Source organism: Pinus tabuliformis, chromosome X (genome assembly GCF_031772625.1).
Source record: "Pinus tabuliformis cultivar Carrire ecotype Pingquan chromosome X, CPIR1, whole genome shotgun sequence".
Lineage (NCBI taxonomy): Eukaryota > Viridiplantae > Streptophyta > Pinopsida > Pinales > Pinaceae > Pinus > Pinus tabuliformis.
The window spans coordinates 124522010-124666188 of NC_142308.1; the positions used below are offsets into that span (position 1 = coordinate 124522010).

The 144179-nt window shown below is 37.9% G+C and overlaps 1 protein-coding gene across 1 annotated transcript; it reads left to right on the forward strand.

Annotated features, from left to right (window-relative positions):
• Positions 1-109226: 109226 nt before the first annotated feature.
• LOC149138749 (uncharacterized) lies at positions 109227-113369 on the forward strand. The gene is made up of 3 exons (XM_089450482.1): positions 109227-110831; positions 111402-111627; positions 111865-113369. Exons 1-3 carry the CDS (start codon positions 109227-109229, stop codon positions 113367-113369), a joined length of 3336 nt encoding a protein of 1111 aa, XP_089306608.1.
• Positions 113370-144179: the final 30810 nt, after the last annotated feature.

Sequence of the window (144179 nt, forward strand, 5' to 3'; positions counted from 1 at the left end):
ACCAATCGTGTGGACTCCGGAATTAGTGCGCATATTAGAAGCATTAGAAGATAAGATCGCGCAAGATGTGGATCATTGGCTTAATCGAATTATAGGAGGATTTATCACGGAGTTCGCGGTAGATACGATCGTCAGCTACAATGAGGCGGAACGACGCTTCCTCAAAGGATCGCGAGGTAATTGTATTAAATCTTTGAATACTTGGATTAAGATGCTATTTTGTGAAAAGCGGGTTATGCGAATAAATTAATGTTTGGGACTATGTGAAGTGGGAAGATCTATAGAAAGGGAAGTAGTGAAGAGTTAGAAACTAGTCCCTTAATTTCACCCTCACGGGAAAGCGAGGAGGAACTCAGGAAAGTTTCTCCCAAGAGCTTGGTTAGTCTGATAAGGCAGAGAATTCCGCGCTTACCACCTCCACCTACACCACCACCCGTTTCACCATCTTCACTTCCATCTCCACCCACCCCATCTCCGGCACTGCCATAGTTTAGTATGGTAAGTGCGATCAAACTATCGGTATTCAAAGGAGTAGGGAATGAAGATCCAGACCAATTCTGGTTCATGGTAAGAGCAGTATGGGAAGCACAAGGAGTCGTGGATGACAACATAAAAAAGGCTACATTGGTGAGCACATTGCAGGATCGCGCATTAACATGGTATATTAAGCATTCTAATGACCATCCAAACGTAGGAATCGCAGAAATCCAGGCCACGCTGAACAAGGAATTTAGTAGGCCAAAGTCGGAGACACGATCAAATATCGGGTTTAAGGAGATTGCGATGCTCCCGTGCGAGACCCCCTGGGATTTGGACCAGAGACTGAAGAGTATGATTTGCGAAGCCAACATGACTTTAACAGATGGACAGCACAGCGCATGGTTTGTCATGTCATTAACACCGCATTTAAGGACGACGCTGTCACAACAAAAGATTTCCACCCAGGATGAAGCCTTGGAGATGGCAATGAGATTGCATGAGACCCCTATACAAGATCCTGGTCTGGGAGTCCAACAAATCCATGCGCAACTGCAAAATTTGTGTTTGGAAATGCAGAGTTTGAAACAGGACAGGACACCTCGGCTAGAGGCACGCAAGGAGGTATGGTGCATAAAATGCAAAGGCCAGGGGCATGACAAGGACCACTATCTAGTATTCGTGAATTACTTGGCAGAAGGAGGGCCGATGCCCTTAAGACCTGAGGAACAAGCAGGACCAAGCGCGACACTTGCATTATGGTGAGTGATTTGTCAGATAGGAGGAAAACACACTACGAATAATTGTCATCTATTCAGAAGTATACGCAGACATCCCAACAATTATTTTGTAATTTCTGCATGTCGGTAGGCCATGATGAACGCACCTGCAGAAGCTACGAACTAATGATGGATCAGACTCCTGCCTACAGGGTATAGGTCGAGACGCGAGACCTTGACCCAAATGCAGGAATGGTGCATGTTGGATTTTAGGGGCGCGGATAAGGACAAGGTGGAATGGGACCAGGAAGGGGTCGTGGACAACTAATTTGCTACAATTGCGGAGGGCCTGGACACTATGCCCGCGATTGTACAAATTTGACAAGAACATAATTTTTGTATTGTACTCAGTTTGATCATGAGGTAGAAGACTGCCCTACCTTGATAGCGAGGCTGAGCGAAAAAGGGGTACTCCAACCTCCCCCAACTTAGAATTTGCAAATGATGAGGTCTGAGCCGCACGAAGAAGACCCGAATGTCAACATAGTGCTCAGAAGTGGTATCACAACCAGAGATGATAAAGGTAAGCAGCCGGAAGAAAGTGCATGGGTTCGCAAAGCTCCTACAAAGAAACCTGAATTTGATTTGCAGCGTGTGAAGGAGACATTCATGGAAGCTAAGAAGAGCTTCATGGAGGCCTCCACTTCAGGTAGTAAGGATCAACTAGAACCAGGGATGGATCCTTCAATGCTCACTACCTTTCTGGAGACATGCATGAAACTGCTGCATGACAGCAAGGCGGTAAAAGGACTACAGGAACTTATCACTAGGTGCATGGGGTCAGGAGAACCGTGCGTGGTCCGGAAACTTGGAAAGCATGCGTTGTGCACAGGAAGGGAAATGAGATTGACTGCACAAATCAACGAGTATGAAATGGATCAAGTAATTCTAGATCTAGGATTAGACACAAATGTACTGCCAAATCAAACATGGGAGCATATGGGTAGGCCCGCATTGTAATGGTCCCCTATTCAATTGCGAATGACAAACCAGCAGAAGATCCTACCCAGGGGAGATCTCAAGGGGTAACAGTGGATATTGAAGGTGCGAGCGCGTTGGTGAATTTCCAAGTGATAGAGATTGTCAACGACAACAATCCCTATCTTGAGCTACTGGGCATAGACTGGGTCACTAATATGAACAGAGTCATAAATCTGAAGAAGCGCAAAATGATATTTGAGAAAGAGTCACTATGCATAGTAGTACCGCTAGATCCGGCCGAGGGAGCACGATACACTGAACCGGTGCGCAACGATGATAGTGATGCCGATCTTAATTGCATTTACAAGATAACCATGCGTGAACATGATTGGGTGAATCTGATTGTAGATGGTAGGATTTCGTGGGAGCATGAAAGCTCCTGCACTTAAAATTCAAATGAAGAAATAGGGTGATGGTAGAATTGGTTGCACGAGGTAACCACACTCAATTGCAACATGATGGTAAGATCACTACGTTGCGTGACAACCGAGGCAAGAAATGTGCCTATGTATGACGGGTTGACAGTGGTGGATGATTTTTTGAACAAACTCGAGAGCGAAGTACCAGAACAACAACGTTTTGATGCTCTGAAACGGGGACTGCACGCTACGCCCGCAAGATGGTGGGTTATGCATTAGAGAAGCTTTGAGGATTGGCACGGATGCAGAAAGATGATGCACCTACGATTTGGGAAACCGCAGGTGTGGCTAGCAGGCAAGTATGACGGACGCGATGATCCATGTACACACATCGCGAAATGGACCAAGGTCTACGGGGAAGAGCCACAACCTGAATGGGTGCATTTGTTCTGTCATATTCTGGATGTTATACCCATGAATTGGTATACTGAGACAGAGCTCTGCCATGGCATGAGCGAATGGGATATCTTGCGCGAATGATTCATGCTAACCTTCACATTTGAAGATCGTTGGTCAGACATTATTGATGATGCGCTACAAGTAGTAAAAGCAGCTATCTTCAAAATACCCGAGGAGCTAATGGAAGTGCTTCAGCTAGAATGGGAAACACAACTGAGCTGTGCGTTGGAGTGTTAAAATGTAAATGTTGAGGAGGATGATGAAGACCCATGAAATATTAATGTTTCAGAAATGGAAGGATGTCATGAGGTTCGAGGACCATTGATTGAGGATCTCGACATCACCGCGCCGCTAAAAACGAAGCAGGTAAACATTGGAATGGAGGCAGAACCAAAGTATGCAACGCTTGGAGACTATTGGGATGATGCCACGGTGGATAAGGTTGCTGAATTACTCCACGAATACCAAGACTTTTTCCTGACCAAAATTACAGATTTAAAAGGGATCATTGGTGACTTAGGGATGATGAAGATCACCTTAAAACCCGATGCGAAGTCGGTGAAGTAGCGGCCTTACCGCTTGAATCCAAAATATAAGGAAAAGGTTCACGAAGAATTAGACAAAATGCTCGCAACTGGAATTATTGAGCCAGTGGAAGAATCCAACTGGGTGAGTCCTATGGTGGTACAAGAGAAAAGCAGAAGGGCGAAACAAGAATATGTGTGGACCTCAGGAAGCTGAATGACGTCTGTGTACACAATCCTTCCCGACACTGTTCACAGATGAAGTACTGGAAAATGTTGGCGGCCAGGAAGCATACTCGTTCACGGATGGGTTCTCAGGCTACCATTAGATCAAGATCGCGCCGAAAGACATGAGAAAATGACCTTCGCAACAGAGTGGGGCTGCTTTCAATACATCGTTATGCCGTTTGGACTAAAAAATGCGCCAACCATCTTTTCGCGCATCGTTGTTGCTGCGTTCAAAGAATATATCCACAAGTTCTTGGAGGTCTATATGGATGATTGGATTGTCTTCGGATTAGTTAAGAACCATATAGCAAGCTTACACTTGATGCTGGATACTTGCCAATGATACTAGCTTGTGCTGAACCTTAAGAAGTGCACATTCCTTGTTCCCTTTGGAAACCTGTTGGGACATGTGGTCTGCAAATAGGGACTGATGGTGGACCTTGTGAATATTGTCATTATTCTAAATTTGGAAGCACCGCGAAGTGTTAAATATCTGTGCGCTACCTTGGGATACACCAGATACTACAGAAATTTTATCAAAAGCTAAGCCCAAATCACCACGCCGATGGAAAAGTTATTGAAAAAGGATATTACATTTTGCTAGAATGACGATTGGATGAAAATTTTGGACGTCCTAAAGGAGAAATTGGCCTCCGCTCCAATCCTGGTCTTCCCAAAATGGGATGTGGAGTTTCATGTACATGTTGATGCGTAGTGTATTGTGCTGGGAGCAGTACTTACACAGGAGGGTGCGAAGGGCGTGGATCACCCGATCGCTTTTGCAAGTCGAAGATTGTCCAAAGCAGAAAAGAACTATTCCACCACCGAGCGCAAGGGGTTAGCAATGGTGTACGCGCTCCAAAAATACAGACACTATTTACTCGGAGGACATTTTAAGATGTATACCGACCATTCCGCGCTGAAATATTTGGTCAATAAGCTTATGTTGGGGGGGTGCATATGCAAGTATCTCTTATTGTTCTAGGAATATGATTTTAGGTCATAGTCAAGCCGGGACGCCTGAACGCAGGACCGGATCACTTGTCGCGAATTGAGATGGGCGAGGAACCCACTAATTTGGAGGAGGGACTACCTGATGCTCAACTCTTTGTGGTGTGCGTCACAGATGGACATTTCGAAGATATAATTCACTTTCTGACAACAGGGACTACGCCAAAGGAATACTGCGTCCAACAGAAGAAGGAATTGGTGGTGTGCATGGAAGATTCTTCTGTCATTGCGGGGCACCTATCAAAATGGGAAATGATGAGATATTGCGAAGATACGTACCTGAATTAGAACGAAGCCATATCCTCATGGAAGCACATGGGGGTGCTGCAAGAGGACACTATGTAGGACACACAACTGCACAGAAGATTCTTCGCGCAGGGTTATGGTGGCCAACCCTGCACTAGGATACGAAAGCGCACTGTAAGGCGTGCGATATATGTCAAAGGACTGGAAAACCATTTAGGAGGGATGACATGCTGCTAAATCCACAAATGACACTACAACCGTTTGAGAAATGTGCAATCAACTTTGTGGGACTGATCAAACCTTAGGGAAAGATGGGCGCACGCTACATCATCACCACGACGAAGTACCTGACACGATGGGCGAAAGCGCAGCTAGTCAAAGATTGCACGGCCGCCACGGCTGTGAAGTTCTTGTTTGAAAACGTGTTGACACGATTTGGGTGTCTGAAAATCTTAATGACTGATCACGGAACACATTTCCTAAATGAAACCATCAACGCGCTCACAGAAGAGTTCCAGGTGTATCATCAGAAAAGTACACCATACCACCCACAAGCCAATGGGACTGTAGAAGCTTTCAACAAAATACTGGAGACTGCGTTGACCAAAGTGTGCAAAGTGCAGTGAAATGATAGGGATCTGCACGTAGCTACCGTGCTATGGGCTTACAGGACAACGTGCAAGAAACTGACAGGATAGACACCTTTCTGGTTAGTTTATGGTGTGGAAGCTGTCATGCCAATGGAATATATCGTCCCTAGTCTATGAATAGCAGCGCTCACAGGAATGACGGATCACGAAGCTCTGGAGGAATGGCTCGCGCAATTGGAAGAACTTGAGGAAGAACAGTTTTTGGCTGGGTTTGATTAGCAGGTACAAAAGAAGCGTGAAAAATCCTAGCACTACCACCATATCAAGTTGCGCACCTTCAAGGCAAATGACTTAGTGCTGTTGTATGATAGTAAGTTCGAAAAATTTCCAGGAAAATTTAGAATAAACTGGCTGGGACCATACGTGGTTAAGGAAATCACAAACGGAGGTGCGGTCCAGCTAGTCAAGCTGAATGGAGAACCCTTCCCAAGCAAAGTAAATGGTAGTCGCTTGAAGCCCTACACGGGTGGGCCGGCTATCTGACTAACCAACCGAAGCACAGTATTCGCGAATCGAGGAGCTAGACAAGGGTGCAGGTGTTAGGCCCCTATACTACTAGTGTAACCCCTTATTGTTATTAGTACAACCCACTTATTATATTGATGTACCCATGTAGTGCCCATATTGTTACTATTGTGCCACTTAGAAGCCCACTATTGTTATTATTGTGCCCTTACATTATTATTGTTATGTCGGCTCTGATTATGTTATGACCCCTTAGACTCCTATATATAGAAAGGAGGTCTTTTTATTTGTATCATCAAAGAATTGTTCATTTATGTAATGTAAAGGAGGTTGCCCCCTCGAAGAGGCTGAATTCTAAGGCATTGATCTATCTTTTCTATCTTTTTCTTGAGTTGGTTTCATAACATTTGGTATCAGAGCTTTGGATTCTAGGGTTTCGCTGCTCCAAATAGGTCATCGTGGCATTTTCGCTATAACTTTTTTTCTGCGATGTTTCAGAAGTTGCAAAAAAACCCATTTGAGAAGAAATTGCGCTAAACCTCGGGTCCGAATTTCAGAGCTTTTCGCGCTATATTTGTGGAGATATGATCTGAGGAAGTTGGTCTTTTTACAGACTCTTGAATTACATTCCAAACAGGCGACTTGGAGAAAATCGTCATAAATTTCTCTCTGGGGATCATATTGAAATTTCATAAGAAGGTGCAAAAAGAGGACAGACTATAGTTTCTTGTATGCATCTTTCAGAGCCAAAGGTTGAAACAGGGACACGTGGCACATCATACAAGTTCGCTCTACTGAACTAGTCTATAATCAGGTCACTATGGGAGATTTGACATAACTCTTCCTTGGAGAATCCAATTTGGATCAGATTGGTGGCATTAGAAAGAGGACACAGAGGGCTACTACAGATCACAATTTCAGAACTTAAAGATTCGAAAGTACAGAGCTACAGTCATTTCAAGATCGAGCTCCTAAAATCAAGAAAAAGCAAGATGAGGAAGTTTGATGGCAAGGATCCGGTAAATTGGATACTTCAAATGGAGCAATATTTTGATCTACATGGTGTACCATTGTTACAAAAGGTATGTATTACATCTTCATATTTAGAACCGGATCAATTTTTATGGTATGAAGGGCTTTGTTCTCATAAACAACTTGTTACATGGTCAACTTTCACGGAGGAAATGATAGCACATTATGAGGATACAAAGAGCAACACCTTCTATAGAGCAACGCCACAACAATTGGAAAGAGTAAAAGGGCTTTGTGACATAGTGGAAAGCAAAATTATGGAAACCAGGTAGCATACCCCTCACAACTATAAAGATGGAAGTGTTGTTTCTCCCAGCCTTCCACAACCTACAAGGGTTACACCACAACAATTGGAAGAAAAAAGAGAAAAAAGGCTTTGTTACAATTGTGATAGCAAATGCACTAAAGGTCATAAGTGTGCTGAGAAGAAATTATTTTGCATAGAATATGAAGAGGAGGAAGAAAAGGATCAAGAAACATCAAAAGAATAGGATATATGCCAAGACCCCACCTCAGAGAAAGAAGAAATGAATCAGACCATATCTTATAAAGCATTGACAAGAATTACCACTCCTCAAACTCTCAATATAGAAGGACATGTCAAGAAGAAAAAGGTGCAAGAAGTGAAAGATCACATCAATAAAGAAGAAATGAATCCAACCATACCTTGTAATTCATTGGTTGAAATTAACACTCCTCAAACTATCAAGATAGAAGGACATATCAAGAAGAAAAATGTTCAAGAAGTGAAAGATCACATCGAGCATCAAGAAATGAATCCAACCATATATTGTAAAGGATTGGAAGAAATTACCACTCCTCAAACTCTAGAGATAGAAGGACATATCAAGAAGAAAAAGGCTCAAGCAGAGAAAGATCACATAGAGCATCAGCAACAAGTTCTCCAACTTTTAAAGGATAACACCACTTCGACGCAAAATCAAACGAAACAATAGGTAGATCAACATCGTAATGAAAAATATTTTGATGTAGGTGATTGGGTATTTTTATTGCTACATCTCAAGCAAGCTATTTATGAGAAGGAAATGTTGGCAATACTACACACACTTAAAAAATGGCGACCTTACCAAATGGGAAGACTCTTCAAAGATGAGGATGTGGAAGCATTGTTTTGTGCTATTTCTATTATCCAACCAGATTGGATAAACGAAGCAAGGGATGAATGGAAGAAGGATGAAGAAGTATGGCCACTTATTCAAAAGTTTCAAAAGATCCCAATCCAAACAATATTGCCAGAAATTGAAGAGGAAGGAAAAATCATATTGGAACTTGGAGCAGTCACAGAAACAAGAACTCGACAGCTACGAAATCAATCAATTTCAGAGTATCTCATCAAGTGGAAGAACTTACCCACTGAAGATTCCACATGGGAGGACAAGAATTGTATAGAGAAGCATCAAGAACTACTCAAGCGTTGAGGACAACGCTTTTTGAAGGAGAGGGGCATCTTAGGCCCCTATACTACTAGTGTAACCCCTTATTGTTATTAGTACAACCCACTTATTATATTGATGTACCCATGTAGTGCCCATATTATTACTATTGTGCCACATAGAAGCCCCCTATTGTTATTACTGTGCCCTTACATTATTATTGTTATGTCGACTCTGATTATGTTATGACCCCTTAGACTCCTATATACAGAAAGGAGGTCTTTTTATTTGTATCATCAAAGAATTTTTCATTTATGTAATGTAAAGAGGTTGCCCCCTCGAAGAGGCTGAATTTTAAGGCGTTGATCTATCTTTTCTATCTTTTCTTGAGCTGGTTTCATAACATTTGGTATCAGAGCAGTAGATGCCGATATATATGTAAGGAAATGACTCAGCCATGTAGGATAGGATGCAACAAGTTCACCAGGCAGCAGCTCAGTGTGCTGCCGACATTCAAGCCATTCGGGACTAGCTGGAGGGACTTTACGTCAAGATCGCCGTGCCGACCGAGTGACTCAAGGGCGAGTCAAGATGTTTGTGTTGGGGGCTTGTTGGGCATGGAATCCCCCCACAAAATGTTTTGGGGCTCAAGGCCCAAGTTTTGAGTATTATTGTTGTAAAAACTCCGTGAATCGCGGGCGCGGAGCGCGAAGTGTATGTTAGAGTCATAGGGTTGTTCACCCTAAATTTTGAATGTAATGTCGGCCTACCCATGCTCCGCGGACCATGGGATTGTATAAATAGAGAAAATATCTAAGAGAAAAAGAGAGCGAAGAAAGTAGAAAGAGCGAAGTATGAGATAGAAGTACAAAGAAAGTGTCTAAGGGTGTCTTGGGTCGTAGTAGTAGAAAGAGGCTCTATAGCTGAGTGTGTAGAGGCCTAGTAGAGTCCGCAACTGAGTGTGCGGACCCCTACAGCTGAGTGCGCAGGGCGGAGTCAAGTCTGTAACTAAGGAAGAAGAATAATAAAGAGAAGTTTGATTCCAAATCTTGTGTATCTGTTCTTGTGCTATTTCCTGTTTAATTATATTGTTTTCTTTATCGCGCGCCCTTATATGAATGCTGAACACCGTTAAATATAACTAGACACATAAGCTAAGTGATCGACTAATATCAGGTTAATAGTAAGGAATTGGGTAATAACACGGATTGGGCCCCGAGTAAGGCTGCATGAAGGCAGCATCTCAGGCTGCGAGGTATGGGTAAGTGCACATAGTGATGTGCACGCAAGGTCAAGCCGCGAACCACTGAAAATCATCAAACATATCCAGGGTGCGGAAACTTGGTTCTAGCACCATCCCATACTACTTCAGGTGAGACCTCAGTCCGTGCTCCGCAGACTGTTTCCAAAATGGTCAGTAGTACCGGGATTTGTTTGGCTAAATCACCTCTGAACTTGGGTCAGGCCCCTACAAGCCAACATAAGGTCACTCATCGTAGGATTCAATTAAGTGGGAAAATGGTGCATGATATGATTAATCACTCTCATTGATTTGAATCATAGATGATGAATGTTGGAAGGAATTTCCTTCATCTTCTAGTGCGTTAGGTTCTGTAGAATTAATATAGCCATACATAGTGGGAGGAATAGATGCACTTTCAGATACCTTTTCTGTTTCATGCTTTTCAGTTCATTTCACCAGGGCTCGAATTTGCATTGCCTCATACTCCTTGAGATGGAAAGAGTCTGACATTGAATCAACTAGATTTTGAGCAGTTAAATCTCCAACATTCATTGAAGATGGAGCATGGTTGGTAATAGACTCAAGACTAACCCCTAATTTATTTCCTGATTCACTATCTAAAATAACATCTTTTGGCTCTTTATTTCCAACTAAAACTTCTGGTGTAAGATATTTAAGACTATTTGGTTCAATAGATTGTAGTAATACAACTTCATAATTATGTTTCTTTGAAGCATATACTATTGTATTTCAATTTTGACTTGATATTTCCAACACCAGTAGCCAGGTTATTTCCTTTTCCTCTCTGAAAAACATGAACATTAGTGTTCTCTACTATCTTTGGAAGGTTAGTATCTGAATCTAAGGAGCCTTTGGATGAATTTCCTTTTGACTGAATTATCATAGTAACACCTTTCTGTTGCAGGTAAATGACTTTTCTTAGTATTTGAGTTGTTTGAAGAACATGCAACTGAGTTTGATGTTGCACCATCAAGTTTTGAGCTACCAACTTATTTCCCATTCTTAGAGGAAAGAACATGGTAACTACTATTTCTAGTAGTAGATGATCTTTTACTAGTGTTGAATGTTTCATCAATTTCTTTCTTCAGGTTAGACATAGAGGGTACAGATCTGTTCAAAATATTTTCAACTAGTTTTGTATGGGTTGATGTAGACATTGACCTTGTACTAGAAAAAGAACAATAAGGACTTAAGTTTATAGACATCCACCCTTTTTAAAAAGTTGAAGATATTAATTTACTTTCCTATAAGGATGTTTGGAAACTCAACTTCCTTTGATATTGTCTCAGAGCTACGATAATTCGAATCCATAGGAGATGTAGGCCCAAATATAGTCTCAAGCTTAGCTGGTTCCTTGTCAAGGGATTTCCCATCTGGCTTCTGGGTACGGGCCCTTCAACAAAATGTGGTGGGATTATTTCCAAGGATGTAGATCTTGATCACCATGTGGGTTTTTGCCACAAATCTCGCCATGTGTAGCCAAAGGCTCCTTAGATCCCAAATCTTCATGTGGGTTACCAGATCAAAGATCTATGTTCTCTAAAGGAAGATTTAGGTTCTCCAGAGGAAGATTTGGGTTATCCAAAGTTCCAATTTTGGCATCCTCTCTTTAAATGGCACTTGGGTAAGTTTCAAGGCACATATGAAACCCATCCTTACCTTCTTTCTCTGGACTTGTCTTCTGCTCTTGTTGGGACGTATGTTTTTATGTCGTATTATGTTTCTCTTTCAGTAAGACTTATGCTCTCTCAGTCTTGAGTTTCTTTAGCGTAGACTCCAGAGATATGAAATAGAAACATAGAACACAAAAACCAATGATAAACCAGGACAAAAGATAGCACAAACCCACAATATAAGGGGGATGATTGGAACATACATAATAGAACCATCATAACACTCAAGATCCCTCTTAAGTTGAGCCACCCTCAGCTTCCTTAACTCCTCCAGCCACAACCACAGTATGTTATTGCTGCAACAACCCAGAAACATAAAAAAGATCTCAATTACCCACCCCTGAAAACAGACACAAACCACCATCCCCACAAAGGACAACTCATAAAAACACACCCACATGCAACTATTGCCATGGTTGTTCTTGAATATGCATTGCAAGGCAGGATATTTGTCCTTTCAATCCCTCAAACAAACAAAATCATAAAACTAATGAATAGATCACTCTTGTGTAGGGAAAGTCATCTTCCAATGTTGCTAGTAGCCAACCATTAAAGAAAATGAGCCTTGCATTTGCCATGCCCATGTCGTTCCACATGTACACGATCCCAAAGGGGCCGACTCTTTGTTTTTCCCATTTATTTCACCGTTTTTGCGAGCTTGTTAGGGTTTTGGTTATATATGTGCTATTCTGCGATGTGAAGGTTCAAGTTGTTGTGCGCTGGAAGATGAGAATGTTCTAAACATCAATGACGAGAAGAAGAGGAACGAAAAGGAGGAAGAAGGGGAGGTGAATAGTTGCGAGCGGAAGAGGAACAAAAAGTACGAAGAAGGGAAGGTATAATACATTCACATGGAAACTAGCGGTGACCACATGTCAAATTTTGATTAGTATGAGGATGAAGAAAATAAAGCTTTGTGATTGGTTGGGGTGAATAGTGTTGGCTCACTCCAAGCCCATAGAGAAAATGCCTATCGATGTAATTGAAAGCAAATCTCATGCCATTATATAAAAACTCAGTGAGAAGACAATTTTGTAATAAATATGGGATAATAATTATAATTATAATTTCTGATTTATTAGAAAAATAACTAACTTTTTAGACAAGATTTAGAGGAAATTAAACAATTAAAAATATGTTCAAAATCAATTTTGATAATTTATATTAATACATAAACTTTACAAAAGATTTAAAACATTTTTTAATAAGGATTAAAAATAAATAAGAATTTTGATTGAGTGTGAACAATGATTGTGTGAAAATTAATTCTCTCCACCCATTATTAAAGACATTACGACTTTAAGAATTCATTATGGTTTGAATTCTTAATTGTGCTGAGAGGCACTCTACAACCCAATATGGGAGTAGATGTGTAGGCTTAAATTCTAACATTTAACATTTATATGCTGTCTTAATTAAAAAATAATAAAAGGTTAAAAGTAATATAGAGTGGAACATGTTGGAGATGTTGTAGTGTAAAAATTTTAAATCTTGGCTCAATTAATAATAAAAAGTTAAAAGTAATAAAAATAATAAAATTCAATTTGTTATATCCTAATTTTGGTTTGCAGGGCAGCGTAGCCCCTCCAACTCAAGTTAGAAATTATGCTCTGGTAAAAATTGCATAAATAATTATAAGCTACATTTGTCGATGCTAAACTAACAATGGTTGATAGACAAATCATCTGATATTCTTTCTTTGGCAGTAACTAATAAATTGAGATATGAAGTGTGTTATCACATGCAATATTTCTTCAAAATCAACTTTTTTAAGCTCGACATTTCAATATGAAGTCCTAAATAAAACTATTCTGTCAATTTAACTAGCGCTGCCTTTTAATTTGGCAATGCTCGTCATTTACGATAAAAAAATGCTTATGATTACGCTCATTTAGTTGTGCTTGCTTGCTAGTTGCTGGTGCCAGTTTCCTCAATGACAAAAATAAAATGAAATGAAATGATATTTTTACATCCACGAGACTAAAAATAGTCTATGGGACTATTAGTTCCCTGCTTTTCATCTTTTGCAATTCAATCCTTTTCTTGTTCAAATTGATGATGAGTTGGCCCAACTTTCCAACAATCTCCTCACTGAAAAAAAATGCCAAGAAACCAATGCTAGCATATTCCCATAACTTTCTCTGATGTCTTTGAATGCATCACATTCAAAAATGAAATGTTTTTCTGATTCCACTACCCTAGACGTGAAAAATGTACACACCCGTTCTTCCTAAGCTTCTTTAGGCCTTTTCCACCATCTTGTTTCACACTGAAGTTGATGCGAGTTGGTCCATAATTGAGCAATAATAACCTTTTCCCTCCACGAAATGCTAGCTCTAATGAACTCTTTTTGTTGTAGATCACACGTAGGGCTGAATTCCTCAATGTAGTACTTCTTCTTTCTACCCAACTCTTTTCCCCATTCCCGTTTACGAAACTTCTCCATAACAAAATCCTTTAGCTCCTTGTTATTTGTGGGACATGTATTGAGGTATATATTCCATTTTTGCATCCATAGGTAGTTTTGTTTCATCCATTTTTTCTTTCTTTCACTCATGCCTTCATTGAAGATAACATTAGGTCATCTACCTACTCCCATTTGTTCAATTCTTTTTAGATATCTTATGAGCGCACCATAGCAATTTCTTCGATGGGAGTTGCTCCTATTTCACTCAACATATGAAAATGCTGGGAAAAAATCTATGAGTTTGGGCAAATTAAAAATTGTTTTATGGGCTCAGGACTATACAAGGTTTTAATATATTTTTGCAAAATATTATTAAAATATGAACCTAAGGCCCAATCTCCAAATTTTTCTAATCAAACACCTAAGTCTACGAGTTAAGCATCCAAGTCCATCAAGCATCGGTCAAACAACTCAACATACTTTGGACATACTTAGCCCAACGCCCAAGTCTAGCGCCAAAGATGAAGGGAGGAGAGTTTCATATGCACTATACATAAACAACTCAACATACTTAGCCCAACGCCCAAGTCTAGCACCAAAGCTGAAGGGAGGAGCATTTCGTATGCACTATGCATAAAAAAGTTTTTGTTGCTTGTTGTATATATAGCTTGCATTTAATTTTATTTTAAACCCTATGTGCCAATGTGACCATAAAATTATCAAAACTGGTGTACAAATGTTAATGATCCATTAAGATGGGCAAGAGATTAATGGTGATCAGTGGATACTACAAATTTTTCCAACGGTGGCAACTTTCTGATTCTGGTTCCCATAAAGCTCTTTAGGATTTTGACCATCGATCTCTAGCATCAAAATGTCAAAGATTTTATGCGCCAAACATAGAGAACTCCAAGTGCCATTATAAGTGTCTTATAAAATAACTTAGTCGCTATATGTCAAGTTTTCAGGACCAACACGATTTTTTTTTGTATGTTTGGTAGGATTACATCTTTATTATGTCTAATTTCTCACCCTGATCTTGGATAGGTTAAGTTTTGAACCCAAGATTTTGATTCAATAATACTTCATTTCCATAACCATTTCCAATTGAACTACCCAAACATACAAACATATACAGATCAAGTTTCATGCTACACCGGTTGAGAAAATCATTCAGAATGTCTCCTCAATTTACTAGAATGTGTTATTTATATGTTTGATTGAGTATATATATACACAGGGGTTCAAGTTGTTGACTAAAGAAAGATACGCCCAACCTTGTGTTTGATTGCTCACGCATTGGAAACAATGTCTTAATGGATTTAATTGCACCCAACATTGGAAATTGATTGTGCCTAGCAATGAGTCATTGTCAAGTAAGGGGACGCCAGAAATTTGATGTTGTCCTTTGTTCGAGAAGTTTCAATTTCTTTTGAAAATGAGTAGAACTAGTTTAGATTTGTTTTAAATACAGATTTACGGATCTAATCTGAGCCGGTTGATTAAATATGGATCTACGGATTTAACATGAGCCGAGAGGGATTCAATTTTTTTATTTGGCCGATATGAGTAAATTTCAAATTTGATGATGAACAAAAAAACTTACACATCATACTGGGTTGTAGAATAATTCATTCCGCTGAGTCCAATAAATCAACATTTCAATTCTCATTAATACCCTTTGTAGAATAAAAATGCCTACAAATGTCGATGGTGAGATCAATAGAGCTCGATACATGCCACAAAATCCTTTTTATTATTTCCATGAAAACAATTGCAGCAGGGGTTTATGAATTTGATTATAGTAAGCATCTTTCAAAGCCCTCTCAAGAAGGTGATTTTAAGCTGAGCTCAGATTGAGGGGTTATAATACATAAGGTTATGGTAAATCATGGAGCCCTTTCAAGCATGGCCATCTCTTGAGTGGTTTGGAAAATGTACAAACATGTTATGCTTTATTCTCTATTTAGTTCAAAGGTACAAAAAACAAATATCATAAAGAGTAAACAGAGTAAATAAAAAGAAAATTTTGTTTAAGAGAAATGGGAGCCCCATGGAAATTTGCATGTAGGAGATCATTTACTGCCAGTGGGAGTAACTTTGAAACTCGTTCAAAGTGTTCAAATCCTTTAGATGGTCAATCCATATGAGACAACTTTCTGTACATGGGTGTTGTTGCAAGATATAAACCTAGCACGACTTACTCCATATCTCAAAGTTCTACACACACCATTTTCATCCTAGGAATGTCATGAAGGCAGAGCAAAGTTTATTCGAGGGATTTTTGCATCTTAAAATGCAAATATGGAGTAGAGCCATGAAAAATTTAACGAATTTCCAACTGGCAATTTGAGACAACGCAGTAAAAAATTTTTAAAATCCTAAATGCCAAATGTTAAAGGTTGTGTTGATGATCACTTGGTTAGAACATTTGGGGCTTCTTGAGGAATCTTTCAATAATCCAGAAAGTCTGAGATGTTTCCAAAGGGTTGTCTTGTGACATTATAAATAGGTGTAAAATAGTTGTTTGAAAATATGTGTTGACAAACGTTATCACTTTATTGATGGATATGATAAAATGCATCCCAGATTTTGTAGCAATTATGGAGTACATCAATTTCAGATTTCCAAATTTTTCAAGGAACACTTGGAAACAAACTAGAAATTCGAAATCAGTGATGAGTATTCATGGCAGAATATCAGAAATGAAAGGGCATTTAAGCATATCTAGGCAATAGTTATGATCAACACATGGTGCGAGTCAAATTTCTAGGCATTATTTGAGTATGTTTTGGATATATGTATGAAGCAGATGCACATTTTAAGGCAAACAATTGAAGATTTCGAGCACTTGAAGATAAATTGCAATGACCATATTAGTGACTTGCTACTATAGTGACCATGAGTAGTAGAGTTATGGAGAGGGACCAAACCAAATTCATTTGTTACAAATTAAATCTGGCAATAAGCATATTAGTGACTTGCTACTATAGTGACCTTGAGTAGTAGAGTTAAGGAGAAACCCCTCTCTAGATTGAAGGACCAACTTTTAATACCAAAGTGGTTTGAAGGCTTCCTTAATGATTTCCCTTCACAGTCAGGGTAATTTCCGAGTGATAAAAAAGTGGATAAGTAAATTGCTTTCTCAAGCAGAAGAACTTGCGTAAATTTTGGTGGGTAGTAACCACTAGTAAGTCTACACATTTGCAATTTTACTCCTACATAAGTGTTGAAGGAAACATAAATAATGGTGGGAATTAACTCTTGTAAGTATTTTTTACATCTTATTCCTATGCATTTTTTTATGCAAAAACTTGCTTAAATTATGCTCGGAAGTAGTTGATGGTAGATATGTTATTTACTTGAGTATAAGTTATTTTCAAGTATTTTAGTTTTGGATGGTTTTCCTCCAAATCTTAAAAAAAAAAAAACACTACACAAATATCTAAAAATCATGCATGAATATTGCAACAATATCCATAAATTATGGCATAAAATATGTAAGGAACTTATCTACATGGCATTATATTTTGTAAAGGCTACAACAAGACTTTCAAGTTATGGTCCAATCAAATGTTTGATTTTTTTAATAATATTTAAAAATAAATATTTATTTTTCATAGTTAAACATTATAATTTGCATTTTTCATTAAACTAATAGTAATCAACAAACAAATTGATTGTTAGAGTCCTGCCTTGGTAGGGACTAATAATGATTTTGTTATCCATGATAACCCCTATAAATAATTTTTAATTTGATTAGTCATTTTAAATAGGGCTTTTATGTTTAGGTCCATGTGGAAGCTGTCATATGGTACATTTAGTCTTTGATAGGGTCATCATAAAAGAGGAAAGGTCATGATTCCATTTGTTTTGAGGTCATTGTTTCATAATTGAGTTGTCTGACAGTTTTACAAACTTTCGCAACAACTCCAGTTCAACAAACCCAAAATTCGCTACTAAATTCCCTGACAGTTCCGTAGAAAAATGGTCCATCCTAACACTTGTCTCACTACAAAAGTCCATTGTTGTGTAACTGTTAGGATATTCCGACACATAGGAAATAGTTAAGTACAACTTGGTCTAGTATAGAGTTAGGTATAGAGTTAGGTAAAGTGTGTTTCTTTACCTTGTACATTTTGTAACTTACAATCCGACGGTCACGATATGTAGTGATCCGACGGTTCATTCTCTCCTCGGTATTACCGACACTTGATCCGTGGCTTGACACCCGATTGGTTCATGATTTCTATTTAAAGCGCATGGAGGGTCAGTTGTAGTGTAATCCGTCTATGAGAGAAGCATATGTAAATTTTCATTCTTTTATTAATAAATTGCCTGAAGTGGCCGCGTTGGCTCAGGCCGTGGACTGTTTCCCTCTTTGAGGGTTTTAACCACGTCAAAAATACTGGTGTATTGATCTGCGATCTGGTTGTGAGCGGTGTCCTTTGGTGTTCTGTCTGAGGAACTTACCCTGTAAATTCCTACATGGTATCAGAGCTATTTGAGGGCCGCGTCTGTTGGTGATCCAAATCTGAAGCCAGTAGAACTGCATCCGACTGCCGTTTCCTAGATCTACTGTTTCTGACTACTTTCGGGCCGAGAGGACTACTCTGTTGTGTTGGGAGCATCTGTTCCAGTGAGGAACCCCTTTCGTTTCACGCGAAAAGGTTTTCGGTAGCCTTAGCTGCGTCATTTTTAAGATCTGGAGGTATAGAGTGTTTATTTGCAGTTTACAGTTATTTTCTCTCTGTTTATTTCGGTTTCAGTTTATTTAGCCTTTTTTATTACCGGATCTATACCTTTCATTTCTGCATATGCTCTTTTCCTTGCGACTCTGTGCGATCTGGGCAAATCAGAAACAGAAAGGAAGGATTTTTCTCATGCGTATGCTCTTTTCCCTGCGCCTTAGTGTGATCTCGGAAAATCAGAAACATTGAGGAAAATATTTAGTTTCCGGCTAAAGCTAACTTTGAGCCGCAAGGTTCATTTTTGAAAATATTTAGTTTTTCGGCTAAAGCTAACTTCGAGCCGTAAGGTTCGTTTTCTTTGCATGTCTGTGTTGGGTTTTATGTTTTTTGTTTTGTAGGGAAAAAGAGCTTTCTCAAAGTAAGCACGCAACCCAAAGCATCACCCCCCCTCTCTCTCTCTCTCGAATTTTTTGTATAGCTCAATTGGTTCAAAGCTATTTTAAGAGAGTAGAGGTCTTAGGTTCAAATCACCTTTTTGTGAGGGCGGATTTTTCATTTCCGCACATTCCCGCACTTCGTCGGCATCTTCAACAACTTTTTTTTCCAAAAGCCATAACTTCTTCATCCGGAAGCCGTTTTCAGAGCCGTTTTTTTTAAACCAGCCTAATTTTTCGAGATCTATCCATTGGAACACTTAGTTTCAGCATCTTTAGCTTCAATTTCCGTTGAAATGGAAAGTCAATACCAAGTTACTCTTGACAGCACCAACTACTTCCAATGGTTGTCCTACATTGAGGATTTACTTAGAAGTAAAGGTCTCTACAGAATAGCCTCAGGCCAAGAAAAGAAACCGAAAGATGAAGATAAGGCTGCTAAATGGGAAAATAGGCAAGATCAAGCACGTGGATTGATAGGGATGTCTATTTCTCCAGATCTTAGATTCCATATTGCAGAACTTGATACTCCTGATGAAGCAATGAAACAAATCAATAAAGTTTTTGGGATTAAAAATGAACTTAGAGCCCATCAGCTTGAAAATGAGTTGCTTACATTGGACCTTAATAACTTTTCTTGCATTGAACATTTCTTGTCCAAGTTCAAGACCCTTAGATATCTCTTGGAAGGTGTTAAGGTTAAGAAAGAAGATAGTAACCTTATTTATTCCATTCTTACTAAGTTGGGACCAGCCTACTCTGTGTTTGTTTCCACCTTCCATTCTACAAGAGAAGCCTTCATTTCTCAAGGAACAGACTACAAGTCTCCTTCCTTTAACTCTTTTTGTGATTCTTTAATAAGAGAACAACAAAAACTCTTACACCTTGGTCTTCTTAATCTTGGAAACTCTTCCAAGAAAGCATTAGCTGCCCAGCAACAACCAAACTCAAAGAATCCTAAGAAGTCATATCCTAAAAAGAATGGTCCTAAACCAAACAAGGGTCCTAAGCAATCTCAGCCTCAAAATGAAAAATCATTTCAACAAAATGATAAGACAAATAAAAACAAATGGAAGAAGACTGATAGACATTGCAACTTTTGTAATCGAGATGGCCACTTAGAATCCAAATGCTTTAAGAAGATGGAAGCCTTGGAAGCAACGATGAAGAAACATAACATCCATTTGGAGCAATCTTCAACTTCAACTTCATCTTCAGGAATGGCACTTTCTGCATGTGGTTGTCAAGCATCTCGGTCTGGCTATGCACTAAATGTATCTTCTTCTTCTCATTCTCATGAGTGGCTCATTGATTCTGGAGCTTCTTATCACATGGCCAAAAACAAAGCCATGTTTTCTTCTTTAAATGATTGTAACACCAAAAATATATATGTTGGTGATGATAGATCTCTTAGTGTTGTAGGGACTGGAACTGTTCATCTAGTAGACAATGGTCAGTTTAATGATGTATTATGTGTTCCAACCTTATCCTGCAACCTTCTATCTGTATATCAGATAGCTCATTCAGGTGAAGGTAAAATCGTTGAATTTTCACCTCATGATGTTGTAATCAAGGACCTAAGATATCCTAAACAGATTTTAGCTACTGGCATTGCTGATGATTCTACAAGGTTGTATAAGTTTCACAACTTTGGGTCATCAAATCTTCCCTCAGTATTTGTTGCTCATAACGATGAAGTGAGCAAACTTTGGCATGAGCGATTTGGTCACTTAAACTATCGCTCCCTTCAGCATCTATGTAAAGAAAATATGGTGACAGGTCTTCCTATGGTATCTTGCAGAGATGGTGTTTGTTCCGGATGTGTACTCGGAAAACATCATAGGGACAGTTTTGAAAAACGTGCCTCTTGGCACGCCTCAGCCCCTTTACAGCTTGTGCATAGTGATTTATGTGGTCCACTTCCAGTTGTTTCCTTCTCTGGCTGCAAGTATTTCTTAACTTTCATTGATGATTTCTCCAGACGCACTTGGGTATACTTCTTAAAACTCAAGAGTGAAGTATTTAACACATTTTTGGCCTTCAAGGCCTTTGTTGAAAAACAATCTGGACATCAAATTCTTAAGCTAAGATCTGATAATGGCGGAGCATATGTTAAAAACACATTCATCAACTTTTTCACTGAGAATGGAATTCAAATGCAACATACTGTTCCATATACTCCACAACAAAATGGTGTAGCTGAAAGGAAGAATGACACCTTAAAGGAAATGGCTAATTGTATGCTACAATCTAAAGGACTTGGTCTTAGTTTTTGGGTAGAAGCAATTAACTGTGCAAATTACATAATTAATCGCACTCCTACTAAGGCTTTAAAGAATATCACTCCAGAAGAAGCATGGAGCTCAATCAAACCAGATGTAAGTCACTTTCGTGTTTTTGGAAGTGAAGCGTGGGCCCATATTCCAGATGAAAAGCATAAAGCTTTAGAACCTAAGAGTGAAAAATGTACTTTTTTTGGATATTCTGAAGATGTCAAAGGCTATACACTTATTCCATTTAATTCCAAAAGTTATCATTAGAAGAGATGTAAAATTTGATGAAATTATATCGGCCTGCGAGCCTAGTCCGGCGGATGTGCCACCTCTCCTTATCTCTTCTACTTTTGAAAACATTTCTTCTTCAGATGATGAAAGTGAGGATGACAATCCCCCCCCACCATCTCAGGATCCTCCTTCATCTCCTCAGCTTCCAAAATGGGTTCGTGCTACTCGAGATGCAACAGGTGATCTTACCGGTGATCCTACAGATCAGCGACGCACACGTTCTCAGTTTGACAGAGCCTCTTCTTCACTGGCTCAAGCTCCAGTAAATTATGATCCTGACACCTTTGCAGAAGCTTTAGGCCATCCAGATTGGGAAGCAGCTATGAATGAAGAATATCATTCATTATTGGCAAATGATACATGGGATCTTGTTCCTCTACCAAAGGGACGAAAACTTGTTAGATGCAAATGGGTTTACAGAACCAAGTATGGACCAAATGGGAAAGTTGATAAACATAAAGCTCGTCTTGTTGCTAAAGGTTTTTCACAGGTTGAAGGCATTGATTACACTGAAACCTTCTCCCCTGTTGCCAAAATGAACTCTATCCGCCTTGTTCTTTCCCTTGCTGCCTCGTTCAAATGGGAAGTCCATCAGATGGATGTTAAATCTACCTTCTTGCATGGGGACTTGCATGAAGAAATCTACATGGAACAACCCATTGGCTTCATAAAAACAGACTCCAGCCTTGTATGTCAGCTTAAGAAATCCCTTTATGGTCTCAAGCAAGCTCCTCGAGCTTGGTATGCCAAAATGGATAGCTTTCTTTTAGAATCTGGCTTTTCTAGGTGTCATTCTGACAATACTGTCTACACCAAGAAAGTGGGCAAGTCTCTTATCATTCTTGTTCTTTATGTTGATGATCTTATCCTTACCGGTAGTGATCCCAACCTTATAAACCATGTGAAGTCCAGCCTTAAAAAGAAATTTGAAATGAAAGACTTAGGACACTTACATTATTTTCTCGGTCTTCAAGTCTTGCAATCCAAGGAGGGTATTTCCCTTTCCCAGTCCAAGCATGCCTGTGATATTCTACGCCATTTTCACATGGAAGACTGTAAGCCAGCCCCCTCTCCCTTCCAGTCTGGAGTCAAACTTTCAGTCACTTGTACTTCTCCTAAAGTTGATGCTACCTTATACCATCAACTTGTAGGAAAAATTCTGTATCTAACCCATACTCGACCTGACCTTTCCTTTGCCGTTGGCCTTGTTACTCGGTTTATGCAAAACCCATGTGAAAGTCATTGGAAAGCAGCTAAAAGAATACTTCGTTATGTTCGAGGTACAGTTCAGTTTGGGATTCATTACAGTGCCGAAGCATCTCCTCTATTGGTTGGTTTCACTGATTCCGATTGGGCTGGTGACCCTGATGATCGAAAGTCTACTGCAGGTTATGTGTTTACTCTTGGTTCAGGACCTATTACATGGGCCTGCAAGAAACAAGGTGCCATTTCTCTTTCTTCAGCAGAAGCAGAGTATCGTGGTGCCGTAGAAGCTAGTAAGGAAGCCTTGTGGCTTCGTCAGATCCTGTCAGAGTTTGGCTTTAAGCAGTAGCATCCGACTACACTTTGGTGTGATAATCAAAGTGCCATTCAGCTATGCAAAGATCTAGTCCAACATCAGCGCAGCAAACACATTGAACTGCACATGCACTTCATCAGAAAGCTCAGCCATGACATGTTCTTGAAGTGCAATATTGTTCAACAGATGATTAAGTTGCAGACATCTTTACAAAGGCTCTCACAGAGGCGAAGTTCACTAAACTTCGATTTATGGTTGGAGTTCAGGAAGTTGTCACTAAGGGGGGATAGGCTCTAGTGCCTCCTTCCTTCTCCTATTGTGTCATATTTGTAAATCCTTCAATCCTATCCCAAATTGTTCTTAAGGGGGGATGTTAGGATATTCCGACACATAGGAAATAGTTAAGTACAACTTGGTCTAGTATAGAGTTAGGTATAGAGTTAGGTAAAGTGTGTTTCTTTACCTTGTACATTTTGTAACTTACAATCCGGCGGTCACGATATGTAGTGATCCGAGGGTTCATTCTCTCCTCGGTATTACCGACACTTGATCTGTGGCTTGACACCCGATTGGTCCATGATTTCTATTTAAAGCGCATGGAGGGTCATTTGTAGTGTAATCCATCTATGAGAGAAGCATATGTAAATTTTCATTCTTTTATTAATAAATTGCCTGAAGTGGCCGCGTTGGCTCAGGCCGTGGACTGTTTCCCTCTTTGAGGGTTTTAACCACGTCAAAAATACTGGTGTATTGATCTGCGATCTAGTTGTGAGCAGTGTCCTTTGGTGTTCTGTCTGAGGAACTTACCCTGTAAATTCCTACAGTAACGATATTATTTTAAATGATTGTTAGTGATGTCAGAGTTGTACTGACTCATAATACATATTTATTCTTGTGTCCTCCACTTCTTTTCATTCACCCTTACCTCTCCTTTTCCACTTTATACCATCCGTTGCTATCAAAATTTCACAAGTGTTGTCACTGAATAGGGTTTTGCGTTGTCAAAATGAGTCTAAAGGTGGTCTGAGAGTGGTCTAGGTTTTCTCAAATTGGTTTGCAGGTGAAGAGGAAGCAACTCACAAGCAGCGCTTGACGTGTTAATAAACATGGAAACCAGAAAAAAATACAAAGGAGGTGATGTAGTGCGTTATGAGCCCAAATATATGGAATTGCTTGAACAAGACCCAACTTTTTTACAATCATTTTCCAACGTGGGATGTCTACGATTTTGCCAAAAATTGCAGGGTTTTCATGCGCAAATAACTAAAGACTTCACCATCAATTTCACAGGGATTGACACGAAGGTTGACATCTTGAGTTTGAATGTCTCTCCATGATCCAGGTGGATATTGGTGGCCACCTACCTATTCCACTTGGACCCCCACCATTGTTTCTTTTAGTATTTCACTTTCCTTATTTGTAACACAATTTACTATTTTTGGTATTTTTTTTTTTCGGATCCTAAACATTCGGAGCCGTTTTGAGGCCTTAAGTGACGTTTTATGGGAAAACTAGGACCAACATGGGAAGTGGACCAATGTTGGTCATTCAAAAGTTGTAGTCCTCAGACATATATTTCTAACGAGGTATTGTGCGCGTCAAACAAAGATTGTATGCCAAAATTACGACCCTGGGAAGTTGATGTACCAATTTACCCAAACTGGGCCCATAATTTGGCTCTTCATCTCCTCGGGTTAGGTTTTTGGATGTTTAGGGTTTCCATTGTTTATAAATAATAAATAGGCCTTTGAGCCTCATTGTAACGTAGATTTCAGAGGCATGTAGCCTCCATATCTCTTCTTAGAGATAAGCTACCATCGCCTGAGCTAGTCTTATTTCCATTCTGTTTGTAAGCATATTTCAGTATTTCATATTAATGAAATGAAGTGTTATTTCTACTGCATCTTTGTATTTATGGTTATATCTGTAATTTGTTGTGTTTCTATTTAAATCTGGATCAGTGGTATCAGAGCAGTCTGCTCTTTCTCTGTTTTTTCTTTGCATGTCCCCAACGAGGTCGGGATATAAGGAGTTAGGGCTCGATTTGGTTGAATCTTTTCAAGATTAGCTTCACAAAACTCGATGTTTGCCCATGGGGGAAGAAAAGTAAGCCGAGGGTGCAGGAGATCCTATCAAAATATTGCTCGAGGAGGCCCTCGAGAAACACAGGAATGCAAAAAATTACAGATATAACCATAAATACAAAGATGCAGTAGAAATAACACTTCATTTCATCAATATCAAATACTGAAATTTGCTTACAAATAGAATGGAAATAAAGCTATCTCAGGCGATGGTAGCTTATCTCTGAGAAGATATGTGGTGGCTACATGCCTCTGAAGTTTGTGTTACAATGAGGCTTAAAGGCCTATTTATTATTGAGAAACAATGGAAAACAATAAACATCCAAAAACCTAACCCTAGGAGATGAAGCGCCAAACTATGGGCCCTGTTTGGACAAATTAGTACATCAACTTCCCGGGGTCGTAACTTTGGCATACAATCTCTATTTGATGCGCATAATACCTCGTTAGAAAGATCTATTCGAGGACTACAAATTTTGAATGACCCACATTGGTGATGTTACTCCCCTTGAGGTTTGTGATGTATTATTAGGCCAACCTCGGGTCCTAAACTTCCAGAGCCGATTTGAGGCTCTAAACAAAGTTTTATGGGAAAACTAGGACCAACATGGGTCATAAAATGATGTTGGTCATTCAAAAGTTGTAGTCCTCAGATAGATATTTATGATGAGGTATTATGTGTGTCAAACAAAGATCGTATGCCAAAGTTACGACCCCAGGAATTTGATGTACCAATTTACCCAAACGAGGCCCATAGTTTGGCGCTTCATCTCCTAGGGTTAGGTTTTTGGATGCTTAGGGTTTTCCATTGTTTCTCAATAATAAATAGGCCTTTGAGCCTCATTGTAACATAGAGTTCAGAGGCATGTAGCAACCACATCTCTTCTCAGAGATAAACTACGATCGTCTGAGCTAGTCTTATTTCCATTATGTTCGTAACCATATTTTAATATCTAATATTAATGAAATGAAGTGTTATTTCTACTGCGTCTTTGTATTTATGGTTATATCTGTAATTTGTTATGTTCCTATTTAAATCCAGATCAGTGGTATCAGAGAGGTCTTCTCTTTCTCTATTTTTTCTTTGCATGTCCCCAACAAGGTCGGGATATAAGGAGTTAGGGCTCAATCTGGTCGAACCTTTGCAAGATCAGCCTCGCAAACCCCAATGGCCGCCCATGGGGGAAGAAAAGAAAGACGAGGGGGCAGAATATCCTATCAAAATATTGCTTGAGGAGGCCCTCGAGAAACAAAGGAATGCAAAAAATTACATATATAACCATACATACAAAGATGCAGTAGAAATAACACTTCATTTCATTAATATCAAATACTAAAATATGCTTACAAACATAATGGAAATAAGGCTAGCTCAGGCGATGGTAGCTTATCTCTAAGAAGAGATGTGGTGGCTATATGCCTCTGAAATCTGTGTTACAATGAGGCCCAAAGGCCTATTTATTATTGAGAAACAATGGAAAACCCTAAACATCCAAAAACCTAACCCTACGAGATGAAGCGCCAAACTATGGGCCTCGTTTGGGTAAAATGGTACATCAACTTCCCAAGGTCGTAACTTTGGCATACGATCTTCATTTGACATGCACAATACCTCGTTAGAAATATCTATCCAAGGAATACAACTTTTGAATGACCAATATTGGTGACATTTCTCCCCTTGATGTTTGTGATGTATTATTAGGCTAGCCTCGGGTCCTAAACTCCCGGAGTCGTTTTGAGACCCTAAACGACATTTTTTGGGAAAACTAGGACCAACATGGGTCGTGGATCCATGCGTATCATTCAAAGATTGTAGTCCTCGGATATATATTTCTAATGAGGTATTATGCGCGTCAAATAGAGATGGTATGCCAAAGTTATGACCCCAGGAAGTTGATGTACCAATTTACCCAAACAAGGCCCATAGTTTGGTGCTTCATCTCCTAGGGTTAGGGTTTTGGATGTTTAGGGATTTCCATTGTTTATCAATAATAAATAGGCCTTTGATCCTCATTGTAACATAGAGTTCAGGGGCATGTAGCCGCCACATCTCTTCTTAGAGATAAACTACCATTGCCTGAGTTAGTCTTATTTCCATTATGTTTGTAAGCATATTTTAGTATTTGATATTAATGAAATGAAGTGTTATTTCTATTGCATCTTTGTATTTATGGTTATATATGTAATTTGTTGTGTTCCTATTTAAATCCGGATTAGTGGTATCAAAGAGGTCTTCTCTTTCTCTATTTTTTCTTTGCATGTCCCCATCGAGGTCGGTATGTAAGGAGTTAGGGCTCGATTTGGTTGAACCTTTGCAAGATCAACCTCGCAAACCCCGACGACCGCCATTGGGGGAAGAAAATAAAGATGAGGGGGCAAGAGATCCTATCAAAATATTGCTCGAGGAGGTCCTCAAGAAACACAGGAATGCAAGAAGTTACAGACATAACCATAAATACAAAGAGGTAGTAGAAATAACATTTCATTTCATTAATATCAAATAATAAAAGATGGTTACAAATAGAATGCAAATAAGACTAGCTCAGGCGATTGTAGCTTATCTTTGAGAAGAGAAGTGGCAGATACATGCCTCTGAACTCTATGTTACGATGAGGCTCAAAGGTCTATTTATTATTGAGAAACAATGGGAAACCATAAACATCCAAAAACCTAAACCTAGGAGATGAAGCACCAAACTATGGGCCTCGTTTGGGTAAATTGGTATATCAACTTCATGGGGTGGTAACTTTGGCATACGATCTTTGTTTGACATGCACAATACCTCGTTAGAAAGATCTATCCAAGGACTACAACTTTTGAATGATAAAAAATTGTTGCATTCCTCCCCTTGATGTTTGTGATGTATTATCAGGCCAACCGTACTTGAGGAAGTGACATGCTGTGTATGAGTCAAGGCCTCGTGTTGTTATTGTTACTTTGGGAAATAAATTGTATATGATACTGGAGGTAGCACCGCCTACCACCATCTCTTTGGTTAGTGCAAAACAATGCAGTACGCTCATTTCCAAAACTGGGAAATTTGTTTTCCTGATGATACGCCCTCAGGGAAAGAAGAAGACAGTGGCCATGACCTCGAGACAAGGCCCCTCCGCATGACAACAACAGATGGACAAGGTCGTGGAGGATTATGAGGATATCTTCACCTCCATCGCAGGGGTGCCTCTGCATTGTTAGGTTAAGCACTCCATCGATCTGACCCCAAGTGCGTCATTTCATAATGGATCAATCTATCGGCGCTCTGTTCTGGAGAAAAATGAAATCAAGACGTAGATTCAGGAGCTACTGTAGAAAGGTCACATCTGGTCGAGTTCATCACCCTGTGGGCACTTGATCACGTTGGTACATAAGAAGGATGGGACTTGGAGAATTTGTATTTACTATTGGGTGCTAAACAAGATCACTGTACGGAATAGGTACCCGATCCCACATATCGATGACCTTCTAGACCAACTCAAGGGGGCAAAATATCTCAACAAGATCGACTTGCAGTCTGGATATCACTAGGTACCAATTGAACCCTTGGATGTGTTGAAGGCTGCCTTCAAAGCCAAGGAGGGCCTTTTTGAATGGTTGGTTATTCCTTTCGGGTTGACAAGTGCTCCTGAAACCTTCATGAGGCTGATGGATGACCTCTTGCAACCATTCACCAACTCATTTGTAGTGGTATACTTGGATGATATCCTTATCTTCAACCAGAGTTGGGAAGAGCACTTCCACCACATCCGGCAGGTTCTCCAAACACTGCGACAACACAAGCTGTGTGCCAATTTGGAGAAATTCACTTTTCGCAGGACCCAGGTTCAGTATTTGGGATACATTATTGATGAATGAGGGGTGCATGTGGATCCAGCAAAGATCCAAGTCATTCAGGATTGGCCAGCCCCAACCACTCTGATAGAGCTTCACAGCTTTCTGGGTCTTGCCAATTTCTACTGTAGGTTCGTGTTGGGATTCTCTCATATCACTTGGCCTTTGAGTCAAGTCACCAAGTGAGGAGTGAAAGAAAAATTCTTTTGGTTCGAATCTCAAGAGAAGGCATTCACAGAGTTGAAACATCGCCTCTGCTCTGCACCACTGTTCACATTACCAGACTTGTAATACCCATTTGAGATCGAGACAGATGCATCTGACTATGATATTGGGGCAGTCCTTACTCAATGGAAGCATCCAATGGCATATCACAGTGAGACACTTTGAGACATAGTCTATAAGTATCCTACTTATGACAAAGAGATGTATTCCATTGTGCAGGCCTGCCGACAATGGAAGCATTACATTTCGGTGAAGGAAATAGTCATCCACACAGACCACTGACCCCTGCAATTCATACAAACGCAAGGAAAGTTGCAGAATGATCGCCATAAAAATTGGTCCACATACCTGCAATAGTTCCATTTGAATATCAAGTATAAGAAGGGCATCACCAATAATGTTGTAGACTGCCTCAGTCGACCACCGATCATGGCGTTAACCACCATGCTCGACTCTTGTGGGCACAAGACTTTTGATTGGCCACTTCTCTAAAAAAGCGACCTAGAATTTGGCCACACATACCAGACGCTCTTGGAGGGTCAACAAGTTCCATATTTTCACCTCTAGGATGCCCTGTTATGCCAACTAGGACACCTTTGTGTTCTTCAAGCGAGCGTGCCAAGATGATTTGGGAAGCACACTACAGTTGGGCCGATGGGAATTTCAGGGTTGAGAAAATGGTGGTGTTAGTGTCAGTCTTTGAAACCTTCCTCTAGTGATCAAACATGCTCTTACAAAGTGATTTTAAGGTGTCAAGGTCAAATTTTGTCATTTCAGTGAGTCTTCAAGCAAAATTTGGTCACTAGGTATTAGGTCTAGGGTTTGTTTTCACTCCTTTCAAAGTTGTCCAAATGTCAATCCATGTCACCATTCAGCTGAGTGTACCATCATTCAGAGGGTTTTCATCATCATGTCAGGTTCCAATGGGTCATTTTACACCTTGTTCATGCTTCAGTTGTGCCTAGGTAAGGTTAATTTCCCTCTCCTAGGGTTTTGAAGGTAATTTCTCTTGGATGGTAAAATCATCAGCAAAACTTGTATCCTGATGTTCATACACCTTCCCTTATCCTTAATGTACCTTATTAAACACTTCCCATCACTGATATCCCTCAAATTCCTTATTTTCGCACAAACCCTAGTTTCTTGCTACAATTTGACAATTTGCTAGGCTAGGCCTATGTTTTGCCCTTTTGGACCCCTTCCCCTCACTCAATATTTGAAATTCCACTTTCCCCTGCTTCCTAACATCCCTACCTACTTCCCAAAATTTTCTCAAGAATTTAGAAGCCCCTTATCCCCTTCATTTCACTTCATTTCGACAAATCCCCCGTCCCACACATCGGGATAGGTTTTACTCCAATGATTTTTATGAGAAAGAAAAGATGAATTTGGGAAAAATGAGAGAGGCTTTTGTCAAAAATAGGCCAAGGAAGAAAAAAACCTTCACCTTTTACATAGGTGTCATGGTTTTAGAGAAATGTCAAAAATACAGTTGCCGTAGGAGAATTGATGCACCTCTGAAGTGACCTTGGGAAAATCAAGATTTATCCTAGATTGGTTGGCCAAATGACTTGATTGATGATTCAAATGATAACTATGCACAAATATCTTTCCAACGAGCTTTCATGAGCTCAATTTGGGGTTGAGGAAGACCTTCAAAAGTTGACTGCAACAGCACTCTGCCTTTAGGCAACCTCATTTTGCACATTTTGTCCAGTCTTGGGAGATTTGATTTTTGATAGGGAAAATGAACTCAAAATTGACAAATTCAAGTTGTGTTGGAAATTAGACTCAATAAGCTTTCCAACGAGCTATCCCACACCCAATTTGGACACCAGAAAGGCCTCCAAAACTGGTCTGCAAAAAGGGGCGACGTACCTACCCTCCAAGCCCAAATTTTGCCCAATCAATCTTACCAAGCTTGAAAACTTTGCCAATACCATTCTACAAGTAAGTAAAACATCCCTAAGTGCCATTGAAAGTGATTCTATCATCATTGATGTTGTTTTAATAGGTTCAAGATAAAACCCTAGTTTGCTGCACGGTCATATTGCAAAAAACTGTTTATGGTTTGCAAAGTTGTCATTCTTGTTGTTACTCCCTTGCAATCATTTTCACATTCCTCACACTACATTTCACTCATTCCATTTCCATTTCCCTCTCTCATTCACACTCATCCTACCTCCCCATCCCCAAAACCTTAAAACCCTAACAAATTCCCACTACTTCCCAAACCCTAATTTGCATCCCCAAAACATATCACTCCCTAAAAACCCTACAAGCCCTACTCACATCACCAAACCCTACACACTTATCCTACTCACTCCCTAAACCCTACACACTCTCCCTAAAACCCTACACACTTATCCTACTCACTCCCTAAACCCTATTCACACATACATTTCCACACTCCCTTCCCCATACACTCTGCCCATTCCATTCCTCCATCCTATTCCATACTATTATCCACAAACCATTCATATATAATCACATTTTTCAAAACCAAGGGAAAACAATGGAAAGAGACAGTGAATATGACTATGATAAGCAGCAAAGCAAAGGCAAAGAGAAGATGCATGAGGATAATATAGATGATGAACAAGAAAGAGAACAAACAGTTGGAGGATAAGCAAAGCCTAATGGAGCTAGAAATGTTGAAACTGAAGAAGCAAAATGACGAAGAGGACCATGTCACTTTGACTTCCATTGAACAAGAGATAGAGAATGACAAGGAGTCTTGGTTGGAGAAGATGAACATGCACTTGGAAAAGATGCTGGAGAAGGCCAACAAAGAGAAAAATATGTTGAGGCACATGGCCTATCACTATTTGGCGAGAAACAAAGTTTGCAAAGCAAGAATTAGGACTTTGAAGGCCAAGTTGAGGAAAGCTTTGAGGAAGAGGAAAGAGCAAGACAAGCTCAAGATTTTGGCTGAGGCTTCCTTAGCCCAACATAGCACTTGATGCAGGACACTCAGCCCAAATTTCAAGAAATTTGGGATACTTTTTGTCAATTTTGAATTTTTGGAGCAAAACACAGGTTTTTCTGCCTGGTGCGCCGCGCCACCTGGCGCACGCTTTTTCTAGGGACCTCCTTTGGAGGAAAACTCAGAATTTTTGGATTCCTCATGCAAAAATATGAATGCCCACAAATGGCCAAGAAATTTTGTCAAGTTTTGAGCTTCCAAAAGGGTCAAAAACACCTCAAAAATGCCCTTTCTGCCCCTTTTTGGCCACACAGGAAGTAGTGTTGGGAGAACTCACTTTTGGAGAGGCAAATAGACACCAAATGTAGAAATTCCACCTGTTCTGGAAAATAGAAAGACAAACCTTTCCAACAAGACCACTTGGAGCAAATTTGGTGCACTAGAAGGCCTCCAAAATCAGCTGCAAAAAGGCACAGTGCACAGGGACAGAGGCACGGCGCACAGGATGGAAAATTGACTTTTTTGCCAAAAAACTCTGTTTTTTTGCCTAGTTTTTTCTCAGTTTGACTTTTTTCTCTCTCAAGGTCAAACTCATGATGTAATTTGATGTAACTTGATAGAATTTTATGTAAATATGTTAAAATTTCACTCATGGAGGTAGATACATCATGAAAAGGTAGTTTTGAACTGAATGAATCAATTTCCTAGGTTTTAAAGGCAAGCTGTTCCACTACCTACTTTTCAGTTCTTAGTTTAGATCTTGTTGAAACAGCTCCTAAACTCATGAATTTGACCCCTAAAGCCTAGCATGAGTTGTTTGTTGCCTATATCTAGTAGTTTTTCAATCATTTGTAAAGGTTGGACTCTTGTGAATGCTTTGAGCATTATTGTACATTCATCTCTGCAGTTTGGCAAAGGAATAGACCAGGGTTTGCAGCATTTTGTGGGATTCTTGTGGCAAGTTGATTTGGTATTTTTTTTCCTTCTGTAATTCAAATTTACATGTGTTTATGTATGCCATCATCTCTTTCTGTTCAGCTTAACTAAATGAATAAAGGATAAAGGTAGAATTCATTGATATTGCAGTGCTCTACCTAGGGTTTGTTTAGTTATTCATGTTTTCAACTGTTTGAAGAGGATTCCTGATACTTTCATGCCCTTTCCAACTCCTCACCAGTCTTAAGACTCTCCATCTCACTTATTTCAAAGTACTAAACCATTTTCCTACCTTGCCCCACAGAAACCTCTGCAAGACTGAGTCCATTCCCCAGACCCAAATCTACCTTTCACATTTGAGCCAACAAACCAACATAAAATTCAATCAAACTCCTCTAAGCATATACCTAGCCTAAAATCAATCTTTACATTAGTCATCTCATGCTCTATTGACCATATTCTTCTGAGATTGACAAGGAGAGAGCCCTCTCATGACCTGGTAGGGCTAGCTACCAGGTTAAGCGTGGTTTGATGTTACCCTAGATCCTGCCTTTCTCGGCCTGAGGTAGATTTAGGCCCCCTTGTGGAAAGAAAACAACAAGTGGGAGAATGTTGGGTTGTGTTATATTCTTTCCACAACTATCCCACGTAGTTAACCGGGGGGTTAGAGGGGTGGGGGGGGGATCCCCCCCCTTCGTTGCGCCAATTGCATAGCGGGGGGGGGGGGGGGGGTCATAAGGGGTTTGAGGGGTGCAGGTAAGCCCACTCTATGGGGTTCGGGACAGCGCCCCGGAAAATTTTGGTTTTGGAACCTATGTTAGGTTGGGTGGACCCACGTATGGTTTTGTGCATGATTTTCGCACATGTTTTTGGATGAGATGGTTTTCGGTCCATGGTTTTGGATGCGATGGTTTTCGGTCCATGGTATTGGATGCTTCGGCATGTATAAATATGTATTATAGCATTGAAAGGAACATAATGAAAAATCAAGCTGGTAGTCTCGGTTTTGGGATCCAGGGGAAAATCTCTGTGTATATGTGTTTTATGTGTTATGCTCTCGCATTGTTTATTTTATGTATTTTAGAATTCATATGCAGGTAATTTCTGTACAGGGTTAAAACCTACAATAGTGTGAGGGGGATAGAGGGGGAGGGAAGAAGAAATACATAAAGAGAGAAAAGTGGAGAGAGAGAGGGTGACAAGGGAGAGATGGAGAGAGAGTGAGGGAGAGAGTAGAGCAGGATGGAAGAAATAGAGAGAGATAGAGATGAATCCAACCTAGATATGGTATGTGTGTTTATAAAACCATCTTAGATCCATCTTAACCCAATATCTATCAAGCACCGAGAGATATCAAATCTCTTTTCACTTTAAAAGATGTTTGTATCTCAATAGATTTGATCCCTCTCGACGCTTGACAGATCCAAGGTTAATATGGATCTAGGCTGGTGATATATGAAAAGAATATCAAGATATAAATTTACAGTAAGGAACTTTTGATAACCTTTGGAAAAAAATGAATTGTTGAAGGAATCCTTGATTATAAAGAATAAATTAATTTAAAATGGAGTGTTCACAGTTAATTAGGAGATTTTTTCAAAACCAGAGAGCTATGTGATTCGGGACTGACGAACGAAGATCTGTGGAAACCCTAAGTTCTGTGGCCTAGGCTTGACCTTGGGACACATTTCCTTTGAATATGAGGTCGGATTGGGATAATTTTATCAATGAATCAGGCGTTCACAATGCCCCATCTTATTGCCACAGTTTTATCCTCGATCTCGCCGCCTCTTTTCATTGGTGTGTTTGATTCTTTTATGGTTGGGGTCTTCTAGCTAAGGATGCCCGCTTCTCTCTTTCAGAAGGCACTGCATGTCATTAAAAAGTGTTACATAAGGTTTGTTCTATTTTTTGAAGGCTTTTATGGCTGATCGACCATCATGGATAATCTGACCCAGGATTCTAAACTCTCCAAAGATGTTGTAACCTTCAAAAACTTAGTGGAAAATGACAATAAATTTTAGAAGCCTCGCCCATCTAAGTTTGTTAAGAAAATTGATGAAATTTCGAAGATTGTGATCTCGGATAACCAAGCTAGGACAAAGGCCCTGCAACTTGCAGATCGAGGTATGATCAGAAAATTTACGAGTCTATGACCCTCCTCTATGTTGAAAAATGTGTATCTAGGTTCGGTCTTCATAAATATGAAATGTACTTTTGATTCTTGTAAATTGTAAAATGAAAGAAAAATATTATTATTATTTTTGGAGCATGGGTTTCATGCTGTTATGAAACCAACTCACAAAATAGAAGAAAGAGATAGATCAATGGCTTCAAAAGTAGCCTCTTCGAGGGGTCAACCTCCTTTACATTACATAAATGAACAGTTATTGGATGATACAAATGACAAGACCTTCTTTCTATATATAGGAGTCTAACGGGTCACAATATAATTAGAGCTGACATAACAATAATAATGTAAGGGCACAAGAATAACAATAGTGGGCTTCTATGGGGCATAATAATAAAAATATGGGGACAACATGGGCACAACAATAACAATAAGGGGCTACAATGACAATAATAATAAGGGAATACACTAGTATTATAGGGACCTAACATGCCCCTCTCCTTCAAAAAAGTGTTGTCCTCAACACTTGAGTAGTTTTGTATGCTTCCATATAAAATTTTCATCCTCCCATGTGGAATCTTTAGCAGGTAGTTTCTTCCACTTGATGAGATACTTTGAAATGGATCAAATCTGTAGCCGTTGAGTTCTTGTTTCTGTGACTGCTTTAGGTTCTAATATGATTTTTCCTTCCTCGTCAAGTTCTGGAAATATTGTTTGAACTAGGAGCTTGTCACCTATAACCTTCTTTAAGCATGAAACATGGAAATCTAGGTGCACTCGGGAAGATGTAGGAAGCTCCAATTTGTATGCCATAGTACCAACCTTTTGCAACACCTTGTATGGACCATAATACTTTGGTGATAATTTATTATCCTTCTTAGCTTGCTTGAGGGGCATTTGTTTGTATGGTTGTAGTTGTAGAAATACCCAGTCACCTACATCAAAACTTATTTCGCTGCAATGTTGATCCACCTGTTATTTCATTCTATTATGCATCAAAGTGAGGTCATCCTTTAAGAGTTGGAGAACTTGTTGTTGATGCTTGATGTGATCTTCCACTGCTTGAAACTTAGAATTTTATCTTAAATATGATGTGATGGATGGTGGATGATATCCATAAAGTGCCATAAATGAGGTCATTTTTGTTGCAGTATGGAAGGAAGTGTTATACCACCATTTAGATAAAGGCAACTATTTGACCCATTGTGTTTGTTTATCATATATAAAGTAATGAAGATATCCTTCCAAAAAATTGTTCACTATCTCAGTTTTCCCATTAGATTGAGGGTGATAAGATGAGCTATGAGCTAATTGAGTGCCCAGACAAGAACATAATTCTATCCAAAAATTTCCAGTGAAAATGGGATCTGTGGCTTACAATAATCTTTGGGTTTCCATGTAGATTTTGAATTGTTTCCATAAATGCAGTAGCAATTGTAATAACTTTAAATGGATGAAATAATGCACAAAAGTGTGCATACTTGGTAAGTCTATCAACTACCACCATGATGACACTCTTTCCTTCGGACTTGGGTGTACCTGTGATAAAATCCATAGAAACCTCATCCCAATGTTGACTTGGAATGGATAAAGGTTGTAATATACCTTGGTTCATAATTGTCTAAACTTTATTTTGTTGGCAAACCAAACATTACACCACAAACTTTTGAATATTAGATTTAAGGCCATCCCAAAAAAATTCCTTCTTAACCCTGTGGTAAGTTTTTAAAAATCTTGAGTTCCCTCCTAAGGGAGAGGTGTTCCATTCCAAAAGAATATTTTGTTTGAGTTGGGAATTCTTACAAAGGTATAAGCAATCTTTGTACCATAATGAATAATTTTTCTAGCTAAATGTATTAGATGTACTGTGATCTTGTGCAACTTTTGAATGAGTGCCCACACTTCCTTGTCATTCTTCCATTCATCCCTTGCTTAATTTATCCAATTTGGTTGGATAATAGAAATGGCACAAAGCAATGCTTCCATATCCTCATCCTTTCTTGAGAGTGCATTTGCAACAACATTTTGCTTCCCTTTTTTGTAGATGATTTCAAAGTCATAACCCAACATCTTTGTGACCCATTTTTGCTGCTCTTCTGAAGATAATATTTGTCCTAAAAATTATTTAAGACTATAATGATCCATTTTTACCTTGAAGTGTTCCCATTAGGTAAGGTCACCATTTCTTAAGTGCATGTAGTATTTCCAACATTTCCTTCTCATAAATAGTTTTGTGTAAATAATTTCCTTTGATTAGACGACTTTGGAAAGCAATGGGTCTTGCTTATTGCATTAAAACAACACCAATTCCATTTCCTAAGGCATCACATTCCACAATAAATGTTTTTGTGAAGTTTGGCATAGCTAAGACTGATGCTTGGCACAATCCTTATTTAAGATGTACAAAGGCCTTCATTGCTTCTGGAGTCCAAGAACATGCATCTTTCTTCAGTAATGTTGTTAGAGGTGCTGCTATTCTCCCATAATTCTTTAAAAATTTGCAATAATACCCTATCAACTTGAGAAATCCTCGCAGATGCTTTATGGATGTGGTGATTTTCCATTCCTTAATGGCTTTAATTTTTCTAGGGTCTACCTTAACACCTTCATGAGATATAATATGACCCAGATATTCCACCTCTTGTACTCCAAAGAAACATTTGGATGTTTTTCCATATAATTGTTTCTCCTCCAATAGTTTGAGCACTTTGTCAACATGTTGTACATGATCCTTCCAAGACTTGTTGTAGATTAGTATATCATCAAAAAATACTAACACAAATTTCTAAGGGTGGGTTTGAAAATGGAATTCATCAAACCTTGAAATGTAGAAGGTGCATTAGTAAGGCCAAAAGGCATGACCAAAATTTCATAATGACCCTCATGAGTTCTACATGTTGTTTTCAGAATGTCTTCAGTCTTCATTATGATTTGATGATATCCTGAATGAAGATCCAACTTGGTGAAGTAAATTGCTCCATGCAATTCATCCAATAATTCATCAATGATAGGAATGGGAAATCTATCTTTATTAGTGGGATTGTTGAGCTACCTATAATTCAGAAATATGTGCCATGATCTATCCTTCTTGTGCACCATAATACTGGAGCAGAGAAATAACTTTGACTAGGTTGAATTATACCAGCCTCTAGCATTTTTGCAACCATACGTTCAATTTCACTCTTTTGGGCATAGGGATATCTGTAAGGCCTGATGTTTGGAGGAACACTTCCTGGAATTAAATGAATAGCATGCTCATGATAAAAAATAGGTGGGAGACCTTTGGGAGTCTCAAATACCTTGGAATGATTGTCCAATACCTTTTGGAGATCTTGAGAAATAGATGATTTTGATGTGTGAACCTCTAACGAACATAATTGTGCAATCATGCCTCATTTTTCTTTATTTAGAAGCTTTGTCATGTCGTTAGAGTTGATTATCTTTCCCGGTTTCCCTGCGATACCCCTTAATTCAACTTCCTTTCATTCTGATTTTTTTCTTTCTTTCAAGAAAAGTTCTTGAAAATTAAAAGATATCGTACCCAAAGATTGTAGCCATTGGACTCCTAGTACAACATCAACACCACCCATTGGAATGGTAAACATTGGACTATTCAATACATATTATCCCATGGATAGCTTGATATTATGGCACTTCCCAGAGCAATTTATGGTTCCTCCATTTGCAACCATCACTTGACACTCTGGTGCTGGATGTAGGAAGCAATTAAATTCCTTAGCTATCTTACGATGAATAAAATTATGGGTATTGCTCGAATCAACCAACACTATTACCTTTTTGATCCAAAATCTTTTGCTTATAGATGTGTTAAAGAATTACATGCATAAATTGTAGGTTAAAATAGAAAACTTAATGTGCACATGAGAGAAGAGGAGAAACACATAAAGCATGAAAGAAGACAACAAGACTTGATAACGATGTTTGTCTACCTTGGACTATGTCTCCGGGCCCTGTTCGATCAATGGGGAGGCATTCATTCATTAAGTGGCATGAAAAAGAAGAGAACAAGCATCAGTTACAAAAAGGAGTCTTATACCACCATACTGAAAAATGGCCAAAAAATGAAAAACTCTGATGGAGAAACGAACAACGCCATTGCGTTCATGGCATCGAGAAGTGCTGAAACCATATAAAATTTGTCAAATTTTGACAAAGTGAAATTTTGCCCCTCCTGCAAAATTCTGCCTCGAACCGTTTGCACTGCCTCCTCTGCCTGAGCACACTAAAAAATTGTGTTTAAGTATAATTTCGAGGGCGGATTTCTCAGTGATGTTGTTGGCACAGTTGGTTAAGGATTCGTTTATTATGGAGGAGATCGGGCGGTCAAACCCCGTCCCCTCCTTCTTTCATACATTACAACAATAAAAATTTTAAAATTAAACTTTTGGTTGGGTCGGGCCCGCCTTGAGCGGCCCGCCCACCGTACCTTCCCCGCCAATCAATTGGTGTTTGGAAAGTTCCTTTTGGTTGGGCATGGTTGGGTCCGTGCCCCAAGGGCCGGCCCACCACCCATTATTTTCTATTGAATATGATGTTGGGGCGTTGAATGGGTTGGGTTTGCGCCCCAAGGGTCGACCCACCCAATTCCGCTCCCATTCATGCGTGGCTTCAACAGTCCGTGGGAGGGGTGTTATAGACAATTTTGTGCCTTACAGCATCAGGCATGAATTGTCAATAATCCAAGGGATCCAAAGTCCCTAAACATGATGTTTCTACCCCTAGAGGAACAAGGTCAGCAAACCAACAGCTCTCAGATCAGTTCTCCACCTGAAAACACTCAAAAACAAGCAATCCTGAAATCAAAGCAGGTGCTCCACTAGGCTTCTGCGCTGAAACTCAACTCCTCCATGGTGTACCTGCGTTGCAAAGCAGGTAGAACAAAGGCCACCTGCGCTGAGCGAGATGGGACAAGTGGCACACTGAGTCATTGCTCTGGAATCTTCCAAAAATGACACTTGGATCAGGGATTTCGCCTTGTGATGAGTCAGAGGCTCTGTTTCTCCAAGTGGAAGCAAGGTTCTCCAAGTGGACTCAAGAACTGAAGATCAACTGAAGAGAGAGAGGACACAAGGCAGCTACACATCAGTTGCAAGCTGACTCATCCTTTCTCAATTCATCTATATATTGAGCTCTCTCCTATGAGCTCAGGAGGCTGGAATTTTGTGCAAAGTAATGATATGCTGTTGGTTTCATTATAGAACTATTGGGTGATTGCTTGAAGGAGGTGAAGAGGAGAAATTCTTTCTGCTGGGAGGTGTTGCTGGATTGGGGCCTTCAATGGTTGTAACCTTCTCAGAACTTTACTTCTTCCATTAATAAAAGCTATTGAGGTTCTTCTATATGCATTTGTTTCAATGATGTATTGTGATGATTGTATATTTGATTTATGCTAATCCTTGAATCAGTTATGAATGCACGCTTCTTGTAGTTTCCTTCTTTGTTATTTTGCAGGATCTCATTGTAGCTGGGTCAGCAAAAGAGCAAAGAGCTAGGAGCAAGCAGCAAAGAGAAGAGTTTGGATTCGACATTAAGCGCAAGGCAACGGTTAGTTCATTTCTTCATTCTCGCTTGCTTTCATAAAGAAGTAAACCTTAAGTAGTTTTCTTTACAGTTGTTGCTGAGGTACTATCACCCTTAGAGTGGGATAGGGTCATCCGAGTCGGATACTTTTCCCTACAACAAGGGGCCGAGTGTCATGGCCCTCCCCTCCACTAATACAATGTGCGGTTAGGGTTTTGGGGGGGGGATGGCGGGGTTGGTGGCCCCCACCCCCTTTATTTATATATATTTTTTGTTATAATAACAAAATGGTGCAATTTTAGAAATTCGGTTTTGGACCGAAGGAGTCTTTTTAACTAGGCCACGATTTTTCCCGGAATCTGGCTGGAGTTGGTTGGATTCCATCTGCCACAAAAGTGAAAATTGTGTCCTCGTCAAACCTGCCTAGTCATCAAAGTCAACCCAACTTTGACTGCTTCTATCTCTTTCATTCGAACTTGGATTGGAGTACCATTCACATAGTTGAATCAGGGTGACGAGCACTTCGATCTGATGTCAAGTTAGTCGCCTTTCCACCACTTTGAAATTTGAGCTTTTTCCATGCCACTATGTCTGAAGATCCACCTGGATCAATCCTCCCCATTTAGGAGCTTTTGGACTGCCAAAAGATTTATCAGTCAATTGGCAAGAGAGAGAATTGTTCCCTCACTCTTTCCTTCTCCAGCCATTTTTCCTTGCTAGGGTGCATCCCCTTGAAACCAGCTTGAAGGTATTCCATATCTTCCCATCGTGAAGCCCTGGTTCTTCTGTCAAGGATGATTTATTTAGGTAACTCATCGAGATACTCTGGTGCAAAATAATCAACTGTAGGAACTGTGCCCACCTCTTCGGTGTCCATAATCAATGGTGGCTCATACAACTTTAAGTTCTCCACATTCACTAGGGAGTACATTTGCATATATATCGGCAAATCGAGACGAAAGGCATTGTTTCCAATATTCTCCAAGATGGTGAATGGACCATACCGGATTAGTTGCAACTTCTTCCCTTCTCCCTTCATCCCGTCCTTGCTGATGTGGAACCACACTTTGTCACCCACTTGAAATTGATAGTCAACTCGGTGTTTGTCATGTAGAGCCTTGTATCGAGCTTGACTTTTCTCCAACTGCTCCTATACTGCTTGGTGAATCAACTGGATCCGCTGAATGAACTGCTGCACTTTGTCCCTGTCATTACATCCACTTGAGTCATCTTCCTTTCCAAAGACCATATCAAAAGGGTCCTTTGGCAGGTAACCAAAACATGTTTCAAATGGTGAACGCTGCGTAGATGAGTGCACTGCTCGGTTGTAGGAATGCTGCACATATGGAAGATGCTCATCCCACAACTTAGGATGTTTCTCACAATAGCCTCGCAACAAATGTACCACGGTGCAGTTGACAACCTCTGTCTGTCTGTCAGTTTGTGGATGAAATTCCGTGCTTCTTTTCAACTTGGTGTCCATCATCTTCCACAAGTTGGTCCAAAATTCTCCAAGAAAGCGAGAGTCCCGATCTAACACAATCAATGTGGGAAACCCAAAATGGACCCAAACATGCTGAAAGAAAAGATGAGAAGTCTACTCTGCAGTGATTTGCTTTTACAAGGCATTAAAATACACATCTTACTAAAACGGTCAACGACAACATAAAAATAGTCGTGACTTTTTCTAGACAAAGGCAAACCTCCTACAAAATCCATCGACACACTTTCCCATGGACGACTCAGAATAGGGAGTGGTGTGTAGAGCCCGAGTTTTCTATTAGAGGGCTTTGAAATAGAACACATCACACAACCCTTTACATAGCGAGTCACAATGTTCTTCATATGAGGCCAAAAACAAAATCTTTGTACATGACACAAAGTTTTTTCAATACCAAAATGACCAGACACAAGGGAGGTGTGGGCCTCCTGGATTACATGTACCCTTTCTCCTGTGGGTATGCACAATTTGCTAAGGTGATACATCAGTTTCCCCTATAAGTGATAGTTATCCTCCTATGAACCATGGGTTAATTTTGCATAAATCTCCTTAAAGTCATCATCGTTAGCATATTGTTCAGCATAAATTTCAAAAGATAATGAAGCATTATGCAAAATAACAGAAGCAGAAATAGGAGGGTGAGATAGCATATCGGCCATTTTGTTGTTAGTGCCCTTCTTATACTTTATTACGAGATGAAACTGCTAAAGAAAACCCATCCACCTGAAATGATGAGATTGCTGCAACTTGGTCTGTGACTGAAGATAATGCAAGGGCTGATGATTACTATGGATGATGGTCTCCTTGCTGATTAGGTAGCGTTTCCACTTTTTCACACTCTGGACCAAGGCATATAATTCCTTGTCATAAGTGGGATAGTTTATCACAGCCTGAGAGAACTTCTATAAATGGTAACATATTGGCTTCTTTTGCTGCATCAGTACAACTCCCATGGCATATCCACTGGCATCTATCTCGATCTCAAATGGCTGTTGAAGATCTGGTAAGGCCAAGACTAGTGCAGTGCTGATCTTTTCTTTCAACGTTTCGAAGGACTTCTGCTACTTTCCTCCCCATTGAAAGACTTGCTTTACACTTGTCAATGCATGTAAGGTGCTGCAATAATAGAGAAATTGGCAATAAATCTCCTCCAATACTGTACTGCACCCAAAAAGCTGCGAACCTTGGTTACACTAGTAGGTTTAGGCCAATTTAAAATTGGTTCAACTTTAGAAGGATCAATTTTTTGCTGACCATGACCAACAATATGACCTAGGTAAACCAAAGAGGTTTTCCCAAACTCACACTTTGACAATTTCACATAGATTTTTTCATTTTTCAATACATCAAGCACTTTCTTCACATGACATACATGTTCATTTCAACTTTTACTAAAGATAAGAATATCATCTAGATATACATGAACAAATTCATCAATGAAAGGCCTAAAGAGATCATTCATGACCCTCATGAAAGTGGCTAGAGCATTAAAAAGCCTGAATGGCATCACCATCCATTCGAACAACCCCTGTTTGGTCTTGAAGGCAGTTTTCCACACATCCTGCTTTGCAATTCGGCCCTGGTGATAACCACTATGCAAATCCAATTTGGTGAAATAGATAGCATTCTTTAACTGATCTAATAAGTCATCAATGCGAGGAAGAGGGTAACGATTTTTCACTGTGATTTTGTTTAGTGCTCGATAATCCACGCACATCCTCCAGGTGCCATCTTTCTTCGGCACTAAGATAATCAGTGAGCCGCATGGAGAAGTGCTCCATCTGATGACTCCTTGGTTCAATAGTTCCTCCACCTACTTTTGGATCTCCTCCATCTCAATGGTCGACATCCTGTACATGCTAATATTTGGTAAAGGAGCGTCATGCTGCAAATGATCTCATGTTCAATTTCCCTCTTCATAGGTAATCCCTTTGGTTCTTGAAACATCTCATCATAATTAGAAATTAATTCACATAATTCCTTTTTATGCACATGATCACAACCCTGGAAAGCATCAGATAATTCTACAACTTTTCCCCTTAAAATCATAAGCATGCAATGCTTACTGGAATTCACCAACCTCTTCATTTGTCCTGCACTTACAAGGTTGGCACTGATTTTAGTTTGATGAGTCCTTACAATACATTCTACCCCATCTTTCGTGATTTGGTATTTGTTTTCATGACGAAAGAATTTGTTTTCATGATGGAAGAAGATTTCCTTTCTATCATATAGATATGGACTCTCTAACACCATGCCACAGATATCCAATGGTATCACATCAAGTTTTACCTCATCCACTAACTTAGAAGCAATCACAAATTTAACCTTACACTGGTTAGTTACATTTAGTTTTGCTTTATCATGTATCCATATAGGTGGGTAAGGTTTTGGATGTGGTGTAGTTTCCAAGCTAGCTTCTTTACCAAGGACTCTGAAATTAAGTTTTCTTGGGATCTAGTATCAAATAGAGTTTCCACTTTTGTATGATTTATGATAACTCTAATATGAAATAGCTCAATTCTCTTTCGTTCATTAGGAAGAGACTCATCTATTGAACTAGTGCCTTAATGTGATTCAGAATTAACATGAGGTGTAAGAGTACCTTTTGTTCCTACTGCTATGATCAATGCTTCATCTCCGGAATTGGATCCAAGGTCTTGCTGTACAGTTGCCACTATCTTCTACTTGCCTTTTCCTCCATACTTCTTTGGTCTCTTTTTCGGGTATTGTTTCCAACAATGATTGTCGTCATGACCTTCCTTTTTGCAATGATTGCAATAAGGTCTTTCTCCTTCATCTTTCTTGGTTGATGTCATCCTCTTCTCCTTTCCTTTTCCTTTGACTTTGGGTTTTCCATTTGGAGGTTTGAAAGGTGGTTTCTTGAAATGATCATCTTTTTCATTTTTGCCCCTGTTCTCAAGATGGATTGCCTTCACAATGGCAGAGTCAATAGTAGTTGATTCAAACAATAATAATGAATGTCTAAGGTAACTATGTAATGATCCAATATACTTAGTTACTACTTCAGGTGAGTCAAGTGAAATGTCCAAATTAAGTGCCTACTTTCTAAATTCCTCTGTAAAGCTTTAAACATCTTGACCTCTGCCTTGCCTTAAGTATTGCCAATCCATTAAAGCTTTTTGCTTATAACCCAAGGGATAGAATTGTTCCTTTAATGCAGAAATGAAGTTAGGCCATGAGGAAAGAAGATTACCCACACTCTTACTACTTCACAATTTTCTCTCCCACCAAACGAGAGAGGTGCTACTCAGCTGAAGAGAGGCCAGCTGAATCTTTGCCTCGTCCTCATTGATCTGTTGAATCCTACAGTAGATTTCAATTTGCCTAATCCAGTTATTAAGCCTTTCTGCATTACTTTAATCGTTAAACATGGGAAGATCAAATTTGACATCTAATTTAAAGAAATGTTTCTTAGATGCATCCCTTGAATTTCTACGATTATGGTGATGAGATGAAGAAGAACTTTCACTCATGGAAGGAGAAGGAGGGGGTTCTTCTTCACCATTTCCATGCACTGAACCTTGTTCTTCTGTATTTCTCTCTTCTTCTTTCTCCAACCTTGAAAGCAACTGACTGACATTCTCTGCCATCGTATAGAAGGTTTTGCGGAAATTGCGCTCCTCTTCATGATGAGCCTCTTCATCTGCCATGTTTCTCCTTCGATGTGCACACCCCGCTTCGGGATCGAAAGAATTTAGTTTCCCTTCACCTCTTCAGAGCCCGTTTCTTGTTAGCATACAAATATGCAATTCACATCTGAAAAGACCTGCTCTGATACAACTTGATCCAAAATCTTTTGCTTATAGATGTGTTAAAGAACTACATGCATAAATTGTAGCTTAACATAGAAAACTTAATGTGCACATGACAGAAGAGGAGAAACATAAAGCATGAAAGAAGACAACAAGACTTGATAACTAAGTTCGTCCATCTTGGACTATGTCTCCAGGCCCTACTCGATCAATGGGGAGGCCTTCATTCATTAAGTGGCATGAAAAAGAAGAGTACAAGAATCAATTACAAAAAGGAGCCTTATACCTCCATATTGAAAAATGGCCAAAAACTGCAAAACTTTGATGGAGAAATGGATAGCATCATTGCATTCATGGCGTTGAGAAGTGCTGAAACCATATAAAATTTGTCAAATTATGACAAAGTGAAATTTCACCCCTCTTGCAAAATTCTGCCTCGAACCATGTGCACTGCCTCCTTTGCTTGAGCGCATTGAAAAATTGCATTTAAATATAATTATGAGGGCAGATTTCTCAATAATGTTGTTGGCACAGTTGGTTAAGGATTCGTTTATTATGGAGGAGGTTGGGTGGTCAAACCTCGACCCCTCCTTTTTTCATACATTACAACAACAAAATTTTTTAAATTAAACTTTTGGTTGGGTCGGGCCCGCCTTGGGTGGCCTGCCCACCGTACCTTCCTTGTCGGTCGATTGCTGTTTGGAAAGTTCCTTTTGGTTGGGCGGGGTTGGGTCCGTGCCCCAAGGGCCGGCCCACCACCCATTATGTTCTATTGAATATGATGTTGGGACGTTGAATGGGTTGGGTCCACGCCCCAAGGGCTGGCCCACCCAATTCCACTTCCATTCATGCGTGGCTTCAACAGTTCGTGGGAGGGGCTGGGGGTCATGGCCCGCCCCTCCACTAATACAATGCATGGTTAGGAGTTGGGGGGGGGGGTGGCAGGGTTGGTGGCCCCCACCCCGTATATATATATATATATATATATATATATATTTTGTTATAATAACAAAATGGTGCAATTTTGGAAATTCGGTTTTGGACCGAAGGAGTCTTTTTAACTAGGCCATGATTTCGTCCAGAATCTGGCTGGAGTTGGTCGGATTCCATCTGCCAGAAAAGTGCAAATTGTGTCCTCGTTACACCTGCCCAGTCATCAAAGTCAACCCAACTTTGAATGCTTCTATCTCCTTCATCCAGACTTAGATTGGAGTGTCGTTCACATTGTTGGAATTAGGGCAACGAGCACTTTGATCTGATGTCAAGTTAGTCGCCTTTCCACCACTTTGAAATTTGAGCTTTTTCCATGCCACTGTGTTTGAATATCCACCTGGATCACTTTTTATTCTTAGTATGTCCTTCTATCTTGAGAGTTTTAGGAGTGGTAATTTCGGCCAATGCATTACAAGAGATGGTCAGATTCATTTCTTCTTTCATAGTGTTTGTTCCTGGTGTATATCCTCTTCTTTTGACGTTTCTTGTTCCTTTTCTTCCTCCTTTTCACAATCTATGTAAAATAATTTCTTCTTGACACACTTATGACCTTTAGTGTATTTTCTATCACAACTATAACAAAACCATTTTTCTCTCTTTTCTTCCAATTGTTGTGGTGTCAACCTTGTATGCTTTGGAAGGCTAGGAGTGGCAACACTTCCATCTTTATAGTTGTGAGTGGTAGGCTTCCTTGTTGCCATAATTTCACTTTCAACTTTTCTTGGCCCCCTGAATGCCTTCTCCAATGAATCAAGTTCCCAAAGGCAAACCTCATGTTGGATGTTATCCTTTAAAGTCCCTATGAACACATCAATCTTATTCTCCTCTGGAATATCTTTTAACCTTATACTCAATTTTGGAAGTCCTCAATGTGCTCCACCATTGAACCCTTTTGTTTGAGATTTATCAATTGGATAAAAAAAGTGTTTCTTTTTGTATCCTCATAACGTGCTATCAATTCTTTCATAAAAATTGACCCAGTGACAATTTGTTTATGAGAAAAAAGCCATCGATACCATACAAATTGATTGGGTTCCAAATAGAAAGTTGCATTGCGTACCTTTTGTACATTTTGCACATTATAGAGAGTGTAATGTTGCTCCATCTGCAGTATCCATGTTACGAGATCCTTGCCATCAAACTTCCTCATATCGATCTTTGGAACATGGTGGGTCTTCAATCCAACATTAGATTCTATGAAATCATGATTAACATTTCTTTTGTTATCATCATGAGTTTCCTTTACTACCCTTTCACCATTGATAAGCATTTCTTGTAGCAACTTTGTCAAATATATCTTCAAATCTTCCATGTTGCCTTTAAGTTTTTGCTTCTATACCATCCATATTAGCTTCCATTACATTCTTTAAACCATCTGTATTAGCTTTAGTTATTTTTTGTGAGAGCAAAATTTGTTGCACTTGGTCTCGTAATTTTGATATATCATGTTTCATTTCTTCCTCTTCTTCATGTGTCATAGTAGAGATTTCATGTTGCTTACTACGTGTTTCCATTTTATTTCTTCGGGTCAAAAATGAATGATAATTACACTTCATAATGCCCTTTGAATCACTTCACTAAATTCCATCTTATTTTTGTCACTTATGATGAAATTTGCATCTGATGCTTAGAAAGAAAGTTATGATGATTTTCCCAAGATGACCTATTTGAGATCGATTTCAAGAGCCTGTAAAAACCCTAACTTCCTCAGTTCATATCTCCAAAAATATATCGAGACGATATCTGAAATGTGGTCACAATGTTCATCACAATTTTTTCTCAAATGGGTTTTAATTTCAACTTCTAAAGCTTCGTAGAAAAGAATTTATAACGAAAGTGCCAAGATGACTTGTTTGAAGTAGTGAAACCCTAGAATCCAAAGCTTTGATACCAATTGTTATGCAACTAGCTCACAAGAGAGAAGAAAGAGATAGATCATCGAATCCAAAAGTAGCCTGTTTGAGGGGGAAACCTTCTTTACATTACACAAATTAACAATTCTTGGATGATACAAATGAAAATACCTCCTTTCTATATATAGGAGTCTAAGGGGTCACAATATAATCAGAGTCGACATAGCAATAATAATGTAAGGGCACAATAATAACAATAGTGGGATTCTATGGGGCACAATAATAACAATATGGGGATAATATGGGGACAACAATAACAATAGGGGGCTACAATGACAATAATAATAAGGGAATGCACTAGTATTATAGGGACCTAACACATGCTCAAGGTCTTTTATTTTATAGGTCAAGCACCCATTGGGTGATTTTAGGGTTTGTCCTATGTCAAGAAGTCAAAAGAGTCATTGTCATAAGTTGAAGAACCTTTTAGGTACATTGTAAATTGTAAAGAAAAATATCTTTATCATTAAAAGTGTCAAAATACCCTTCAAGACCAAGTCGTCCTGGCAGCTGGCAAGTCAGCCTAAAATGAGGAGCCACGTCCACCTTGAAGAGCCTATATAAAGGAGGAAACTTGACCTCCTTGAAGCACATTCATCACTCACTCATTCTAGAGAAGGAGGAAGAAGAAGGCAATGAAGAAGGAAGAGGAAAAATAAGACTTTGGTTTGGGCTATTTCTCTCTCACACGTGCAAAGGAAGGTTAGGGTTTCTGTAGAAAATCTAGGGTTTTCCTCTACAAGTTCGATCTTGAAGGAGATAAGGAAAGAAGGAAGCGAAGGTCACAACAAGCCATCCTCAATCTCCAGAAGTCAGAGAAAGCCAAGCGAAGGTCTAATGAAGTCCTAGGAAGCTAAAATAAGCTCACATGTGTGGCAATAACAACTGCTGGAGGGTCAAAAATTTCAGGTCTGCAGTGGAGGCTGAAATTCTACAGTTGGAGGTCAAAATTGTACTACTAGAAGAGATTTGACTGGTTTTGAATTGGGCAAGGAAAGCACATCATCCGGAAATGTTGGACTTGGTCTTAGAGGGTATTTGTCTTGGTCTAAAGGTCTTGGAATTCATTAATTGAAGAATCTAAAAGGAAGAGAAGAGATTTGTGGGTTTTCCTCTCAAGTGGAGAGGTTTTGGCCTTGGCTTGTAGCCTATATTATGTGTCCTTGTTCTTCTTGTTTTGCTAGTTGTTTGATGATACACAAACATAATAATAATAAGAGAAGCTAATAATGAAGATAAGTAAAAAGACAACACAAGCAATTATCAAAGAAAGAGAAATCAATTATTGAATTGAGGCTTCTGTGATCCATATCAATTATAAGAAGAGTTTCGGCGAAAATCACATGAAGAAAAAAAAGAGAAATCACTCGAATCATTTCCCTATATATTTCTCAACATGGAATCAGAGATAAGGTTGGATAAGGGCATAGTGAAGATCTCTACCACATTGAAGAAATTTCTGAAGAAGTGTTAAAAGGTAGAAATCCATCTCAAGAAGGGCATCAAATAAATATAGAATCTCCCATTTACTTCAAAGAAGGAAGTGACTGAGACAAAAGACGAAGGACTCTTATCAGCACTCACAGGCACATTTCAAGATGAAAGCATTTGCGTGATCGATAGTGGAGCATCAAGGCATATGACTGGGCATCACAAGCAACTAGAGACACTATCAAAAGGGAAGCCTTCTTACTCTATAGAACTTGGAGATAATAAGAGTTATCATGTGCGAGGAATTGGATCAAACTCAATAGAACTAGATAATGGAGGTAATATTCATCTCAACAACATCCTATTTATTCCAGGTTTGCATAAGAATTTACTCTCCATTTCAATTCTATAAGATAAAGGTGATAGAGTGGCTTTCATTGATGGAAACGTTGTGGTATGGAGTAAGAACTCAAGCATAGAAAATTATAGAGTGATTAGCATCTGTGAAGGAAGACTTTATAGGTAGATATATCCTCTTGCTCAAGCCCTGGTTCACATTGAAATAAGCCCATGTGAGCTTTGGCATAGAAGATTTGGTCATCTCTATTTCAAAATTATTCCAAATCTAAATTCAATAATAGATGGAATCCCCAAATTAAAATAAGATCTCGAAGGAGCATGCAAGGGATGTGCATTGGGTAAGAACACTAAGAGACCATTTGGAAGTCGTGCTTCATGGTCAAAAGAAATCTTGGATGTTATTAATTCTGATGTATGTGGTCCTATGTCTCCTAAATATCTTGGAGGTCATATTTACTATGTCACATTCATAGATGGTGATTCAAAGAAAAATTTGGTTTACTTAATGAAATCCAAGGATGAAGTCTTTACCAAATTTCAAGAATTCAAAGCTGAAGTAGAAAACCTTATAGAAAGTAGAATCAAGACATTGAGATCAGATAATGGAGGAGAATATACTTCAGAAGAACTTGTATCTTTTTGTAAGGAGTCTGGGATTAAGAGGGAGCTAATAGTCCCATATAATCCCAAACAAAATAGAGTTGTAGAAAGAAAGAACCGATCCCTTGAAGAAAGTGTAAAATCAATGTTACATGATCAAGACTTGTCGAAATTTTTGTGGGGTGAAGCTACAAAGACAATTATATACATTCAAAATCGAAGTCCCCATAGGTCACTAGATAACATAAATCTTGAAGAAGTATTCACTGGGAAGAAACCTACCGTAGATCATCTCTCAATCTTTGGTTATCCTATCTATATTCATATACCTAAGGACAAAAGAAAAAAGTTGGATCCACGATGCATGAAGGGAACTTTTGTGGGCTACAAGAATTCTTCTAAGGCCCATAAGATCTACATAAAGGAAGGACACCGAATAGAAGTCAGTCGAGATGTGATATTTGATGAAAGTATTACATTCAAGAAATCAAAGGATCTCCCTATGGACTCTGATGATGAAGAACTTCTAGTATACGAAGAAGAAGTTACTAGGGAAGGAGAAGAATCAAGCCATGAAGATGAAGGTCCCAATGAACCTTTACAACATGTGGCTATCCCTGAATTTAGAAAAATACCTAACTAGTTGAAGTCTACACTTCTAGATGCAGAAGGGCATGGAGAAACCTAAGGTACATCCAGGAAATCAAGAAGCCCAAACGATATTCTGGGTATGCAACCTACATGAAAAAACTAATATAAGAAGACCCATCCATTTTCGAAGAAGTTGTCAATCACCAAGAATGGAAGGATTCCATGAATGAAGAATATCAATCTATAATGAAGAATGGAGTTTGGGAGATCGTACCTAGGTATGAAGACAAACTTGTGGTAAGTTCCAAATGGATCTACAAGATCAAACATCCAACATATGAAATTATTGATAAATATAAAGCAAGATTTGTGGCTAGGGGCATCTCTCAACAAGAAGGGACTGACTATGAAGAGACATTTGATTCGACAAAAAGGTATACAACCATACATTCATTGGTCTCTTTAGCAGCATCGATGGGATGGATCATCCATTAAATGGATGTAAAGACTGCATTCCTTAATGGCACTATTGATGAGGAAGTCTATATAGAACAACCCTTGGGATTTAAAGTTAAATATAGAAGGACATACATGCGCAGATTGAAGAAGGCATTATATTGCCTCACGTAATGATCTGAAAATGAGATCTTAGACTAATATTAAGGTATTACAGACTCATGTACTGGATTTGCTTATATTACTTAGTGCAACGGATCGAAAAGATTGTGAATAATATAAACAATGAAGTAGTTATAAAAACATAATAGATACACACATAACACAACAAATAATCAAGGAGTTCACCCAAAACTCTTGGGCTACGTCTCCTGGTCCAGCTTTCAATGGTGACCTCTCTATTATGTCTTCAAGAGCAGAGTTTTTTTACAAGTGTGAGCTCAAATTGAGTCTCAACACAATACGAACAAATAAAAGGGTTTTTTTCTTGAATCCCTCAAGTCTTACTGAGTACACAGACTCTCCCTCTCACTCTCTGTCTCTATCTTCTCTCTATCTCGGTACTGCCTGCCTCTTTCTCTGTCATTCTATGGCTTTTAAGCCAGTCGGCGTTGTCTGCTTGTTTCCTCTTCTGGGCTCTTTGGCTCCCGGCCTCTGTCCGCTCAAATCCCCTCTAAGCATTAAGCAGTAATTGTTAAACGTCTTCAGGAATGGTGGCCACCTATTCTACAACGAAAGGGACCATCGACGCGTTGAAATCCCAAAATATCGTTTTCTCTGTTTACACAGAGAAATCCATAGAGAACGCTTCCTATCGGACTTGAAATATTATTAATCCCACCCTATAATCCTTTCAGATCCATCTTCGGGCACTATTGCAAGTGATCATGATCCAACGGTTGCTATTGATTTCAGGTGGCTTATGCGCACGGAGATTACCCGCCCGAAAAGGCAGTTTTCTCTCTCCGGTGCTGAGCCACGTGGCGGCCAGTGTATGGGCTCGGGCGGAGCCCGTCCAATACCGCTTACCACCAGAGGCCCGCCTGAAATCCTGCTCTATACGGAACTCAAAATGTATACCGCTGCATATATAAACCCTTTCGGGTCCATTTTATCGCTCCATTCACATTTTTTTTTTTTTTTTTCGTTTATTTAACGAAAATGCGAAAAATACATAGAAACCCCTTTTTACGGAACTCAAAATATATGTAATTTTATTTATAAACCACATTAGGTCCGGATATCATAAGTCGCAAGTGTATTAGCCCCGCTCCTTTGTATCGCTCCGATGCGATATATCGCGATTGCATGTCGCATAGTCTTTGAGCCTCCATAAGCCTTTCCCTTTGTGTTTTGTTGATGCGATATCACAAGCCAACTTGGGCCGTCGATCTGCGCGCTTGATCGACGATTCTTGTTGACTCGCACTGATCACTGTCGCAACGTTCATAGGGCTGCCTTCGATAACCTTCACTTGCCATCGCCGATTGCGATATGTCGATCAGATCTGGATCGTTGATCCGCCATATCCGACGGCCCCTGTGCAAAGCTGTTTAAGCCACTGATAGCTCTGTTTTCATCATTTTCTTCATGTTTTTCTCTCCCGATAGTGTTTTCAGCCATTTTTAAAGGTTCATCCTTTGTGATAGTTTTTTTTATCTTTGAAGACTTAGAGGGTTTTAGGATCCATTTTGGATCATGCCTTCCCACTGAAAAAGCTTTTGGACCACCAAAAGTTGGTTTTTAAGCATCGATCAAGTGAGGATACAACTTCCTCACTTGTCCAATCTCTATCCATCGTGCACTACTTGGTTTTGAACCTTTGAGTCTGATTCTCAGGTACTCAACATCCCCTCTGCGTGTAGTTCTCACCTTCCTGTCCAGAACTATGTCTTCCTGCAACTCATTGAGATATTCAGGCAACAGATCATCAATAGAAGGCAACTGACTTTGCTCTTTGGGATATTCAATCAATGAAGGTTCATACAATCTCAAGTTTTCTACATTAACGACTGAATAGATATGCATATAAGCTGGCAAATCAAGGCGAAAAGCGTTTTCACCAATTTTCTCAAGTATCTTGAAAGGCCCATACCTTATTGGTTTCAGCTTCTTACCTTCACCTTGCATTCTGTCTTTGCTGATGTACAGCCAGACTTGATCACCAACTTGGAAGCTATGCTCAATTCGATGCTTATCATGCCCTGCCTTGTACTTGGCCTGGCTTCTTTCCAGTTGTTCCTGCACTGTCTAGTGAATTTCTTAGATCTGTTCAATGAACTTGGTTGCTTTGTCCATATCATTGTGTCCATCAACTGCTATGTCTTTTCCAAAGACAAAATCCAAGGGAGACTTTGGTGTAAAACCAAAACAAGTCTCAAAAGGAGATCTCTGAGTAGAAGAGTGCTTGGCACGGTTGTAAGCATGTTGCACATAACACAAATGTTCATTCCAAAGCTTGGGATGCTTGCTGCGATAGCCCCTGAGAAATTGGATCAATATCCTATTGACTACCTCTGTTTAGCCATCTGTTTGTGGATGAAATGTTGTGCTTTTCTTCAATTTGGTGTCCATCAACTCCCATAGACTTGACCAAAACTTCCCAACAAATCGGGATTCCCGATCAGATACAATAGAAGTGGGTAACCCAAAATGAACCCATACATGCTGAAAGAACAACTTTGTTGTTTGTTCAGCTGTGACCTGCTTGTTACAAGGTATCAAAATACACATTTTGCTGAACCTATCCGCAATAACATATAAATAATCATGACCTTTTCTAGACTTTGGCAATCCCTCGACAAAATCCATGGAAACACTTTCCCAAGGACGAGAAGGAACTGGAAGTGGAGTGTACAAGCCTAATTTTCTATTACTGGGCTTGCCTGTAGCACACATAGTACACCTTTTGATATATCTAGAAACTGTCTCATACATTCTTGGCCAATAACAAAACCTTTGCAACTGTGCAACTGTTTTACTTACACCAAAATGACCTGATATTAGAGAAGTATGTGCTTCTCGGATTATGTTAACTCTTTCAGTTTTAGGAATGCATAACTTTCCCAAATGATACAAAAGTAACATAATAATCCAATTCTTCTGCTTGTTTGCCATGACTTAAGGTTGCATATACATCTTTAAAATCTACATCTTGAGCATATTGTTCAATGTAGATTTCATGCATCACTGAGTTATGCTTAAGTATAGTAGATGCATTTAGGATTTGTAACAGCCCAAAATAAACATGTAATTAATCAACTAATTAACATCAAGTTAAAACTATGAGTAGCACTTACCTATGGTTGAAGTCTGCTTACCGCAACAAGGTTTTGGGGACGACTCTCTACCCAACCGTAGGCTCAATTACACAAGGACTTACTACAACTGGCCACCCCTGAGCCCTCAATCAATGTACTACTGCCAGTGACTCCTCTGTCTTAGAACACTATTCTCCCAAGAGAATGAATGATAGAATCTTGGAATGATGGAATGCCTCCCATAGTCCTCACCATCTAATAAATAGAGCAAATATTGGAAGGGGAACCACATGCACACACTCCATGTGTCTACATGCAACTTTATTGCTTTCTTGTTTTATTTCTTTTTTTCTAGCTTTACTATTTTTTTACTGTTTTCTTGTTTTATTTATATTTATTTTTATTTAGAGATTTAGTATGGTTATTTATTATTTATTACTATTTTTATTTTATTTTGTTTTATTCATTGTTTATTATTTATATTATTTTTTTTTTATTATAATTATAATAATAATAATAATTATTTATTATTTTTATTATTTATTATTTATTATCAAGGGATTTATTATTTATTATTATTTATTATATTATTAAGGGAGGGACATTACATACTCTCCTGCTTTAAGGAACTTCGTCCTGCAGTTAAGTTGAATTATTTTTATTTTTATTATTTATTATTTATTACTTCATGTTTGCCCAACACCCTATGTTGAACTAGTATAACCAGCAGGCACAACAACCAAGAAATCTCCAGGAATCTCTGTCCTTTTTCCCACTTTCGGCACCAGGCATAATCCTGACCCAGTCTGTATCCTAGTCCAAGGCTGGCCCCAAGACTCGCGCCTGACTCAAACCTCATCTGCCCCAAGGTAGGCCTTCGGTACGGTACTCAATGACTCTGGGCATCTCGCAAGGCTGGCCCACTCCCTCCAAAACTACTAAGGTGTACAGCCCCAGGCATCAAAGTCCTTACACCCCCACCAGACTTCGGCATCCCAATCCAATAACAGGCACCTAGCCTAGAACATCAGGCACTTGGCCTCCTCAAGATGGTCCCATAGCCTTACAAGAGCTATCCATCAAGAGCTACACAAGACAAAGGAACCACTGGCATATGTAATGTTGATTGAGTTTGTCCCCAGCCCATATGGTGTTACTTATTCTCCTTTGTGCGTATGGGCTCGCATGAGATCATCAAATAAACCGACCCTCTCGGCCCATTTGGGAAGTCCTGTGAATCATCACACCTCAACATGCAACCAATGCATTAGCCATATCATCATAGTATCATAGAAAATAATCCACATGCCAAGTCTTGCATGTCATCATGAGAACATTCATCATTGTTAATCGCAACATTGTGAATAATAGCGAATTACATGCTCATGCATGTCATAAATTTGTATGCAACTATTACATGCTTCACCTCATGAAATACCATCATAGGTTATAACATGAACATATTGCATCAAAGATATATCATGACTTCACATAATAAATGAACGACATGTCAATAAACCTCATATTATAACATCATAATTCCTATGCCACGTTATGCATATCATATCCATTACGAGTATTAACCATTAAATACCTATCATCACATAGTAAATGAATATGTCAATCTACCTCAACATAACATCATAATGCCTATGCATATCATAATCATCATAAGTATACATCATCACTATTGTAACAACTATATAAATTTGAACCACATGGGCATGATCACCCTCATAGCTTCATATCATGAAACATCGTCAATATGAGAAACATCTCAATACTTATCAAATATAGAATAATACTCTATAAGAATTCTTATCATGATTCATCCGAAAAATCAATTTCATTTACTTTACAGAAATTCAACTATGAACTAAGATCATCCGTCTAGGATCTATGTTATCTCATTAGTGTTATGTTTTCATCAAGATACCAATTACTTTTTCAATAATCATTTCCACTTCTTTCAAATAGGAAGTTGACCATTTACACCATAGGTATAATCATCTAAGTACATCGTTAAATTTCACATGAGCCTCATCATCTTGAGTCTTAATGTCTCGCCATATATTCTTCCTTCCCCAAGGAAATTCTGGTGAAATTAATAGTTATACAATCATTATTTAAATCATCTATCTCAAACTTAAAATCCCTTGGTTTTACATCCATTTACCCTTTGGCTCATTGATTCCAATATCGCTATATGCAAACACTAGATCATCATGATTTAATTTTATATCATGCTTAATTTACTTGCATGAGGGTTTGTTGATCCATGTTGACTTATACATACATCAATTATCATTTTTATCCAAAAATATTTTCTTATCTCGTCAAGTTCCTATCACAATTCTACTTGATTGCTTTATCGTAAATTCACCCTTCTTCAAGTTGGACAAGAGACTCTTTTTCGTTAAATAGTATCATTATTTTAGATTTTGAAACAGCTGAAAACACCCTCTTTCAACCTCTTTTAACGTTATGGGAAGTCCTTCTCATGAAACAATGAGTGCAAATCAATCAAGTACAACCTCTATTAATTGACTCTCACTTCTTTTGTCAATATGTACACAATCCTTCTCAAGGTATCCTTATAAAATTTCTAGCAACATTCCTTCCTATACTTCACTATTATTTTAAACATCTTCCTCGTTTATCATCACTGGTTATTATGAAAATTCTCAACTTCATATCTTCACATTTTTAAAATATGTATATCATCATTATGACCATTACCAATCATGTTTCTTGGTCCACTCATCAATACCCTTAAAAGAACTTTCTTCTTGATAGAACATCCCTTCATTTCCTCCTACCCGATATTCATAGATATATTTTTATTTTTTCCTAATCTTAATTTCCTAATATTCCATGTCTACTAGCTTCAAAAATGGAAACTTCTTCACTAGACACCATGAACATGTACACCATAAATCTAATAATCTATCATTTCAGTGTTATTCACTAGATGTATGCCCCAAGGAAGCAGTATGAGCTTTAATCGTCTTCTCTAATCTATGAAATTTCATATTAATGTTATTCAATGGGGCACCTCCCTTAGCTATCCATAATAGTTGACTGGGTAGGAGATTATTTCATTTATGCTTAGGTGCATCCTCTTTTCCTCATTTTGTCTTTTTGTTACCATCCAACGAGTGATGATTTGGTCTAGTTCCATCATACTTTCTATGGCTCCTTAAAAATGACTATCATTATTATCTCAATCATTAAACTCCATTCACCACTATTATAAATATTCCAAAACCTACCATCATGTTTTAGGATAAGCTATTGCATTTGTGGATTTCTTACCCAATTAGGAATCTCATATCTCAACCTTATTACTTTTCAACAAGTTCATTGTTTTCCCTTACTTCATAATATAACCTTTAACTTTGGTAATCAACTTACAATTCTTCTTTCTTTTCTCATATTCTCATTCTAATGATGCCTTACTATTTTTATAGAGTAGTTGCCTACCATCTCAACATATATTTCTTCCATTTTGTCTTTGTTTGTTGCATGCCTTCAGTGAATTGTATTATTGTACTCTTAATTTGATCACTTATAATTTCTCCACATATTAATGCTTTATTTTCTTCATCAAGTTATCTCAACCATTTTAGCATATTGATGGTCTTGTCATAATGTTCATAGTCATGCTTTCGTTACCATTCTTCCTTTCTTCAAAAGATAAAACCTTTGGAAAGTCAATCAAATAATATCACGTGAATAGTTTCAATCATTCATATCAATATACTACCCCTTCCTTCTTATTCCTTAATGTATCATATAGACAATTTATAATTTTCTTTTGCTTCTTTTCAAGAGTAAAATTTTCTATCATAATCGTTATCCTAGGGTTAAGGCATTTTTTACATAAGAAAGAACCAAGCTATCATCTGAATACGCTTCTTCTCATTTTTATCAGTAATTCTTCCAAATCAAATGCTTGACAATGTTAAAACTAGAGAAAGAAAAAAAATCTCTACATGTGATATCAATTTTCATATAAATGTGGCATTCAATTTTTCTCTAGGCCTGAAATGATTAGGAACAATTATAAATGCATATACGAAATATAGGCATGCAACAACACTAATTGCTTCACTGGACTGGAAAATAGCAATCACTGCACAAGGTAGTAAAAGGCAATCAAACCCTAGGTTCATTTTCCAATGCATCATAGGTTCATTTTCAAATGCTGATTGTGATGCAGACAAATCATTAAACATTTGATTGTTAGCGTTGTATGTACTCGTAAAAACAATTCAAAACCAATTTTTACATTGACACCCAATGAAAATACCATCTGAATAGGGTGTAAGTGTAAGCAGTGAATGTTATATAAAATGTTGTTTGTAAATCCAAAAAGGGTCTTAAATGTCCGTAGGATTTTAATCACAAATCTTTAAGAAAAAATTACATTTTATAATTACAGACCTGAATGAATCTAAAGTTAATTGGGGCTTATATAACCCTTGTTAATAGAGACAAATTAAGGCTCATAGAGTAATACTACGAGAACCATATTGAAGATTTAAGATGTAGGAATTGAAGTTAATTAGTGATAATTGCATGTTTAATATAATTTTTTTGGTTAATTACATGTTTATTTTGGGTTGTTACTGGCCTTGATAGCATATCTGCAACCTTATTATGTATGCCTTTCTTATATCTGATGACAAGATGAAATTGATGTACAAAACCCATCCACCTATAGTGTCTTGATTGCTGCAGTTTAGTTTGTGAGTGCAAATATTGGAGTGGTTGATGGTCTGTATGTATAATTATTTCTTTGCCCAATAGGTAATGTTTCCACTTTTTCACACTCTGCACTAATGCATACAATTCATTATCATATGTGCGATAATTAACTACTACAGAATTAAATGTCTTAAATTGGTAACATATGGGTTTATCGTGTTGCATCAACATTGCTCCCATGGCATAGTCACTGGCATCTGTTTCAATCTCAAATGGTCGTTGAAGATTTGGCAGTGCTAGTACTGGTGTTGTACTAATTTTTTCTTTTAAGGTGTCGAAGGCTTTCTGCTATTTGCCTCCCCACTGAAACACCTTGTTCAATCCTGTTAAAGCATGTAAGGGAGCTGCAATCAAGGAAAAGTTAGCAATAAACTTTCTCCAATATTGTGCTACTCCTAGGAAACTTCTAACTTCTGTAGTAGATTTGGGTTTAGGCCAGTTCACAATGACTTCAACCTTAGAGGGATCTATCTTCAATTCACCACCCCCTACAATATGACCCAAATAATTTAAAGATGTTTTGCCAAATTCACATTTTTATAACTTCACATAGAGATTTTCTCTTTTCAAAACATCTAAAGTCTGCTTTACATGCTTCAAATGTTCTTCCCATGTTTTACTGAAAACAAGAATTTCATCTAAATATACAATTACAAAATCATCAATAAAAGGTCTGAGTACATCATTCATAACTCTCATGAAAGTGGCAGGAGCATTAGTTAAGCCAAAAGGCATAACCAACCATTCATACAGCCCTTACTTTGTCTTGAAAGCAGTCTTCCATGCATCTTGTTCTGCAACTCTGACTTGATGATAACCACTAGCAAGTCTAACTTGGAGAAGTAAATTGCTTCTTTCAACTGATCTAATAGATCATCAATGCGAGGAAGAGGATAATGATTCTTGATCGTTATTTTATTCAGTGCTCTATAATCAATGCACATCCTCCACGAACCATCTTTCTTTCTCACCAACACGATTGGAGATCCGCATGGTGATGTGCTTGGTCTTATGAACCCTTTATTGAGCAGCTCTTGTACCTGCTTCTTGATCTCTGAATTCTCTAAAGCGGATAACCTTTACATTCCGATGTTAGGAAATGGAGCATCTTGATGCAAATGAATATCATGTACTATTTCCCTTTTGGGTGGCAGATCTTTAGGTTTTTGAAATAGGATATCATATTCTGAAGCAACTTTATCTAAATCAACTTTTTGTTTAGCATCACAACCTTCAAATACATTCGTTTTATCAGGGTTCTTTTCCTTTACAACCATTAATAAAAATTTCTTGCATGAATTTACAATTCTTTTCATCTGCCCTGAGTTTATGAGAGAATAGTTATTTTTGAGTTTATGAGCTCTTACAATATATTCTATTCCATCTTTAGTGAGTTGATACTTATTTTCAGCTCTATAGAAAATGGCTTTTCTATCATACAAGTAAGGACTTCCTAAAACAATACCACATATATCCAAGGGAACTATATCTAACTCAACCTCATCTACAAATGTTGACCCAATAACAAACCTAAGTTTACATTGTCTTGTCACTTGTAGCTTTGCTTTATCACATACCCAACCTAATGGATATGGCTTCTTGTGAGGTGTTGTTAGTAAGCCCAACTTCTTTACAATTGTTTCAGAAATCAAGTTTACTTGTGATCCACTATCAAATAAAGTATCAATCTTTTGATGCTTGGAAATAACTCTAATATGAAAAAGCTCATGTCTTTTCCTCCCATTATCTTCATTATCAATAGATTGTGTAGAATTACTTGTAGATGCTTCAGAATTTTTACCTTTTATACCTGTGGTTGTGACTGTTGTTTCATCACCTGAGTTTGACCCCAAGTCCTTCTAAATAGCAACAACATTCTTCTTCTTCTTACCACCGAACTTCTTAGGTTTCAGCTCTGGATGCAATGACCAGTAGTGTTCATCATCGTGTCCATCCTTCTTACAGTGAGTGCATGAAGGTTTGTATTTCTGTAGAATGTTTGTCTTCCTCTCTTTCCATCTCAACTTCTTCTTTTCCTTGTTCTTGCTTGCAGAGGGTTTTGATGATCCTCCAATCTCTGGGTTCACATTCTTGCCTCTAGCCTCTAGATGTGTAGCCTGAACTGATACATCATCTAGGCTAGTGGGATTAAACATGAGAATGGTGTGCTTCAAATAACTATGTAGACCACCTATATACTTCAACAAAGTTTCAAGTGAGTCTAGAGAAATGCCTAGAGTTAAAGCTCTTTTTCTAAATTCCTGGGTATAGCTTTGTACATTGTGCCCCTTTAATTGGCGAAGAGTTTGCCAACTCATCATTGCTTGCTGCATATAAGCTAGTGGATAGAATTTTTTTTTAACAGCAGAAACAAATTCATTCCAGGTAGAAAGAATTTTCCCATGTTTCTTCAGATTAGCTTTTGTCTTGCCTTCCCACCACACTAGTGCAGTTCCTCCAAGGTGAAGGCTAGCCAACTGAATCTTTCTCCTCTCTGGATCAATTTTATGCACCCTGCAATATACATCAATCTGTCTAATCTGGTTATCCAGATTTTCTATATTTAATTCTGCATCATAAATTGGCAAATCAAAATTTACATCTAGTTTAATCAAAGATGTTTTCTTCTTTTTCTTTTTAGGGCTAGTTTTATGTGAGGAAGATGATGAGGATGGTGTTGATGGAGTAGATGGTGGAGAAGGTTTCTCTTCTTTTCATTTTCCTTCTAGATGGGCAACTAGAAGAGGTTCCTCTGCTCCTTTATCTGGTTGAGGTGCTGAAGTGCTTTCACCTCGACCTTTCTTAAACTCCCAATACATTTCTTCCACCATGGATTGCATGGCCATAAAGCTATCCATGATTTGGGCTTCTGATTCCTGTGGAGTTTCTTTTGCCATTCTCCTCTGAGAATAGACTCTCCCAATCTCTAGATTAGCCTCAACAAGTCCTCCTTCTCCTAGTTTGAGCTTTGACCTAGTTAGCATTCAAAAATCCATCACAAGCTTGTCTAACCTTAGCAAACCTAAAGCTCTGATACCACTTGATCTGAAAATGAGATCTTAGACTAATATTAAGGTATTACGGACTCATGTATTGGATTTTCCTATATTACTTAGTGTAACGGATCGAAAAGATTGCGAATAATATAGACAATGAAGCAGTTATAAGAACATAACAAATACACACATAACACAACAAATAATCAAGGAGTTCACCCAAAACTCTTGGGCTACGTCTCCTAGTCCAGATTTCAGTGATGACCTCTCTATTATGTCTTCAAGAGCAGATTTTTTTTACAAGTGTGAGCTCAAATTGAGTCTCAACACAACAAGAACAAATAAAAGGGTTTTTGCTTGAATCCCTCAAGTCTTACTGAGTACACAGACTCTCCCTCTCACTCTCTATCTCTGTCTTCTCTCTATCTCGGTACTGCCTGCCTCTGTCTCTGTCACTCTGTGGCTTTTAAGCCAATCAATGATGTCTATTCGTTTCCTCTTCTGGGCTCTCTGGCTCCCGGCCTCTGTCCGCTCAAATCCCCTCTGAGCATTAAGCAATCATTGCTAAACGTCTTCAGGGATGGTGGCCACCTGTTCTGCAACGGAAGGGACCATCGGTGCACCGAAATCCCAAAATATCATTTTCTTTGTTTAACAGAGAAATATGCAAAGAACGTTGTAAAACGCTTCCTATCAGACTTGAAATATTATCAACCCCGCCCTATAATCCTTTCGGATCCATCTTTGGGCGCTATCACAAGTGATCGTGATCCAACGGTTGCTATTGATTTCAGGTGGCTTATGCGCACGGAGATTACTCGCTCGAAAAGGCGGTTTTCTCTCTTCGACGCCTAGCCACGTGGCAGCCAATGTATGGGCTCGGGCGGAGCCCGTCCAATACCGCTTACCGCCGGAGACCTGCCCAAAATCCTGCTCTATGCGAAACTCAAAATGTATACCGCTGCATATATAAACCCTTTTAGGTCCGTTTTATTGCTCCATTCACATTTCTTTTCTTTTTTTGTTTATTTAATGAAAATGCAAAAAATACATAGAAACCCCTTTTTCCCGAACTCAAAATATATGTATTTTTATTTATAAACCCCATCAGGTACGGCTATCGTAAATCGCAAGTGTATCGGCCCCGCTCCTTTGTATCGCTTCGATGCGATAATGCGATGCGATATATCGAAATCGCATGTCGCACGGTCTTCGGGCCTCTATATGCCTTTCCCTTTGTGTTTTGCCGATGCGATATCGTGAGCTAACATGGGCCGTTGATCTGTGCACTTGATCGATGGTTCTCATTGACTCGCGCTGATCGCTGTCGCAATGTTCATAGGGCCGCCGTCGATAACCTTCGCTTGCCACCGCCGATTGCGATATGCTGATCGGATCTGGATTGTTGATTGGCTAGATCCAATGGCTCTTGTGCAAAGTTGTTTAAGTCACTGATAGCTCTGTTTTCATCATTTTCTTCATGTTTTTCTCTCCCAATAGTGTTTTCCGCCATTTTTAAAGGTTCATCCTTTGCGATAGTTTTTTTGATCTTTGAAGACTTAGAGGGTTTTAGGATCCATTTTGGATCAAGTAAGCACCAAGGGCATGGTATGCTAGGATGGATGCATATCTACAAAGATTAGGCTTCACAAAATTTTTGTTGATCCAAACCTTTATATTAAGGTTGAGAAGGGAGAGTCGGTAATCATTCTTATATATATGGATGATCTTCTCTTGATAGGTGTGGAAGGTCTAATTGAAGAATTTAAGAGGCAACTAGCAGTCGAATTTGACATGAAGGATATAGGGCTGATGTATTACTATTTGGGACTAGAAGTCTGGAAGGTCAAGGGACATATGTGGTCAAGATTTGAATAAGTTTGACATGATGGATTAAAAACCACTGACAACCCCAATGATCACAAATTTGAAAAGACTAAGGAGTTCTGAATCAAGCTCTGTGGATTTTCCAGGTATAGGCAATTGATTGGCTCATTGATGTACTTTCTTAATACTCAACCAAACATATGTTTTGCAATAAATATTGTCAATTTGTTCCAAGTGGATCCTAATCATGATCATTGGATAATAGTGAAACACATACTGAGATATCTACAAGGAACAATCCACTATTTCCTAAAATATGATAGAAGGAATGATGTCCACTTGATTAGATATATAGATTCCAACTAAGGAGGTAGTGAGAAGGATGGAAGAAGCACTACATGAGGATTATTTAGTTTTGGATCCTCGATGATCTCATGGATGAACATAAAGCAAGAGATGGTTGCTTTAAGTAGTGCTGAGGTTGAGTACATTGCAACTTGTGAAGTAAGCAGAGAAGCTATCTGGTTAAGGAAGTTGTTATTGTATCTATTTGAAGGACCAATGGACCCTATAGTGATACATTATGATAACACCATTTGTATACGGTTGTCTAAAGACCCAATATTTCATGGAAAGGCAAAGCATATCAATAACACATATCACTACATTCAGAAGTTATTACAAGATGGTGTGTTGTAGCTACAATATATCTCCACAGATGAGCATGTAGCTGACATATTGATGAAATATATTCCTAATAATAAGCTTGTGTATTTGAGAGACAAGCTCGATTTGGTTGATGTATCCTCCCTAGTTGAGAGGGAGATATAGGCACAACATTCTTGTATTCACTTGGGAAGACAAAATTAGGTTTGAGTGAGCATTTGGCATCTGATACTCTTTGAGGATGAGGTACGGCATCCAAGATAAGAGTAGTCATGGACCAATATTCTTTGAGGACTAATTATCCAAGATAAGAATAGTCCAAAGAAGGTCATACTATGTGAAAACCAGGGTGGAGTATGTACCTTAAGAGACAATGATGATGGTGTCTATAAATCATTAGTGTCACCAACATTGTGCTTTGATATTGTGGAGAGATAAAGTTGTTATTCAAGGCCTTGCTATGTGAAAATGTTGGTTGATATGATGCTAAAAAAATGGGTTACCAATCGAAATATTCTTATGAGATCTCTTCAGATTGAGAATGTCCATGTACCATTTATGAATACCTCCCTAGTTAAGAGGGAGTGCTGAAAAATGTGTAAGTAGGTCTGGTCTTCATAAGTATGAAATGTAATTTTGATTCTTGTAAATTGTAAAATGAAAGAAAATTATTATTATTATTTTTGGAGCATGGGTTTCATGCTCAAGGTCTTTTATTTTATATGTTAAGCACCCATTGAGTGTTTCTAGGGTTTTTCCTAGGTCAATAAGTCAAAAGAGTCATTGTCATAAGTTGAAGACCCCTTCGGGCACATTGTAACTTGTAAGAAAATTATTTTTATCATTAAAAGTGTCAAAATACACTTTAAGACCAAGTCGGCTTGACAACTGGCAATTGGACCTAAAATGAGGAGCCATACCCACCTTGAAGAGCCTATATAAAGGAGGAAACTTGACCTCCTTGAAGCACATTTATCACTCACTCATTCAGAAGAAGAAGGAAGCGAAGAAGGAAGAGGGAAAAGAAGATTTTGGTTTGGGTTATTTCTCTCTCACATGTGCGAAGGAAGACTAGGATTTCTATAGCAGATCTAGGTTTTTCCTCTACAAGTTTGATCTTGAAGGAAAGAAGGCAAGGGTCACAAGAAGCCATCCACAAGCTCCAGAAGTTAGAGAAAGACAAGCGAAGGTCTAAGGAAGTCCTGGGAAGCTAAAATAAGCTCACATGTGTGGCAACAACAATTGCTGAAGGGCTGACAATTTCAGGTTTGCAGTGGAGGCTAAAATTATGTAGTTAGAGGTTGAAATTGTACTATTGGAAGAGATTTGACTTGATTTGACTTGGACAAGGAAAACAAATAATCTGGAAAGGTTGGAATTGGTCTTAGAGGGTATTGGTCTTGGTCTAAAGGTCTTGGAATTCGTCAATTGAATAATCTATAAGGAAGAGAAGAGATTTGAGGGATTTCCCCTCAAGTGGAGAGGTTTCGGCCCTTGCTTGCAACCTATATTCTGTGTTCTTGTTTTGGTATTTGTTTGATGATACACAAATATAATAATAATAAGAGAAGCTAATAAGTAAGATAAGTAAAAACACATCACAAGAAGTTATCAAAGAAAGAGAAATCACTCTAATCATTGCCCTATAGATTTCTCAACACACTAGATCCATCAAACCCTCAATTGACACCGGTTAGAAGCCAAAAATGAAAGGGGAAGTGGTCTCTTCCTTTGTGGGAAAGGGTTTCTTTATGTTTTACTTCAAACTCAAGGAAGATCAAGACATGATTTTTAGAAGTGGTCTATACTTCATGGGACCATAAGGGTTGTATCTAGATTGGTGGAACCCTAATTTTAACCCTGATTGTGATATATCCACAAACATTCCAGTTTGGGTTAAATTGTCATACCTCCCTTTGTGTTGTTGGAATGATACCACATTCAGACTGACTGGTAACTCTTTTGGGAAATACATTGACTATGTAGAACGTTAGGAGGGTTTGTTTTCCTGTGCTTTAATCTTTGTTGAAGTCAATTTAGAAAAGAGGATTATGTAATTGATCAATCTTTGCATGGATGATTGGACTGACACCCAATAAGTTGATTATGATCAACTTCCTTTTAATTGTCAAATTTGTCACGAATACGAGAACTTTGCTAGAATTTTCTTGAAATCACCAACTAATCAAGAAAATCAAGGGAAGTAGGGGGATCAATGGAAACAATCTAAGAGATGAAAGGGCCCTAACAAAAAACATGCCCCACAACAGGGAAAATTCTCCCAAAAATATAAAGGCATAAGGAATAATAACAATACTAGAGAAAATAAGGAGATTTGAGTCAACCAGGGAATCACAAGGGCACGAATAATAAATATGAATCCCTGGAAAATATTAATGATGAAGAAGGCCCCTCTCAAAAAAATCACAACAATGTTATCCAAAACCACGAGAAATCCCTAGTAGAGGAGAAATAGTCTCCTGAAGATTCCCAAGACTCTCCAAATGGTTCATCAGAAGAAGAGGAGGAGGCTTGCCTTTCCTCAAAGGAATATTTCATACCATCTCCTATGGTTATATCAGCAGATGATAAATTAAAGATCGAAAAAACTAGATAAATGGATAGGAAAGTTCGACGAACAAGGCGAAGAACCAATAGAGAGATCAAGAAAGAGAAAACAAAAAAAGATAAATAGTTGGGTTAGCAGAGCACTATTCCACGGTAGCTAGTAGACCATGGAAGAAAATAAGGAAAAAATGGAGTAACAATAAGCCCCTCGAAAGGGTCATATCACCCTAAAGGTAAATAATTAATATAATCTTCTAGAATTGCAGTGGCTTTGGTTCGAGGAAAAGAATAGAAAAGAAAAATCGCTAATAATAAAGGAAAATCCAATGATTGTTCTCTTCTAGGAGACCAAAATGGATGAGAATGATCTCTCATCTAATCAGAATAAAATTTGGAATAAAACCCGCCTTCTATCAATCAGTTCTAGGGGAGCATCAGGAGGGTTGGGCACTTTCTAGGATCCAGATTAGCTCAAGTTATTGAATAGTTGTAAGTCAAAGAATTAGATATACACTAATTTCCAAATTGTGGCCATAAACTAGGTATGCACAATCATCAATATTTACATGCTTTTTCATTTAAGAGAAAAAAAAGAGTGTTGGAAACCTCTTATGGATTTAAAAGACACAGACTTTGGGGAAAATTACCTTATTAGAGCCGATTTTAACACCACCCTCCATCAGAAGGAGAAGGGAGGGGGGATGCTCGTTAAGGATCCTTTCCAAGAATTCATGGAATATCTAAGAAAATACATGCATCTATTAGATATTAAAACCTCTAGGATGCACTTCACTTGGAAGAATAGGAGAGCCAATCTTGGGCACATCGCTGCAAGATTAGACAAGTTCTTGGTCCCCAACCTCTTTCTCTCTGTGAATTTGCCTCTCCTATCTTTCATTCTCCCTTAGAATGGATATGGTCATTGGCCTATCAAATTGGCAATGAGCCCCCTCAGAATTATGGACTTATCCCTTTCCGTTTCTCAGTCCTCTGCTTACAATTCAAAAATTTCTTAGAGATAATGACTGCTTCATGGAATCATTGGGCAGAAGGAAGTCCCATATCCATTTGAGAAACCAAAATAAAAAGGCTTAAGAAATACATCAAGCAATGGTTAAAAAAAGGGAAATCTGAAAATTAGATCTCTCTCTTCTCCTTGGAAAAGAAAGTGGAGTAGATTCGATCCGAGATGGAATCTGAATACGTCTCAAAGGAATTATCAACAAGAGTTAAAAACCTTTCAATCCTATCATGCAAGTTTAAAGTAGGAAGAAGACCTTTGGATACTAAAATCAAGAATTGTTTGGTTACAGTCTGGAGATAGGAATACAAAATTTTTCCATAACTAAGCAAAAAACAAGAAATGGAAAAATAATAGTTTTTAATTAATCCAAGAAGCGACAAATGAGCACTTCAATAATTTATATCACACCCCTGATCAAAGAAACGAGGAGGCAAAACACTTCATGCTAGAACAAGTCCCTGAGTTTGTGTTGGAAGAAATGAATGCTCAACTCATAGTACCTTCATCAGTTGAAGAAATAAGCTGGGAAATTTTCTCATTTCACCCAGAAAAAGCTCCGGGTCTGGATGGCTTCCCAACTCTCTTTTACCGACACTTCTAGGATTTAATACACAAGGATCTGGTAAGAATAATGGGCTACTCTCTCAAGCAATTTTGTATGGGGGAAGGAATAAACTCCTCATTTTTGGTTTTGATTCCTAAAGAAAGTAATCCTTCTTCCTTCGCTAGATTAAGGCCAATCTCCCTATGAAATGTATCATACAAGTTTATCTCAAAAATTTTGGCACTGAATCTAAAGAAAGTCCTCCCTTGCATTATTTATGAGAATCAAGGGGGCTTTGTCTCTGGAAGGAAAATTTTCAACAATGTAATCATGATCCAAGAGGCGGTGGATTTTAGTTGGAGAAGGGGAGAACAAGGAATGGTTGTCAAATTAAACATAAAAAATACTTTTGACAGAGTCAGACTTAAATTCCGCTTCAAATTCATGCAAAAGATGGGCTTTCATGGAAATTCATCTAATAGGTAGCCCTATGTATTGATTCTCCCTAGATTTCTCCCTTAATTAATGGCAGGGGCTCTCGCTTTTTCAAGGCCTCTAGGGGGATTTGGTAAGATTGCCCCCTATATTCATTTTTGTTCATCATAATAGTTGACTCCCTAAGCAGATGGTTGGAAACTGAAAGAAGCACTGACTGATTTCTAGGAATTCATTTCTTAGATGGTATCAAAAGCATTAATAATGGACAATTCACAGATGCCATGATCATTTTTGGTGGATCCTCAATTGCCAAAAGGTATAGAAGGATTATGGACAAATTTATTGACACTTCTGGAGAACCAGTTAACGAGACCAAATCCAAAATCTTTGCCTGGAATATAAGCTCATTGCGTTAAAGGAAAATTGAAGAGGCTATGGGTTTCAAAGTATTGACTGATTAGAAAGACTTCAAATATTTGGGGATGCCAATAAGATTAAAGATATCCTCTTCTCGTCCATGGAATAACATCATCAATAAAATTAAAATTAAAAAGGAAAATGAGTAGCTCGATGGCTAAATCTGGCTATCCTATTTTTCCTCTCTAAAGCAGTCTTGACAACGATTACCCTATTCCAACTCTCCGCTACATTGGCACCCAAATATATCCTAGTTCACCTTGGGAGAATTGTTCAGAAATTTCTATGGGAAAGAGGCAAGTCTTCTATGAATAGATATCACCTCGTAAAATGGGCCACTGTCAGAGCACCAAAATTTCACAGAGGTTTGGCCATTAGGGATCTATCTTTGTTAAATACTTCTTTTGGAGCAAAGAATGATTGGAAATGAAGGACTCAACCAAATTCACGGTGGGCCCAAATCCTAAAGGTTAAATATCAACAACTCTCTGAAGAAGATCTAAAGAGGTAATGTTCCCCCATTTAGAAGCCTATCTCATCAACATCCTTTTTTATCAACTCTCGCTCAATTGGATTCCTAGAAATGGTGAATATATCTAAATATGGGAGGACTTAATCCTTCATCAAAATTCATTAGATAAATCCAAGGATTTTTGTATGTTAAGAGACTATATGCAAATAAATGGGGTAAGAATTCCAACCCACATCTCTCAGTGGAACGATGAAGGTTTATGGATTGATTGGAATGTTGGGGATCTCCTCGAGCACATTAAACCTCTTGGGAAAATCTTGAAAAGAAAATTGCTAGGTAGTGCCCCTATCAATCGCCACCTTTAGGATAAGATAAGATGGAAATCCTTTTCATACTTAGTCAAGGAGGGATATTCAGACTTGCTCTTGCAATCAAGAATCACACCCATGTCCATTATTTGGAGCAATATGTGGGAACCAAATTCTCTTCTAGAAGTTAACATCTCCTATTGGTTACTTGCTCACAAAAATATATTAACTTCAGAAAATCTGAGAAATAGGGGCATCCAGGGCCCATCGAGATGCCCTCTGTGTGAAGCCCAGGAAGAATCTACCCCCCACCTCTTTCTTGAATGTTCTTACACTAGGTATGTTTGGTATATTGCCCTTGGACCATTATTTCTTAGGATACAATGGCTTATTGGAACACATGATTTCTTTTCTACCTGGAATAAGCATTACTTGGGTTCCCTTCAATCCAAGTCCTTCTTTAAATCATTCTAGTTCACTATTCCCAAATTTATTTGTTGGAAAAATTGTCTCTCGAGAAACTCTGTGATTTTCAAAGGCTCCTCCTAGTCATCCAAATATTCCCTTCCCCCATGTCATTTTCTTGTCAGATTCCCTCTTCTAAATCTCCATATCATGGCTGGAATTTTCGTTTGACTCAATTGGAGCTAGAAGACTGGAAGATGCAATAACGAAATGGATCTTATATTTTGATGGGGCTTCAAAAAGAAACCCATGGGTGGAAGGAGGGGGAGGGATTTTAATTAATCTTGATGGAATAATTGAATCAAAGTTTTCATGGGGCCTAGGAAGAAAAACTAACAATCAAGCTGAGATGTATGGGCTATTGCAAGGTTTATTCATCGCCAAAGACAAGTGTGTTGAATACATAATCATCTTAAGAGACTCACTAAATAAAATCCAGTATCTAAATATTGAGAACAATACAAAAGACAACTCTCTTTCTAGGGTGCTTCAAATAATCAGAGGTTTATTGGCATCTTTTCACTCTAGGAAGTTTTATCACATTCTCGAAATTAATAATATGGAAGCTGAGATGAAGGAAAATGAGGCTTTCTCTCTGGAAGAATCTAAGCCTAAGATCAATGAGCATAGGGATAAATGTTCGATCCCCTAATTAAATTAATGTCTCTAAGAGAATGGATCCTCCTTAGGCCCCTTCACTATTGGAATGTGGTTATATTAAGAAACATTGTTAACTATTTTCCCCTTCCTATTTATCCATATTCCCTATCATACCCTGCTCCTTGTGATTGTTGCACTCAATTCAATCATGCAAATGTAACATTGTATGATGCCATGGTTTCTTTTCGAAACATGTAAATTTTCGTCATGAAAAGGCATTTACTTTTGCATTGCATGATCGAAATAACAACATTCACCTGCTCATTCATTGGAATTACCCTTGAATCAATACAATGATGAATCTTCTTGGATGATGCACAGGGACATTTATTATTCTGGAGATGGAATTCATGTGTAGGTGATCCAAATGGATCCAAGAAACACTCTCTATGTCTTCAAAACTACGAAAATCATGCCAAAAAAAAAACCAAGGAGAAATCGCATAAGGCAGCCTTTTAATACACTATTGGTAGGCAAAACCTGTGAAATTAATGGAAAAAAAACAGAGTAACAGAGGCGGAACCAATAATACACAGTAGCTGTCTAATCTGGCCGATCAATGGTCTAGATCGGATTGGCAATCGCAATCGGTGGTGACCTTTGGCAGAGATCGGCGGGATCCACATGAGACCTGTGACAACAATCAACGGAATTGGTGGGATCCACATAAGGCATGTGATAACGATTGGAGGAGTTAATTTGGACCATTGATCAAGTGCGTAGATCGAAGACCCATATTACATCGCTAGATCACTATCGGGGGATTGCAGAAGCACTTACAAATGGCCTAAGGGTAATTGCGATGAGCGTTTGCGATATATCGCATCGCTGCATCACATCGAAACTATGCAGAGGGGCCAATATCAATACACCACGCGACAATTGGATGTGATAGTAGTATAAAGGAAATTTGATATAATTTCAAGTCTGTAACAGAGCCATGTTTAATGTATTTTTGCGATTTTGTTGTATTTCCAAAACACAAAGGGACGAAGCCCTTCCGATATGCGATAGCGACTTGTGAACGGACCTGATAGAGGAATGAATCATATTTAAAGGACTTTGAAGTTCGTGTGTTGAGTTTTGGCGGATTTTCTCTGTTAAAATGTATTTTCACTGTAAAAAAGAGCGCGGCCATTACAGGCGTTTTAGAGGCCCGCGGCACTCTAGTGCTGCAGAATGGGTCTCCACCTCCTCTCCATGCGTTAGGCAATGATTGTATAATGATGGCAGAGGGATTCAAAGCATTCAGAGGCTGGGGCGACTGAGATTCGAGGATATGAAATGAACAGGTAGCATTGGCTTTAAAGCCATAGACAGAGAGAGCAGCAAAGAGGTAGTATTGCAGGCAAATGCCGAGACAAAGTTTGCACAGAGACAAAGAGCACTGAGGGAGTCTGTGTACTCATAGAGAAACTTGAGAGGATCAAGTAAAGCTCTTGTTATTGTAATATGTTGTGTGTGAGGCTCAAATTGAGCTCACTATTGTAAAAAGAACCTTGCTTGAAGACATAATAGAGAGGCCACCACTGAAGGCTAGACCAGGAGATGTAGCCTAGGAGTATTAGGTGAACTCCTTATTAAATTTGTTGTGTCATGTGTTACCTATTATGTTCTTTGTTTACTACTTAATTGTTTGTGCATTTCGCAATCTTATCGATCCATTGCATAAAATGACATAGACCAATCCATGCACATAAGTCTATAATACCTTATTATTGTCTTAGATCTCATTATCAGATCAAGTGGTATAAGAGCTTTAGGTTGCTAAAGTTAGACAAGCTTGTGTTGGACTGTTTGTGAATGCTAACTAGATCAAAGCTTAAATTAGGAGAAGGAGAACTGGCTGAAACTAACCCAAAAATTGGTAGAGTCTATCCTAGGAGGAAAATGGCAGAAGAAATTCCCTTGGAATCAGACTCTCACTTCATGGACAGTTTCATGACCATGAGAGCCATGGTAGAAGAAATGTATAGAGAATTCAAGAAAGGTCGAAGTGAAGATTCTTCAACTTCCAAACATGACAAAGGAACAAAAGAATCTCTTTGAAATGACCATTCTGAAGGCAAAGGGAAAGAAAAAAGGCTTCCCACACCTTCTGATAGTCCTAAAAATAAAAAGAAGAAAGCATCTTTGATTAAATTAGATGTTAAATTTGATTTGCCAATATATGATGGAGAGTTAAATGCAGAGAAGTTAGATAATTGGATTAGGCAGATTGATGTGTATTGCAGGGTGCAAAGTATTGACTCAGACAAGAGTAAAATTCAGCTAGCCAGCCTACGCCTTGGAGGAACTTCCTTGGTATGGTGGGAAGGCAGGACACAAGATGACTTGAAGAAGAATGGTAAAACTCTTTCTGTCTGGAGTGAATCTGTTTCTGCAATTAAAAAACAATTCTATCTACTAGCTTATATGCAGCAAACTATGATGAGTTGGCAAACTCTTCGCCAATTAAAAGGGAAAAGTGTACAAAGCTACACCCAAGAGTTTAGAAAAAGAGATTTGATTCTAGGCATTTCTTTAGACTCACCTAAAACTTTGTTGAAGTATAGAGGTGGTCTACACAATTATTTGAGACATACCATTCTCATGTTTAACCCTACTAGCATAGATGAGGTATCTGTCCAGGCTACCCATCTAGAGGCTAGAGGCAAGAATGTGAACCCAAAGATTAGGGGGTCATCAAAACCCACTGCAAGCAAAAACAAGGAAAAGAGGAAGAAGAAATGGAAAGAGAGGAAGGAAAATGCTGTACAAAAGGCCAAACCTTCATGCACTCACTGCAAGAAGGATGGACATGATGATTAACATTGTTGGTCTTTGCATCCAGAGCTGAAACCCAAGAAGTTCGATGGCAAGAAGAAAAAGACTACTACTGCTATACAAAAAGATTTGGGGTCAGACTCAGGTGATGAAACAACAATTGTAGCCACAGGTATACAAGGTAAAAATTCTGAAGCATCTACTAGTAATTATGCCCAAACTGTTGATAGTGAAGAAAATGAGAGAAGAAGACATGAGGTTTTTCATATTAGAGTTATTTCCAAGCATCAAAAGATTGATACTTTGTTTGATAGTGGCTCACAAGTAAACTTAATTTCTGAAGCAATTGTAAAGAAATTGGGATTGCTAACCACACCTCACAAGAAGCCATATCCATTAGGTTGGATATGTGATAAAGAAAAACTACAAGTGACTAGCCAATGTAAACTTAGGTTTTATTTTGGGTCAGCATTTGTGGATGAGGTTGAGTTAGATATTGTTCCCTTGGATATATGTGGAATTGTTTTAGGAAGTCCTTACTTGTATGATAGAAAAGCCATCTTCTATAGAGCTGAAAATAAGTATCAACTTGTTAAAAATGGAATAGAATATATTGTAAGAGCTCACAAAATCAAAAATAATTATACTCTCATAAACTTAGGGCAGATGAAAAGGATTGTAAATTCATGCAAACAATTTTTACTGATGGTTGTAAAGGAAAATAAACTTGAAAAAACCAATGTATTTGAGGGCTGTGATGCTAAACAAAAAACTGATTTAGAAAAGGTTGTTTCAGAATATGATATCTTATTTCAAGAACCAAAAGGTCTGCCACCCAAAAGGGAAATTGTACATGATATTAATTTGCAGCAAGATGCTCCATTGCCTAACATCGGAATGTAAATGTTATCCGCTTTAGAGAATGTAGAAATCAAGAAGCAGGTACATGAGCTGCTCGAGAAAGGGTTCATAAGACCAAGCAAATCGCCATGTGGATCCCCAATAATGTTGGTGAGAAAGAAGGATGGTTCGTCGAGGATGCGCATTGATTATTGAGCACTAAATAAAATAACGATCAAGAATCATTATCCCCTTCCTCGCATTGATGATCTGTTGGATCAGCTGAAAGAGGTTGTTTACTTCTCCAAGTTGGACCTACGTAGTGGTTACCATCAAGTCAGAGTAGCAGAGCAAGATGCATAGAAGATTGCTTTCAAAACAAAGCAAGGGCTATATGAATGGCTAGTTATGCCTTTTGGCTTAACTAATGCTCCTACCACTTTCATGAGAGTAATGAATGATGTACTCAGGCCTTTTATTGATGATTTTGTAATTGTATATTTGGATGACATTCTTGTATTTAGTAAAACATGGGAAGAACATTTAAAGCATGTAAAGCAGACTCTAGATGTTTTGAAGCAAGAAAATCTCCATGTTAAATTCTCAAAATGTGAATTTGGTAAAACATCTTTGAATTATTTGGGTCATATTGTAGAGGGTGGTGAATTGAAGATAGATCCCTCTAAGGTTGCAGTCATTATAAACTGGCCTAAACCCAAGTCTGCTACAGAAGTTCGAAGCTTCCTAGGGGAAGCACAATATTGGAGAAAGTTTATTGCTAACTTTTCCTTAATTGCAGCTCACTTACATGCTTTGACATGATTGAACAAGGTGTTTCAGTGGGGAGGCAAACAACAGAAAGCCTTCGACACCTTGAAATAAGAAATTAGTGCAGCACCAGTACTAGCATTGCCAAATCTTCAACAACCATTTGAGATCGAAACAGATGCCAGTGATTATGCCATGGGAGCAGTGTTGATTCAACATGGTAAACCCATATGCTACCATTCCGAGACTTTTAATTCTGCGATAGTTAATTATCCTACATATGATAAAGCACTGTATGCATTAGTCCAGAGTGTGAAGAAGTGGAAACATTACTTAATGGGAAAAGAAACAATAATACATACTGATCATCAGCCACTTCAGTACTTGCACTCACAAACTAAACTGCAGCAGTCAAGACACTATAGGTGGATGGGTTTCCTACAACAGTTTCACTTAGTCATAAGATATAAAAATGGCATACACAATAAAGTTGCAGATATTTTGTCCAGACCAATCATAAATGCATCTACTATACTTAAGCATAACTCAGTAATGCATGAAAGCTATATTGAACAATATGCTCAAGATATAGGCTTTAAAGATGTATATGTAGCTTTAAGTAATGGCAAAAAGGTAGAAGAACTGGATTACTATCTTAAGGACCAACTCTTGTATCATTTGGGAAAGCCATGCATTCCACAAACAGAAAGAGTTAACATAATTAGGGAGGCACATACTTCCCTGATATCAGGTCATTTTGGGGTAAGTAAAACAGTTGCACAACTGCAAAGATACTGTTATTGGCCAAGAATGCATGAAACAATTTATAGATATGTAATAGGGTGTACCATGTGTGCTAAAAGTAAGCCCAACAATAGAAAACTAGGCTTGTACACTCCACTGCCAATTCCTTCCTATCCTTGGGAAAGTTTTTCCATGGACTTTGTTGGAGGATTGCCAAAATCTAGAAAAAGTCATGACTATTTGTATGTTATTGTGGATAGGTTCAGCAAAATGTGTATTTTAATACCCTATAATAAGTAGATTACAACTGAAGAAACAATGAAACTATTCTTTCAGCATGCCTGGGTGCATTTTGGGTTACCCACTTCCATAATATCTGATTGACATTCCCGATTTGTTGGGAAGTTTTGGTCAAGTCTGTGGGAATTAATGGACACTAGGCTGAAGAAAAGCACAACCTTTCATCCACAAATAGATGGCCAAACAGAGGTAGTCAACAGGACAATGATCCAGTTGCTCAGGGGTTATTGCAGCAAGCATCCCAAGCTTTGGGATGAACATTTATGTTATGTGCAGCATGCTTACAACCATGCTAAACATTCTTCTACACAAAGATCTCCTTTTGAGACCTGTTTTGGTTTCATACCAAGGTCTCCCTTGGATTTTGTCTTTGAAAAAGACATAGCAGTTGTTGGACATAGTGATGTGGACAAAGCAACCAGATTCATTGAACAGATCCAAGAGATTCACCAGGAAGTGCAGGAATAGCTGGAAAAGAGCCAAGCAAAATACAAGGCAAGGCATGATAAACACCGGGTGGAGCACAACTTCCAAGTTGGCGATCAAGTTTGGCTATATATCAGCAAGGATAGAATGCAAGGTGAAGGAAAGAAGCTGATGCCAATAAGGTATGGGCCTTTTAAGGTACTTGAGAAAATTGGTGAGAACACTTTCTGCCTTGATCTGCCATCATACATGCACATATATTAAGTATTAAATGCAGGAAATTTAAGACTTTTTGAACCTTCATTAATTGAAGATCTTGAAGAGCAAAGTCAATTGCCTTCCATTAATGATCTATTGCCTGAATACCTCAATGAGCTATAGGAAGATACAGTTCTGGACAGGAAGGTGAGGACAACGCGCAGAGGAGATGTTGAGTACCTAAGGATTGGACTCAAAGGTTCAAAACCCAACAGTGAAAAATGGATAGAGATTGGACAAGTGAGGCAGTTGTATCCTCACTGAAGCAGTGCTTAAAAACCAACTTTTGGTGGTCCAAAAGCCTTTTCAGTGGGAAGGCATGATCCAAATGGATCCAAGAAACACTCTCTATGTCTTCAAAACTACGAAAATCATGCCAAAAAAAAAACCAAGGAGAAACCGCATAAGGTGACCTTTTAATACACTATCGGGAGGCAAAACCCGTGAAATTAATGGGAAAAAAATAGAGTAATGGAGGCGGAACCAATAATACACAGCCATTGTCCAGTTTGGCTGATCAACGGTCCAGATTAGATCAACAATCGAAATCGTTGGTGACCTTCGGTAGAGATCGGTGGGATCCACATGGAACTTGTGACAACGTTTAACAGAATCGGCGGGATCCACATAAGGTATGCGACGGTGATTGGTGGAGTTAATCTGGACTGTCGATCAAGCGCGCAAATCGACGACCCATATTACATCGTCGGATTGCTATCGGGGGATTGCAAAAGCAATTACAAATAGCCCAAGGGTTATTGTGATGAGCGATTGTGATATATCGCATCACCGCATCGCATCAGAACTGTGCAGATGGGCCGATATCAATACACCATGCGACAACCGGATGCGATAGCAGTATAAAGGAAATTTGATATAATTTCAAGTCCGTAACAGAGCCATTTTTAATGTATTTTCGCGATTTTGTTGTATTTCCAAAACACAAAGGGACAAAGCCCTTCCGAAATGCGATAGCGACTTGTGAATGGACCTGATATAGGAATGAATCATATTTAAAGGACTTTGAAGTCTGGTGTATTGAGTTTTGGTGGATTTTCTCTGTTAAAATGTATTTTCATTGTAAAAAAAGAGCGCGGCCGTTACAGGTGTTTCAGAGGCCTGAGGCACTCTAATGCTGCGGAATGGGTGGCCACCTCCTCTCCATGCATTAAGCAATGATTGTATAACGCTGGCAGAGGGATTCAAAGTGTTTAGAGGCCAAGGAGACTGAGAGCCAAGGATATGAAACGAACAAGCAACATTGGCTTTAAAGCCACAGACAGAGAGAGCAACAAAGGAGTAGTATTGCAGGCAAATGCCGAGACAGAGTTTGCACACAGACAAAGAGCACTGAGGGAGTCTGTGTACTCATAGGGAAACTTGAGAGGATCAAATAAAGCTCTTGTTATTGTAATCTGTTGTGTGTGAGGCTCGAATTGAGCTCACTGTTGTAAAAAGAACTCTGCTTGAAGACATAATAGAGAGGCCACCACTGAAGGCTGGACCAGGAGATGTAGCCCAGGAGTATTGGGTGAACTCATTAGATTTGCTGTGTCATGTGTTGCCTATTATGTTTTCTGTTTACTGCTTAATTGTCTGTGCATTTCACAATCTTATCTATCCATTGCATAAAATGACATAGACTAATCTATGCACATAAGTTTGTAATACCTTATTATTGTCTTAGATCTCATTATCAGATCAGAAGGATAGGAGATGTAGTGATAAATTAGAAATATTCCTTTCTTCTACATCATTCCATTATGTGTTCATCCCTCCAAGTGTGTCCTCTTCCCAGGCGACTATGAATTTGGTTATGGTTCAACTCCCAAATTCAATTGTGGCATTAATGAAGTCTCCATTTTGGAAACTATATGAAAAGCTCCAATTAAGACTTCAATTTCTCAACTGGGCAGTGTCGAGGTGGGTGAGGCATTCTTCCTCATGCGAACTCTGGTGTTCTAGGCTTGCTGGTTCATAGGCCAATCTGATAGAAACTAGACAACCTTGCTTTGTGGGTTTCAGTCTGTCTTGGGCCTCATTTCAAGAAGGTACATTTGAATTTCCTATGTTTAACTTTATTCTCTGCCTAAAATTGGGTTTGGATGGAAATTCTAGAGAAATATGCTCCTACCTTGGCTCCTGAATTGTAAATTGGAATGGGTTAAATGAATTTTTGAAATCTCTAGGTAACCCATCTCCTTGGTTGTCTTCTCCTTCTGAAAAGAATTACAGGTATTTGGGTTGGGGGTGGTGGCACCATCTTCTACCCTCCTTTTATAAGCTTTGTTTGGTTTTCCCCATGAGTCTGTTAAAAGTGTATGGGACTTGTGTCAGTTCTTGGGTCTGAACTCATATTACAAGGATTAATATTGAATGCTCACCTCTTTGTGTCATAAGTCTGGAAGGCAACAAAAGGAAATTGAGGCCGTCACCTACTGTCATAAATTTGTGTCGAGGTTTTGATCACGATGGTATAATGAACATTGATTCAAACTTAGAACCCTCGTTAGCTGACAATCCATGTTCACATTGTTTTTGTTCCCATGAAGCACTCCATAGGGCACATTATGATCTTCAAGTTAATTTTTTTCAAATTTCTCATGGCTAGATTGATCTGACAGAAAAGCTACTGACACTCTAGTTTCAATTTTCCCGTATGATTGATGATGTTGATGCACTCAAGAATATTGTTATGGACCTTAAATTAAGCAAAGAAGCTCAGGAAAGTCTTGACAAACATTAGGATGATATAGGCAATCGAGAGATAGATCTCAACAGGCCAACTACAGTGAATGATTGACTTTTTGTAATCATGTAGATGCGATAATAGTCTGTCCTCTATTAGTTTTTTTTAGGCATTTTTATGTAGTAGCTCAGTGTTGTCTATGAATTATAGTCATAACTAAATATTGAAGATGTATCCTCATGTATTTTGCTTCAACCAGGAACATATTTAATACAATATTACTCATTTTTGTGTATTAAATAATAAATTAATTTAAAGAAAAATAAGACAAGTAAATTAGTTTAGAAAATAATGAAATAAATAAATTTAAAGATAATAAAGTAAGCAAAATAGAGATAAGTGGTTGATTAGAAACACAAAGAAAAGTAAATAAAATATGTGCATGGTTTATTTAGAGCTTACAAAACATCATTACTCATTATGTAAATTTATAATCGTAGAATAAACAAGAGCCACATGGTGGCAATGTCACTACTTTTGCTTCTTTGCACATTGCCATCACATGGCTCTTGTTTATTGTGCAACAAATGCAAAGCATTTGTGTTGACATGAAAAAGGATCAAACACACAACACCAGAGTTTCATTAGGGATGGAACGGTTGGTTGGATGATCCAATTTTGCATCGTATTAAAATGGAAATGAAACAATGATTGTGGTATAATTGATAGTAACCTCCAATTTCCACCATGACAATGCTTGACACAATTTGGCTAGGAAACATTGTCTTCTCAATATGAGTAGAAAGTCATAGATGGCTCGAAGCTTTGACCCTAATGAATAATCAAACTAGCTGGAACATATCCACTATTTAATCCATCAAATAAAAACACATATATTTTCACGTTTGAAATGAGGTAAAGGATCGTGTGGGGCCTAACAATAAACCATTGGCGGTTTGGCTGAAACCAAAAACAACTGTGGGGGGTTTGGGGTTAGTGCTTTTAACCTCCACCATTAATCTAGTGTCCTAATGATTTGTTGGCATACCAACTATCACGGGACATCCCCCCTACATTAAACTTCGACGGGACAGGGGGTTCTGATTTCCGCCAATATAGGCTTGTAGTATTATATGAATAGATGCATTTATTTTGTATATGTTCATAATCAATTATATGTTAGGATATTCCGACACATAGGAAATAGTTAAGTATAACTTGGTCTAGGCTCTAGTGCCTCCTTCCTTCTCCTATTGTGTCATATTTGTAAATCCTTCAATCCTATCCCAAGTTGTTCTTAAGGGGGGATGTTAGGATATTCCGACACATAGGAAATAGTTAAGTATAACTTGGTCTAGTATAGAGTTAGGTAAAGTGTGTTTCTTTACTATGTACATTTTGTAACTTACAATCCGATGGTCACGATATGTAGTGATCCGACAGTTCATTCTCTCCTCGGTATTACCGACACTTGATCCGTGGCTTAACACCCGATTGGTCCATGATATTTATTTAAAGAGCATGGAGGGTCATTTGTAGGTTAACCATTCATGAGAGAAGCTTATGTAAATTTTCATTCTTTTATTAATAAATTGCCTGAAGTGGCCGTGTTGGCTCAGGCCGTGGACTGTTTCCCTCTTTGAGGGTTTTAACCATGTCAAAAATACTAGTGTATTGATCTGTGATCTATTTGTGAGTGGTGTCCTTTGGTGTTCTATCTGAGGAACTTACCCTGTAAATTCTTACATGGTATCAGAGCTATTTGAGGGCCGCGTCCGTTGGTGATCCAAATCTGAAGCTGGTAGAACTGCATCCGACTGTCGTTTCCTAGATCTACTGTTTCTGACTACTTTCGGGCCGAGAGGACTGCTCTATTGTGTTGGGAGCATCTGTTCCAGTGAGGAACCCCTTTCGTTTCACGCGAAAAGGTTTCCGATAGCCCTAGCTACGTCATTTTTAAGATCTGGAGGTATACAGTGTTTATTTGCAGTTTACAATTATTTTCTCTCTGTTTATTTCGGTTTCGGTTTATTTAGCTTTTTGTTTTTTTTTATTACAGGATCTGTACCTTTCATTTCTACGTATTCTCTTTGCCCCGCGACTCTGTGCGATCTGGGAAAATCAGAAACAGAAAGGAAGGATTTTTCTCATGCGTATGCTCTTTTCCGCTGCGCCTTAGTGTGATCTCGGAAAATCAGAAACATTGAGGAAAATATTTAGTTTCCGGCTAAAGCTAACTTCGAGCCGTAAGGTTCGTTTTTTTTGTATGTCCATGTTGGGTTTTGTTTTTTTTGTTTTGTAGGGAAAAAGAGCTTTCTCAAGCAAGCACACAACCCAAAGCTTCAGTGACTAAAACAAATCACTCCCCGCTCTCTCTCTCTCTCTCTCTCTCTCACAAAAACTTTTAGTTTAGCTCACTTCGTCCAAAGCTAATTTATGAAAGTAGAGGTCTTGAGTTCAAGTCTCCTTTTTGTGGGGGCGGATTTTTCATTTCCGTACATTCCCGCACTCCGTCGGCATCTTCATCAACTTTTCTTAAAAAAGCCATAACTTCTTCATTCGGAAGCCGTTTTCAGAGCCGTTTTTTTGAACCAGCCTAATTTTTCGAGATCTTTCCATTGGAACACTTAGTTTCAGCATCTATAGCTTCAGTTTTTGTTAAAATGGAAAGTCCATGCCAAGTTATTCTTCACAGCAACAACTACTTCCAATGGTGGTCCTACATTGTGGATTTACTTAGAAGTAAAGGTCTCTACAGAATAGCCTCAGGCCAAGAAACCAAACCGAAAGATGAAGATAAGGTAGCTAAATGGGAAAATAGGCAAGATCAAGCACGTGGGTTGATAGGGATGTCTATTTCTCCAGATCTTAGATTCCATATTGCAGAACTTGATACTCCTGAAGAAGCAATGAAACAGATCACTAAAGTTTTTGGAATTAAAAATGAACTTAAAGCCCATCAACTTGAAAATGAGTTGCTTACATTGGACCCCAATAATTTTTCTTGCATTGAAGATTTTTTGTCCAAGTTCAAGACCCTTAGACTTCTCTTGGAAGGTGTTAAGGTTAAGAAAGAAGATAATAGCCTTATCTAGTCCATTCTTACTAAGTTGGGACCAGCCTATTCTGTGTTCGTTTCCACCTTCCATTCTACAAGAGAAGCCTTCATTTCTCAAGGACAAGCCTACAAGTCCCCTTCCTTTGATTCCTTTTGTGATTCTTTAATAAGAGAACAAGAAAAACTCTTACACCTTGGTCTTCTTCATCTTGGAAACTCTTCTAAGAAAGCGTTAGCTGCCTAGCAGCAACCAAATTCAAAGAATCCTAAGAAGTTGTATCCTAAAAGGAATGGTCCTAAATCAAACAAGGGTCCTAAGCAATTTCAACCTCAAAATGAAAAATCATTTCAGCAAAATGATAAGACAAATAAAAACAAAGGGAAGAAGACTGATAGACATTGCAACTTTTGTAATTGAGATGGCCACTTAGAATCCAAATGCTTTAAGAAGATGGAAGCCTTGGAAGCAGCAATGAAGAAGCATAATATCCATTTGGAGCACTCTTTAACTTCAACTTCATCTTCAAGAATGGCACTTTCTGCATGTGGTTGTCAAGCATCTCGGTCTGGCTATGCACTAAATGTATCTTCTTCTTCTCATTCTCATGAGTGGCTCATTGATTCTGGAGCTTCTTATCACATGGCCAAAAACAAAGCCATGTTTTCTTCTTTAAATGATTGTAACACCAAAAATATATATGTTGGTGATGATAGATATCTTAGTGTTGTAGAGACTGGAACTATTCATATAGAAAATGGTCAATTTAATGATGTATTATGTGTTCCAACCTTATCCTGCAACCTTCTATCTATATATCAGATAACTCATTCAGGTGAATGTAAAATCGTTGAATTTTCACCTCAGGATGTTGTAATTAAGGACCTAAGAGATCCTAGACAAATTTTAGATACTGGCATTGCTAATGATTCTACAAGGTTGTATAATTTTCACAACTTTGGGTCATCAAATCTTCCCTCAGTATTTGTTGCTCATAACGATGAAGTGAGCAAACTTTGGCATGAGCAATTTGGTCACTTAAACTATCGTTCCCTTCAGAATCTATGTAAAGAAAATATGGTGACAGGTCTTCCAATGGTATCTTGCAGAGATGGTGTTTGTTCCGGATGTGTACTCGGAAAACATCATCGGGATAGTTTTGAAAAACTGCCTCTTGGCACGCCTCAGCCCCTTTACAGCTCATGCATAGTGATTTATGTGGTCCACTTCCAGTTGTTTCATTCTTTGGCTACAAGTATTTCTTAACTTTCATTGATGATTTCTCCAGACGCACTTGGGTATACTTCTTAAAACTCAAGAGTGAAGTATTTAACATGTTCTTGGCCTTTAAGGCCTTTGTTGAAAAGCAATATGGACATCAAATTCTTAAGTTAAGATCTGATAATGGCGGAGAATATGTTAACAACAAATTCATCAACTTTTGCACTGAGAATGGAATTCAAATGCAACATACTTTTCCATATACTCCACAACAAAATGGTGTAGATGAAAGGAAGAATCGCACCTTAAAGGAAATGGCTAATTGTATGCTTCAATCTAAAGGACTTAGTCTTAATTATTGGGAAGAAGCAATTAACTGTGCAAATTACATAATAAATCGCACTCCTACTAAGGTTTTAAAGAATATCACTCCAGAAGAAGCATGGAGCTCAATTAAACCAGATGTAAGTCACTTTCGTGTTTTTGGAAGTGAAGCATGGGCCTATATTCCAGATGAGAAACATAAAGCTTTAGAACCTAAGAGTGAAAAATGTATTTTTGTTGGATATTCTGAAGATGTCAAAGGATATAGACTTATTCCACTTAAGTCCAAAAATGTTATCATTAGAAGAGATGTAAAGTTTGCTGAAAATATATCGGCCTACGAGCCTAGTTCAGCGGATGTGCCACCTCTCCCTATCTCCTCTACTTTTGAAAATATTTCTTCTTCAGATGATGAAAGTGAGGATGAAAATCCTCCCCCACCTTCTCAAGATCCTCCTTCAGCTCCTCAGATTCCAAAATGGGTCCGTGCTACTCGGGATGCAGCAGGTGATCTTGCCAGTGATCCTACAGATCAGCGATGTACACGTTCTCAGTTTGATAGAGCCTCTTCTTTACTGGCTCAAGCTTCAGTGAATTATGATCCGGACACCTTTGCAGAAGCTTCAAGCCATCCAGATTTGGAAGCAGCTAAAAGAATACTTCGTTATGTTCGAGGTACAGTTCAATTTGGGATTCATTACAGTACCGAAGCAGCTCCTCTATTGGTTGGTTTCACTGATTCTGATTGGGCTGGTGACCCTGATGATCGGAAGTCTACTGCAGGTTATGTGTTCACTCTTGGTTCAGGATCTATTACATGGGCTTGCAAGAAACAAGGTACCATTTCTCTTTCTTCAGCAGAAGCAGAGTATCGTGGTGCTGTAGAAGCTAGTAAGGAAGCCTTGTGGCTTCGTCAGATCCTGTCAGAGTTTGGCTTTCAGCAGCAACATCCGACTACACTTTGGTGTGATAATCAAAGTGCCATTCAACTATGCAAAGATCCAGTCCAACATCAGCGCAGCAAACACATTGAACTGCACATGCACTTCATCAGAAAGCTCATTCACGACCATGTTCTTGAAGTGCAATATTGTTCAATAGATGATCAAGTTACAGACATCTTTACAAAGGCTCTCACAGAGGCGAAGTTCACTAAACTTCGATTTATGGTTGGAGTTCAAGAAGTTGTCACTAAGGGGGGATAGGCTCTAGTGCCTCCTTCCTTCTCCTATTGTGTCATATTTGTAAATCCTTCAATCCTATCCCAAGTTGTTCTTAAGGGGGGATGTTAGGATATTCCGACACATAAGAAATAGTTAAGTATAACTTGGTTTAGTATAGAGTTAGGTAAAGTGTGTTTCTTTACTATGTACATTTTGTAACTTACAATCTGACGGTCACAATATGTAGTGATCCGACGGTTCATTCTCTCTTCGGTATTACCGACACTTGATCCGTGGCTTAACACCCGATTGGTCCATGATCTCTATTTAAAGAGCATGGAGGGTCATTTGTAGGTTAACTGTCCATGAGAGAAGCTTATGTAAATTTTCATTCTTTTATTAATAAATTGCCTGAAGTGGCCGCGTTGGCTCAGGCCGTGGACTGTTTCCCTCTTTGAGGGTTTTAACTACGTCAAAAATACTGGTGTATTGATCTGTGATCTGTTTGTGAGCGGTGTCCTTTGGTGTTCTGTTTGAGGAACTTACCCTGTAAATTCCTACATTATAATAGATCATCACTAATTATCAATCAAGACACTTTGACCTCTTAATCTTTTTAAAGTCATCATAAATGATTCAAGTTCCAATTTATTATGCACATAATCTTACTTATTATAAGTAAAACAACACATATTACATAGAATCACTTATCAAGACATGTAATCTTATAATATATCTTTAACGTATAATAACCACAAATTATAAATTTAAAAAACACTAGTAACCTCATAATAGTTTATCATTAATGAAATATCTATATCTATATCTATATATATAATTTATTTTTTTCTTCTTAAGGGTGGTTCACAGACACTGAGTGGCCACTATATCCACGGGAAAATCTAGTTAGATCAACTTGAAGGGATTTACTCGCCGGCCAAACTGGCAAGGCATAACCCCAACGACATCGAGGAGATTTGATCCCACAACCTCCTGATAAGTGAAATACTTAATAACAAAAACTTGATCAACTAAACTATCCCTTAAAGCTTATATATATATATATATATATATATATATATATATATATATATATATATATATATATATATATATATATATCATGCCACCTAACATCATAAAAATTATATAATTATCATACCCACATAACATCATAAAAGAGTATATATAAATATATTGATGATCATATATTGTTAGCACTATTATCATACAAATATAACATTGCCTTCTATATATTTCCAACATGACAGCGAAGTAATAGTGAATATGTTGCCAAAATGTTTATATATTACAAAAAAAAAATCAATGTATTTCTAATTATGTGGTGAAAGTAGTTTTAGATATAATCATATAAAAAACCATTATTATTATTTAATAATAATAATAATAGTTAGATTTTTTTCTATTATTAATAATAAAATTCACATATTTTTTAATTTAAATTATAATTTTATAAACATATATTTTAATAAAATAAAATATTTATATATGTATATAATTATATTAAAAATTATAATTTTAATATTTTTTTATTGAATATATATATATAATAAGAGCCACGTGGTGGCATGTCACTATTTTTTTTACACATAATTAGTGTAAGTAATTTATTTATTTATTTTTAAATACTTTGAAATTTGCTTCATATAAGTTCATTCATATTTATTACAAATATTTATATATTACACAAGAACCACATGGTGGCATGTCACTATTTTTCTGTATATATAATTACGTGTAAGTAATTTTCTTTGCTTTTTAAATACTTTAAAATTTGCTTCATATAAATTCATTCGAAAAAGCTCATGGCAAGTCCACTAGTACCATTGACAATATATTAATTTGTTACTTAATGAGTCTCATGTTGTAACCTTTTACTGGCAATTGCAAACAACCTTGTAGGTTGGAATAGGATGAAAAAAAACAACACTCAAATCATCCAAGCAAATGAAATGTGGTAATCAATTTTAATAGTCAATATTTTTTCATATAAATACAAAGAATACTTTGTGCATGTTTGGAAACCTCTTGCTTGTTCTATTATTTTTCCTAGTCTTTATTAGATGCAGAACTTCTATCCACTCAAATGGAAACTCAAAACTATTGAAAAAATAACTTTTAATTGCCATTTTTGGCTCTAAACTGAGGTGAAGGTAATCATGTCTATGAGGGGGTGGAGACTTTTAAGAAAATTCTGAAATTTTTGATCAAGTCTAAATTTTTAAGTTGAGAGAAATCAGATGAGGAGGAGCTCTGCAACTTGAGCTAGGGTTGAAGTCGGCGCTAGGGTTTTGACTTTGGGTACCATGCCGGGACGCGTAGGGGGGAGTGTTGCTCCTTCCTACAGTCAGGTAGTTACAGACATAAGTAAGGATGTGGGAAAGCAACATTTTAAAAAACCTCTGGAAAAGGTATCAGAGGAAAGAAGCAAAGGAACATTGGGAAGAAATAGACTTCAGGAACATGAAGGGGATCAGCCGAAAACAAATAAGGAGAAGGATAATGGAGGCAACAGTGGAGAACCTAATTCCATAAGGACAACTGGGGTCTGCAAACCCAAGTCGAGCATTATTCCCCGGGTCATATTAAGCGATCCAGCGCTTCAAGCACATAGGGATCATATGATGGAACATGCGATCATATGCAAATTTATGGGTTTATGGCCAACAGAGAGGGCGTTACACGTCTGGATAAGGAGCCATTGGAAGCCAAAGGGGGAAATACACCTACATCTCGGTTCTAAGGGTTTCTTCACAATGGTGTTCATGAGCCTAGAGGATAAAGATAGAGTGTTCGAGGGAGGACCATATTTCTACGCTGCTGCAGGACTCTATATGCGGCCATGGATGATGAACTTTGTCCCGGAGCGTGAAACATTCACATCAATACCAGTATGGATTAGACTATACTCCCTTCCTCTGGATTATTGGCTACCAGAATCTCTGAAAACAATAGGTAACAAGCTAGGGCATTTTCTAAAGATCTCAAAGGCGACTCTGAAAGGAAAATATACCTCCTTCGCCCGAATATGTGTGGAAATGGAATTATCTGGAGCCCTTCCGAAAGTGATAATTTTAGAAGTGTATGATGAAGAATGGGTGTAGACTGTGGACTATGAGCACATCCCATTTAGGTGCCGCAAATGCCATGAACATGGGAATTTATTCAGAGACTACCCAACAAACAATATGGAAGGAAATGCGAAAACTACTGAGGATAAAAATCACAAGGGTTTCACCAAGGTTGGGAACAAAGGGAAAGGTGGTAAACGTCCAAAAAAAAATGAATGAGGATAGACAGTCAAGACACAATTGTTTCAAGATCCTAGAGGAGGAGAGGGGAACAAGGAAACAATCCAAGATAAGGAGAACATAATCAATGAGAAGGAAAAAGAAGCTGACATGGAGGATATCACAGTAAACAACCAGCAAAAGGACGGTCTACCAAGTTGTATGGAGATAAGTAGGGACCATGAGATGATTCCAAGTGAAGCGAGAACGAAGGACCATGAACTACAGGAGATTCTAGATAGGGAAAATCTAGATCTAGAAAAAATTCTGGAACAAGGGACGATCACAGGAGTGGACTTCCTGCCAAAAGAGGATTATGATAGGGTGCAACAGCTCTTTTTATGGAGATCACAATCGAAGGGAACTGGAGTCAAAAGAAATCATGAAAGCCAGGAGAATAGTGGGTCAAAATGATGGAGAATACACAGGCACAATCTCAAAGAACTTGGGTAGGAAAAGAGGAAGAAAAAGACAGAATGAGCTGCTGAACGAATTTGGAAAACTATTGATTAACTCAGGTAAGATGAAAGATCTTACTAGTTATTCCTTTACTAACCTTTCTTAATGAAGCTCACAACCTGGAATATTAGAGGCATAGGAAATAGAAGGAAACAAAGGAATCTCAGTAATAGAATTAAAGAAGAAAAACCAGATATGGTTTTTATTCAGGAGACAAAATGTTCGATGGATAAGATTAGAGAAATTCATAATAAATGGCTAATTAAGTATGAGTATCTAGAGGTTAAAGCAAGCAATTCGGTGGGGGGAATTCTCATGTTGTGGGATCCACAAAAATTTGGAATCCTGGATGTTGAAGCATCCAGGAACTATCTTTCTTTGGTATGTCAACCTGTAGGTGATAAGGAAATATACATGATCAAGAATGTTTATGGACCTCAAAAGCTAGTAGACAAACTCAAGCTTCTCATCTCCCTTGAGGATCTAAGAGAAAGACACCCCAATATGCCCTGGATCGTTGCAGGAGATTTCAATGTGATAAGATCTCTCTCAGAGAAAAAAGGTGGGATTAGACAGCTAGGAAGAGACTCCCTGGCTTTCCAGAACTTCATAATTAACATGGGGCTAGTGGACACTGAAACAATAAATGGAACCTTCAGTTGGAACAACAAGAGGGGAGGGGCTTCTCAAGTTGCCTCCAAACTTGATAGATTTATTATTTCAGAGGACCTCCTTCTCACAGGCCCTGCCATGACAGTTTCTATTCTTCCCTTTGGAGGATTGGATCACTGGCCTATACAGCTGGAAGCCACCTTTATGGGCACACCAAGAAACATGCCTTTCAGGTTTGAAAATGCCTGGCTCTCTCACCCTAAATTCACCAGTAATATTGACAAATGGTGGAGAGAGGATTTGAACATTCAAGGCATTAGAAAGTTCATGCTCCAACAGAAACTCAAACACATAAAATCCAAACTTAAAGATTGGAACAAAAAGGAATTTGGTGACATCTTCAAAGCTAAGAGAGAAGCTGAGTAGAAGCTCCAGGAAATCAATCAGATCAGCATCACAGATGGTTTTACTGAGGAGCGGAAAAGCTAACTGACTCTTTGCAAGAAGAATGGGAAAAGCGATGCTTGCAAGAAGAAATTCTTTGGAGACAGAAATCAAGGATACAGTGGATTAGAGAGGGAGAAAGGAATACAAAATTCTTTCATAAATCTACCATGGCTCATAGGGCACACAACAGAATCACAAAGCTCAAATATTCTCAAGGGATAGAGCTTATCTCTCATGACGATATGGAATCAGTCCTTGTACAACACTTCTCAGTATAGCAGAGGAACCTCTGGAGGATAGATCTAGGTTCATTGACCAATTCACTCAGTATATCCCTCAGCTGGTCACTAGAGAGGACAACCACAATCTTAACAGGCCAGTGTCAGAAGAGGAGGTCAGTGGAGTGATTAATGAAATGCAAAATGGGAAAGCCCCAGGCCCGTATGGTTTCAATGTAGACTTCTTCAAAGCCTGCTGGGAAACAATCAAACAGGATATCCTTGAGGTTGTGGAAGACTCAAGAAAATCCAAAAAGGTTCTGAAGGCTCTTAATGCTTCCTTCATAGCTTTGATCCCAAAACAGGAAAATGCCATGACTCTGGATGGTTTCAGACCCATAGCCTTATGTAATGTGGTGTACAAAATCATTTCCAAAGTGATAGCCAATAGACTTAAGCCCCTTCTACCATCTCTCATCTCGGAGGAGCAAACAACCTATGTGGAAGGATGACAAATCCTCAACAACATCATCTAGGCTCATGAGGTGGTACATTCTCTCAAAAGCAACAAACAAGCTGGTATGATCATTCAGTTGGACCTAGCGAAAGCCTATGACAAGCTAAGTTGGTCTTAATAAGAGCAGTTATAAGAGCCTATAACTTCGACCAAAATTGGATAAGATGGGTTATGACACTTGTCACCATGACCAGTTTTTCCATACTGCTTAATGGAGCTCCAACAAGAACCTTCACACCCTCCAAAGGTCTTAGAGAGGGAGATCCGCTCTCACCTTTCCTCTTTGTTTTCATGATGGAAGGGCTAGGCAGAGCGATCAAAATGGAAAATACTGAAGGACGAATCCAAGGTATCAAACTCACCTTAGATGGAGTGGAAAACACTCATCAAAAATTTGTGGATGACACTCTGTTGTAGGGCATACCCATAGTCAGGGAAGCCAAAGAGATCAAACACATCTTAAATGACTTTGCTATGGTAGCAAGCACAGAGGTAAGCCTCAATAAATCAAAAGTTTTTTCTTTAACACTAACATTGCTATTCAGAGAAATATTACCAAAATTCTTGGATTTCAAAGGGAAAAACTACCTTCCAAGTATCTAGGCATACCCCTTACTGATAAACCTCTAAGCAAGAAAGTGTGGGAGCCAATAATAAACAAACTTCAAGACAAGGTTAGAAAATGGACTTGCAGGTCACTAAATTTGGTAGGGTGCCTTGTGCTCACGCAGGCGGTCTTGCAGGAAATTCCCATTTTCATGTTCTCAACTCTTCCTACTCCTAAAGGTATTAAACAGTAGATCAAGAGCATACAAAGGTATTTTCTGTGGGACAGGGGAGAAGAGAAAAATAAGTGGGCTTTAGTTGCCTGGGATAAGACATGCAAGCCCAAAAGCCATGGTGGCTTGGGGCTGCATGTCCCTGAAACCCTCAGTAGAGTTTCAGGAGCCAAACTTTGGTGGAGATGGATTAAGGAGTCGACGGATCCCTGGGCTAAGCTGTGGAAACAAAAATATGCCAAGTATTGGCAGGAGAAGGATCACATTAGAATTTCAGGGAAAATCAGGGGCTCCCATATTTGGAACCTTGCCTGGGAAAATAAAAGTATCATTCAACAACATAGCTTCTGGGAAATTCGAGTAGGGGACCTAGCACGATTTTGGGAGCATAAAAGGCAACAGGAACCCAACCTTTATAAGGATGAATTAGCAGCTCTCAAAAGTGACACAGATAACAAAGGTCTGCTTATGGTCAAGGACTTTTGGGACCAGGAAAGGAATAATGGAAAATGGAGGGATTGGAAGGATCTAGGCCACAGTGATGAGAGTCCTCTGAAGGCCCAGGTAAAAGCTCTCACCCAGGATCTAGAGCATAGAAGGATTCTAGTATCCTCCTTACCTGACCAATTAAGATGGGGAAAGAATGCCGAAGGTAACTTTAACATCAAAGAAGCTAAACAGGAAGTAACAAGATTTAACTATCTGAATCCTGATCAAGTCTGGAAGAAAATTTGACAAAGCCCCCATTAGATGAAAATAAAGTTATTCATTTGGCTAGTACATCAAAGGAAAATCTTAAATTGGGAGAATCTCCTTAAAAAAGGCTTTATTGGCCCTTCCAAGTGTTACCTCTGTGGCTCACAAGAGGAGACGATAGATCACCTTCTCAACCTCTGTCCCTTCATATCCAACGTGTGGGACTGGGTAGCCTCTATCTTTAGACAATCAGATAGGAACAATCTTAGCATATCCAATACTTTGAAGAATTGGAGAAACAACTTCTTAGGGAATGAAATTATTAATAAAGCCTAGATTCTGGTTCTAGGATTTGTTATCTGGAATGTTTGGAAAGAGCGCAACAGTTGGATCTTCAAAAACAAAGCAAGAAAACCACAACACATAATTGACCAAATTTTAAGGCAGCTCAAAGACACAGTAAGAAGCTTGTTGAGGACACTTCCTAAGGATCCTCCTCTGCCCCAAGAGGCGAGTATTATACTTCATTTGGGTCTCCAGTCCATAAGCCCATAGGGCATAATCAAGGGAGTAAGTCAAATAAATGCAGATAGTGACATTTGGCAGCCTCCTCCTTATGGTTTCCTAAAGGTTAATATAGATGGAGCATCTAAGGGCAATCCAGGGTTAGTTGGCTTTGGGGGTGCTATAAGAGATGAACAGGGTCAAATAAAGAAGATCTTCCATGGCCACTTGGGTAAGGCCACTAATAACATGGCGGAGCTCATGGCACTATAGAATTGCTTGGAAATCCTGTTGGATTCAAATTCGCATAATGTTATCATTGAAGCAGACTTGGAATTGATCATTAGAGCGGCCAAGAAAATATGTAATGGCACTTCTCCGGATAAAGTTTTGAAGCATTGGAGGCTTTTGTAGGTCTTTTACCGTATCCACTCCCACCTACAAACTCTAAAAATGGTTAGCTTTGTCCATGTGAAAAGAAAAGCTAACATGTGAGCGGACCGGTTGGTGAACGAAGGAGTCACCAATATGGATAGGGATTCTCGGTATGCTTGGGATTTGTTACCACCAGGAAAACTGTTGGAGGATTGTCTCTGTCAGGCGGACAAAGATATGGAGCTATGGTTTCACAGGAAGGATCGAAGTGGTTCAGGAGACAGGCGGGAGGACAGGGAACCCTAAACTGCATGGCCTTTTTGGGTATTGGCCGCAATCCAAAGCTCAGTATTCCATTGGATGTGTGGCAAGAGGATCGACTCTGGAAGTACCACAGGTTTGGTCGTCCATGGACCAAAACTTTATGTGGAAATTTTGATGGTGTTTGGGGTTTGGCTGAGAATCTGGGAGGAAGGCACAAGAACCATTCAATGTTCTTGATCAAAGGCTATCGCTTGGCGAAGAAACACACTAGCTATTCTATGAGGGAATCGATTCTAAAACCACAAGTGGTTTATCGGGTGGGGTCCAAGTGGTATTTGGTTTTTCTGAGGAAGGCCCCGATTCCACTTGGTGTGCGACACGTAGTTGCGAGAGGTGAGAGAATACCGCTTTCATCGGGTGGTTATCCCTAACGCTACTTGTCCACCCGATATCTGCGTAGACCGTTGGTTCCTCGTCGGGTGATCAACGGTGTAGGTTTGATCGTGCATATTGGTTCGACGTTTTGGACCTGAAAGAGTTTAGAAAGGTGGCCTAAATTTTTCGTCGGGTTTGTAAGACAGGTTTATATGTGGGTTTATAGTGGGCATGTATTCAATGCGTATTCATTGATCTTGGCAAGTTGGATCATTCGGTTTGCAGCTCTTCAAGATTATTTTTGTTTCTAGCTAGTCTTTGGTGGCAGTCTTGTGGACCCTTGGTGGGTCACATGTGGCATTTTTGTGGGCCCCGGTTCTGTGGACCCGTCTTCCATGGCGTCCAAGGTTTCTTTTGGTGCTCGACAGTATGACTAGAGGGTCCACTGCTTGCTTTTGTCCAGAGTGTCTGGAGGTAACTCACCGGTTTTATTGTTCGGGCTTCTCATGGTTTTGGGTGCGTGGTTCGACACTTTGTTTGCCCAGCTGCCCGTTGAACTCTCATAGAGCTGGTGTGGCTTCTTGTAAATTATGTATTAATGGCTAGATTAATAGAGGGTCCTACTCTTACTTGATAAAAAATAAATAAATGTTTAAGTTGAAATTACAACATTGTTTCCATACTGGGCTAGAGAGCACCAAAGAAGTGTACTAGAAAGATTGACAAACTATTGTTGAAGCTAAGCATGTTTCAAGGTAAAAGTAAGAACATATCCAAGCATTTGAAGTTATTATCATTGTTGAATCACTCTATGTTGTACTAACACTTTGTTGTAGAAACAATAATTGAAGGGAGATTGTATTTTCAAATAAGAAGATCAACGTGCAACTAGGAAAGATCTTGAAGAAAGGATAATATCATTGCAAGAGGAACAAAGGAAAAAATCCTCCCTTCTTTGTTTCCCATTTGAATTTTTGCTTGTTCAATATGTTTGTATGAATGAATGGAGATCCCTCTTCTACTCATAATTCTTGTTTTCCCCTAGAGGCATGTCTAATTCTTAGCTAATAACCAATTCTTTGCGGAGGTGCACACTAGATAAACATTGATGATTGGAATATGTAGTAATGTTCAAGATAAATAGAATAATTCATGACTGTGATTGTTAATCCTAAGCAGTCATCAACTTAAACTAAATGCAAAGAACTATCATTTGCTCAATGTAAAAACATCTATTAGGACTATGGACCGTTAATAACAAGTTCCAACACTTGGTAACATAACTAATATTCCATCTTAAACTACAAGTTCAAAACATTATCCACATTAGACAACAAGCTTTTTGAAACTAGTATGCAACAATGGCAGTAATTCCAAACAATATCAAATATTTTCATCTATAGCTAATAACCAAATTTTTATAGAGATGCATGCTTAGTTAAAAAACAAAGACCTCTCTTCCACATATTTGTCATTTTATAAAAGGATAGATCCATCTTAGCCCCAGATCTATCAAGTTCCAATAGGGGTCAAAAGCTCAAAGAGCATTTATGGATCCTCCCTCTTGATGCTTAAGAGATCCAGGGTTATGCTTAGGAGTTTTTTGCTTCAACTCAAAATAGATCTATGCTAGTTTTTTTAATTATTGTTTAAATACAGTAGGTAAAATTAACAAGAGGTTGCCTTTTTCTTTGCTCTTTTTTGTTTTGTTTTGTTTAGTGTTACATACATAGATGAAGACGCATCTGCCCCACCTGGGTTGTAGAGCACCTCACTTTTTCAGTGCAAGTTGCAACTAACCACTTTAACATTTGCCAGGATATGATGAAGTCAAATCTAAATTTATGGCCTCATTTTAGTTTCTAACAATGTATTATTTTGTTTGCCCGTTTCTTAAATAGTTCAGACTTGAATTTAATCTTCACTTAAATAAATCAAAATTGAATGCAATCCAAGAAAGTTTTGGACTTGCCTGTTTCTATGAATTAAAGTTTTGCGGCTACACCCCATATAATTGAAATTATTAGATGAGTAGTCTAGATTCCTGGAATTAATTTTGAAATAACTTGAGTTGTGGACACTCACGAGTATTCTAGAATTTTAGGTTTAAATTACACAAGATGTGAATAAGTCGATGAGTAGTAAGGCATCAATTTTTGAAGTAATTTCAGTTATGCTCTAGCTACAGAATTTCAATTCATAAATTAAAGGTCACATAGAGAAATGTACCCATGTAGGACTTGCGATGACATTACCAATCACAAGATCAAGGTACAATGTCAGCAGATAGAGGTAGTCTAACAACAACAAAGTAGTAAACTCCACTTTACTGCAAGAAAGGTTGATTTGTTGCAGAACAAAAAAATATATGCAAGATGATAGGAACTGTGGTGTCCTTTGATCTTCATCCATGCCTTTAATACCTTTATTTCCTTTCATACAACATTTTATTGTCGTATCTATTCCTTCCTTTTTTGATTTGGCATATCCACAACATATGGAAATAGGTGTGGAGACCAACCGCAGAGTAGGAAATAAACATCATAATTTCAAAAGACATGAAAAAAAGTGCTAAAACAACCCAGTCTTAACAAGTTAAAGAAAAAATTTAGCCTTCAATGTCATCGAGTCTTATTGAACTAGAATTATTGATCTTGATTCTTATGTCATCATTATTTTGTTTGTCTCACATCTCTGTCTAAACTGGGCCAAAGCTTTTCCTATATTTACGCTCCCTTTCTCTCCCTTTTCCTCACACACTTTGTAAGAAACCATTGTCATTCCCTCCTGACCCAACTATCAACATGCACTACAAAATAACACAAGACAGATGAACCCAACAAGTTGACAGCCAACTTAGCAACTACCAGAAATGGAGTAAAAAAAAAACTTGTAACATGTAGTTGGTGATAGGCTAATTCTCATAACACCTTCATAAACTTAAATTAGTCATTACTTAAAAGAAGTTAGCGTTTGACAATCATACAATACCTCTACTAAAAAGTTTCAGTTGTTTCTAGAGTCTTGGAAAAAAAAAGGTTGATTCTTTTAATAAAATATCCAGTCCTTGTTACTCATTTTAGTATTTAAATAATACTATTTACTCCTTTTAGTATTTAAATAATACTATTTGCGAGAATATTTACTCAAAAATATCCTTGGCAATTAGTTGAGATTAAAATAACATAAATATTCTTCATAATTCTTGGCAACAAAAAGAGGATCAACCTAAAATTGTTTCCGACATTTTCCATGAGAAAGGATTGTAGCATGATTCAACCATATGAAAATAGTTGAACAAGCTTAAGAAAACACATCACCCTTTTTAGTGACAGATCACTAAAGGCTAATCTAGATAAATGGCCAAATTTTTCACTAAGAAAGGAATGAAACACATTGCTTCCTATCCTTCAAAACACTACTACAAATTATCCATATTTATATCAGGATATTGGATACTACCTTCAAGTTCATCGATTGTATTTTTAGGCAGTTCGAGTTTTTTACCATCCTTGAGGCTATATTAAAGTTTGCAAAAGTTTTTGCAACTACTTCACATGTCACATTAAAGCTAACAATGGAATCAATGTATCCATATTGAAAAATCATTTTTTATTGTTAATTGTACAATAAACAAAGAATAGAAAAATATACCATGTACCTATAATCAATGTTGTTATTACCACTCGTGCATGTATTTGGATGAAAGGACATTACCATTTGTATTACATGGAAGACAATTTAGTGTGATATCACTGCCTACTCTTATACATTGTAGTATTGCCCTATTCTGTAAAAGATATTTCATTTCCAAAAACATTTACATGGAATAGGAACAAACATGAGGACATAAACATGTCTTTAAGAATACAAATTTGCAGAAGGGATAACAATGATTGCTAGATTCAAATTTTCCATGTGAGCAGCTTAATAAGCAAAAAAAATTAACTATATAAACCAAAGTACCATGTACATGCTTCCACAAAAATATAACTCATGATTGTTGGATTAGATCCATCTCATAATCCTATGGTATCCATGTCAATCCAGATTATACATGTTCAAGAAATTTTGTTTTGTCATTCATATTTCAAATCCTTCAATATTAGTAGTGGCATCAACAATATACATGTGTAAACTTTAAAATTAAATGCTTTATTATCCTATCTTTCATACATTTTAGCCCTTAATTTTAGAACAATGTTTCTATGGCTATCATTTAACTTGAGTTTGACTTCAGGTTAACCATGTAAATAAATATTTCAAGAAACAATAAATAAGTAACCTCTTTTTCCTTTTGAACGTAAATTCCTTTTCCAATACTTTTACTCGCTTTTAAATCAAATTTGAAGAACCAATTCAAAAACTCCGCAGAAGACCCAATACACTTACTAGTAAAAAATAACAAAATACTATCACATACCTATACAAAGACTTAGTTTTTGTTGTCAAGTTAAGCCCACAACTCAGATTTGTTTCACAATTTTTTTCCTCTAGAGTCCTCGCTTTCTTGAAAAATTCTCTTGACACAATCAATCTCCTTGGAAAGAGTATCCATACTCTAGTCTTTGGCACATGTTTAAACACCTCCTTCACAAACCGAAGCATCTCAAAAGAATGATCACATGCAACAGAGTGGAACTGCATCTTCATGGTCCCCGGTGCTCCTCTAATGCTAGGGCCAGTCTTGATATATGACATTCCAATCCCACAATCCATATGACACCAATGTAAGCAGAAGTCACAACCAACCCAACTACATGTATTGGAGGGGAAAATAAGACACATCTACGCACTACAAAACCCACTCTTTTGAGAACAAATTTTACACTCAGAGTCATCCACGGGTAACTGACTCTTACATGCCAAGTTTCTGCACTTGACATCTAAGAAGGTGTCAGCTAGCTCAGTGATTGGGAGATTGTTTCGACATAAAAACTTTTGAATTCCTGTTTTCAAGGGACCTAAGATCTCCAACTGCTTCATGTGAGACTTTAGTAGTGTATCTAAGGTTAAATCACTCCTTTGAAGGGATTTTTGAAAATTAGCAAGTTAGTTTCTATTTTAGTTATTTCCAATTAGATCCCATAAGTACTCACTCACATCCTCGAGGATGTTGTCTGGTAGTTCTTGAAACTTTTGAGCCATTGTAGTAATTGGTTCTAAAACAATCTCAAGGAGAATCCTGTCATCCATCGTAAGGTCTCCTGTCATGGATTGTTTTCAACCTCTTCAATTCTTATCCCTTTGAAACAAAATAACTCCATCTGCCTTGGTTTGACATGTTATTTTTATTTAACTTATGTTGTATTGATCTCGTTTCTCGTGAGCTTACACTTTGTGATGGTGAAGACCACACCTCTTGTCTCATTCTCTCTAGTAACTATTGGAAAACTAAATTGCCTGCCATTACTTTTTCCCTGTATTTCATCCAAACTCCTTGTCCATGGTGTTAATGTCATTAGATAACTACATTGACAATGAGAGTTTCCAACACCTCTTTCATTTCTAAAGGAATTTCTTTCTAGGTTACTTCCACCCAGAATACCTTGAGAAGATGGATTTCCCATGTGCAACCAAGATGGAGAATAAAAATGCACCGAATGATGTCACTTCAAATATCAAAAGTTAATTAACAATTTCCTCACCTGCATCACATGTGCCACTGTCCTCTAAGCTTCTCTACCCAGGGGTTGCCAATGAAAACCCAACTAACACTGCAACTGTGAACAATGAGTTCTCATACACTAGGGCGTCCAAGGCTACAACATGCACACTTGTTTCCCTTTTGCTTAAAATCCTATCAATCTTGCGTATAGACCTCTTCGAACTACATGCCCAAATGATAAACTGGTCATTAATAAGAAGTGATTATGTCCTCGAGATATAAAAATCTGAAATTAAACAACATATCCACATAAAAAGGTTTCCTATTGATGAAAAAATGATGCTTTAGATATCTTGAAAACCAGTATGCCATAGAAATACGACGAATGTATAGAACCCCATAAAAAATATGGTGAATTTATAAATGAAAAATGTTATCATTATCTTCATAAAACCCAAAATTGTGTGTTAATTTTATAGATTGTTCTATGTTGTTTCAATTACTTAAGCCCAATTCAATTCTTCATTAAGCAATGCATCTAATTATTAGCAATGTTTCTAATCATAAATAGTAACTGAAGATATAACAATATATGCAATGACAAAGGAGATAATAGCACAACCACAAGAGACACTAGATTTTTCAAAGACCAGGGAAAATACCCACAAGGGGGAAAACCCATTTAAATATTCTTCTTATTAGACTGTCATAAAATGTTTCAAGAGAGAGTACAATGAGCCCAATACATAATCTTTCAGCAGAAATTTACCCAATGCAAATCAGAAACAGAGTTCCAGAATCACTGTACCGTAGAGAGAAACCTTTCAGCCTTCAGACATCTATGGTCAACTACGGTCAACTGTTAAACCCTGGCTCAAAACCCTAGTCACACTCATCAAGAAAGTCTGCGAGCGATTGTGACCTCCCAGTCACTCTCTGAGGCAATTTGAGAGAGCGAATTCGATTGTGATTGTGTGACTGTGGAGCAAAACATACTCAAACCCTTGGTCGCTCCCTACAAGATGTTATGTGAATGACTATGAGTCCTAGTCACTCCTTGGGCCACTCTATGCGTGTCACTGTAGACCAGAACTGATTCAAACCCTCGGTCACTCCCTTCTAGATGTCATGTGAGTGACTATGGTCGCTCTCTTCTAGATGTCATGTGAGTGAGTATGATGCCCTATTCACTCCCATAGGCACTGCATGCATGCAGTTGTGGTTGGAGCAACCCAGATCTGCCTTAGAGTCTTGGTCGCACCCTTCTATCTAATATGCGAGCCACTGTGACTTCCCATTCACACTTAGAGACATTGTGTGCGTGCGACTGTATTCGGATCTGACCTGCGGCGAGCGTGCGACTGAAAAACAAAAACCCTAGTTCATGCAAGCTCCATATCAGAAACTTCGGACCCGAAGCACACTTTTCTCGACAGACCTGTGCGAGTCAAACAATAGATGAATAAAGAAGAAGATGCTTGATGATGATATCCAAAGGAGGTTCAGGGCTCTTGTATTTATAGGCTTCCATGAGGGTCCACTCGATGTTGAGGTAGAGTTGTCCAATTATATATGTGTATAGGGCTGACATGTCCAATTGGACATGTGTATAGGGCTGACCTAATCCAATATACATGAGTAAGTTCATAAATTTAAAAACCAACTTCTACTTGTCCAAATGAGGTGATCTTTAAGTCGATTTTGGTCCTCTCAAAAAAAAGAATTAAATGAAATCATAATCTATGTCATTTGAGCCGTCCAAGGTGGAATTTGACCCAAATTATACAAATTAACACAAAATATACCAACAGAAATACCTTATGTGCATTGCAAACATCTCTTTAAGAAACTCAGAAAGAAGTATTAGTAGTGGCATCAATAATATACATGTGTAAACTTTAAAATTAAATGCTTTATTATCCTATCTTTCATACATTTTAGCCTTTAATTTTAGAACAATGTTTCTATGGCTATCATTTAACTTGAGTTTGACTTTAGGTTAACCATGTAAATAAATATTTCAAGAAACAATAAATAAGTAACCTCTTTTTCCTTTTGAACCTAAATTCCTTTTCCAATACTTTTACTCGCTTTTAAATCAAATTTGAAGAACCAATTCAACAACTCCGCAGAAGACCCAATACACTTACTAGTAAAAAATAACAAAATACTATCACATACCTATACAAAGACTTAGTTTTTGCTGTCAAGTTAAGCCCACAACTCAGATTTGTTTCACAATTTTTTTCCTCTAGAGTCCTCGCTTTCTTGAAAAATTCTCTTGACACAATCAATCTCCTTGGAAAGAGTATCCATACTCTAGTCTTTGGCACATGTTTAAACACCTCCTTCACAAACCGAAGCATCTCAAAAGAATGATCACATGCAACAGAGTGGAACTGCATCTTCATGGTCCCCGGTGCTCCTCTAATGCTAGGGCCAGTCTTGATATATGACATTCCAATCCCACAATCCATATGACACCAATGTAAGCAGAAGTCACAACCAACCCAACTACATGTATTGGAGGGGAAAATAAAACACATCTACGCACTACAAAACCCACTCTTTTGAGAACAAATTTTACACTCAGAGTCATCCACTGGTAACTGACTCTTACATGCCAAGTTTCTACACTTGACATCTAAGAAGATGTCAGCTAGCTCAGTGATTGGGAGATTGTTTCGACATAAAAACTTTTGAATTCCTGTTTTCAAGGGACCTAAGATCTCAAACTGCTTCATGTGAGACTTTAGCAGTGTATCTAAAGTTAAATCACTCCTTTGAAGGGATTTTTGAAAATTAGCAAGTTAGTTTCTATTTTAGTTATTTCCAATTAGATCCCATAAGTACTCCCTCACATCCTCGAGGATGTTGTCTGGTAGTTCTTGAAACTTTTGAGCCATTGTAGTAATTGGTTCTAAAACAATCTCAAGGAGAATCCTGTCATCCATTGTAAGGTCTCCTGTCATGGATTGTTTTTGACCTCTTCAATTCTTATCCCTTTGAAACAAAATAACTCCATCTGCCTTGGTTTGACATGTTATTTTTATTTAACTTATGTTGTATTGATCTCGTTTCTCGTGAGCTTACACTTTGTGATGGTGAAGACCACACCTCTTGTCTCATTGTCTTTAGTAACTCTTGGAAAACTAAATTGCCTGCCATTACTTTTTCCCTGTATTTCATCCAAACTCCTTGTCCATGGTGCTAATGTCATTAGATAACTACATTGACAATGAGAGTTTCCAACACCTCTTTCATTTCTAAAGGAATTTCTTTCTAGGTTACTTCCACCCAGAATACCTTGAGAAGATGGATTTCCCATGTGCAACCAAGATGGAGAATAAAAATGCACTGAATGATGTCACTTCAAATATCAAAAGTTAATTAACAATTTCCTCACCTGCATCACATGTGCCACTGTCCTCTAAGCTTCTCTACCAGGGGTTGCCAATGAAAACCCAACTAACACTGCAACTGTGAACAATGAGTTCTCATACACTAGGGCGTCCAAGGCTGCAACATGCACACTTGTTTCCCTTTTGCTTAAAATCCTATCAATCTTGCGTATAGACCTCTTCGAACTACATGCCCAAATGATAAACTGGTCATTAATAAGAAGTGATTATGTCCTCGAGATATAAAAATCTGAAATTAAACAACATATCCACATAAAAAGGTTTCCTATTGATGAAAAAATGATGCTCTAGATATCTTGAAAACCAGTATGCCATAGAAATACGACGAATGTATAGAACCCCATAAAAAATATGGTGAATTTATAAATGAAAAATGTTATCATTATCTTCATAAAACCCAAAATTGTGTGTTAATTTTATAGATTGTTCTATGTTGTTTCAATTATTTAAGCCCAATTCAATTCTTCATTAAGCAATGCATCCAATTATTAGCAATGTTTCTAATCATAAATAGTAACTGAAGATATAACAATATATGCAATGACAAAGGAGATAATAGCACAACCACAAGAGACACTAGATTTTTCAAAGACCACGGAAAATATCCACAAGGGGGAAAACCCATTTAAATATTCTTCTTATTAGACTGTCATAAAATGTTTCAATAGAGAGTACAATGAGCCCAATACATAATCTTTCAGCAGAAATTTACCCAATGCAAATCAGAAACAGAGTTCCAGAATCAGTATACCGTAGAGAGAAACCTTTCAGCCTTCAGACATCTATGGTCAACTACGGTCAACTGTTAAACCCTGGCTCAAAACCCTAGTCACACTCATCAAGAAAGTCTGCGAGCGATTGTGACCTCCGAGTCACTCTCTGAGGCAATTTGAGAGAGCGACTTCGATTGTGATTGTGTGACTGTGGAGCAAAAAAGACTCAAACCCTTGGTCGCTCCCTACAAGATGTTATGTGAATGACTATGAGTGTCACTCCTTGGGCCACTCTATGCGTGTCACTGTAGACCAGAACTGATTCAAACCCTCGATCACTCCCTTCTAGATGTCATGTGAGTGACTATGGTCGCTCTCTTCTAGATGTCATGTGAGTGAGTATGATGCCCTATTCACTCCCATAGGCACTGCATGCATGCAATTGTGGTTGGAGCAACCCAGATCTGCCTTAGAGTCTTGGTCGCACCCTTCTATCTAATATGCGAGCCACTGTGACTTCCCATTCACACTTAGAGACATTGTGTGCGTGCGACTGTATTCGGATCTGACCTGCGGCGAGCGTGCGACTGAAAAACAAAAACCCTAGTTCATGCAAGCTCCATATCAGAAACTTCGGACCCGAAGCACACTTTTCTCGACAGACCTGTGCGAGCCAAACAATAGATGAATAAAGAAGAAGATGCTTGATGATGATATCCAAAGGAGGTTCAGGGCTCTTGTATTTATAGGCTTTCATGAGGGTCCACTCGATGTTGAGGTAGAGTTGTCCAATTATATATGTGTATAGGGCTGACATGTCCAATTGGACATGTGTATAGGGCTGACCTAATCCAATATACATGAGTAAGTTCATAAATTTAAAAACCAACTTCTACTTATCCAAATGAGATGATCTTTAAGTCGATTTTGGTCCTCTCGAAAAAAAGAATTAAATGAAATCATAATCTATGTCATTTGAGCCGTCCAAGGTGGAATTTGACCCAAGTTATACAAATTAACACAAAATATACCAACAGAAATACATCTCTCTAAGAAACTCAGAAAGAAGAACTAAGAAAAACGCTAATGGTAATAGCTTGTCTTAATAAGGAACAAAATTAAATCAGACAATGCCTTAGTCAAGGAACTAAAGAAAACGGTTGAAGAACGATGGAGCAGGTAAGGGTTTCGAGTCCTGGTCAGAGAACTGAACCTCGAACAGGGTTTGGGTAGGCAGCCGGGACCTGACGCCATGCACAGATGCCGACGCGGGAGAATACCTTTCAGCTATTGCAACTGGCAGATGGAGGTTAAACCGTGTTTTGGCATATACTTTTGTTTGGTAATGTAAAACCTTATCATTGACATCAGTTTGTTTTTCCGTTCACTTGGTCTGTCGGTTGTCGTGTTACATTGGAAAGGCTCAACCATGGTTAAACCCGCCGAGTTTTTAGCCCTGGACCCAGATGTTGAAGATATTCTCTCCATGTGGGGGAAGGATATCACTTCTCAGAACGTGGATTACTATTTTGGGTCTGTAGAAATACCAAGTCCGGAGGCTGTATCGCAGGTGGAAACCCCTCAGGTTTTATTCCAAGGCAAGGGGTTGGACAGAGTGGTTCAGAATGTTGGTTCAGCGGACGGCCATAAACAATCAGAGAAAGGGTCTGAACCGAGAGGGGTGAGTGTGGCCAGTTTACCCACGGACCCAAAAGGCAAAACACAGAAAACTCGGTTTACAAACCCTAAGGGGCTAGAAGAAATAACCCATTTAGGGTTTCCTGCAGGCATTGAACAGCCTTGGACACCAGGAGTTACGACCTCGCTTACGAGGATTACACTTCCAAGAGAACCCCAAGTCCAACTTGGGTCTTCAGCAAGCGAGCTCGGAGTTTCTTTAGCAGGGGGACAGGCAGGTAATGATGGACTGGAGGCTGATTTCTTGTTCTCTGGGAATGACGATATGGGACTTTCAGGTCAGATCCCGCCATTGTTGGAATCAGAAACCCTATTGGGCTCAGCACAGATAACCTCAGAAAATAACGAGGATCGTGAAGGTATAAGACCGGCGGTGGAAAGTTTAAGGAATAAAGGAGCGACAAGGAAACAGAAAAGACCCATTGGAACACAGGTGATAGCAGACAATCTGATCCTGGGGATGGAGGTGTCCATGATAGAAGCCCTAGCGGTTGCGGACTGTACTTTGGTCGGCAGGGTTAGAGGTAAGCTATATACATCAGATTTTCTTCAAGGCTGGGGTGAAAAATGTTTCACGGCAGATAGACCTTTACAGTTCGAAGCCCTAGTATTAGCTAAAGGTTGGTTCAAGCTCAGATTTGCAGACAGAGAATCGGCGGATTGGGTCCTTCAGCGAATCTGGCACATTGATAACATACCAGTGCTGTTAAAGAAATGGTCTCCTTTATTTGATGCTATCAAGGAGCGCACGGATGTGTTTCCTGTTTGGGTGCGTGCTCCGGGTTTACCTTCATTCCTATGGACCGAGGAAGTTTTCAAAACCATCGGTAATAGGTTGGGGGTGTACATGGATGCGGATATGACTTTCTTGACTACGAAAAATAGGGCAATTGCGCGCATTCTGGTCATGCTCAAACCGAGTGGGGGCCTGGCACAAAAGATTAATCTACAATTCAATGAATATGTATATGAGCAGATACTAGACTACGAACATCTGCCATTTAGATGCCATTGGTGCCACGAGTATGGGCACATGGCAAAAGATTGTCCACATAAGAGAAGAAGGAGACATTTCCGAAGGACAACAGCTCACAGAGAAAATGCTCAAGAAGATGTTCAGATGACGATGGAGCAGGATTTGCCGGAGTCGCAAGAACCAATGAATCTGGTGGCTGAGGAGACAGAGAAGGGACCAGCGGATGAAAGCGAACAATCTAAGGAGACGGCGGTGGAAAATGCCAAAGAACCGGAAGATGTGGAAGGGTTCGTCGAGGAAGTAGCTAAAGAACCAGAAGCCGTGGAAGGGTTCGTAGAGGAAAAAAATGCAAATCAAGCCCAAATCGACGAATCGGAGAAGGGTAAGAGCTCAGGGACTCCTACTTCCTCTTTTATTTCTCATGAGCATCCTTATGTAAAACATAATATTGCTTCCTCATCATATAAAGAGCAAGAAAATAATAATGTTGAAAATTTGGATCACTTAATGTTAAATCCGGATGTGGAAACATTAGCTGAAACCTTACCGCTACTGGACATAAATTGTGAAGAAAAATGGCCTCCTCTCTCTCTCCCTGTGACCCGGCCTCCCTGCCCCTACAACCTGAGATCTTTGGGTGGGAATCAAGAGACTCAGGGGACTTTAGGCGGTCTGGGAATGATACATTCACAGAACAAATCCAAAAACAAACGAGGACGGAAATCTGATCTGTCCAAGGCGAAACTAAAAGCAAAGATAGATGTTGCAGACGGTAAACAATATTCCATCACGGGGGTTCTTAGAGCAGCTCATCCCCCTGAGGGTGTTATCAAATGATTCTGACATCCTGGAATTGCAGAGGTTTGGCCAGCAAACCTAAAAAACTGGCCTTGAAAGAATGGATATCCAACTCTAAAGCAGATGTTATTTTTCTGCAAGAAACTCTGGGGAAGGCTTATGAGATTGAATCTATGCTAAAGTCCCTTCTGCCTGGGTGGGCATTCAGTGCTATGGATGTCTTTGGACATTCGGGGGGCATTGCAATTGGGTACAAAGAAGGGAGGGTAAAAGTCCTCAATAACTGGGGGATGAAGAATGTTATGGGAATGGAGTTAATATCCCCAGACTTTACTTTTCCCATCACCATAGTAAATATCTATGGGCCATGCCAAGGCAGGGAATCCTTCTGGGATGAATTGATGTCAAAATCTGTTATGAAAGCACCAATGATGATAATGGGAGGTGATTTAAATTTTACTATGGGCAGAGCGGAAGCTTGGGGACCATCGGCGAGAGAAGATCCTCTTACAGATTTTTTCCATAATCTCATCACAGAGAATAATTTTATAGACCCTTCCCCGATCAAGATAAAGCCTACTTGGAGGAATCGAAGGATAGGAGAAGACAGGATTGCCAAAAGATTAGATCGGTTCTTGCTATCGGACTCTTTATCCACCAATGCTCCTTTGATCAGACAGTGGGTTGAGGAAATAGGGAATTCGGATCATTTCCCGATTTTCTTAGATATATCTATTCCTCCTCACAAACCCCCAGCCCCTTACAAATTTAATCCTGCTTGGCTCCATGATCCAACTTTCAGCAACCTGTTTAAAGAAACTTGGATTCACCCTGATCACAATGCAGGCGAGGAGAAAAGCTTTTTGTTCATGGAAAATTTAAAAAGATTGAAATCAGCTACAATTTCCTGGGCAAAGGACAGAAAACTGAAACAAAATGAGGAGTTGATCAGTATAAGGGAGGAGCTGAAACAGATGGAGGACTTGGATTCAGATGGATACTCATCACAAGACTCTAAGGATAGAATTCTTCTCTTGGAGAAGCAGCAAAACAAAATTCTTTTGGAAAGGGAAGAAGAATGGAGAATTAAGAGCAGGGCAATTTGGCTAAAATCTGGGGATGAGAACACTAGATTCTTCCATAATTTTGCAAAAGGAAGGAAATCAATAAATACTATATGGCACCTTAAAGATGAAGAAGGGAGAGATGTCAGGTCCTTTCCAGAGCTTTCTGGTTTAGGGAAAAGACATTTTCAAAACATTTTTGCAGATCAGGGAGAGGCTACTATTGCAGAAGTCTTTAAAACAGTGCAATGTTTTCCTAGATTCATTGAGGAAGACGAAGGTGAAGATCTTACAATTCCGGTCACTAAGGAGGAGATTGAAGCAGCTATGAAGCTTATGGGCAAAGACAAAAGTCCAGGCCCTGATGGTTGGACAATAGAATTGTTTCTCCATTTTTTTGAACAAATTGGAGCCGAGATAACTGAAGTAGTTGAAGAGTCTAGGCTGAAAGGAGAAGTCTATAGACCATTTAACTCAACATTTATTGCTCTCATTCCAAAGAAGGATGAGCCAGAAAGTTTTGAAGACTTCAGACCAATTTCATTGTGTAACTGCATTTACAAGATTATTTCAAAGGTTATTGCTCTCAGATTAGCACCAATCTTGTCAAGAAACATCTCAATGGAACAATTTGGGTTCTTGGATGGCAGACAAATCCATGAAGCCATAGGTGTCGCACAGGAGGTAATCCATAGTGTCAAGCTGAAGAAAAAGAAGGGAGCTGTTATCAAAATTGACCTCTCCAAAGCATATGATAGGATCAGCTGGCTCTATCTACGAATGCTTCTAACTCATGTGGGCTTCAGCTATCCTTTTGTCAGCTGGATCATGGGGTGCATTTCAAATGTCAGCTTTGCAGTTTTGGTCAATGGAGCTGCCTCTTCTTTCTTTAATAGCCAGAGAGGCCTCAGACAAGGGTGTCCTTTGTCCCCTCTCCTGTTCCTCCTTGTGGCTGAAGGGCTTAGTAGACTGATACATAAAGCCAGAAGGGAGGATAAGGTAAAAGGTATTGAGGTAGCAATCAATCTCTACATCACCCACCTTCTTTTCGTTGATGATATATTGATTTTCACTAATGGTAATTACAGCGAATTAAAGGAGATAAAATGTATTTTTGATCTTTTTCTAAAAGCTACTGGAATGCAGATAAATTCTGGGAAATCACAAGTTTGTTTGGCAGATATTGACAGAAGGGAAAGAAATCAAATGTCTGATCTTTTTCCTTTCCCTAGCCAACCTCTGGATGTTCCATTCAAATATCTGGGTTTTTGGTTAAAGCCAGATGCTTACAGAAAAGAAGACTGGAACTGGCTCATAGCAAAAATTGAAGCCAAAATATCTCATTGGAGTTATAGATGGTTGTCCAGAGCTGGTAGGTTGACACTTATTAAATCAGTCTTGTTAGCCATCCCAGTTTACTGGGCTGCCCTAACTTGGATTCCTAAAGGTGTAATGGAGAAAATCAGAAGAATCTGTTGCAGATTTTTATGGGCTGGCTCAAAGGAATCCTCGGGTTTACCATGGGTGGCATGGGACAAAGTGGCCAGACCAAAAGAGTGGGGAGGTTGGGGGATTAAAAGACTCCCTGAGTTCAGCACCTCGTTAGCAGCAAAGTCAGGTTGGCGACTTATAACTATAGAAAACCTGTGGACGAGGGTGGTAAAAAGGAAGTATATAGATCCAATGCCTTTGGAAGATTGGATTCGGAGTCAGAATAAGAAGGCAAAAAACTCTTCAGTTATTTGGAAGGCCACGGTGGATGCTTTCTCAGTGATCGAGCAAGGGTTAGCATGGAAAGTGGGAGATGGCAGACAGATCAGGATTGGAAGAGACCCTTGGGTTGGGTGTAATGAAGCTTTTGCTTTATCACCAGGGCTTCTTCGACATCTTGATTCTAAAGGTATTACATCAATAAATCAGGTGGAAAGAGTTGGACAGTCCACTATCTGGGGACAGGCTTGGAAGGACGATGAAGAGTTAGGGTTAAATGCTAGATGGAAGAATGAATGGGCAGGCTTCATCAAAGAACTAAAACGATCCAATGTCAGGATAAAACAGGAACCTGACCGTTTAATGTGGGCTCACAGCAAAACTGGGGGGTATTCACCAAAAGAGGGATACTCTTTTCTATTAGGAAAGATAGGATGGGGAGCCCCGGATTGGTGGGCCAAAGATATATGGAAACTCAAAAGCCCTGCCAAATCCAAGCTCTTTCTATGGTGTATTCTAAGAAGGAAGGCTCCAACTTGGGAAACACTACAATCTAGGTTTTTAGCTGGTCCAGGGCGATGTCCCTTGTGCAAATCTGATGAGGAAACCACAGATCACCTTTTCACCACCTGCTCTTACTCAAGGAAGATATGGGAGGAGGTCACTGGTTTTCTCAAGGTAAATGCACAGTGGGGACATGATCCGCTGGGAGATGCTTGGAGGAAATGGTGGCAAACTTATTCGGAAGGGAATATGAGGAACCTGCCTATTATCTTCTGTTGGGGCGTGTGGCTTGCTAGAAATAAGAGTTTGTTCCAAGATCAAAACACACCGACTTCTGTTATTGCTACTAATATCACAGCCATTTATTCTGCTCTGCCTCCTCCTGAGGAAAAAAAAAAATCCAGAACCAAACAAAATAATATCATTATACAGGAGGATATCCCTTGTGGTTTCTTTGATGGGGCCTCACAAAACAATAGGGCTGGTGCAGGCTTGTGCATACATTTCAATTCCGAACATTCTCTAAGAGCTTCGGTTGGGTTGGGTGCTGGAACAAATAATTATGCAGAACTTTCTTCCTTACGATTCCTATTATGCTGGCTACATCACAAAAACATCAACTCTATTCAGATATTTGGGGATTCTCTTAATGTTATAAATTGGATCAATGGTTTAGCTGCTTGTCAAAATCAAATTTTGATGACAATTGTTGAAGAAATTTTATTCCTGAAGACATTCTTTTACAGGTTCTCACTTTGCCATATCTACAGGGAAAGGAATGAAGAAGCAGATCAGCTATCTAAGGCTGGTCTACAACAGGATCCGGGCAGCTGGGAGATAGAAGAGATTCGTCAGGGGCAGTCTTACAGATCAGATCAGCCCCCATATGATCAGCCATAGTGATCTCAGTATATAGCTTCATTTTTGTCGGCACCATTCACAGCTTATCTTTCCACTGTTACATTTTTTGTATATATTTTTCCTTAGTAGTATACTCTTTCGGCAAGTAGATCACAGTTTACAGTCTTCTTATTATAATTTTTGTTACATTACAAAACATTGGAGGTCATACCTTTTTTGACTGTAAGGGGTTGTTTTTCCTTCTCTGAAGGAGACCCCGGGTTTCACATGATACTTTGCTTTTTGGATATTAATCATCCTCCCGGGAGGAAGACTACTACAGGTTTACAATACAGCAGAAAAGCTCCCTTATGGTTGAGCAGTGAATGAACACATGAGCCCAGCATGGCTTTAGAACAAATGTATGAAAACTTTTTATAAGATCATAATAAAAAGTTTTGCTTTTTTCCCCGGAAAAAAAAAAATAGCTTGTCTTAATAAAGATATTGTTTTAAGGACTTTTTAATCGCAGAAAAATACAAATGGAGTGAAAATCGCTATTCTTATAAAATCGAATGATTTTATGCCAATCCGGAATATAGAAATCCTTGCAGTTTTAAGAAACTGAACAGTGTAAGGTACTTCAAATAGGATCCAGATGAACCCCTCAAAGTAATATGTTCCACACTTTGACGAAAAATGTAGCGGGAGCAGTTGGATTGAAACACACACTATAATATTTTTTATGTCAGAATTCGATGTGCACTGGAGAATAGTGAAAAATGAAACATGTTTTTTCCTATGAAGCAAGCCAACGGTCCACTTCATTGAGAATGAACAAAGGCCAAATTTCCCTCCCATACAAACGATATGGTATTGCAGAGATGGACCGTCCCTCGTTATTGTGGCCATTTTGGTACTGTTGTGACCTCGAGGGTTAGCGTTTGTGTGGCGAAGTGCGCCAGTGTGTAAAACCCGTCGCCGTAGCTCACCTGGTACATGCAGGTCTACTGAGATTGCACCCTGAGACATTGAGATCTTAGCAGAGGTTTTCCTAGAAGCCGACTAACTTGAAGTCTGAAGAGAGCTCCGAGTTGTAAATGGGGTCAACTTCCTAGTAACAATCCGAACAGGGGTCGCACTAGATCCAATGCACATCGATGCTAGTGTCCAACACCATAAGATGGTAGCAACGCGAAGCACCTACCCCAATCCAGGAGAAATATTCACCACTGCCTTGGTTCATGTAGCAAACCACGGGTCTCTCCAAGTCAGACTCCGACATAGTGGAAGACGTTGAGGACGTGACTCGAATGGTTGATCCCCTTTACGACAAGCTCCAACTGTGAGTTAATGGCGACCACCCTTGCTGCATCTCGCTTCAGCCACTTCTGCATGCGTTCCTCGTAACTAAGGTCCTTGTTATTATTACAGGTCCCCTTCATTACATCTTTGTGAGCCAGTGGGATCAACCAGGGTTTGACCACGAGGGTTTCTTCTTTTGCAGTTTCTACAACTTCCCCCATGTAACTCACAGAGCCACAGAACGTGACTTTCAGTTGTTTTTGGTATTCCCGCTCCAAAGAAGAAGCACCTCATTGTCGAGAACAAGAACTCGAACTCTAAACCTCTGGAAATCAAACAAGTTACAAGGGCATTTAGGTGGAAAAAAGAGTGATAAGAGTAGTTACCTATCGGTCGAAACGTATGCCGTCTACTACGGCTATTGTCCCGGGTTCGAACCTCGTCCCCTTGCATCTGGGGCAAGCACCAGAATGGAGGCTAAAGAACAAAGAGATTGTCAATTACAGATCTGCTTTCCTCGGAAAATTGAGAAGGGCGAGCGCTAGAATTGAGGTCCCACCAAAAATAGGTTATCTTGTTATATGAAAAGGGCATGGATAAATGCGTAATCACGTCTGATGCAAATTTCCCAAACGTGGAGGGACTAGGAAATGGATAATACAACATCCATGAGTTTTAGCGTCATCGGAAAAATATTTATCATTGATTTATTGACCCATTATGTTGCTGCCACTCGCACCCGAGGACGGAAAGCCCTATTTCCAACTCCATAATAAAGTAAGTAAATGAGCCGTGACATGGGCCTGATATAAGATGATATAACACGCCGCGCGGTGATGAGAGAGAAAAAAAAATAGCGGCGTGTTATATTGTGCGCATGTCAGGGCGCATTTACTTTGTTATGGGGTTGGAAATAGGGCTTTCCTTCCAACGACCGTTTGACATCGGTCCTCGAAAATCGGAGCCATGGTGATTGCGGCGGGTCGATGTTAGCCGTAAAAAAAATACAAAATCGAAGTTTAATTTTACAAATACAAAAAAAACTTGGTGTACGAATGAAACTTGTGCAAAATCTCCGATGTTATATGTTACTCGAAGTTACATAATAAGAATTTATTATTTTGGATTTAAGATGTCTGTGGTTTATGTTTTCTAATTTAGTAATTGGAGAAACCATTTGACGAAAAATGGTTCTCCCCTTACTAAGTTAGAATTTATTTATTATTTTTGTATTTATATTTATCATTATTTTGGATGTTTTAAATAATTTTGTTACCAAAGTTTTTAGGATTTATGATTATCTTCATATCAATTTTGATAACGCTAATGATTATAAAAAATTATATACATTAATAAAAATTAAAACACATAAATATATATAAAAAATAAACATACATACTTATATATATTAAAGTGTATATATGTTAATATAAACAATATTAGTTAATAGCATTTCTTAAATTTTGGTAATGACATTCAACAATATAATGTTTAATTAGTTGTTTTATTTTTGTTATGAACTCTTTGTTATTTTTTTTAGTTTAATTAAGCTATATTGAAGCTAAGTGACAGGGACTAAATACTATGTAATCCTTGTTAATTTAGTTATTTCTAATATATTTTTTATTTTTATTTTTTTTACTAGTTAGAGTATTATTTAATTATTTATTCTTAATTTACTTTTCGCTTTATTATAATACTTATTTTTCTATTTGTTTTATTATTTAGACTTTATAATATTTGAAATAAATTATTAGTGTTTTTCTTTTTCTATTTATTCTATTATTTTGACTTTTAATATTTGAAATATATATATATATATATATATATATATATATATATATATATTTGTAAGTTTAGGTAGGTCCTTTTTTTATTTATATAAGATCAAACTGAGTACACATATTGTTCATAGGTGGTCTTAACTTGCCCAGTGGGAAACCAAGTCTGTTGGCCACCTATACATATTATACGCCATCCAAAATTCGTAAGTTAGAAGTTTTTCTACCTAGGTTATATAAACATAGCTACTAAAAAACCAATTTTTATCTATAGTTCCCATAAACATGCCTAAATTTTTTTCCATAAACATGCATAAAATGAAAAGCCAACCGCTAAACAAAACAGAGATCTAAGATCATATGCTCAGTCTATTCTTTCGGTTCATCCTGGTCTGGCTCAACGATTGCTAGATCCTCCGTTGAGCCTTCATTTGCTGGTGCCATTTCCACGATACAGGGGATATGTCTCTGTATGCGGTCTAAGCGCATGTCTTGTTTACAGAGCTGGAATTGAATGGTCTGCAGGTCCCGTTTGTAATCAGGCATATCCCTGATTATCAGTGCCATCCCCATTGAAACTTGCTCCACTGCCTTGCACATCAGCCTCTTCATGAGCCAGTATAGATGGAGAGTCTGTTTGTATTGAGACATTCGGCCTCTCGTATTTCCAGGGTCAGAATGAGGTCTCGCCATTCCTCCATCTCTTCCTTTGAATCCTCTTCCTTCACCCTATCTTCCATCTCATCAATAATTCTCCTGATGCCAACATCTATATCTTTCATATAGGCTCTGGCCGCTTCCCTCACGGTCTCGTCCATGGGACGACGACCCAACCTTTTGCCTATGGTGTCACTGTCTTGAGAGCGTGGACCAGCATTTGTCCTGCCCCTGCGACCACGACTGCGACCTCTGGTTACCCGAGCCATATCTTCGTTTCCTTCTATCTGTTCACCATACGCACAGTACTGAGTCAGAATAAAATCGTTTTCCAACCAAATTCCCATAAACTCAGGTGTTTTCTGTCTGCTTGTCCTATCCCGCTTGTGACTACACTCCTCTATTCCTAAATACCCCGAAGGGCCCAGGTTATTCCGCCCCTTCTCATCACTCAGGTTTCTGGGAATTGTCTCTGCGTCAATTCCATGGTCTCCCCCTTTTGTTTCCGGCTGGCTATCCCCTGCTCGAGGCTTTCCAGGTATGGTGTCCCCATGGGTCTGTCTAACAGAGTTCTCTCCCATCCTCCCTTGCTGACTGACACCACTCCCTTTCGCGATAGGATTCCCCCCGGGAGGTCTTCTCCCTCTTTCTAGGATTCTTACCCAATTTCCCCTCCCTAGTTCGCTCCCTTCTGCGATGCGGGTTTCGCTCCCTTACCCAGACTCCCTGTCTGGTTACATTTTCCCAACTATCCGACCTCCCAGCCTCACTGTCACTCTCCATTTCCACCTTTATGTCTTTGGTTCTGGATTCCGCAAGTCTCTTCCTATCAATATCTATATCCCCTCTCTTTTCCTGCCTCGGAGCCGAGCTACCGGGCTCTTTTCTCACCCGATTCCCATGCTGTCTGTGCATCAACACCTCCTCACAAGGTCTTGCCCTCTCCCCCAGACCCCTGGTTCTAACCCCATCTGACATACTGTAATTTGTTGATCGAATTACAGAGCAAAGACAGTGAACATACCCGGTATTTCGCTTCCTGAGTTCTGGCTCTCTAATGGCTAATCTCTTTTTTTTTTGTCTTATATTTCCACAAACATTTTTTTATATCCATGTCAGATCAAAATCTATTCATCTTCTTTGCCTTGATGATAAACCACATTAGATGGTTCGAAACACGTTGACAATTTTTTCAACTATGTGATGAATCTTAAAGACAATTATCTAAATGTTTCTACTTACAAAAGCCTCCATTTAGATATATTATTTTTCTAAAAATAGTAAAAAAACTATTTTAATAGATTGCTAATATTTGATATGCTATTCTAAAATATATGACTAAAAATAAATAAAATTTAAAATATACATTTTTTAAAATATAATATGTTAATATTATTTTATTTTATAACACATTTTCCTAGAACAAATAAAAAATCAATAAACTTCAATATTATAAAGTCTTCAAATGATCTCAGTTTTTTTTCCAAGCCTAATTTAAACCCCATGAAATTGTTTATCCGCTTTTCCAAGTCTGTTGGTAGTTGCAAACCCCAGCTCCATTTATTTGAGAAGTGCTTTTCTATTAAAATAAATACTAAACTAGGCCACAGGGCGTAGAATAGATGGTGATGGGGTGTACTGTAAAGTCACTCTGTGATGTGATGATCACCGGTTTGAAACTCTGTGGAAAAAAATCTAGCCATGTGAAGGGCTCGTGTGGCCCAAGACGGGTGTGATCCCGAGGTGACTTTGATGAAATATATGCCCCTGGGTCGCAGTTTCTTGAGCCACAAGTCAAGCTTGGTGTAATCGCTGGAGAACTCAGACAACTTGACAAAAAACAAATACTAATATAGATCCATATTAAATCTAGATCTACCAAACACTGAGAGGGATCAAATATGGAGTTAAGATGAACACATTTCATAATGCCTTTAAATAAACTTCACAATAACAAATATCATGGAAAAATACCATGGAGTTGTGAACCACCATGGGTAAACCCATCAAATGACTAACTCAAAATTATCTTCTTCTTTTTTTAAACAAAAGTGAGTACATGTGAATTAAATCTGTGTCCGATCGCAACAAATGCCTGTGAGAGTTACATTGGCAAACTATTATTGGACATCTGATATGCTTGTCTATAACTAACTACCCATACTTAGATTACATCACAAACCCCATGTGAAACAAGTACCATTATTATCCTAGCTATGTATATCCCACAAAATTGTGACAGAAAACATATACATTTGTAGCTAGTCATTACAAAAAATTACAAAACTTTACTCAGAAACATCTGCAGGTCTGTTGAGGTCAAAGTCCCAGAATAGATCCACTATTGGGCTGGGAGGATTCTCCTGCTAAATCTTGATATCCATAATTACCCTATGAAGGGCACCCACCTCTTCCTCTAGTCGCGATATTCTCTATAGTTGTGCTCCATTATGTATAAGGAGTGACAATATGCGGCTTTTCGTTGATAAATCATGATGTGGGGGTGATAGATTTTAGAGTTAATGACCTCATGTGCCTTCCTACAATTGTAACATCCTTTATGAAAATTCCATGTAAAAATATATAAATACCACGGATGATGGGACACATATTCCAAGTTGAATGGTGGGCAGGACATCCTAGTGGGTGTTCATTTGGTTGTTTATGGTTAAAGTATTTGGCAAAGGCAGTGGATAAGGCATTAAAGAGGAAAAAATGTATTTTGACACATTTATGAAAATAATAGGAATTAGGAGAAAAGGAAGGTGAAAGATCACATGTTGCATGTGAGGAGGAAATTGAAGGAAAATAATAGAAAATGAAGAAAATAGAGGCCTCATTAATAAATAGCCTTATGAGGATTAATGGGTAAGACTTGGTCAGTTCAGTTTGGGAGCTCTCTCATTATTCTCTCTCTCTCATACTCTTGGATACTTAGAGTTTTCTTGGAGAACTCTTGGAGGGTGTGGCATACTTGGATTCTTGGAGAAAGAAGGCAAAGGAATAGCAAGAAAGCACAAGAGGGCATCTACATCAACGATTACATCAGATTGCTTGCAGGTACCGAGTTGCATGTATGATTTCTTCACTAATTTTTGCATGCATGACACATGCATGTGGTTTCTTGGCTATGATCTGTCATTGGAATGGAGGATGGCTGGGATTGACAGTGGATTGCCTAGCCTTTCCATTTCATGGATAGCCATGGTGATTGTGGGTTTAATTTCATTGTTTTGTTTTGGTTGGTTCTCATGTTTCCTTAGCTTGGGTTGAGTTATTAGTCTTGGAAGCCCTGGTTGAAGAAACGATCTGGAAGTCCTGTAATAGCTTGGGTTGAGTTACTAGTCCTGTTAGCCCTGGTTGGACAAACGCTCTGGAAGCCTTTGGTGGGTTGAGTTACTAGTCCTGGAAGCCTTGGTTGGACAAACGCTCTGAAAGCCCTGTGTAAGCTGTGGGTTGAGTTATAGTTCTGGAAGCCTTGGTTGGACAAACGCTCTAGAAGCCCTGTAAGGCTTGGATGGAGACCAATCTGATGATGGTTTTTTGGTGATGTGCGACCGTGAGGTGGAATCACTGTTTGATGGGTTGAGGTGGGTGGCCTCTGGAAGGCCTGGATGAGTTTTGATTGATGTGTTCTCTGAGATCCCATATTCATGCTTGGAATATGGCACAGGGGTGATTGGATGAAGAGAGACTTGGGTCAGCTAATTTACGGTCGAGTGGAATCTGGTGGTTCCATCTCTGGTTGGTTCATTGCATTTATTAATGAAAAAATTCATTCCCTTGATTTTCATGTGCAAATGTACTAATGTATATATGGATTTTGATGGCTGATATGTTTATTGTATTTATATTCCTATTATGTTGTTTATATGCACATTTACCCTGGAAGGTGTTACAGAGTGGTATCAGAGCATGGTTCAAACACTTGGACTGAATGGGCTCGATCATAGGTGAAATGAAGAACAAAACTTTAAAATTTTAGACCTTTCTTTCATATATGTCATAAATTTATTCTGTGGCATATTAGAAGTTGAAATTTTTTCCACATTGAAGGTAAATCCCACTGATAATGTGATAAAAATTTTAAATATTGGTTCACAATACTTTAGGAGTTATGATCTAAGGAAGATGACCTGCCTGGATGCACCTTTAGGAGTTATGATCTAAGGAAGATGACCTTCCTGAATGCACCTTTAAACATGTCATGTTGGAATTTCTGCAATAACTCATCTTTTGTAGGCTTTCAAAAGCTGAAAAATTGTCCAAATTGAGGGGACATACCACTGATTATGTGGTATAAATTTCAAATATTGGGTTGCAATATTTTAGGAGATATGAGTAGAGGGAGTCGAGCCTTCTGAATGCTCCTAAAATTAGACCTCAAACAAGTCATGCTGACATTTTTGTTATAACTTTTCTTCTGGGCACTCTCAGGAGCTAAAAGTTTTTCCACAATGAGGGGAAATCCCACTGATATTGTGATAAAAATTTCAGACATTTATTCGCTATATTTTAGGAGATATGACCAGTGGAAGTCGAGCTTTCTGGATACTCCTAGAATTGTGCACCAAATATGATTGTGTTGGTATTTTGTTATAAATTTTCATCTATGAAATCTCAGAAGTTGAAACTTGAACCATAGTGAGGGAAAATACCACTGATCATATGGTTCAGTTTCCATAACTTGTACTACTATAGTTTAGGATATATGCATTGAATCATTCACTATATTAGTTTGCATGCAAAGTGTTTGATGAAATGCTTAAATGGTTCAATGATTAATTGCATACAAACTGTTTGATAAAATGCCCCAATGAGTATGTTGTTTGTGGTTGGGGATAGTATTGATGTGTAATAGTATTGTTGTAGTTGATATATGCTTACTTGTATGCAAATAGTTTGCTATATTAGTTTGCATGTAAAGTGTTTGAAGAAATGCTTACATGCAAATGTAATAGTATAGTAGTTGTTTGAAGAAAAATGTAAAAGTATGGTAATTGTTTGAAGAAAATGTTATTTTTTTGGATGGGATAGTATTGTAGTATGATAATATGGATGTAGCTGATCTATTCCTATTTTCATGCAAAGAATTTGAAGAGTTGCATGTAGGGAATTTGAAAGGTTGCATGCAAGGAATTTGAAAAGTTGCATGTAAGGAAATGGAAAAGTGGCATGTTTTTAGTTATTATGTTACAAGTGGAATAAGTGCAATGTTTTTGACTTAGTCTCATACAAAATGTATGAGAAATAAAAATCAATTTCTTTTCAAGTGTGGTTAAATTTAGTAGAGCTTTGGAGATCCCATTTCCATAATTGGACATTGGAGATTGGGCCATTATAGTAGCTTCCTCCTTCTACCTTAGTGTGGACCATGGACCATGGATTACTAAAGGGGTATGCTTATAGGTTGTTAGTATTGTCGAATGTTGATTTCAAATTAATAGATATGATGTCTTGATTTTTGGAACATGTGACTCACTGTGTATGAATTATATATCGCTTACATGTTGATTTCAAGATACCAACTTACATCCTTGTACGCTAGGTTACATTTTCGAATATTTTGATTACATGTACCAGTATTGTAGGTTGATTACAAGAATTGATCACTTTTGTTCGACTACATGCGTTTATGCGTAGGTGTAGTTGATTTGGCATTGGTTATGCATATTGTTGGTTGCATGTGCCAATGTGTACAATGGAGTAATGGTTGTTGTCATGCATAAGGTCATGGTTTGTGTACTTGATATGGTCATGCATTGATGACTAGACTCTAGCTAGAATGATGCGTATATGGTTTGTACTCATTTGTTATGTGGGTATATGTAGTTGTTATGCATGTATAGTAGGTCAAACATGCCTTGTGAAGTCATTGTATGCAATTTAAATCATCATGATGTTATTGGTTGTTATGATGCTAATGAGATAGTTGAGATAGAGTAAGGGATGCAGATCATCATAATGAGATTGCAGCATTATACTTTGGGATAAGAGTAGATTGGCATATAGGTAGTGTATGTCTAGCATGTAAGTATGTAAGTTAAGAATTATTATATGCATAAGGGTTATATACATTAGGTTTCTGAACAAGTATTTGATGTTATGGTTACATTCATGATAGATGTTGGATGATGAGTGTGGTTATATGCACATGTGTCAGATAGTCAAGAATGATAGTAACCTGTAGTTGTATGCATTGCTATTGTTGTTTTATATTAGATAACCTGATGATTATGTTGTATGTTGTTGATGAGTATGATATATAGCTTATTATTGTTATATACTATTAACTTGATGATTAGGGTCATTTCATTGAAATATTGATGTTATAATTTGGATTGGTCATATGCATGATGGTTATGTTCATTGCCTTGAAGATCTTGATGTTATATGTATTGTGTTAACTTGTTTTGACCTATGCAGATGGTTATGGTTGCAATATTCAGGTATGAAACAACATATTTGTGAGATGGTGTCATACTAATCTAGATTGACTTTGCATATGTGTATGAGTTTACGATGTGAACATGTTAGTTATATATTATTATGGATATCATGATCTTATGAGTGCTTGAGCTGATGTGTTGTAAATTTATATCGTGCTAACTAGATTGATTGTGTAGACAAGATCACCTCCCTTGAGATACATTAAGGTATCAATTGCTTATGTCATATATTTGGTGCTTGACTGTTGATTATGTCATCTAGTTGATTTATTTAACATGGTATAAATGTTTAATGAATTGCATAATATAATTATGTGTTCAAATAATCTTGTTTTAAGATGATTGTACTAAAATATATGTGTTGAGACAATTGATATGTACTTGAGTATAGTAGGTGATAGTTGTAGTATTATGAATGATGACTACGAGTTGACTATGGATAATGACATGATTATTAGTCTTGGTAACGGTTGATTTCAAATTAATAGATATGATTGTCTTGATATTTGGAACATGTGGTTGACATGTGTGAGCAGTTGCATGGTAATATGCTTGGTATTAGCATGACAAGGTAATAGTTGATGTGCCTATATAACTAACAGTTGGGTGGTGTGACAACATATAGTAAGCCTCGATTCCAACAAAGTAAAAAGGTAAGAAAAAGGAATTGGGCAAGGATTCCTTTGGCTATGTTTGGAAACCCTAATTTCGAATGAATGAGTGCTTTGCACACATGAAGTCTTCTTAACCTTGATTTTGTTTGACATTATGTGGATATGTGATATATTCATGAACGTGCACTTGACAGGTATATTAGCTAGTCTTTAGCTATAGGTGGATTTGTTAAAGGATTGGAGTCCCTTGAGAGATGGAGCGAATGTGTTCAGTTGCAAGCAGCGTGCTTGGCATAATTAGATGAGGTAACTAGTGTATTATTATGCTTAATTATACATTGATAGTTATCTGTTTATGGCAACATGATGTAGGGAGTTGCATGGCAAGACAAGTTTCCATGAAATCTTGAAGATGGCTTAGGTTGAGCTTTCCTTGGGAACCATGGGGATTTAGTCATGGTGTCAGTCTTGTGCTTTTAGTATTTTGAGCTTGATTTGCGGTTTTGTTTGTCTAGTACAAGGCCTTGCCACTTTGTTGTAGTGTCATATCGTTATGGGTTTTCATGGTCTTCTTCTTGGTTTTTCTTGTCTTCTCTTTTATTGTTTTGAGTCTTGGGAATTGGTTAGGAAAGAGGAAAGTTGATGGAGCTCGGGGCGAGTTGTGTGGTACTCGAAAGGTAATGTAAGATTCAGATGAAGCTCAGTGCATGAGTAAGCGTAGCAGAAAGTAAGGCTATGACAGTTGGTTGGACTGGCTAGGTCCATTGTGGTAAATGTACGGTAGCAGTATAGTCATGAGAAAGGTAACAAGAAAAGGTAAAGTAAATGGATTTGAAGCATCTTATGCCTTGGATATGTTGGGAACTGTGGTTCTCAATGTTGCACATGTGTTGCATGAATAAAGGAATTTCTCTTAACCTAGACCTTATGTTATCTAGAAATTATGTTATGATCATGATTATTCTGATGTTTATATATGTATAAATGAATGTATGTATGTCGTTGTCTGACAAAGTGATGATTGTTTTATGCTAACGATTATATATGTATGTATGCATATATATATGTCACTGTCTGATAGGGATTGTCAGGGATCATTCTTCTGAAGGAATAATTGCTTACGCAACTGAATGACATGAAGAGGTTCCTGGTCTCGCGAGGAATTAAGTGGAAGAGTAGTCATGGAAAATATATGAGGTCAGTGTCATGTGAATATGAATTTATATGCTTATATTATGCTTATGTTTATGTTATGACAGGTACTGCTGAAGGATACACCAATAGAATGAAAGCATCGTGGTCTGTGGCATGCTAAGACAAGCATGAATAAGACATAGGAAGCAAGGTTTCTTGGTAAGGACAATGTGGTTTTGGATGTGTGGTACTATTGTTATGCATATGTTATATATGTTGTACATGTTGCATCTGTGATGTTGTGCGCATGCGGTGTTGTGCATATATAGTGTGTGTACATGTTGTTTATGCGATGCTATGTACAGGATGGTACAAATAGGGTTGTGTGAATATTGCATATGGGGTGTTGTATGCATATTGTACTATCTTCATGACGTATATGCGGCGTGTCTGCATATGGTGCTATGTGCATGTTGGATATGCAGTGCTATGTACAAGTGGTGTTGCATGCATGTGATACATTGGTACTATGTACGTATGGTGTGGTGTGCATGATTGTACAAGTGGTGCCGTGTGCGTGTGGTGCTATGTACATTTTGTACAAGTGGCATTGTGTGCATGTGTTGCTATGTACATGTGGTGTTGTGTACATGTGATGTCGCATACATGTCGTGCGTGTGTTACTATGTACATGTGGTATTGTGTACATGTTGTACATTGGTGTAGTGTACATGTGGTGTTGTGTACACGTTGTGCAGGTGGCGCCATGTACATGTGATGTTGTGCACACATTCTGTAGGTGGTGTGGTGTACAAGTGGTACTGTGTACATGTTGTACATATGGTATTAGTGCACGTGTGGTATTGTGTACATGTCATACATGTTTTGAGGGCATGTGGGACTATGTATGTGCATTGTGTGGGTGCAGGTATTGTGTTATACACTGGGTGTAGGAGTATGAGTTGCATTTTACATCAGGAATAGGTGTACGAGTTGTGATGTATACTAGGTGTACGTGTATGCATTTTGTGTTTCTGCACATTGTGTGTGGATGTATGTCTTATGATGTACATTGTTCACATATACGTACGTACACTGGGTGTAGGTGTATGTGTTGTATATCAGGTATAGGTGCATGTGTTGCATGGTGTTGTATGGTGTGTGTGGTTGTATGTGTGTGATGCACATTATGCATATGTGCACTTGGTGGAGGAGAAGGCACTGGGTGTTTGCTGGGTGTGGCAACTAATCCAGTGGATGTTGGTGGTCAGCCACCTACCAACATCCACCTATCCCACTTGGACCCTCACAATTGTCTCTTTTAGTTTTTTCAGTTTCTTTAATTGTAACACAATTTACTATTTTTAGCAGTTTTTCGGGTCCTAAACTTCTGGAGCCATTTTGAGGCCCTAAGCATCATTTTATTGGAAAACTGGGAGCAACATGGGACCATGGGCCTATGTCTCTCATCCCAAAGTTGTAGTCCTCTGATATATCTTTCTAACGAGGTATTTTGCGCGTCAAATGGAAATCATATGCCAAAGTTACGACCCTGGGAAGTTGATGTACCAATTTACCCAAAATGGGGCTCATAGTTTGGTGCTTCATCTCCTAGGGTTAGGTTTTTGGATGTTTATGGTTTTTCGTTGTTTCTCAACAATAAATAGGTCTTCGAGCCTCATTGTAACATAGTTCAGAGGCATGTAGCCACCACATCTCTTCTCAGAGATAAGCTACCATCGCCCTAGTTGGTTTATTTCCATTTCTGTTTGTAAGCATATTTCAGTATTTTACATTAATGAAATGAAGTATTATTTCTACTGCATCTCTGTATTTATGGTTATCTTTGTAATTTGTTGTGTTTCTGTTTAAATCTAGATCAATGATATCATAGGGGTTTGCTTTTTCTCTGTTTTTCTTTGCATGTCCCCAACAAGGTTGAGATATAAAGAGTTAGAGCTTGAACTGGTCGAACCTTTGCAAGACCAGCCTCGCAAATCCCAATGTCCTCCCATGGTGGATGAAAAGAAAGAAAAGGGGGCAAGAGATCCTATTAAAATCTTGCTTGAAGAAGCCCTCAAGTGACAAAGGAACGCAATGATGGAAAACTTTGCCCAAATCCTTCAACGACTACCCATGGGCAACACATATACTTCCAACAGCTACTCTAGAAACACCACACCCTTTAAAGTACAAGTTAACTTTGAAATCCCCATATTCGAGGGTCAGATAGACGCAAATGTTGTAGATAAATGGTTAAATCTACTAGAAGGGTATTTTTCTATTCATGATTTTTCCAGCCGGGAAAAGATTACTTTCACTCTTCTCAAAGTAGACCCCCACATTAAGGACTGGTGGGAAACCTACTGCAAGCAAAAGGATGAAAGTATGGCCTCATTATTTTTAGCCGTACCCACTTGGAATTCATTTCGGGATTCCATCAAGGAGCAATACTACCCTGTCAAGAGCTATGAGGAAAAATACATAAAGTGGACCATGCTGCGGCAAGGAAGGGACAAAGATGTGCCGTAGTTCACAAATATTTTTCATACCCTTCACACAAAGTTGGGTATCAAGGATTTTGAGTTCCATAAGAGGCCCACTCATAACACAAGTGAGTGTCGGACCCCTTCATACCCTTCACTTGTGTTATGAGTGGGCCTCGCGGCTGCCTATATAGATACATCCAGGACGAGATAGAGTTCCTAAACATCTCCTTGCTTGGTACGACATACCCATATGCTGTCAAGATCGAGCAGAAGTTTAAACAAAATAAGCGAGACTTTGGATATGTGAGTCCGAAGAACAAAGGATAAAGCCAAGGCGGGGTGACCCAAAACAACTCATTGAAGTCACAAGAAAAGAACAACACCACGAAGTCAAAGAAGGACATAGGAAAGTGGTGTGAGTTCCATAAGAGGCCCACTCATAACACAAGTGAGTGTCAGACCAAACAGTCGTTGGTGGTCGAGTTGAAGGCTTCAGAATCATATGCATGTTTTGATCCTGAGTCAGAAACCAACAGGAATGATAAAGGGAAGCAAATCATTAATGCAGAGCCCAGCGCCACTGTTACCACCGCCAAGGTCTAGAAGAATGAGCCTGAAGATCCAAAGGAGAGGGAACATCTTTTCCACTCACAGATGTGGGTGAAGGGTTCGCTGCTGCAATTCATTGTCGATAATGGTAGCCAAAAGAACCTCATTTCAGTAGAGGTCGTGAAGTGGCTGGGACTACCAACCATACCACACCCGCAATCGTACAACATCGGGTGGCTTCACCAAGGACAAGATCTCCGAGTCTGCCAGCAGTGCCACCTGCCCTACATCATCAAGCCCTTCACAGATGAGGTATTGTGTGATGTTGCACCGCTTGATGTTTGTGATGTATTATTAGACCAACCATATTTGTGGAAGCGACATGCTGTGTATGAGTCAAGGCCTCCTGCTGTTATTATTTCTTTGTGTAATACATTATATAGGATACCGGAGGTAGCCCCACCTACCGCCACTTCTTTAATCTCTGCTAAGAAAGACAGTAAGATCATCTCCCAGATTGGGAAATTTATTTTATGTCTGGTTCACTCTCCACATCCATGGCCCCCCGGGAAGTGTTCCTCCACGCAGCAGAAGCAGGTGTATACAGTCATGAAAGAAGATAGGGACATCTTCTCCTCATCCACAGAGGTACCATTACACTGTCAGGTCAAGCATTTATTCGATATGACTCCTAGATCACCTTTACCCAATGGGTCGATATATCGCCGCTCTATTCTGAAAAATTCCAAATACAAGTAGCGACATGATCAGCATCGGGTGCCACACAAGTTTCAAGTGGATGACAAAGTCTCATTGCATCTGCAGAAAGAACGCCTTACAAGAGCCCATCAAAAGCTCAGACCACTCCGATATGGTCCTTACATTAGTACCAAGGTTGTGGGAAACAATGCTTTGGAGCACAACATTCCCCCATTCCTTCGCTTACACCGAGTGTTTAATGTGGACCGCCCTCTACCAAGCTTCCCACCATTACTGGACACATCAGAGGTTGCAAAATAGCTCACTAGGGACCAAGTTCAGCAGAAGTTTCCTCATCTCATGGAGGAACTCAACGCAATGGGGACCATTGCTTCCTAAGGGGGGAGGAATGATCTAGGTGGATGTTGGCGGCCACCCACCTATCCCACCTTGACCCCCACAACTGTCTCTTTCAGTTTTTCAGTTTCCTTAATTGTAGCACAATTTACTATTTTTAGTAGTTTTTCGGGTCCTAAACTTCCAAAGCCATTTTGAGGCCCTAGATGACGGTTTTTGGAAAAACTGGGAGTAACATGAGTCATTGGCCTAATGTTTCTCATCTCAAAGTTGTAGTTGTTGGTTAGATATTTCTAACGAGGTATTGTGTGCGTCAAACAGAGATCGTATGCCAAAGTTACGATCCCGGGAAGTTGATGTACCAATTTACCCAAAACGGGGCCCATAGTTTGACGCTTCATCTCCTAGGGTTAGGTTTTTGGATGTTTAGGGTTTTCCATTATTTCTCAACAATAAATAGGCCTTCGAACCTCATTGTAACATAGTTCAGAGGCATATAGGCGCTTGTTGATGCTTCGAAATTTGCTGCAACAACAATGGGGGATAACCATCCGGTCCGTACCTTAAAGCAACTCCTTTTCCATTTGGTGTGGTGGCTCCGACTGGTTTAACTAGGTCCAATTACCTTTTCCCTATTACTATTGGTTTATGATGTATCTTTAACTACCAATAGACAAGGATATCATATCACTTCTTCTTGCTGATCAGGTAAAAGAATGACCCTTAAGCTGATTTGAGTTCAGCCAAGCCACAACTAAAATTTTGCCTCTTTGAGAAGAGGACTTAAAAGAATGTAGAAATTAATCTAAATGCAAACTTATTCTATAATGCAAGAAAAATAAACTAACTTAATCCTATCTTAATTAGGCAGATATAGATCTAACCCAACCAAGAGCAAGATATTTAAAGTATTGGGATTTAAATATGTCTTGTTTATAATGAATATCAAGTTAATGAAGTAGTTCAATTAACTGACATTATGGATACCAAAACACATCCTATTGAGACCTCTTAACTGAAATAATAAACCAACAACATTTCGGGAAGTAATTCACAAAAATGATATTGATTATCAAATCAGTAAATCCGATTATTAAACAATAATATGCAGAAATAGTTCATAACACATTACTATTTAATAAATCAGTTTTATAAGATAGATTTCTGAGCAAGTAGTTACTCAGAAATCAGAATTTAATCCATAAGAACATAGATACATAATAACAACATTGAGACAAATTACCCATATTGACAAAAGTGCACAAACATGAATAAAATGACACATTTCTGTTATCATAAAAATGAAACTGATATTTGAAACAATAGTATTAGAAATACCAATTTATTGCATCCATTTCTCTGACCTTGGTCTCCAATAGTCCTTTACATTTCTTGAACTTTTGCTTTCAAAACTAGAGCTACAATAGTGCAAACTCTGTTCATTATGCATAATTCAAGATACAAAGGCAAAATCCTCAATAATCCCCAGATTTGAGATTTTCTCTCCTCCCTTCTACAATTTTAAATTCCTATTATAGAAATGTTTTTAGAAGTCTAAAATTGCAGAGGAGAGCGACCCTTTATTACATTCTGCAATCTGCTATTTATAATATTTGCAAAGGAATTCTTGAGAGGAAAGTTTGTTGAAGAGAAATCTGTCCAATCCAATTTTATTGCTCAAAATTTCAATGTTTAATTGCTGGAGCACTCTTAATAATTGAGATCTTTTTCTCCATATTTCTTCTACTGTTTTCCTGCAAGAAGAAATCAAAATAAATTAAAATGCAACAATAAAATCAAAATGTCATTGTTGGCATTTAAAACAAATCCAATCAAATACAATTAAATAAATAATTGAAAATAAAATGTAAACTTTCTATTGATCCCTGGGATGGTTTGATTGGGCAAAGATATTATTGACGAATGGATCTGCATTGAAAAGAGGCTTGAACAAATGAAAATGCAGAAAATAAAACTTAGAAAATTGATTTTGTTTTAGAAATTCGTCGTTTGATATTTTGCCTGATTTTTGACCCAATAAATGACCAAATATGTTAGTGAAACCTCTTCAAAAATATTCTCCTTGATTTTATTTTTCCAATGAGCCATCCTAGGCCTCATTTGGCCAAGTAAAACTCAATCTATGAACTTCCAAAATAGATGAATTAATTTTAACACAATTCTGGAATTTCTGTAGCTAGACTAAAAAAATTAGTGTTTTGATTAAAAATTTAATCCTAAATTAAAATAATAATTAATTCTAATTTAATTATTAATTATGAACTAAACTAATTAATTAATAAACTATTATTAATTAATCTTAATCTAATTAACTATTTATAAACTAATTAATATTAATCTAATAAATATTTAAATTCTAATTTAATTAAATTAATTATATGTTACATATTTATTAATTTAAAAATAATTATTTAAATATTAATATTTAAACTAATATTAAAAAAATAAATATAAACTAACCTCCATTACCTTTATTCACTCCATTCCTTTTAACTCATTCGAATGAGTTTGAAAACATAACATAAACCTCATAACGAGACTTGGTTCTTGTCCCATGCCTTTTCGCAATCGGTAATCGAGGATATGAGGGGTATCGGCAATCGGCAAATTGGGAGGTCGGGGTTTCGAAGATTTGTGAAACTTACGATATATGAAAGCTCTGATGCGATCAGATCTGATTTCTTGATCCGATTAAATTTTTTATTTTATATTGTTTTATTTTAGTTTTATTTTAATGAAGTTTAGTTTATAAACTACAATCACTTTAATAAAAATGAAAATTAAACTACAATCACTTCGAAATTATGGTTTTTGAGATTAGTAATCAATTTGGAAATTGGAGTAAATTACTAAAATCCCGATACTTCATGATTTGGCTGAAAAATGAAAAATGTTAGTAATAACTAACTAGGGGTTAATCTTTAGAATAAATGCATTATTGAACTAATTTATTTACAAAATGCAATATTGTACATTTTTTTTTGCATTTTTAACCCATGCTAGATAAATGACGAGACTTCAAAGGAATACCATTTTCAAACCAGTTGACCAAATGAGGCGAAACAAATGTCTATGGGAAGCTTATAAAAAATCGATTCTAACAAAGCAATCAAAACAAGAATCCAAAGAAAATGAAAAATTAACAAAAGCATAGGATAATCAACTAAATAAAAATCCTAAAAGGTGTTTAGCCAATTTTTTTATAAAATGGGTCCCCATTATTTGAATTGAACAAATCAATAATGGGGGGAGGTTGTGTTTTTACCACAACAATGGCAACACACAGGAGAAAAACTAGCTATCTCTGTTTGATATGAATGAGATTTTCCTAAAATTAGAGTAAGAATAACTAAAGAACAAAATATTATTTTTGCATTGCTTGACTAGGTTCATTAGTCTGAATAAAAGCAAGAATTATCTAACTATAATTTTTCTTAAAATTCCTCATAAATTAAAATATTTCAAAACTCTATATCAGTCTTTAATTAGTTGTAGAGATAATTTAGCAGGGGTCACTTTACAGCTTAGCTTTTAAAATATACTCATTTGTCATAGGTAGAGCCACTGTTGCCAACAAACATTTATAGTCTCGACAGGGTTACCATTTAATCATCAATGGTTCAGAATCCCATCTCTTTAAGAATTATTGACCTAGAGATAAACCCAGTTATATATGTTTTTTTTTTTTAGTTCTTAAAAGTCATTGTCCTAGTTTGGTAGCCAGATAGTTGACAATGTCATTCACTGGATATAATTAGATTGAACAAGCTAACTCGTAATGAGGCCCCTTGTCTTATAATTATTTATAATCAGAAGCCATTACCCTGGTTTGTTTAGCAGTGTTGGTAATGTCAGCCTATTTTTCCCCTATGATCATGGTAAACAGGCTCATGATGAGACCTCTTATCTTTTAAGTTTAAATACATTTATGGATTATATTCTAGAAAAATAAGACCCTTTGGGACGGGGAGAATCATTGATTCCTTAAGAGTTAAGAATGACAATTTCAGAGTTAAAAGTGCTTTGCTATAAAGTGTCTTTACTTGGTTAAAAATAACTCTTCTTGACTAATAATAGAACTTTGAAAGATATTAATAAAATATTGAAATCTCAAAATGATTACAATTTTGATGAAAAAGAAATTTCTAGATTTTATGATACTTTGTCAACTTCTTTAAATTGGTAATCTCTTCCCTAAGTATGTCTACCTTTATAATAGGAAAATCAAACTTCACTAAGAGATTTAAGAAAAAGAAAATAGGTGACTATTAACTATTTTTCCCTATGTATGCCGACCATTATTAGGTAACAAGAAAACCTTCCATATAAATCATGCAAAGTCACCAAAATCAAAACTGAAAACGAAAGGAAAAGAATTCTTATGCTAAAATGAGAAAGAAATCAGCAAACAAAAATAAAAATGAAGAAATTTTTAAAGTGGAAAGGAAAATCCAAGTTTCGAAAGATAAAGTCAAACAAGAATGTTTATACCAATGTCTCAACAATATGAAGAAAAAGAAAATAATCGTGTAATCATTCCTTCTTATGTTGAGATTTAGAAAAATCATACCTTGGTGGTTGTAAATGTTTTAGGCTTTTTGGATAGCAGTGACGATAAAATTCAGCCACAATGAAAACTTTTTGTCTGATATCAATCTTCTTGTTTCCAAGCATCACCTTAATCATTTTCTAAAAAAAAAATGTTAAAGAAACAAACTAAAGGTTCAGAAACTTCCTGGTGTAGTTGTTTCGATGAAGATTATTGATGCTTATTGAAATAAAGTCAGGAGAAGAGTATACGACTTCGAAAATATGATCCAGCAGAGGATTGAAAGCTTCAAATGGAGAACTGCAAAACAGATTTTTTATATCAACATACTTTAAAAATAAAACTAAAGTAATGAAATGGAAATTAATGAAAGTGGGTACATGGATCTTACTATTGGATAATTGCATTTGATTTTATCTGAAAGGTATTCATTTCTCCAATACTAACTGACTTCTTCTTTTAGTTAACATTAAAACATGAAGAAACAAAACTAACCAAAATCCTATAACCCAAAATCATTATTTATTCATTTAAATTAAAGCAAGCAGTAAAATGTAAAAATGGAATGCTTAATGTTCAAGGGAATTGAAATTAAAACAAATGTATCAGAAATGAGAATGAGAATTTGCAGTAATGATTGTTTCTCGAAATATTATAAATTTCATATAAACTTCATGATTTTATAAATTGTTCAAAATTAAGACCAAATCCAAGATAATAAAATTTAAATATGAAGATAGAGAGGTCTTGAATTCCATATTTAATTATGGAATTATATATTTAAAACTGAAATATATGAGAAATAGAAATGATTTAAATACGCTGCAAATTGGTCATTAACTGCTTTCTTACCATAGTGATTACCCATGCTTGCTTTTTAAATTACACATCGCCGTATTGGGATGATTCACATCACATGTAGAGACATGCATTGGAGTTTATCACATCGGCGGTTGAAATAGAAAATTGCCGATATGAGATCATGCGAAGAAAATATGTGTGATGAGATGTAGTGATCACACTATTGAAGAACTGTTATATTGCGAATTGGGGACAGTCATGCTGCAATTCGCAGATCGCACACCGCATCTCGCGATTTGTACTTTGCACATTACACATTGCACCTCGCAAATTTGGAATAGTGGTAAGGCCATGAATAAAAATGCGATGAAGCGATTGCGATATCGGCGTATCAGAATAGTAGAGAATAATCATGTTGGAAATGCCAATATCAGCGATGCGATGGATGACGTAGCTAATCGGTGATCAACAAGCTTAAGCACATGATGTAACAATTCTTGATATGCCGATATGCGATGAAGAGTGGACCTGATAAATTTATGATGAAAATTTAATAACATATCGGATCTAAGACATCGACCCTTTAAAATTATGCCCTTACTTTTATTCCGATTGAATGGACGTGATATTTTATAAACTTGATTTGAATTTCATATCGGGTCCGGAATTATGTGGTCATCGTAATATCGGTAAAGTCGATTATCGGAGATCGACGATTCGTGATAATGGAAGTATATTCAACTGCAAACTTCCGATATGCGAAGTGCGATATGACATATGAGCGAGGTAATACATCGGAGATCTTTTATGAACAATTTGTTATCAGAAATGCTAAAAGCTATTTCCAATGAAATATTTCGCTACAAATGGTTGTGAAGTGGATGATGTGATATCGAAATGAAATTATTGACGAAGATGAGTGGGATGGTAGTATTGTGAATATGTATTCACTGTAATATTAGCAATATGAAAATCAAATTGAAATGATGAATGAAAGCAAAATTTAAAAAATGCTCAAATTCTAATGAATCACAAATAAAATTTCCCTGAACATGTTGCAAATTTGAAATGGGCTCGCTGCTTACTTCAAGTTTTGAAAACAAATAAAAACCTGCAAATAAAACAAAACAAAAATAAAAAATAAACTAGGAAAAGTGAAACTAATAATAGATGAGAATGAACTTGTGAATGCGTACCTGGAAGGAAATTCTATGTAGTTTTTACCTCATAAATCTTCAAATTCTTCTTTCGATTTATCAAAAATTTTCCTTTGTTCAAAATCATCTCATTATTTATTCTAAATCAGAGTGAGCAATCAGCCTAAATAAAATCTGCTTATTCATGTTCGGGAAATATAAAATTCACCAGAAATAAATATGAAAGTAGTCTTCCCTTTTGAATTGAAATAACAATTTATTACCTCTTCTTATTCTGAATAACTTGAGAAGAATCTGTATTGTTATAGTGACTATTCAATAATGCCTTTAGTAAATGAATATAATGCGTATTGCAACATCAAATAATAAACTAAAGATCAGTATGGGATAAAACCACTAATTGTGGAAAAATATCAAAACAGATTTGAATGTGTGAACATAGCAAAATGGACATCCTTAGCAAATTTCGAGGAAGATAATATGAACTTCATATGATTACCGTGAAAAGTTATACTGACTAATAATGATTTAATTAAAATTAAGCTTATCATAGACAGTCATACATTTCATGGGATAATGGGATCATGAAGCTTTTATATCCTCAAAACCTTTATCATATAAATTTTAAAAGAAAATCGTAGAAGGAATTCTCGAAATGAAGAAAAGTGACTTGAGGCGATTGATGCCAAGTGCAACCTTAATTGAATTTAATCAAGACATTATTCAAAATAGGCAGAGTAGAGGTATTGCTGTAAGAAATTTAAAAAAGGAAAGCAAGAATTAAAATTTTCTGATAGGAAGAAAATGTTTCCACTGAACATGTATGAAAATGGCTGATTGTTTTGTTTTATTTTTTAATCTGCAAAACTATTGAAATAAAAAAATAAACAAACTAAATTAATTCTACTCTTATTCTAACCATATACATGAAAATGACTAAATATAGTCATATTTCCAATGTAACCATTTTCTGATTTTAATTCGTGCATGTATGTACAATTCAAATGTTAGTAATAAAAATACAAATCTAACTAAATTGAAGAAAATAAATCTGAAATCAGAATGTACAGCTATTGTTAAAAACTTAATTAAAATTTATTTCTCTTGAAATTTCCTTTCCAATTGAATACTAATTGGATCATAGAAATCTGGATGGATTTCCATTAGTGATTGGGAAATGTTCAAAAGAGGAGATGACAGGCCAGATTGTGGATATGGGCTTTTAAATTCAAAGGCTTGGAAAAAAATTGTTAGTGTTATGTACAAATGTTAAGCCATTAACAATTTTCTTTGAAGGAAAATTTTCCAAATATTTTTCAAATCAGTCAATTAAAAATGAATGGAAATCTGTTAAATACAATTAAAAATTATTAATTGAATTAGATTGTTGGCTAGATTGTAAAAATATATTTTCTGGTTGACATTGTCTTTGAGAAAATAGAAGATTTTGATAAGAAATGAACATCAATTGACATTGACATGTTAACAGCTTTTGATGTTCATGGCTATAACATGAAACCTCAATTTCTTAATGGGGAAATTCATCAATTGAGTGTTTGATAGTAAAGTGCTCAATATGGCAGCGTAAAGTGTCAAAATTCTGAAAAATAAAATAAAAAATAAATCTAAATTTAAACAAAATAAGTGAGGAAACAAAAATAAAATGAAATCACTATTTGTACAATTAATGTTACATCACAATTGGGATTGTTTGGAAATAATTTCTTTTTTCACAAGGATTGGCCAAAATTATGGAATTTGAATAATTTCGAATTCCAACTTGTGAACTGGAAAGAGAATTATGATTATGAGTAGGAATGAGACCTTGATCATGATATGAATAATAAATTGGAATGTTTTCTTGAATGGTGAAATCATGAAGATAATTTGCTGCTTTAGAATGAGAATTAGTTGGAATAATTTCTAAATTGAAATGTTCCTCATTCTCAGATGTTATTTGAATCTTCTCATGAGGATTCTCTTGAGAAAAATAGAAATCAAAATCCTCAATGTCAGAGTAATTATCATAAATGACTTTACAAGATTCTTAAGAATTCCCTTCAATCTCATCCAGTATATCCAAACAAGGAGGAACAAGAATTTAATATTCATTAATGGCAAAAGAATGATTATTAATTGCTTCTCTATCTTGATAAAAACTTACTGGTAATTCATTTAGATCAGCTTCTGTATTTTTTGAAATATCATTAATACTAAGAGGGAAAAAATTACCATTATTAAAAATATCAAGATAAAGAGAAAAATGCGAATATGAAATAATGCAATTAAAAATGTCTCTATTTGAGAACTCTTGTATATTTTTATTTTTTTTTTATTTTTTTTTTTTTATTTCTGAATTTAGCTACTCCTATATTGATACAAAATAGAATTACAGAGAGGTAGGGACCTCTAGAGTTCTAGCCTCGAAGGAGGCATGCTTACAAAAATCACTTGAAAACCTTACCAGAATTCCTTCAAAGTGACTTGCTTTGAGACTGGATATGTCTTGAAACTGTAACTGAACGCTAGAACAGAGTGTTTGGAACCAGACAAAAACTCAAAACTGCGCGGCCTTTCCATGACGGAATGAGAACCTATAAACCTATTGACCCAATACAAAATCCAGGAGGACAGAGACTGTAAGACAATCGTTATGCCAATGACTAAAAAACTGGAGAGGGCCGCCCACACAGGGGAAATCGGCGAGTCAATATTAGCAGAAGACCTGATACTGATAATTGTGAGAAAAGAAATGACTGAGGATTCTGAGAGGATAGGATGTCTTCTTACCACAGCAGAGCAAAAACAGAAGGTGCGGACCTATTCAATCATTAAGCGAGGTAGGAGGCGATTCTTCAGTAATGCGGCAGCCGAATTGGTCAGAATCATTAGACTTAGAGGGTTGGCCTTTATTCCCTGAAGAACCACCCTCTACAAGAGCGCTAGGACCGGCGTGAATGGTAGTTTCTTGATTTGCTGGGCCACCTGGATCCTTTCGCTGAGTAGCCTCAGTTTGCGTGGAAGCATTCTTGTCTATCGTTGTCGGCTCCAAAGGAGCGCCTGGACCAACAACCTTCGAACCAACAGCTCCAGAACCCACAACGGCTTCACTCAGCTCAATGGTGACTGACGCAATGAAGGAAGAGTTGTTGAAGAAGTAGGGGAAGCGGAAGCGCGCAATGTGGGATTGAGAGTGGTAAGAGCAAGCTTCGGTGATAATTTTCCCTCTTCCTCTGCCACGGCCACTTCTGGTAGCAGGGTATCTGTTAAAGCTGAATTCTGAAGCATCCGACGAAGACTCAGAGGTCGTGGAGGATGGCTGGCAGGGGACATGACCATGAGAGCTGCCTCTCTTGTAGCTCATCCTAGAGCGAGTTCTAGGCATTTTGAAGATGGCAGGAGTAGCGAAACAAACAACAACGGAGGAGACAGAAAGGGAGTTGTAGAGGAAGGTGCAAGACGGATTGAAAGGAAGATGGATACACTGGTGAATGGCAACAATATGAACCTGAGCTAGACAGTGGGCTAAGCTTTCTCGAGAGCCAGGAGCGACATTCTCGCTGGAACAACTTAAGCACAGGGAAGGAGCCAGAATGAAGAACAAACAAAGCACCATTGCCATTATACTATTGAACTGGATGGTGGTGGTGTGTTGTGTTAATGCAACAATTAATTTGAAGTCCTGATACATTAAATCAATCCTCATGCGAGGTCGGCTGGCACTAGTGAGGGGCCACGCGCCTCTTGTACATGCCATCGTCGAGCTGTACGCAATTTTATACACCCGCATCTGGGTGGAGAACTCTTGTACATTATGCTCATTGTAAATTTCATATTGTAGATCATTTTTTTTGTGTACTCATGCTTTCTTGAAGAAGGCTGCCTTGCTGCTTTGATTTCAGCATTTGTTCATCATGGAAAAATTCAGAAATTTGTACAACAGTTTGCATTTTATTATTTACTTTGATTGCTGCTTGCACTTGTTGATTTGTGATCTGATTTTCTAAATTTAATACAGAGTAATTTCCAGATGTCAAGGCAGCTCTTTCTCCAAAATTGCTGTTGTTGTTTTCTTGCATTTGGATAAAAATATTTTCCAAGCTTTGTGAAACCACTTCATCGTAATTTATTTGCACATATATATTGCAATTCTCATTTATATTGGAAGGGGATGGAACAAAACTTGAACTAATTTCATATGCACTGGGAATGAGAGGAAGAGAACAAATATGTTCAAACCAATCTAGTGATTCTTCTTCCATAGGTTTATCTTCAACTTTGAATCTTAAACAATTTAAATGAAATCGAATATTAAAATCTCTAACAGACTTATTTTTAAACCTTTGTAGATATTCAATTTCTTTACATACCTTTTCATAATCATAGCCGTCAAATTTACAAATGAAAATTGTAACAAATTGATCCCAGCTATGAATTGAGGCAACCAGAAGAGTTCTACACCAGTTTCTGGCTTTTTGCCGCAAATATGAGAGTAAAAATTCTGCATAAAATGCTTTCATTAATTCCTTGAAGATCATAATTTGAAACATTTTGAATAAATTGAAAGACATGATTAAAAGCAGAAGAATTTATCTTACTATTAAACTTTACCTGAGATAAGAGTCTTACCACTTCAGGTGGAGTATTGGAAGATGCACGTCCATGGATACAACTCCAAATTGGAAGCTTAAGAAGAGCCATCGTGATTTAAATAAAATGTTAAAATTGAGAAGACTCCAATAGACAACAAGTTCCAAGCCCTCCTTATAGCGCCAAAAATGTTGATGCCTCGAAAATCGCTGCAACAACAATGGGGGATAACCACCCAGTCTGGACCTTAAAGCAGCTCATTTTCTATTTGGTGTGGTGGTTCCAATTGGTTTAACTAGGTCCGGTTACCTTTTCCCTATTGTTATTGGTTTATGATGTATCTTTAACTACCAATAAACAAGGATATCAGATCACTTCTTCTTGCTGATCAGGCAAAAGAATGACCCTTAAACTGACTTGGATTCAGCCAAGCCACAACTAAAATTTTGCCTCTTTGAGAAGAGGACTTAAAAGAATGTAGAAATTATTCTAAATGCAAACTTATTCTATAATGCAAGCAAAATAAACTAACTTAATCCTATCTTAATTAGGCAGATATAGATCTAACCCAACAAAAAACAAGATATTTAAAGTATTGGGATTTAAATATGTCTTGTTTATAATGAATATCAAGTTAATGAAGTAGTTCAATTAACTGACATTGTAGATACCAAAACACATCCTATTGAGATCTCTTAACTGAAATAATAAACCAACAACATTCAGGGAAGTAATCCATAAAAATGATATTATTATCAAATCAATAAATTCGCTTATTAAACAATAATATGTAGAAATAGTTCATAACGCATTACTATTTAATAAATCAGTTTTATAAGATAGATTTATGAGCAAGTAGTTACCCAGAAATCAGAATTTAATCTATAAGAATAGAGATACATATAACAACATTGAGACAAATTACCCATATTGACAAAAGTGCACAAATATGAATAAAATGACACATTCCTGTTATCATAAAAATGAAACTGATATTCGGAATCTAAAATTGCAGAGGAGAGCAACCCTTTATTACATTATGCAATCTGCTATTTATAATATTTGCAAAGGAATTCTTGAGAGGAAAGCTTGTTGAAGAGAAATCTGTCCAATCCAATTTTATTGCTCAAAATTTCAATGTTTAATTGCTGGAGCATTCTTATTGATTGAGATCTTTTTCTCCATATCTCTTCTACTGTTTTCCTGCAAGAAGAAATCAAAATAAATTAAAATACAACAATAAAATCAAAATGTCATTGCTGGCATTTAAAACAAATCCAATCAAATACAATTAAATAAATAATTGAAAATAAAATATAAGCTTTTTATTGATGCATGGGATGGTTTGATTGGGCAAGGATATTATTGACGAATGGATCTGCATTGAAAAGAGGCTTGGACAAATGAAAATGCAGAAAATAAAACTTAGAAAATTGATTTTGTTTTAGAAATTCATAGCTTGATCTTCTGCCTGATTTTTGACTCAATAAATGATTAAATCTGTTAGTGAAACCTCCTCGGAAATATTCTCCTTGATTTTATCTTTCCAATGAGCTGTCCTGGGCCTCATTTGGCCAAGTAAAACTCAATCTATGAGCTTCCAAAGTAGATGAGTTAATTCTGGCACAATTTTGAAATTTCTGTTGTTGGGCTAAAAAAAATTCAGTGTTTTAATTAAAAATTTAATCATAAATTAAAATAATAATTAATTCTAATTTAATTATTAATTATGAACTAAACTAATTAATTAATAAACTATTATTAATTAATCTTAATCTAACCAATTAATATAATTAACTATTTATAAACTAATTAACATTAATCTAAATCATATTTAAATTCTAATTTAATTAAATTAATTATTTGTTACATATTTATTAATTTAAAATTAATTATTTAAATATTAATATTTAAACTAATATTAAAAAAATAAACATAAACTAACCTCCATTACTTTTATTCACTCCATTCCTTTTAACTCATTCGAATGAGTTTGAAAACATAACATAAACCTCATAAAGAGACTTGGTTCATGCCCCATGCCTTTTCGCAATTGGTAATTGAGGGTAGGAGGGGTATTGCCAATCGGCAAATCGGGAGGTCGGGGTTTCGGAGATTTGTTAAACTTACGATATATGAAAGCTCCGATGCGATTAGATCTGATCTCTCAATGCGATTAAATTTTTTGTTTTATATATATATTTTTTATTTTATATTGTTTTATTTTAGTTTTATTTTAATGAAGTTTAGTTTATAAAGTACAGCCACTTTAATAAAAATGAAAATTAAACTATAGCCATTTTGAAATTCTGGTTTTTTGAGATTAGTAATCAATTTGGAAATTGGAGTAAATTACTAAAATCTCGATACTTCATGATTTGGCTGAAATATGAAAAATGTTAGTAATAACTAACTAGGGATTAATATTTAAAATAAATGCATTATTGAACTAACTTATTTACAAAATGCAATATTGTACATTTTTTTTTGCATTTTTAACCCATGCTAGATAAATGACGAGACTTCAAAGGAGTACCATTTTCAAACCAGTTAACCAAATGAGGCGAAACAAATGTCAATGGGAAGCTTATAAAAAATCGATTCCAACAAAGCAATCAAAACAAGAATCCAAAGAAAATGAAAAATTAACAAAAGCGTAGGATAATCAACTAAATAAAAATCCTAAAAGGTGTTTAGCCAAATTTTTTATAGAAAGGGTCCCCATTATTTGAAGTGAAAAAATCAATAATGGGTGGGAGGGTTGTGTTTTTACTACAACAACGCCACATCTCTTCCCAGAGATAAGTTACCATCGCCCTAGCTGGTTTATTTCCATTTTTGTTTGTAAGCATATTTCAGTATTTTACATTAATGAAATGAAGTATTATTTCTGCTGCATCTCTGTATTTATGGTTATCTCTGTAATTTGTTGCGTTCCTGTTTAAATTTGGATCAACAACCGACCCAGTGTGTGTACAAAAGAACAAAGGTAGAAGTAAGGGTCGATGAAGGATAAGTATTGGTATATTATTTAGTTTTACTATGCATGTGATTTATGATTCTGATATATGATGACTATATGTGATTTATGATTTTGGTTTATGATGGTTACATGTGATTTATGATGTTGACTTATGATGGTTGTGTTTTTAGCTAACCATATGTGATATGTTTATACATGATGTTTTGATCAAACAATTAGTTTGACTTCTTGTGACATGAAGTAAACATGATTGTGAATGTACCTTATTGACGAGATACCAATGAGGTATGATTTGAAGTTTTTTCAATTTATTTTGAATCTAATGGAAGTTATGTGCTTGGTACAGGAAGCACATAAATTCCTAGTTGGATGGTTAAAATCAATTGCAATAATTAGCAGCAACAATGAAAGAAATTAGAAATGCAGAAGTATGCTGGTAGAGCACTTTAGAAGCAGGGCCATTGTGGGACACTGGTATCCAATTGTGTACATTGATTTCCATGAGCATGTTATGACCGTTTTGATGTCTTGAGGCAGGGATATGCCTTGGTTTTCGTATCTTCTGGTGTAAGGAAGCCTTGCCAAGGGATGGACTGCCCAGGATGGGGGTGCCAGTGGAACTTAGAAGGTGAGTGACTGCACAGAAGGGGTGACTAAATTCCCTAGGGATTGTGTAGCAGAGAAGGGAAGGTCATGGATGGATTTGTTTTGGTCATTAAAATTGCTATATGGAAA

Excerpts from the sequence above, each read along its gene's own strand:
- LOC149138749 (XM_089450482.1), top strand. The coding sequence starts at position 109,227 with ATGATTCTGACATCCTGGAATTGCAGAGGTTTGGCCAGCAAACCTAAA. Across the intron at positions 110,832-111,401 it reads TTTACAAGATTATTTCAAAG|ATAAATTCTGGGAAATCACA; the intron begins GTTATTGCTCTC and ends ACTGGAATGCAG. Across the intron at positions 111,628-111,864 it reads TAGATGGTTGTCCAGAGCTG|CAAAGTCAGGTTGGCGACTT; the intron begins GTAGGTTGACAC and ends CCTCGTTAGCAG.